General features: G+C 52.4%; 1 long non-coding RNA gene and 1 pseudogene across 1 annotated transcript; both read right to left on the reverse strand.

Moving 5' to 3' along the window:
- Positions 1-54,612: 54,612 nt before the first annotated feature.
- Positions 54,613-103,722, reverse strand: LOC143676665 (uncharacterized). Its single transcript, XR_013172244.1, has 3 exons — positions 102,312-103,722; positions 80,499-80,614; positions 54,613-54,732 (listed from the first exon to the last, which is right to left on the reverse strand). It is a non-coding gene; the product is annotated as an uncharacterized LOC143676665 (long non-coding RNA).
- On the reverse strand, positions 80,972-87,816 carry LOC143676882 (arf-GAP with SH3 domain, ANK repeat and PH domain-containing protein 1-like; annotated as a pseudogene).
- Positions 103,723-132,867: the final 29,145 nt, after the last annotated feature.

Genomic DNA, 132,867 nt, shown 5'->3' on the forward strand with positions numbered 1-132,867 from the left:
GTGCATTTGAGTGTGTGCGAGCATGTGTGAGTTTGTGTGTACTGAGTGTGCTGTGTGTGAGTGCATGTAAGTGTGCATGTACTGATGGTAGTGTGTGTGAGAGCATGGGTGACTGTGCGTATCCACTCAGTGGGTGTGTGAGAGTGAGCACCAGTGAGTGTGTGCATATACTGAGTGAATGTGTGTGCAAGTGTATGTATATGCACTTAGTGGGGTGTGTGTGTGTGAGTGAGCATGCATGTGTGTGTATATACAAAGTGTGTGTGCGTAAGTGAATGTGAGTGTGTGTACTGAGTGGGGTCTGGGTGTGAGTGCATGTGAGTGTGTGTATATACTGAATGGGTGTGTGTGCACATGTGAGTTTGTGTATGTACTGAGTGTGAGTGTGTGAGTGAGCATAGGTGGTGTGCAGCTAAGTGAGTGAAGGTCTGGACGGCTGCAGAGTGTGCACAGTGGAAGTTCCTCCCCCCCAGTCAGGCCCCCGCAGTGCCAGGACAAGGGGCGGACATGCAGCTGGGGTTCCCGATGCCCGGGCCCCGCGCCCTGGTCTGCTGATGTTGCAGTGGGATCTGAGCTGGGTGTCCTGGGGAGGGGCCCCAGCACCTCGAGGGCCTGAGACACGCCCACGGGGCCATCCCGGAAGCAGCGCCGGCCCCAGCTCACCTGGTCATTTCCCGGAGGCAGGCGGTGTTGGCCGGCGAGGGGCTCGCCAGTGCCTGCGCGAGTGGATGTTCCATCCATGCCCCCCGAATGCTGTGCCCGTCCCCGTGGGGACATCGGGTGGAATTTCCCAGCTGCTTTTTGCTGGGACCCTGTTCCCACCTGGACGCCTCTGTCCTCGATGACCGTCACAGGCTTTGGAGGCTCTGTCCCGGGGGCTGAAGCAGAGCAGCTTTACCTTGCCTGGCCCCAGGTTGCAGCGGGGTTGCTGTCTGTGAAGCCACAGGAGTGTTTCGAATCTGTGTGCCTGGCCTGCCAAGGAGCGGATTCAGAGCAGAGTCTACCTCCAGTTTTCCTGGGCATCCCAGAAGCGGGGCTGCCTACTGCCTGGAGTGGCAGGGAATGTGGCCATTGGTGACATACCAAAGCACTAATAGTGACTGGACCTCTGCAGAGCCAGAGTCGTGGATACTAGGGCTGTTGTTCTTCCCAGGATGGAGGAGACAGTCACAGCCCCCTCCTGAGACCCCAGTTCCTGCATCTTCCCAACAGGACTTGGGCAGTTTGACACCTCCCCATCCCCCATTCTCCCTGAACCAACAAGGGAGCTGGCTAGTGGTCAGTGTCCAGTATTGGGGGCCAAGGACTTTGGAATCAGATGGTCAGGATTTCCCAACTGCCTTCCAGCAAGGCTGGGCACCCTGGGAGGTAAGGGGACCTGTCTGACCCTTAGTTTCTTCATCTTTAACCTTGGTTTTGTGGGGCAGCGGTCACCCATGGACAGAGGCAGGGCCATACCTGGCGGGCGGCAAGTTCTCACTAAATATTAGTTAATAATAGCAAGAGTGCTTGACATTGCAATGACTTGATGTTCCCAAATCTCTTTTGCATGCTGCACGCTTCTGCAGAGGAGGAGCTCTGCTCAGCCCAGGGAGCCAAGGTCAGTGAGGCTGGACACCTGGCCGCAGTCTCAGGGGAGCGCCAGGCCTGGCTCACCGGCAGCTGCCTGCACCCAGTCTCGGCTTGCTGGTTCTGCCAGGCTGCCTGCATATCCTGGGGACGCACAGGGAGTGACCTTGGTGCAGGCCCCTGGACGTCAGGGCCCGAGACTTAGGGCACCAAACAGCACCACGGGCAGGCAGCAGGGGCCGAGGAGGGGCTGTTTCCACAAGGCAGGATGGCTCTTCTCTTCTGCATAAACTGAGGTTGAGGTGTGAGGTGTGGGGTGTGAGGTTTGATGTGTGAGGTGTGAGGTGTGAGGTGTGAGGTGTGGGGTGTGAGGTGTGGGGTGTGAGGTGTGGGGTGTGAGGTGTGGGGTGTGAGGTGTGGGGTGTGAGGTGTGAGGTGTGGGGTGTGGGGTGTGGGGTGTGGGGTGTGGGGTGTGGGGTGTGAGGTGTGGGGTGTGGGGTGTGGGGTGTGGGGTGTGGGGTGTGGGGTGTGGGGTGTGGGGTGTGGGGTGTGGGGTGTGGGGTGTGAGGTGTGAGGTGTGAGGTGTGGGGTGTGGGGTGTGGGGTGTGGGGTGTGGGGTGTGAGGTGTGAGGTGTGAGGTGTGAGGTGTGGGGTGTGAGGTGTGAGGTGTGAGGTGTGGGATGTGAGGTGTGAGGTGTGGGGTGTGGGTTGTGGGGTGTGAGGTGTGGGGTGTGAGGTGTGGGATGTGAGGTGTGAGGTGTGGGGTGTGGGGTGTGGGGTGTGAGGTGTGAGGTGTGAGGTGTGGGATGTGAGGTGTGAGGTGTGGGGTGTGGGTTGTGGGGTGTGAGGTGTGAGGTGTGAGGTGTGGGATGTGAGGTGTGGGGTGTGGGGTGTGGGGTGTGGGGTGTGGGGTGTGGGGTGTGGGGTGTGGGGTGTGGGGTGTGAGGTGTGGGGTGTGGGGTGTGAGGTGTGGGGTGTGGGGTGTGGGGTGTGAGGTGTGGGGTGTGGGGTGTGGGGTGTGGGGTGTGGGGTGTGGGGTGTGAGGTGTGAGGTGTGGGGTGTGGGGTGTGGGGTGTGGGGTGTGGGGTGTGAGGTGTGAGGTGTGGGTTGTGGGGTGTGGGGTGTGGGGTGTGAGGTGTGGGATGTGAGGTGTGGGGTGTGGGGTGTGGGGTGTGAGGTGTGAGGTGTGGGGTGTGGGGTGTGGGGTGTGGGGTGTGGGGTGTGAGGTGTGAGGTGTGGGATGTGAGGTGTGGGGTGTGGGGTGTGGGGTGTGAGGTGTGAGGTGTGGGTTGTGGGGTGTGGGGTGTGAGGTGTGAGGTGTGAGGTGTGAGGTGTGGGGTGTGGGGTGTGAGGTTTGAGGTGTGAGGTGTGGGTTGTGGGGTGTGGGGTGTGGGGTGTGGGGTGTGGGGTGTGAGGTGTGAGGTGTGGGTTGTGGGTTGTGGGGTGTGGGGTGTGGGGTGTGCGGTGTGAGGTGTGAGGTGTGAGGTGTGGGATGTGAGGTGTGGGGTGTGGGGTGTGGGGTGTGGGGTGTGGGGTGTGAGGTGTGAGGTGTGAGGTGTGGGGTGTGGGGTGTGGGGTGTGGGGTGTGGGGTGTGGGGTGTGAGGTGTGGGGTGTGGGATGTGAGGTGTGGGGTGTGGGGTGTGGGGTGTGAGGTGTGAGGTGTGGGTTGTGGGGTGTGGGGTGTGAGGTGTGAGGTGTGAGGTGTGAGGTGTGGGGTGTGGGGTGTGAGGTTTGAGGTGTGAGGTGTGGGTTGTGGGGTGTGGGGTGTGGGGTGTGGGGTGTGGGGTGTGAGGTGTGAGGTGTGGGTTGTGGGTTGTGGGGTGTGGGGTGTGGGGTGTGCGGTGTGAGGTGTGAGGTGTGAGGTGTGGGATGTGAGGTGTGGGGTGTGGGGTGTGGGGTGTGGGGTGTGGGGTGTGAGGTGTGAGGTGTGAGGTGTGGGGTGTGGGGTGTGGGGTGTGGGGTGTGGGGTGTGAGGTGTGGGGTGTGGGGTGTGGGGTGTGGGGTGTGAGGTGTGAGGTGTGAGGTGTGGGATGTGGGGTGTGAGGTGTGGGGTGTGGGGTGTGGGGTGTGAGGTGTGAGGTGTGGGATGTGGGGTGTGGGGTGTGGGGTGTGGGGTGTGGGGTGTGGGGTGTGGGGTGTGAGGTTTGATGTGTGAGGTGTGGGGTGTGGGGTGTGGGGTGTGAGGTGTGAGGTGTGGGATGTGGGGTGTGGGGTGTGGGGTGTGGGGTGTGGGGTGTGAGGTGTGAGGTGTGAGGTGTGGGATGTGGGGTGTGGGGTGTGGGGTGTGGGGTGTGGGGTGTGGGGTGTGGGGTGTGAGGTTTGATGTGTGAGGTGTGAGGTGTGGGGTGTGGGGTGTGGGGTGTGGGGTGTGAGGTTTGATGTGTGAGGTGTGAGGTGTGAGGTTTGATGTGTGAGGTGTGGGGTGTGGGGTGTGGGGTGTGGGGTGTGGGGTGTGAGGTGTGAGGTGTGAGGTTTGATGTGTGGGATGTGGGGTGTGGGGTGTGGGGTGTGGGGTGTGGGGTGTGGGGTGTGGAGTGTGAGGTGTGGGGTGTGGGGTGTGGGGTGTGGGGTGTGGGGTGTGAGGTTTGATGTGTGAGGTGTGAGGTGTGAGGTTTGATGTGTGAGGTGTGAGGTGTGGGGTGTGGGGTGTGGGGTGTGGGGTGTGGGGTGTGGGGTGTGAGGTGTGAGGTGTGAGGTGTGAGGTTTGATGTGTGGGATGTGGGGTGTGGGGTGTGGGGTGTGGGGTGTGGGGTGTGGGGTGTGGGGTGTGGGGTTTGGGGTGTGGGGTGTGGGGTGTGGGGTGTGGGGTTTGGGGTGTGGGGTGTGGGGTGTGGGGTGTGGGGTGTGAGGTGTGAGGTGTGAGGTGTGAGGTTTGATGTGTGGGATGTGGGGTGTGGGGTGTGGGGTGTGGGGTGTGAGGTGTGAGGTTTGATGTGTGGGGTGTGGGGTGTGGGGTGTGGGGTGTGAGGTGTGAGGTGTGAGGTGTGAGGTGTGAGGTGTGAGGTGTGAGGTGTGAGGTTTGGGGTGTGGGGTGTGAGGTGTGAGGTGTGGGGTGTGGGGTGTGAGGTGTGAGGTGTGAGGTTTGAGGTGTGGGGTGTGGGGTGTGAGGTGTGAGGTGTGAGGTGTGGGGTGTGGGGTGTGGGGTGTGGGGTGTGAGGTGTGGGGTGTGGGGTGTGGGGTGTGGGGTGTGGGGTGTGGGGTGTGGGGTGTGGGGTGTGAGTTGTGGGGTGTGGGGTGTGGGGTGTGAGGTTTGGGGTGTGGGGTGTGGGGTGTGGGGTGTGAGGTGTGAGGTGTGAGGTGTGAGGTGTGAGGTGTGAGGTGTGAGGTGTGAGGTTTGAGGTGTGGGGTGTGAGGTGTGAGGTGTGGGGTGTGGGGTGTGAGGTGTGAGGTGTGAGGTTTGAGGTGTGGGGTGTGAGGTGTGAGGTGTGGGGTGTGGGGTGTGGGGTGTGGGGTGTGGGGTGTGGGGTGTGGGGTGTGAGTTGTGGGGTGTGGGGTGTGGGGTGTGAGGTTTGGGGTGTGAGGTGTGGGGTGTGGGGTGTGGGGTGTGGGGTGTGGGGTGTGAGGTGTGAGGTGTGAGGTGTGAGGTGTGAGGTGTGAGGTTTGAGGTGTGGGGTGTGGGGTGTGGGGTGTGGGGTGTGGGGTGTGAGGTGTGAGGTGTGGGGTGTGGGGTGTGGGGTGTGAGGTGTGAGGTGTGAGGTGTGAGGTGTGAGGTGTGGGGTGTGGGGTGTGGGGTGTGGGGTGTGGGGTGTGAGGTGTGGGGTGTGGGGTGTGGGGTTTGGGGTGTGAGTTGTGGGGTGTGGGGTGTGGGGTGTGAGGTTTGGGGTGTGAGGTGTGGGGTGTGGGGTGTGGGGTGTGGGGTGTGGGGTGTGGGGTGTGAGGTGTGGGGTGTGGGGTGTGAGGTGTGAGGTTTGGGGTGTGGGGTGTGAGGTGTGAGGTGTGAGGTGTGGGGTGTGAGGTGTGAGGTGTGAGGTTTGAGGTGTGGGGTGTGAGGTGTGAGGTGTGAGGTGTGAGGTGTGAGGTGTGAGGTGTGAGGTGTGAGGTTTGAGGTGTGGGGTGTGGGGTGTGGGGTGTGGGGTGTGGGGTGTGGGGTGTGGGGTGTGAGGTGTGAGGTGTGAGGTGTGAGGTGTGAGGTTTGGGGTGTGGGGTGTGGGGTGTGGGGTGTGGGGTGTGGGGTGTGGGGTGTGGGGTGTGAGGTGTGAGGTGTGAGGTGTGAGGTGTGAGGTGTGAGGTTTGAGGTGTGGGGTGTGAGGTGTGAGGTGTGAGGTTTGAGGTGTGGGGTGTGAGGTGTGAGGTGTGGGTTGTGGGGTGTGGGGTGTGGGGTGTGAGGTGTGGGATGTGAGGTGTGGGGTGTGGGGTGTGGGGTGTGAGGTGTGAGGTGTGGGGTGTGAGGTGTGAGGTGTGAGGTGTGGGGTGTGGGGTGTGGGGTGTGGGGTGTGAGGTGTGAGGTGTGGGTTGTGGGGTGTGGGGTGTGAGGTGTGGGGTGTGGGGTGTGGGGTGTGGGGTGTGGGGTGTGGGGTGTGAGGTGTGAGGTGTGAGGTGTGAGGTGTGAGGTGTGAGGTTTGAGGTGTGGGGTGTGAGGTGTGAGGTGTGAGGTTTGAGGTGTGGGGTGTGAGGTGTGAGGTGTGGGTTGTGGGGTGTGGGGTGTGGGGTGTGAGGTGTGGGATGTGAGGTGTGGGGTGTGGGGTGTGGGGTGTGGGGTGTGAGGTGTGGGGTGTGGGGTGTGGGGTGTGGGGTGTGGGGTGTGAGGTGTGAGGTGTGGGATGTGAGGTGTGGGGTGTGGGGTGTGGGGTGTGAGGTGTGAGGTGTGGGTTGTGGGGTGTGGGGTGTGAGGTGTGAGGTGTGGGATGTGAGGTGTGGGGTGTGGGGTGTGGGGTGTGAGATGTGAGGTGTGGGTTGTGGGGTGTGGGGTGTGGGGTGTGAGGTTTGAGGTGTGAGGTGTGGGTTGTGGGGTGTGGGGTGTGGGGTGTGGGGTGTGGGGTGTGAGGTGTGAGGTGTGGGTTGTGGGTTGTGGGGTGTGGGGTGTGGGGTGTGCGGTGTGAGGTGTGAGGTGTGAGGTGTGGGATGTGAGGTGTGGGGTGTGGGGTGTGGGGTGTGGGGTGTGGGGTGTGAGGTGTGAGGTGTGGGATGTGAGGTGTGGGGTGTGGGGTGTGGGGTGTGAGGTGTGGGGTGTGGGGTGTGGGGTGTGGGGTGTGGGGTGTGGGGTGTGAGGTGTGAGGTGTGGGATGTGAGGTGTGGGGTGTGGGGTGTGGGGTGTGAGGTGTGAGGTGTGGGTTGTGGGGTGTGGGGTGTGAGGTGTGAGGTGTGAGGTGTGAGGTGTGGGGTGTGGGGTGTGAGGTCTGAGGTGTGGGGTGTGGGGTGTGGGGTGTGGGGTGTGGGGTGTGGGGTGTGGGGTGTGAGGTGTGAGGTGTGAGGTGTGGGATGTGAGGTGTGGGGTGTGGGGTGTGGGGTGTGGGGTGTGGGGTGTGAGGTGTGAGGTGTGGGATGTGAGGTGTGGGGTGTGGGGTGTGGGGTGTGGGGTGTGGGGTTTGGGGTGTGGGGTGTGCGGTGTGAGGTTTGATGTGTGGGGTGTGGGGTGTGGGGTGTGGGGTGTGAGGTGTGAGGTGTGAGGTGTGGGTTGTGGGGTGTGGGGTGTGGGGTGTGGGGTGTGGGGTGTGGGGTGTGGGGTGTGAGGTGTGAGGTTTGATGTGTGGGATGTGGGGTGTGGGGTGTGGGGTGTGGGGTGTGGGGTGTGGGGTGTGGGGTGTGGGGTGTGGGGTGTGGGGTGTGAGGTTTGATGTGTGAGGTGTGAGGTGTGAGGTTTGATGTGTGAGGTGTGGGGTGTGGGGTGTGGGGTGTGGGGTGTGGGGTGTGGGGTGTGGGGTGTGAGGTGTGAGGTGTGAGGTGTGAGGTTTGATGTGTGGGATGTGGGGTGTGGGGTGTGGCGTGTGGGGTGTGGGGTGTGGGGTGTGGGGTGTGGGGTTTGGGGTTTGGGGTGTGGGGTGTGGGGTGTGGGGTGTGGGGTGTGGGGTTTGGGGTGTGGGGTGTGGGGTGTGGGGTGTGGGGTGTGGGGTTTGGGGTGTGGGGTGTGGGGTGTGGGGTGTGGGGTGTGAGGTGTGAGGTGTGAGGTGTGAGGTGTGAGGTTTGATGTGTGGGATGTGGGGTGTGGGGTGTGGGGTGTGGGGTGTGAGGTGTGAGGTTTGATGTGTGGGGTGTGGGGTGTGGGGTGTGGGGTGTGAGGTGTGAGGTGTGAGGTGTGAGGTGTGAGGTGTGAGGTGTGAGGTTTGGGGTGTGGGGTGTGAGGTGTGAGGTGTGGGGTGTGGGGTGTGAGGTTTGAGGTGTGGGGTGTGAGGTTTGAGGTGTGGGGTGTGGGGTGTGGGGTGTGGGGTGTGAGGTGTGAGGTGTGGGGTGTGGGGTGTGGGGTGTGAGGTGTGAGGTGTGAGGTGTGAGGTGTGAGGTTTGAGGTGTGGGGTGTGGGGTGTGAGGTGTGAGGTGTGAGGTGTGAGGTTTGAGGTGTGAGGTTTGAGGTGTGGGGTGTGGGGTGTGGGGTGTGGGGTGTGGGGTGTGAGGTGTGGGGTGTGGGGTGTGGGGTGTGGGGTGTGGGGTGTGGGGTGTGGGGTGTGGGGTGTGGGGTGTGAGGTGTGGGGTGTGGGGTGTGGGGTTTGGGGTGTGAGTTGTGGGGTGTGGGGTGTGGGGTGTGAGGTGTGGGGTGTGGGGTGTGAGGTGTGGGGTGTGAGGTGTGGGGTGTGAGGTGTGAGGTGTGAGGTTTGAGGTGTGGGGTGTGAGGTTTGAGGTGTGGGGTGTGGGGTGTGGGGTGTGGGGTGTGAGGTGTGAGGTGTGGGGTGTGGGGTGTGGGGTGTGAGGTGTGAGGTGTGAGGTGTGAGGTGTGAGGTTTGAGGTGTGGGGTGTGGGGTGTGAGGTGTGGGGTGTGGGGTGTGGGGTGTGGGGTGTGGGGTGTGGGGTGTGAGGTGTGAGGTGTGAGGTGTGAGGTGTGAGGTGTGAGGTTTGGGGTGTGGGGTGTGAGGTGTGAGGTGTGAGGTTTGGGGTGTGGGGTGTGAGGTGTGAGGTGTGAGGTGTGAGGTGTGATGTGTGAGGTGTGAGGTGTGGGGTTTGGGGTGTGGGGTGTGAGGTGTGAGGTGTGAGGTGTGAGGTGTGAGGTGTGAGGTGTGAGGTGTGAGGTGTGGGGTGTGGGGTGTGAGGTGTGGGGTGTGGGGTGTGGGGTGTGGGGTGTGGGGTGTGAGGTGTGAAGTGTGAGGTGTGAGGTGCTTTGCTAGGGTTACCGGCCGTGAGTGGAGAGCCAGGATTGACCCCAGGTCTTTGGATCCCTAAAGCACACCCCCAAGATTTGAAGATGGCTTCAACGTAAAGGTATACTGCTGGTTCCACCATGATTTTTTAAGAAGCAAAGAACCAAACTGAGACATGTGCTGCATGAACCCCACACTAGCTTTAAAACACACCCAAAAGCTGGCAATGAGCAGAGGAGTTGAGTCTTGGAACCGGGAGAATCTCATTCCACGTGGTTTTGGATGCTGCAGCGAACAGGGTCCCTCCTCTGTGACTCCCCTGGGCTGTCCTGGAGAGCCGCGGGGTCCGGGTTTGGGTTAAACTAAATGGACGAGGAGCGCTCAGAGGAGAGAGGATGTGGGCAGGAGGACCCTGCATGGGGGCTCGGGGAGGGTCTGGTGCTGGCGCAGCTCGGGGCGGGGGGGGGGGGGCGTTGCCTGCTTCCTTTTCATCTTCAAGGCGAGGCAGGCTCACTGCGTGGGGTGTGGCAGTGGTTTGCTCATGCTCCGGAACGCTCCACGTCAGAACAGAATGGTCCTCCCCTGGCACCCCGACGGCGGGCCCCCTGCGGAGAGAGGCACTGGCCACCGTGAGGGAGAACTTGCGTCTGGGGTGACCCACAGAGCCTCCCGGGGTGGGTCTCCTGGGGTCTCCTGGGGTCTCTGGACAGCATCCGAGGTCTCCTGGGGTCTCTGAGCAGCATCCGGGGTCTCCTGGGGTCTCTGGGCAGCATCCGGGGTCTCCTGGGGTCTCTGGGCAGCATCTGGGGTCTCCTGGGGTCTCTGGGCAGCATCCGGGGTCTCCTGGGGTCTCTGGGCAGCATCCGGGGTCTCCTGGGGTCTCTGGGCAGCATCTGGGGTCTCCTGGGGTCTCTGGGCAGTATCCAGCGTTTCCTGGGGTCTCTGGGGAGCATACAGGCGAGGCAGGTTAGATGGAGGACAAGCACCCTTCAGGCCTTCTCACCTGGTGGGGTGGGGGCGTCTGGTGTGAGCAGCCAGGTGTGTTGTTCAACTGCTCAGCATGGGCCAATCACAACAGCCCACTTAGAATCTTTCACGTAGATGTTTCCTAACCAATCACCAGAACGTACAGATAGCCAATCACATTCGAGTGCGCGCTTGCCACCGTAATTTGAATGCTCACTAACCAATCACGACGTGCCAAGTGCTCAAACCCCACCTCCCCTGTGTAACCCAAGCGTGTGCGCCTTCTCTTCATGGTCTCATCCTTGAATTCCTTCTCCCGATGAGGTGGGCGCCTTGACTTCATTCCTGTGCTGGTTTGAAAATATCATGTACCCAGAAAGGCCATGTGTCAGTCCGGGTTCAATCTTGTGGGGGCAGCTGTTTCTTTGAATCCTGATTCAATACTGTAGTTTGGAAACTTCAGATTAGATTATCCCCGTGGAGCTGTGACTCATCCAATTGTGGGCGTGACCTATGATTAGATGGAGATGGGACTCCATCCATTCCAGGGGGGTCTTGATTAGTTTACTGGAGTCCTTTAAAAGAGGAAACATTTTGGTGAGAGCCAGAAATGACAGAAGCTTCAGAACCGACAAAAACTTCACAGCTGAGCTGACACAGATGCCGACATATGGAGAACAGAGACAAATGTTTGGAGATGCCTGGAGCCCAGCAGACGTTGCCATGAGAGGTTAAGCAAGCCAGAGCCTGGAGAGAGCCAAGGGAAGGCACGACATGAAAGTCAGCCCTGGAGAAGCAACCTGAGGAGCCCCCACAGGAACACAGGCTGAAAGCAACGGAGCCCAGGAGCAAGGGACCAGCAGATGCCACATGACTGCCCTTCAATGAGCTCTTCTCACTTGCTTGTACCTGCAAGCTGACGGAAGGGTTCCTGACCCATTAGTCTCCCTTGAATTATGGTATTTTTCCCTGGGTGCCTTAGTTTGGACATTTTTATAGGCTTAGAACTATAAACTTGTAAGTTATTAAATCTCCCTTTAAAAACCCATCCAGTTCTGGTATATAGCCTTCCGGCAGCTTGCAAACCAACACAATTCCCAAGGCCATCATCTCCACGAGGCCTTTCCTGGGTGCTGCCCCATTCTGGTGGGGGTCACCTCCCTCCTCTGGGTGCCCACGGCTGTCTCTTGTCCTCCTGTCTTCCTTATGCCTGTAAGGTGGCCCCCTCGAAAGGGAGTCACATCGTCCTGCCCCACCCTACCTGGCACTCACAGGGCTGGGGAGGACCTCCTGCCCACTGCACCCTTATAGTCATGGGGCAGCCAAGTCCAGCTGTGATTCTGTGGGTGCATCCAGGGTGAGGCCAAAGCCGCGCTGCAGCCATTCTCCTGGGACTAGGTGGCCCATGGTCTTCTGTATGGGCCCTGGGGTCAAACCTGGGGGCACACACTCACACAGGCACACACACAGAGGCACACTCACACTCACACAGAGGCATATTCACAGGGGCACACACACAGAGATGCACACTCACACAGATGCACATATGCAGATGCACACTCACACAGACACACACTCACACAGAGGCACACTCACACTCACACAGAGGCATATTCACAGGGGCACACACACAGAGATGCACACTCACACAGATGCACATATGCAGATGCACACTCACACAGGCACACACACCAAGGCACACTCACACTCACACAGAGGCATATTCACAGGGGCACACACACAGAGATGCACACTCACACAGATGCACATATGCAGATCCACACTCACACAGGCACACACTCACACAGAGGCACACTCACACTCACACAGAGGCGTATTCACAGGGGCACACACAGAGATGAACACTCACACAGATGCACATATGCAGATGCACACTCACACAGGCACACACTCACACAGAAGCACATTCACAGGGGCACACACACAGAGATGCACATTCACACAGAGGCATACACACAGATACGCACATGCAGATGCACACTCAGAGGCGCGCACACACACACACAGGCATACACACAAGGGCACACTCACACAGAGATTCACACTCACACAGAGGCATACGCACTGAGGCATACACACACAGAAGCACACATGCAGATCCGCACACAGGCACGTGCACACACACTCACACAGAGGCACACACAAGGGCACACACACACAGGTGTACACTCACATGGACACACAGATGCACACTCATTTTCTCACCCTCTAAGAACTAGCTGCCTTCTTCAGAAACGGCACAAAATGGATCCATATTTAGGAGAAAGTTCCTGAAGGAAACAACCAGCAAAGGAGCAACCCCCCCGGGGAGGATGGCCACGTCCCTTACTACCCATAGCAATTACGTCCTCGCTGACCAGAACTTTTCTGCCACAGAACACATCTGCTTTCCCATCACACAAGCAAACGGCCCATTACACTTGTTATCCTTAACAGGGATCTTCTAACGGAGAATTTAAGCCACCGCCTCTAGCGATCCAGCAAAAGTGCTGTAGGCGTCGACATTTACAGACACCAACGTTCACAGTAAGTCAGGCCTGAACTCAGTGGCCGTGGCTGCCCCAGTCGGCAGGAACCCTGGCACCAAGGGCGGCGTCTCGGCAGCTGGCAGCTGCTCTGGAGAGACCGTCCTGAAGACCTGGACACGTCCGCACTGCGGCCCAGCAGTCCCACCAGACACCCTGGCGAACGTCTGCGCAGCCCCTTCCCAGCCCAGCTGCCTGCAGACCAGGAACCGTCGGGCACGCTGACCATCGGCCGCGGTCCAGTTTCCCAGCTGCCCACCGAGCACCCCGCCATCCTGGCCCGGGGTTTCGGGGCACAGGGCCTGCCGTCCCCCATCGCCGTCTCCCGGCCGTGTCCTGCTGTACTCATGGAGTCTTCTCCTTTCTCTTCCTGGTCTCCTGGCGCCTCTCACTGCCCCCCGTGGCATCTCCTGCTGTGGCCTTTCCTGGAAGGTTATATAACAGGCCCGATACCCGACCTGGTTAGTTGCCTGCACCTTCGAAGGCGAAGGGTGTGCTTTTCCGGGGGGCATGACCCCAAGCCGCCACACACAGCACCCCAGCCGTGGGCACCGCTCAGAGGCTGAGGAGAACCACCACCGATGCAGGGAAGTGAGCGAATTTCAGGAAAGGCTCGCTGGCCGGACACCCTGTAGCGCCGAGATGGGGCACAGAGCGGGGAACGAGCCTTGGGGTCATGATCCCACTTACCTGGGCAAGGGTCTGTGGGGCAAGCTTGGGGTTGCTTCCTGAGGTCAGCGATGGGACTGGGGCAGTGGGCGGGGCCTCCCCAGGCCCACTCAGGACAGATGTCCTGGCAGAGCTGGAGGGGGCAGCTTCTCGGATGTGGCGGTCGGAAAGGTGGCCTGCTGGGACCCCAGCCCACGCCCCCGGTGCTGGCGCTCGTGGACATACCCCGGCGACAGCTGGGGGTCCTCACTGCCCCACCCTCTGCCTTTGGCCCCCCATACCCCACCATCCACTTGGGTTTCCCCGTGCCCTGCCTCTGTCTGGTGCCCCCATATCCCACTCTGTGCTCTGCCTGGGTCCCCCATGACCCTGCCATCCCAACTCTGAGCATGCTGTCCTCCCTGGTCAATGGTCACGAGTTCTATCCACAGCTGCAGCAGCTTCCCAGGGTGAGTCTGATGGCAAAACGCATCCTCCTCGCATGCTGGGCAGCGTCGGGCACCCCGGCCATGGGGTGCTGCTCCCAGGTGGCAGAGGGTGGCAAGGAGATGGACAGGCTGCAGCCTCAACGGGACGGCTCCGCTCGGGCCTGCTTTGTAAAAATGGAGAACAAACGTTTCTCCTTCCTGGTAATAAGTCAGGACACCTGTCCAGGGACCTCCTGGTAGGGAGCAGGGACACTTGTCCTAGGACCCCTTTAATTAAAAGGACCTGCCAGCCTTTAAACCCTGAAATAAGAGGCACCCAGGCCAGACGCTGGTCAGGGCAGGATGAACCCGCACCAGGCAGTGTGGACAGGCTCCCTTGGCACCAGTGGGGCATGTAGATCTGCAAGTCCCCCCACCAGCCAACCAGGATGGGACCCTCCCCTGCTCTTTTGAGCTAGGTCCACGACGAGGAGACCTGCACTTCCTGTGCCCTTTGTTGGGAGTCCGTGCGCCCTGCGCCCGTGCTCTCCGCTGTGCTGTAAGGCGCCCCTTGCCTCCTCCTGGGCAAGTCTCACTGGGAAGACCCCGTCCTCTGGGACAGCAGCTGGGCTTCTCGGCCGCCAGTTATGTGGGGTTTGGGGTGACGGGGCTGTCGGGGTCCAGTGGGACAGAAAGCAAGACAACGACCACCTCGGGAAGCGAGGCTGCAAGCCGGTAACGGCTGCTGCTGGAGGCAGGGAAGATTTAGTGCTTACTAATTGCTTCACTTTTTTTGTACCACCTGGCATGTTTTGCTATGTAAAATTCACCCGTTTCAAGTACACGTGTCAATGAATTTTAGTAACAGTACCGCATGGTGCAAACACCCAGAAATCAGCACTAGAGCATTTTCCTCCCCCCGTAAGACCCCCATTGCCTATGTAGAGTTGCTCCTCGTCCAGCCCCCACCCCAGACACTCTCTGATCACCCTGTCTCTAGGATTTGCTTTTTCCTGAGCATTTCATAAAGATGGAATTGCACAATCTGTGTCCTTGAGTCTGGTTTCTTTCATTTTACACATTTGTAAGTCTCGTCCATGGTGCAGGATGGGTCGGCAATTCGTCCTGTTTATTGTCGAGAAGCCTCCCTTATGGACGCGCCCTGCTGCCTTTCCCCTCACCCCACCCATGGGGGGCTGGGTGGTTCCGTGGGGGTATCGCGGGGTGCACGTGGCCTCAAACTTCCACGAGGGAGCACTGGACGCGTGCCGTCATTTCTCGGGTTGAGCCTCTCCACTTGTGCATTGTAAACGTTTCACAGGACAGTGTGCGAGAAGGAGGGCTTGGTGGGAGGAGAAGAAAGTGCCTCAGAGGAGCGAGAGTTGAGGAGAACCCACTCCCACACCACACGGAGGCCACAGGCCAGGGGCAAGTGCCCAGGAGCCACTGGGCGCTGCCCAACGTGGTGCTCTGAGGCCCGCCCAGGGCCACCCCAAGATACCCCTGGAAAATGAAGCAGGGCAGGCCCAGCTCGGCCAGGGCCTTGGGGGCCACAGAGGGCCACGCTGGGGAGGTGGAAGGCCGGTGGTCTCTGACTCCCTGCAGGAAGCAGCAGGCAGTGGCTGGAGGGGCCAGGTGCTCACTGGGGCTGCAAGAAGTGCTCTAGGGGACACCTCCTTCCTGTCAGCACTGAGTGCTGTGCCCGCCTCGGCCTGGCTCCTGGAGCCCCAGCAGCCTGCGGGCCCGCAGTGGTGACGTCCACCCATGGGGACTGGCCCCTGCCCACCTCCCCCCCAGTGCAGGCCTGTTCCACCCCCCACCTGCCCGCAGGCTGCGGAGCCCGCCCCCCACCCCGAGGCCAGGCCTGATGGGCTGAGCAACCACTACCCTGGCCAAGGAGCAAGGAGGAGAGGGGACCAGCCTGAACCCCAGGAAGGCCTTCCTTCTCAGGAGCGCCCGATGCATGCTGCATGTTACTAGGCAATGCCTGCAATGGATGCAACACTTCCAACGCATTTAAATTCATGAGCTTATACTAACACCAGAAAGCAATCAACTTTAGAGATTCAACTCATTGTTGGAGAACCTCCTCACCATTCCCAAAACCGGTAAGTAGAGGATAAAAATGGAGCTCGTGTCCGGCCTTTCCTATGCAGGTGTCCCTCAGGGAAATGGAATCTTTATTGAAGAGAGGTTTTCCTTCGTGGAATGTTCTGGTGAATAGAGGAAGGAGTAATGACAGCATTAGAATACTGTCTTTTCCAGCCCTGTGCATTAATGAATCAGGATAAGCAGCATCAACAGGTGTCCACATCGGACAGTGAGTGCAGATGCCGCATAGGATGGAGGGGGCAGAACGACCCCTGACAGGGTCTCCCCAAATGCCCCCTCAGCTGCTGGGTTGATGACCGACTTTCAGGAGTCACAGGGGACAGAGGAACAGCTGAGTGACACCTCAGGAGCGGAATTGCCAAAATTCTGACATGAAAAATGACCAAGGACAAATGCCCCAGTTAATAGCAATCAAAAACAGTCAAGATAAAAGAAAAGATGGGGAGAAAACCTATAGACTAAAAAAAGATGTGTCAACTAATGACAAAGTGTCCTGGCCAAAATTTTAAAATAAAGTAAAATAAAGGATAAATAATCAGTCATGAAAATGTGAGCACCAATAGGCTCTCTGATGATATTAAAGAATTTGTGTTGATTTTCACAGAAGTTTATAGTTTTGAGATGTTGCATTTTCGAGGCACATTGGAAACGTTTGCAGATGTTTGGTGTTTGTTTTAGAATACTCCCCTGGTGGGAGTGGAGGCTGGCGAAGAGCATGTGGGAAAGAGCTGCAAGCAGCGTGCCTCCGAGACGGCCACGGCCAAAGCCCAGGGCGCCAGGTGCCCGCCAGGCAGTTCTCCGCACTCTGGTCTGTGCTTGACGTTTTCCACCACAAAACGCTTTCCTGCTTCCCCTCTCCTTCCTTCCTCCCTTTCTTTCTTTTTGAAGAGGTCTTCTAGCCCAAGATTCACTCTGGTGGGGATGAGCTGAGGTCTCGACGTGACCATACACGGCGCAGCTCCCTCTGGGCCACTCCTTTTCATCTCTGCCACTTGGGGTAAGGTGATGTTTCTCACTCGCGTGCTCTGGCCGCGTCTCAATGTGGTCTCATGTGGACAGGGTGCGTGGGCTGGCGTCCACACCTTGCGGTGGGGAGCTGGCATTGGCCGTGCACCTTAAGGTAGAGGGGCCCAGCATTGTAAGAAGAGTGCAGCTGGGGATGGGGGGCAGTACAGGAGAGGTGACAGCTGGGGGGAGTGTGTGTGTGCCATGATTCAACTCCGTGTCCCATGATTCAATCCGTGTGCCATGACTCAACTCCGTGTGCCATGACTCAATCCATGTGCCATGACTCAATCCGTGTGCCATGACTCAACTCCGTGTGCCATGACTCAACTCCGTGTGCCATGACTCAACTCCATGTGCCATGACTCAACTCCGTGTGCCATGACTCAACTCCATGTGCCATGACTCAATCTGTGTGCCATGACTCAACTCCATGTGCCATGACTCAACTCCATGTGCCATGACTCAATCCTTGTGCCATGACTCAACTCCGTGTGCCATTACTCAACTCCGTGTGCCATGACTCAACTCCGTGTGCCATGACTCAATCCATGTGCCATGACTCAATCCTTGTGCCATGACTCAACTCCGTGTGCCATTACTCAACTCCGTGTGCCATGACTCAATCCATGTGCCATGACTCAATCCTTGTGCCATGACTCAACTCCATGTGCCATGACTCAATTCCGTGTGCCATGACTCAACTCCGTGTGCCATGACTCAACTCCGTGTGCCATGACTCAATCTGTGTGCCATGACTCAACTCTGTGTCCCGTGACTGGATTCCATGTCTTCTGGCTCAATTTCGTGGGCTGTGAATGCAGGTGCCCGGCAGGCTGGCTCCTACCAGGGCCTGTGTCTTCCTTCTGAACACCTGCTCCTGACGTGGCCCACAGGACCTTTGACCCTGGAGAGGAGACCTCCCGGCAGCCCTGGACACACACTCTCCACTCAGATGGCCCCACTGAAGGGAACCCGCAGGGTGGGACCAGCAAGTCTCGAGCCTGCTCAGCGTCCCCCGGCGCCTGCCTCGGCTCAGGACCCGAGGTTCTGGGGAGCCCCTGAGCCCTGGGGACCCCCTCCTGCCCAAGGCCTGGGGACCCCCTCCTGCCTCTTAGGTCCCCAACCAGCTTTCAGAGCCCCCGAAATGTCAGGGTGGCAGCGGCCGAGTCGTCGCTCATCACTGCCTTCACCTCCACTTGATAAAACACGTATTACTCTTTCCCCGAGGGCCTCCCAAGGGGCCCACAACAGATAGCAGCTGCTGTCCCAGGCCAAACCAGGGTGCGGGGAAGGGGCAGAGGGCATTCCTGGGGCACCCTGGTGGTACGTCCCCTGCCCGGAACCCACCGTTTCCACACCCGCTGGCTGCTGCTCAGCTCCCTGCTCTCCTGTCCACACAGGGCTCCCTGGCTGCCTCCTGCTGCCACCCTCAGCCCCGCCATGGCCAGCTGAGCCTGTGGTCGGTAAACCGCTGCCCTTTCCACCGCACGCTATCAGCCCTCGGGAATGCACAAGGACATTAGATGGGTGAACCGATCAATAAAGACACCAAGCAAGGGCCAGAGCCCACCATGCAACGTCTCATTTTAGTCACAAGGATATTCCTTGAATAAGTAAATTCCCTCCATTTTCTTGATGATAAAAATTAGATCCAGAAATCATAATTGCCCAAAGCTAGTAATTCAAACCCACACATCGCTGTCTGAGGCACCGTTTGATCATAGACTGGCCGTGGGGACCTCTTGAAGGAGCCGCCGCCTGTGCCCAGGCCGGCGTGATGCTCAGGCTGGAGCTACCGCTGCTCTTGTCGAATCCCAAGGCCCCTGTTGTAGCCCCTTGGCCCTTCCCCAGCAGTGTCTTCCTGACCCCCGGGAGGTCTCAGCCCCAGTGAGGGCTGGGGAAGCAGCACGTGACTCAGCTTCCCAGGCAGGGCCAGTCCCTTCACCCAGGCCACGCTTGGAGAACTGCCCGCAGCTCACTGTCGGGGCTTGTCAGCGCGTCTGTCTCCCGTCTAGGACGTGGGTGCTGCTGCTCGGAGTCACATCTTCTCTGCCTCGGTTTCTTCTGAGTCTAGTCCAGACTTAGTTATAGCAAATGATGGTGGACGATGTTTTGTTTGCCAAAGCTGACGAAATGCAGTGCACCAGAGAGGGGTTGGCTTTTACAACAGCGATTTATTAGCTTACACGTTCAAAGTTCTGAGGCCGTGAAAACGTCCAACTCAAGGCATCAACAGGCAGTGCTTTCCCCCTGAAGACCAGCTCCCGGCAATCCGATGGGCACACGGCAATGTCTGCTGGCCTCTCCCTTCTCTCCCAGGTTTTCTTGCTTCCAGCTTCTGGCTTCAGTAGCTTCCCCTCTGTTCCTGAGGTTTCTCTTTACTTCTGTGTCTTTCTCTCTCGGCTTCTCTGGCTTTTCTCTCTGAGTTTCTGTGAATTTCATGTCTTACAAAGGACTCAGTAAGAGAATCAAGACCCACCTCAACTGCAATAACCTAATCGGAAGTTCCATCTATGATGGGTCCACACCCACAGGGATGGGTTAGTTTTAAGAACATGGTCTTTCCTGGGTCACGTGCAGCTTCAAACCATCACAGATGGGTAGATGGGTGAGTGGGTGATTGGACAGGCGGATGGATGGATGGATGGATGGATGGATGGATGGATGGATGAGTACATAGATGAATGGACGGTAGGTGCACTGAGGGGTGGTTTATGGGTAGGTGGGTGGAGGGGTGATTGGACAGGCGGATGGATGGATGGATGGATGGATGGATGGATGGATGGATGAGTAGATAGATATGGACGGTAGGTGCACTGAGAGGTGGTTTATGGGTAGATGGGTGGGTGGGTGATTGGACACGCGGATGGATGGATGGATGGATGGATGGATGGATGGATGAGTAGATAGATGAATGGACGGTAGGTGCACTGAGAGGTGGTTTATGGGTAGGTGGGTGGAGGGGTAGAGGGTGGGTGCATGGATGAATGGATGGATAAGTGGGGGTGGATGAATGGATGGGTATATGGTGGGTGGGCAGGTGGATGGAAGCTGGGTGTGCTCAGATATTTATTATCATGCTCTATTCTTGAGGATGCTTCAGGGGGTACTTTGGGATACACGTATCTGTGAACATCCTCCAGTGTCAGCACCGGTAGGTGGAATGATGTGCGAGGAACACAGTGTATCTGGGCTTCCCACAGGCTTGGGAAACGTCCTCCTCACACATAAAGCTGGGTATGGGTGAGGAGAAATCGCCTGAGGATTCCAGGTGAATAAAATCAGACCACAAAGCTCATAGCCTGTCTAGCTTCTCAACCCTGAACCCCACTCAACACTCCTGTGGTAGTTAGGTTCATGTCTCAGCTTGGCCAGGTGAAGGCACCTAGTTCTGTTGCTGTGGACATGAGCCAATGGTATGTGAGCCTCATCTGTTGCTCATTACATCTGCAGTCGGCTAGGAGGTGTGTCTGCTGCAATGAATGACATTTGACTTGATTGGCAGGTGCTTAAATGAGAGACCACAACGTAGCACAGCCCAAGCAGCTCAGCACACCTCATCTCAGCACTCGCAGCTCAGCCCAGGCCTTTGGAGATGCAGAAAGGAATCACCCCGGGGAAAGTTGTTGGAACCCAGAGGCCTGGAGAGAAAGCCAGCAGAAACCATTCTGTGCCTTCCCATGAATGAAAGAACCTCAGTGGAAAGTTAGCTGCCTTTCCTCTGAAGAACTATACATTTTTAACTAAACAAATCCCCTTTTATTGAAAGCCAATCCATCTCTGGTGTGTTGCACTCAGCAGCTAGCAAACTAGAACATTTCCCCATCTCCACTTCTTCCTGGAAGGAAGCAGCAAGACTTTTCAGGCCTCTGTATTAAGACCTACCCAGAAGGGCCTGCTCCCCTTTCCTTGGGGTTGCTAAGCCACCAAGCGCCACCCTGTCTCAGAACAAGGTCCCCGGTTACATGCTGTATTCACCTTTGCAGCTGCCATAGTAAAGCACCACAAATTGCAGGTTATTCTCTCCCAGTTCTGGAGTCTGAATCCAGGCGTGAGCAGGGCTGGTGCCTTCTGGAGGCTCCGGGGGAGACCCTGCTCTCTGCCTCTTCAGCTTCTGGTGTCTGCTGGCAATCCTGGCCTGTGTGGCATCATCATCGTCAGCCTTCATCATCACATGTTCTTCGCCGCTTCTCTCTCAAGTTCCTGCTGCCTCATGCTTATAAGGACACGCGTCATTGGTTTGAAGTCCCACTTGGAGACTCCAGGATGAGTCTCAGTCTAAGATGCTTCCCTCAATCGCAGCTCTAAAGACCCTTCATCCAAATAAACTCACACAGGTCCCAGGCCTAGGGCTTGGACAGTCTTTTGGGGTTCAACCAACCACCCCCTTGCCAGCTTCCCCCACATCCCCACCAGCACTTGATATGATTCAGCTTCGTAATTTAAGCCAAATAAAGGAGTATGAAATGATCTCAGATAGTTTTAAATGGCATTTCTCTAATTACCAGTGAGCTGGGACACATATACCAGGGGTCAATGCACATTTACCATTCAGTGAGTTTTTGGTTCATGTGCTTTACCCACTTTTCCGCTGGATTTCCTAGTTTTTTCTTAAAGTTGATTTGTGTCTATTTCTTGCAAAGGAGCAACTGCACAAAAAATGCAGCAAGGTCCATCTGTGTGTATATGGGGATCGCTGAGTACTCCTGGAAATAATGGAAGGAATTTTTCAAGGGGTTGGTGTCTTCACAAAGTCTATTGGGAGCGGTGGCCAGAGATACCCTGGCTTTTACCATCTGTCCCTGCAAGGTGGTGTCAGCTAAGGAAGCACAGTCCCAGGTCATAGTTCACACTGGGGTCAAAGGGCTCGCTAACCCCTAAAATTGTGAGATTTCAGAAGCAATGGGAGGTGGCAGCAGGAGCCAGGGGTGACATCCAAACAGCAGTGTGACTGCTCCCAAGGTGGGGTGAGGTCAGCAGCAGGGCAGAAACACCGGGCCACTGTGCCCAATGACCCTTCCCCTGAGGACAGAGGTGTGAGGAGAGACCCCAGGGAGAGACAAGGGCCGACCCCTCCCCACATTTCCAGCAGACGGTGAGCTGCTCCTCCCAGGAGAGGCTGGGAAGGGCAGGGGGAGGCCTGGGCAGGGAAGCACGAGGCTGGGGAGGAGGCTGCCCTCCACTCACACCTGCCAGCGAGCAGGGTGGTTACTATAGCAGAGCTGTGCCCTCATTTACGGGGTGACAGCAGCATGAACCACTTGATGCAGGACCCACATGAGACCCAGAATCTTTGCAGCAAGTCCCGGGATCCATACATGAGACTCTAAGATCCATGCACAGGACCCCAGGATCCACCCAGGATCCCTGAACGGGACCAAGACCCCAGGATCCACCCAGGATCCCTGAACGGGACCAAGACCCCAGGATCCACCCAGGATCCCTGAACGGGACCGAGACCCCAGGATCCACTCAGGATCCATGCGAGAGGTCCCAGGATCCATGCATGAGCCACTGGAGACCCCAGTGAGACGGGCCCCAGCATCATTCCCATTGAAGAAATGCAGCAACCAGGGCCGGGCAAGCTGACTCACTGTGGTGGGTGGGCTCAGGGCTCACCTTGGCCAGGTGATGTGCCCAGGTGTCCAGTCAGGAAGCATGGGCCTGACCGCTGCTGTAGGATATCTCCTGGCTGGCTGATAAACTGGAAGGCTGGGGTATTAAGTCATTAGTTGATTGCATCTGTGGTTGATCACATCTGGGAATAACCAAGGTGTGTCCCCGCCAATGAGATGGTCCAATCAGCTGAAGGCTTTTCGGAAGAGAGAATCTTCATTTCTCCAGCCAGTGAGCCGCTCCTGTGGAGTCACCAGCCTCATGGCCCAGCCTGTGGTTTTGGACTTCTGTGTCCCCCCGTAGCACGAGACCCCTGAATGAATCTTGGGTGTGCAGACCCCTCCTACTGGAGACCTGACGACTGCTCTTTCCTGCCCCGGGGAGTGGAGCAGGCCATCGTCGTGCCTTCCTCCTTCACAGGTGACCTCCTAAGTGCTTCTCTACGTGAAGTCACAGTCCTGTCCGTGAGGATGTTTAAAAATGGAAGCAGCTGTTATATTTATCAAAAGCTACATCACATTACCATGACAACCTGGGTTCTAAAATTAGCAGTGCCTCACACCCCGGAGGACACCGTGGTGGCTCGGGGATTACCTTGCTCAGCCCTCCTTGGCCGAGGTCACTGTCCGACACTCTCCATGAGGCCCAGTCCCCCAGCGAGGCTGCTGGGGCCACTGGGCCTTCAGTCCTGCCCGTGGAGGGGCTCTGGCCTCCATAGCTCCCACTGACCTGGGTGTTGACGGATGCCTGGGGCTGCCCGAGACTGTGCTCCCCCCACCCACGGACAGTCCTCCTGGGGGGACTGGGCAGCAGCCACTGGGCAGGGACAGCCGAAGGTCAGGGTTAGGCAGGGGCAGCGGGGGGTCAGGGCTGTTCTCCACCCCGGATGGACCACTGGGTGCCCCGGCTCCTTGCCTGCCCCAGGACTGTCCACCTCTCTTCCAGGCACGCGGGACGTGACTCGTGTCCCCCAGGACTCGGCCCCCGGCCAGCGACCTCCGCACTAACCCTGACGCCAACAGCAGTCACCGTCCTGGACCTTTTGGTGCAGCTCATGCCCAGCAGAGGGAGGCGCCCCCTCCCCAGGCCTTCCTGGTCCCCCCAGCCGCTCTCTGTTTAGCCTCCAGTGAGGGGAGTCGTGGGGCAAAATCTGACCTGCCCCCAGCATGGGGTCTCTGTCCACCAGTGTGACCAGCCTCTGCGGGACCCAGAACTAGCTCCCCAAGACGTGGAGCAGATCTCTGGTGGAGTTCCACGAGCTTAACTCGCATGTGGCCGTGTCTCAAGCCTCCATGTCAGGGCACATCCCGACACACAGCCCGTGCCCCCCCAGCCTGGCAGCCCCCACTGTGGAGTCATGGGCGTCTTCTCCAGCCACACATTTTGTCTTTTCAAGAACCATGCGGCTGAGGAAGCAGCAGCTTGAGCCTTAGAGACCCACGTCCTTCCCCTGAAGCCGGGAGACTCTCTGCATCCCAGCGTAGATCAGCAGCTGGCTCTAAGGCTAGTGGGGCCCCCTCGAGTGAACATGGACATCCCAGAACTGGGGTATCACATGTCGAGATGCCTTCCACACGGCTGGGTGGGCTTCGGCATGAGCGTGCCTCTCTTCTCTGGGGTAAATGCCTGGGCAGGGGTCAACCCTGGGCAGGGGTCAGCCATGGGCAGGGCTCAGCCGTGGGCAGGGATCAGTCATGGGCAGGGTCAGTTGTGGGCAAGGGTCAGCCATGGACAAGGGTCAACCATGGGCAGGGTCAACCACGGGCAGCGTCAGCCATGGGCAAGGGTCAGGTGTGGGCAGGGGGTCAACCATGGGCAGTGTCAGCCATGAGCAAGGTCAACCATAGGCAGGGGTCTAGGCAGGGGTCAGTTGTGGACAGGGGTCAGCCATGGGCAAGGGTCAGGTGTGGGCAGGGCATCAACCATGGGCAGTGTCAGCCATGAGCAAGGTCAGCCGTGGGCAGAGTCAGCTGTGGGCAGGGGTCAGCTGTGGGCAAGGTTGGCTGTGGCAGGGTTAACCATGGGCAGGGGTTATCTGTGGGCAGGGGTCAGTCGTGGGCAGGGTCAGTCGTGGGCAGGGTCAGCTGTGGGCGGGGGTCAGTTGTGGGCAGGGGTCAGCTGTGGGCAGGGTCAGCTGTGGGCAGGGTTAGCCATGGGCAGGGGTTATCTGTGGGCAGGGATCAGTCGTGGGCAGGGTCAGTCGTGGGCAGGGTCAGCTGTGGGCAGGGGTCAGCTGTGGGCAGGGATCAGCTGTGGGCAGGATCAACCATGGACAGGGTCAACCATGAGCAGCGTCAGCCATGGGCAGGAGTCAGCCATGGGCAGGGTCATCCATAGACAGGGGTCAGCCATGGGCAGGGGTCAACCATAGGCAAGGTCAGTCGTGGGCAGGGGACAGCCATGGGCAGGGTCAGCTGTGGGCAGGGGTCAACCATGGGCATGGTCATCCATAGACAGGGGTCAGCCATGGGCAGGGGTCAACCATAGGCAAGGTCAGTCGTGGGCAGGGGTCAGCCATGGGCAGGGTCAGCTGTGGGCAAGTGTCAGCCGTGGGCAGGGGTTAGCCATGGGCAAAGTCAGCTGTGGGCAGGGGTCAAACACGGGCAGCGTCAGGTGTGGGCAGGGGGTCAACCATGGGCAGGGGTCAGGTGCGGGCAGGGGGTCAACCATAGGCAAGGTCAGTCGTGGGCAGGGGTCAGCCATGGGCAGGGTCAGCTGTGGGCAAGTGTCAGCCGTGGGCAGGGGTTAGCCATGGGCAAAGTCAGCTGTGGGCAGGGGTCAAACACGGGCAGCGTCAGGTGTGGGCAGGGGTCAGGTGCGGGCAGGGGGTCAACCATGGGCAGCATCAGCCATGGGCAAGGGTTAGCCATGGGCAGGGGTCAGCCATGGGCAGGGGTCAGCTGTGCCCTGCAGGTGTGGGCGTACCCCGGCAGCCTGTGACTGCCATCCCACCCCCTTCCAACGGACGGACTCAGCTGTCAAAGGTTTTAAAGGAGGATGCCCAGGCCCATGGGGTAGCTGAGCCTTTCACCCCAGGACGCTGATGTCTCGAGTACGACGAGCTTGTAGACAGACAGCTCTCACACCCTGCCCAGACTCACGGACAGCTCTGCCAAGATGATCGGCAACAACAACCAACAAGGAGAACAGGCCAGCATCTCCACGTGCCCTGAGGGGCCTGGGGTGCCTCCTGCGTGGGACGCTCGCCACCCCCTGAGGACCTCACACGGTCAGAGATGAACTCACGGGAAGGAAGCTGATGAAGCTGCTTCATGGCCCCTCCTACACCCCTCCTAAGGGGAGAAACGCCCTGGGGCAAGCTGGGATTCTGCCACCTGAAAACCTTCCCTCCATGCAGCACTGCGAGTCAGGCCTCGCACTCACCACCCGAGGAAGCATGAGTCACACCAGCATTTTGAAGCTCGCGTATGAAAGAAATTTGATGGCGTTATCCTGAATTTGGCAATTCTAAAATTTCTCTTGACATTACCAAAAATGAATTGCAAAGTTAAAATTAACTTTTCTAAACTTTTTTTTTTTTTTTTTTTTTTTTTTTTAGACAGAGAAGGAAGGAAGGGAGGAAGAAAGGGAAACATTTTTAAACATTTTCTTGTTTTATTATATTTTGTTTGTTTGTTTGTTTTTTACATGGGCTGGGGCCGGGAATCGAACCGGGGTCCTCCGGCACGGCAGACAAGCACTCTTGCCCGCTGAGCCACCGCGGCCCGCCCAACTTTTCTAAACTTTTGATAATAAAAAAGCAAGTGTTCGTCGTCCATGTTAGAGGAGATGGAATTATCTTTTTTTTTGTAGAAAATGGTATTATGCAATTGCACAATGAAGCCATTAAAAAGTGTGTGGTCACAAAACAAAGGGGTAGGAGTCTGACGGATGTGTCAGGATGCCGATTATTAACAATTACTGGTTTTATCTTTCTGGCTTCTGGGATTCTGACATTTCTGCATCACAAACGCTTTAATCACTTTTGTACCTAAATTTGTGTGTGCAATTTTTCTTTCTTTTTTCTCACGGGGACCCTGCAGTGGTGAACTCTTCAGGCCCCATCCGCTGGACCCTCCTTGCGAGAGTGGAGCCGTCTTTCTTCTTTGCAGCAGGGAGGATGGAAATGGGAGAAGTCAGCAAAGAAAAGTGGGTTCAGCGCAGCTGCAGGGCCCTTAGAGGCCACGGAGCCGGCGAGTGCGTCTTAGTCCAGGCCATGGCGTCTTCCACGTCGCAGAGGGCTCGGAGGTCCTGCTCCCTGAGTGTCCCACACGTGCAGATCCATATTTGATCCCCTAATAACTTTAGCCCTCTTGTTGACCAGACACAAACCCTTGTGCTGCAGGAAGAGGGAGCGAAGCTTTGGACTGTGTTCAGGGGCCGGCGGCCCAAACTGCAAAGAGTAAGTCGAGGGTTTCCACAAAACTTTCTTGCATCCCTTCCTCGCCGCCCTCCCTCAACTCCCACCTCTTCACTCCTAACTCACAGGCACTGGTTTTACCACCATGATCTGGCAAAGCTCGACAGACATGGTGCCAGCAGGTCACGTCGGAAACTGGGGCCACGGGCCAATTCTCAGTGAAGTGTCTGGTTTGGTGCAGCCTGACGTTCACAGGTCCCTGCTCAGCTCTTGGGGCACATTTTATAAGCTGGTCATCATGCCAGCAAGTCCATTGCCACGATTACCTAATGCCACATAACAGACCACCCCATTCTCTGTGCCTAAAACAGGGCAGCATTTATTTTGCCTGCTGATCTGCTTTTTGGACAGGTGGAGTGGGGACGGCTGGTGTTGGCCCTGGACACCAGATGGGAGGTTTGAAGGCCACGTGCCTGAAGCCCCCAAAGGCCAGAGCCATGCCGGCTGTCAGGGGGGCTCGGCTGGGGCTGCTGCCCGGGTGCCTGCCCTGCCCTCCGGGGACCTGGGCTCCCCCATCACATGGGGGTTGGGTTAGGGTGCAGTGACCCAAGAGAAAGGGAGAGGAAGGCGAAGCCCTCTCCCTGTCGTGTCTCCCCTAGTCCAACAAGGAGCGAAGGGGGGCCCCTCCAATGGGGAGTGGCAAGGTCCCGGGTGAGCAGGTAGGACTGGGCATTGCATGGCGAACGTGCCTTCTGCTGGGTGCCCTGCCCGGAAAGCAGCGAGGGGTCAGGCCTGAAGGTCCGAGGCGTGGGTGCAGGTGGTCAGGGGAGGTCAGAGGGCTTGAGTTCCTGGGCGCCTGGGCCCACAGTTCGTTACGGATTTCTCATCTTTACATGGAGAAAATAATGGCAGCTCCCTGTGTCGGTCAGGCTCTCCAGAGAAACCGAACCAACAAGATATACATATATAAAATCTACAATTAAACATATTAAGAGATTCAGCGGAGGGAGTTGGCTCCTGCAATGGTGAGTTCTGCTGAGTGCGGACCTGTCGGGAGCTGGGCACTCGGGTGAGAGGGAGGGTGGATTCCGTAGACTAGAAACCCGAGAGGGAGGAGGGTGCTGTCTGGAGCAAGATTCCTTGGACCCTGGGACTCAAGATTTTGCTGGTAAGTCCTCTAGCGGGTGGGACGAGCCCCCCACCGCCCCCCACGCCTCCACTGCCCGCAGCCAACTGATTGTAGAGGCTAACCAAGCCCCTCCATGGAGCCCTCCAAAGCCACCCTTGGGAAGTGGGTCAGAGGAGGGATATTCCCCTCCAAGGACAAGAGAAAGCGCTGTTGTAGCTTCCTGGGGCTGCTGCAACAGCCTCTGTGTCTTCAAGCAGAAATGTATCGTCTCACAGCTCTCGAGGTTTGAGGTCCAAAATCAAGATGTCAGCAGAGCCCAGACCTTCTGAGAACCCGCACCTGCCTCAGCTCCCGTTGGCTGCTGGGGCCCCTAGGCCTCTCTTTTCTCATGGGAGCATCCCCCCAAGTTCCACCTCCTCCATCTCCTGGGTCTGCTGTGCTGAGTGCAACGTCCTTCTCACAGGGACACCAGCATCACTGGGTGGGGCCAATAATCAGCTGGGCCTCATTTGGACTAATCACCTTCGGAAAGGCCACATTTGAGGGACCAGGAATTAGGACCTGCACGTCTTTCGGAGTTGGGGAGCCACAGTTCAACACGCAACTGTCTTCAAAGGAAGTGACAGCAGGCCCTGAGGTGGCAACGTCGAGCAGAGTGAGGCTGCCACCCCCAGGACGGGGACGTGCGAGGGCAGTCTGAGTTCTGACGCATGCAGCACGCACAGAACCAGGCAGGCTGGGCACAGTGCACCTCCACTCTCAGGAAGGAGAGAGGTTCATGGGACGGCCTGGTTCCTGGCTCCAGAGCTGCTCCCGGTGGGGTCCTGACCCTACCCTCCAGCCTTTCTGATCTCAGCTTCCTCGGCTGCTGATCTCGCAGAGGTGAAGGCACTGCTGGAGCTCTCCCGGCTCTGCGGCACATCTGGGGGACAATTCACCCACCTTGGAAACACAGTTGTGAGTTAGAGTGCATGAGACACAACTGCAGCATCGCTTACTTCAGTGGCTTTGCCATTTTCAAATGGAGAAAATCTCAACAATTTATTATTTGGTAATGCTTTTTAAATTTGTGATGAATCCTTTCAGCATAATACATCTTAAAAGCACGCACTTGATTTTAGTTAAAGTAAGCGCTCATTTGTGTCTCCGTGAAGCTGATGACCATGCAACCTGCCTTTTGTCTGAGAATTTTCCATTCAGCATGGGGCCATGATGACAACTCTGGATTTAATGAAAATCAGAACCCACAAATCTGCTGACAAAGTGCCAGCATCTACTTTAAAACGTTAACCACCAAAAGTCACAATGCAATGCAGATGCAGAAAGCGCACTCACATGAGCTCTGTTAAGCATGACTTTTCATTTTGATCTCTCTCTAAATTCATTTTGCTCACATTGAATTCTAGGTTTTCATATGTGCGCATGAAAAGAGGTAAAGTGGTTGGTGCGTTGGCTTCATTCGCAGCAGGACTTCTCTACCAGATAAAAGATGGCAGCATTTTTCCGTGTTAGAGCTATCACACACTTCAGCTTAATTCCAGTAAGGGGTTCGATTTTTAAAAATTTGAATTCAAGAATCAAAATAGAGGCTTGGAAAATTAATCTCTTAGAGGGGAAACATCTGATATTATTGTGAATGTCACTCAGTCAAAAAGTTCAGCCTTGAAATAGAGTTAGTTGCTCAGTGGTGATAATATAAATACAAAGTTTGATGGGACAGACTTGCAGTAAGAGCGATGTAATCACTACATTAAGAAATCTAAGGACTGTAGTTTGGAATTGGTTATGGTGCAAACATAGCTCGTAATTTTGTCAAATAAGCTGTGATAGTCTACCAAAGGAAATGAAGCTACAGCAATCAAACCTTGCAAGTATACATATACACATGTTACGCATTTCTATGTGTATACCAGTCAGAATAAGTGAATTATAAAGTTTTTGATAAAACTTATGTTGAATAAAAAGTGCATATAATGGAGTACATTTCTCTCTCTTTTGCCTCATTAATTTTAAGACTGTCTGAGTTCTGTAAATCAACCCATATGCTCTACAGTGCTAATAATGGCACTGGAATTTTAAAAGTCATTTAAAAATCCGTACTTGAAATATCCAGTGAATGGAGCATCAAAGAACTTGAGCTTTTGAAGCGTTTAGCAAGCTTTCAATAATTTATTGAAAGCAAAACCATAAACAAGAAGGCACTGAGATCTGTCTAAAATCAAGGAAGGGAGAGTTCAGTTTCCAATCACAATGAAGTAGCTTCGGCTGCTTTAATCTTCCAGCCAATAACAATGATAAAAGCTAAAAAAATTGTTTTTAAAATAATTATTTCAAGATACCACAGAGAAACCAAATCAGGAAGAAACTGGAAGGAATATAATCATTGACATATATGAAAGCACATTAGATAATTTAAACTCTGTGGGGGACAGTAACGTCTCCCTCTATAATTTTTCCCCCACGGACAAGAAAACCAGAGTCACAGATGATTCAGGTATGAGACTTAACAAATAAGGTCTTAAAATAGCAGTGATTAATATGTTAAAGAAAAGAGACAGATACACAAAATATAATATGGAGAATTTCAATAAAGAATCGAAATCTGTTTAAAAGTCAAGTGGACATTCTAGAAGTGAATATACACTATCTAAGGTGAAGACTTCACTGGACGTGACGTGGTCTAACACGGGGAAAGAAGAGAAGGAGGGAGAGCCTCAGGCCGCAGGGCAGCCCCAGAGGAGTCTCGCCCGTCTCAGCAGATGGGTGATCCCCGAGCAGAGTCCCCATCTGAGGAACCCCGAGGGCAGGGATGAGACCCCCTCACCGTGGTGCTCCTGCCTTGCTGGGAGCAGCCTGAGCAGGGGGCAGATGGGTCGGTGTGATGCTGCAGTGGGTCTTGTAGAAGCAGCCGCTGGAGGCTGCCCCTACTGTACTCCTTGTGACAGGGTCTCCTGACCCTGGAGGGCCTCCTTGGCCACCACATTTGCATTGCTTTGGATGTGGAAAAAGTGCTGCTAAATCAAGGATGCACATTGCAATCTTGAGGCAACCACTAAAAGAAAAAACATGAAAATGTCTACCTCTACATATCCAGTAGAATGGAATAATCAAAAAGTCTTTGGTTAATAAGAATAGGGAGGGACACAAATCAGATGGGGCAAATAGAAAAATAACAAGATGGTTGAATTAAGACCAACTTTATCAGTAATTACAATAAATATAAATGGACCAAAAGCAAAGGAGCACATTACATGATGAGAGTTCCAAGAAAGGTTTGATTTCTAAATTCTACAGTTGTACTTGGATATAGCTCAAGTTCTGGGGGCAATCTTTTGAGAACGTTCCTACTTTTAACTAGATAAATTTATACTCTGTACCAAAATACTCTGAGAAGCCTTACAATTTTGTAGGATCTAAGTATGGAAAAGCCTTCAAAAGTATCATACAGAATAGATACAATTTATTTGACAAGTTTTATATTATAAATATGTTTGGTGAAGAAATATACTCTTAATGAAAGAACATGAATGGAACTTGTGAAAGTATTTGGCCTCAAATATGTACACATTTGTGTATGAAAAAAAAGCAACAAAGATTATTCTCCATTAACAAAAATGCTGAGCTTACTTGGCATCTCAGTATCCATAGAAAATACTTTCTCAGTTAAACATATATGGTCAACAGAGAGAATCATTTGAAGATGTCTACAATTTCAAATTTATTAACCACAAAAAGAAAATGTGGAGAAGATTGCAATCTTATTAAAAGATAAAAGAGTAAAAAGACAAATTTTATGGAAAGAGAAATGGCTGAGAAACAGATTAAAGTGAGTTTATGAAAGTATTTCAGGAATAATCTGCTTATGTTATTTTAATATTTTAATATTCAGATAGTGGCATAAGGGATTTTACTTTAAGTTTGCTTTAATTAATACAGATATATTATTTTAACAGGGATTTCATTTTTGAAGCTCATTTGCCAATAGGACTCTTTTATGGCTCCAGCAATGTAATGTGACTGATTTGTTGGCTGATAAGTCAACATTTCAGAGATTCCCTGCTAAGGCGCTTGCAGTGAATTCTCTCCACGCTGCCCTTTACTCTCGGAATGTCCCTGCCTGACCTGTCACGTGGTGGCCCCAGTAGTCAGGCTGCCTGGGTTCCCGTGCTCAGAGGTGCCATCGACCACAGTGGTCATGGTGGGGGTTCGGAGGAGCACAGGTGTCCGTCCTTGGGGTGGCGTGGCCTTAGAGGGCAGCGCATGGAGAGTGAGGGGCAGGGTGACCGCCCAGACCGGTCTGCATGCTGGAAGAAGCCCCTGGGAAGCCCTCGGGGGCCACGTCCACGCGCTTCAGTCACCCGGGAAGTTCACGTCGGAAGGGTTGGCAGCGGCTGGCAGGGTGACGTGTGCCCCTGGGGCAGCGGTGATGGCACTGAGGAACTCTCATCATGTAATGTGCAAAGTGGTCTGTGCACTGCAATTAAGTGTGCAGGATTTCCATGATCGGAACCTGATTCCAAAGAGCGAAGCCGCCTCTCCCCGACCCCCCGTGCCCCCATCCCCCTCCCCCGCACGGGTTCTCACCCCACCTGCGACATCACGCAGCGGTGCTGGGTTTGCAGCTTTTCCTGCCCTTACCCTTGCACGGGCCAGGACCCAAATGCTGAAACCTCAGATGTCCAGAAGCCAGTAGCCCACACTCACTGAGATTTTTCAGTTAAATTCCCGTTTTTAATTAAAGCGGTGGGCGAGCATCTTGGCAGAAGGACCTCACTTCTTTTCACCCCTTGACGGGCATCTGGAGCTCTGGGAAAAGGAAGCACGCTGCACGCCACGTGTGTCCTCGTGAAGAGAAGTTGGCCATGCAAGCATGTTGTCTTCACCCACAGACCGAGGAAGCGGCTCAGGTGTAAGGACCAGGGAGTGACCCACGCGTCGCTTGCACACAGCACTCGGTGGCACCACCACGGCCACGGCACCACTGCTCCTGTTCCCCTCCCGTGGCCGCTCGCGACAACAGCGGTTCATCAGCTTGTTCTGGGAGCCGAAGTCTGGCATCGGGGAGTCAGACCAGGGGACACCCTCTTCTCCCTTGGCCTCCCTTGACCCACCCTCCAGCCCCGCGTGCGCCTGCTCCCACCCCACCGCCCGCGTGCGCCTGCTCTCGACCTCCTGCCCCGGGTGCCCCTGCTCTCTCCTTCCAAGGACCCGGTCACAGTGATTAACGCGGCCTCATTTAAGGAAACCTGCTCCATTTGCAGTGACATCACGGCAAGGGGTCCTGGGCGTCCTGGGCCGCGAGGCAGCATGGCACCACCGCGTGCGCCCTGTCTGCCCGGCCAGCGTGTACCACCCTCTAGGGGCCGCCTCTGTAAGGCTGCGGGCTCCAGGCACTGCGGCCAGGCTCCCCAAGGGCTCCCCGAGGCCCTGGGCCGGGGCGAGTGGGAGTGTGGGCCACGGGCACCTGGCTGGAGGGTTCCCAGGATGAAGCCCCTGCCTCTGCGCTCCCAGGCACCTGAGGGGCCTTTGTCCCCACCATGTCCTTTAGAGCACTCACCTGGGGACGGTGACTGCTTTCCAACAGAGAAACCTGTGGTGGTGTTTGGAAAAAGTCTCCAGGTGTGGACTTGAGATGGGATAGACATGAAGGCCATGGCAAATGGCTCTCAGGCCCCAGCCGGGCAGGGGGCCAGCCTGCAGTGTGGACCCCCAACTGGGCCCAGCTCCTGCGTCCAGGGTGGGCCGGGGGGACACTTTCCCATGTCCGGGAGCAGGGGGACGCTGGGAGTGCCCACAGAGCTGCCGTCTCCTCACACGCTGAGCCCCCCATAGCACCCACGGCACCTCGTGGGGCTCTGGGAGCTGGCTGGTGCCCCCAGAGGTAGAGGCACGCTGGTGGGTGCCCACCTGCCCCTCACTCAGGGGTCCCACACCCTGCAGGGCAGAACCCAGGAGTCCAGCTGCCAGGTCAGGCTCAGGTGCGCTTGAAGCCGGACGAGGGAATCGCAGTTAAAGCACCTCCAGGAAGCAGAACTTGAGGTGGTGGGTCTGCCCAGAGCAGGCGGTAAAGTGCACACGCTGCGTCCCTGGGTGGGCAGGGGGGCAGCTGACTCTCCACGACCCTTCCCCCGCTGGCCCTTGGTGATCGTGTGCCCTGCAAACCCTGCACATGCGCATGAGGTTCGGCCTGCGTGGCCTTGGGCACAGGGTCGTTTCTGCCTGGTGGTCTTGGGAACCTGGGGTCATGCCTGCCTGGTGGTCTCAAGCCTGGGGTCGCGTCTGCCTGGTGACCTTGGGGACCTGGGGTTGCATCTGCCTGGTGACCTTGGGGACCTGGGGTCGCATCTGCCAGGTGACCTTGGGGACCTGGGGTCGCGTCTGCCAGGTGACCTTGGGGACCTGGGGTCACGTCTGCCAGGTGACCTTGGGGACCTGGGGTTGCATCTGCCAGGTGACCTTGGGGACCTGGGGTTGCATCTGCCAGGTGACCTTGGGGACCTGGGGTCGCATCTGCCTGGTGACCTTGGGGACCTGGGGTCGCGTCTGCCAGGTGACCTTGGGGACCTGGGGTCACGTCTGCCTGGTGACCTTGGGGACCTGGGGTCACGTCTGCCAGGTGACCTTGGGGACCTGGGGTTGCATCTGCCTGGTGACCTTAGGGACCTGGGGTCGCGTCTGCCTGGTGACCTTGGGGACCTGGGGTCGCATCTGCCTGGTGACCTTGGGGACCTGGGGTCGCGTCTGCCTGGTGACTTTGGGGACCTGAGGCCGCGTCTGCCTGGTGACCTTGGGGACCTGGGGTCGCATCTGCCTGGTGACCTTGGGGACCTGGGGTCGTGTCTGCCTGGTGACCTTGGGGACCTGGGGTCGCGTCTGCCCGGTGGCCCTGGGCCTGGGTTGTGCCTGTCGGGTGGCCTCAGGCCTCTGGCCGTGCCTGCCAAGGGGTGTTAGGCGCTCCTGGACCTGCCCCTGTCCTGGTTGGGGGCTCCACCTCTGCCCTGACCGCCCTGGGGAGCAGGAAGGACACTCAGGCCACCGTCCCGGCAGGAACTACCCTGCCTCCTGGGCCGCCAGGCTGTCCGGCCCCAGGCCCGCATGGTGTCTGGGAGGAAAGCGGATCTCTGCGCCCCGACGGGTGGATCCCGTGGTGGGATAATCACAGGTGGCTGCTGACTTTGTGGGTCCCTCCCGTAGGACTGTCTCCTCCCGGACCCCACCATCCTCAGGCCATCCTCAGGCACGCCGGACAGAGCACAGAGGACTGAGGCTTTTAAAAGGCGTGAAGCGACTGGATGCGGCTGAGTTTACTCAGGCTTCTCACAGCGACCTTTGTAAATCGTCGTGAAAAGGTCAAGTTGAGAGGTCACTAATGGCCGTTTCCTGACCCTGACCCCACAGCTGACGCTCAGAAGGATGGGCCTGGGGGTGCAGCCACTTAAGGAGCATGAGCCTGTGCAAGCGTGTCACGTCTCTGTGCCCCGGTTTCCCCCCCGCAAAGCCAGGATTCTCATCCATGCCCCCCACAATGTGGGCGATATTGAAGAATCTATAGACACAAATGTAAAATAATTCAAGCCTTGCTGTTTTCTTAAAATTGGAAAAGTCATAACTAGAAAACTAGTATGGTGCTAGTTATCCTCTTACCCCCGGACGTCCAGCAGCACGCGCTCACATAAATGTTATATAATCCAATACCTCTCTATAAAAAACAAACCAGACCTGCAGAGCTGAACCACGGTGGAGAACAGCGAGAGGTTTTTTTTCGTGGTGAGCCACTTAATTTGAAGGATCAGGGCCCAGCACAGCACCGCACAGTAAGTGCATGCTGCCTAATTAAAATGCTTTTATAAATGGCACCATCAGCATCGCGATGGCTTCCAAGCATGGGAATGTTTCCACACTGCAAAGCGATTATCGGCCCTCGGAAAGGTCCCTGTGTTCATAAACCCAGCAAGGACCCGAGCTCCCAATTTCAGCCACTTTCTGGAACACTGTGAAAACTGCATTATGCGGGGCATGCTTTGTGCCCACAGTTGGCCGTGGCCTTCTGATGACAGGGCAGGATTTATATGCAGAGAGAGAGACAGTCTGAGAACTGGGGTCAAAGTGTTCAGAGCCAAAGGCCCTGGGGAGACCCCCCTGCAGCCCCCTTTAACTGAAGAGGGGCTGGAGCCGTGGGGGGGGGGGGGCAAGGGGCTTATCTGCGCCCCCAGGACAGAGCCTTGTGACCCCTGCCCCGAGCCCATGGGCATCCTGGGGCTGCCACTTATGAGCCCCTTGACCAGCCCCTGCCCTTCGCAGCAGGCCAGGCCCTAACTCTAATGGGCGCAGGGACGGGGAGCCCACCCGGCCACCTCTCCATCCACCCTGCAGCCCGGGAGGCCGCGAAGACACTTGGGGAGGCCACGCCTCGCCTGTGGGGCTTGCTTCTCCCCCGCTGTGCCACTCTGAGCCTTGTCAGGGACGGGCTGGTCCGGACCCTCGTGGCTCCTCCAGGAGGGGACGGCGGAGCAGGACACAGTGCTCAGCTCAGCTCAGCGTCTCCTCATCCCCTGCCTTGTCCAGAGCCCTGGGCGCCCCTGGCACTGCTGGGCCCTGCGTGTCCCATCGCTGGGGATCCCGGAAGCGCGGGCCTGGATGGAAAGCTGCCCTGGGGGGCCCACGCGGCCGTCGGGTTAATGAATGTGATGACTTCATTGGTGGCCGGGCCCAAGTCACAGGCCGAGCAGACGAGGAGGAGCAAGGCCAGGTGCCCAGGAAGCGGGGCCTTCCACGCTGGCCTCTGCGGGGTCAACCCAGGGGGCACGTCCTTCTCCACCTGCACCCCACCTCCACCTCCGCCCTCCCCAGGTGGGAGTTCATTTCCTGGTCATGTGTGGGAAGAGGCAGGCACGCCTGCTCCGCCCCCGCTGAGCCCCCCACAGAGCTTGTGCCAAGGAGAGCACCCCCCGCCTCACCTGCCACCCTGGCACCTGCCTTGCAACTTGCCCCACCTGCTGAAGTCCCTGGCCCTTCCTCGCAGCAGCGCTGACAGCTTCTGGCACCTTTTCCTAGACCATGTTTTCAATAAGCATTTCCTGGAGTATCTGCAGCTACACAGCCGCAGCTAATAAAATGACACTCGGCCCCTTTTCCTTTTTAAAGTCAATTACTTTAGTGAAGTTTAACTTCATACAGAAAAATGCTAAATCCTAAGTGTAGGACTGGTTGCATTTTCACAAGGCGGATACATCTGCGTGCCCCTACCAGGTAATGAAGCAGTGCTGTTCACAAGCCAGGGTCCCGGTGCCTCAGGTTCCTCACCTGCAAAGCCAGGAGGTTGACCCAGATCCGCCTCATTCTCGCTCAGGCCCTCCCACGATGCTGGGCAATACTGGGGAATCTCTCCCCAGCAGCAACCATCTCCCTGCCTTTTAGGCTGACGCGGACCTCTGAAAGGGGAGAGGCCAGGCAGCGTGTGTCCCTTTCTGCCTCACCCTCAGGTGACACACACCCGAGTCTCTGCTGGGTGTAACCAGACAGTGTTTCCTGGACGGGCAGTTTGCCTGGTCAGCCGAAGCAGGTGCCCTGACAGTTTTCTGGATCACCTGCACGGCTCAGCTCCTGCAGCAGGGAATGAGTTCCCACTTCCGTGTCCTTGCCCACCTTGGTACACAGGCTTTTTTATTTCAGCCTTTGCATCACGTTGTGGTTTTTGTTCACATTTCCCTGATGGCTGAGATGGAGCAGTTTCCATGCCGACTGCCTATTTGGATGTCCTTTTTTGTGAACAGCCTATCCGAGTCTCTTGCCATTTTCTTATTGGGTTTTTTGCATTTTTTTTTATGTTGCCGTATATGAGTTCTTCATATAGTCTGGATGCGGACTGTGGGTTAATGAATTGTAAATATTTTTTTCACTCTCTGGTCTTTAAAACTACTGTTTTGCTTTTTGTTTTCTATTTTTCCTCAATTTTTTTGGTTCTGTTTTCTCTCCTTCCTCACCTTACTGAGGGTTAATTTTCATTTTTAATTTCATTTTCCCTTCTATCAATTCCTTACTTATACATTCTTTTTTCTTTTTTTAGAGTCTATCTTAGGCTTAGAGATTTTAAAAAATGTCTCCTTCACTTGTATCATTCTAAAATAAATCAGTATTTTCAACACAGGATGAGGGCCTGAGAATACTTTTATGCTACAGTCGTCACGTGTTTTAATTTTACATACATTTTAAAACATATACCAGCATGATTATCTCCATTCTATACACTCAATACTCACCTAGATTTACCCATAATTTACTCTTTGCTATGCTTTGCTTCATTTACATGCTTCTATCTGATGTCATTTTCTCCCTCCTAGAAGGACTCCCTTTAGCTTTACCTTAAGTCTGTATGTTTTCATTGCAAATTTTCTCAGATATTGTTTGAAAAATTCTCAATGTGACCTTTATTTTTTAGAGGATATTTTTGCTAGGTATAAAATTCTCTGTTGGCAATTGTTTTCTTTTAGGGCTCGGAAGGTGTCATTCCATTGTTTTCTGACTTCTGTTCCTCTTGGGTCATCAATCAGTCTTACTTATGTTTCTTTATAAATAATGTATTTTTCCCCATCTCCAATTCCAGTTTATGTTAAGATTATCTTTTGTCCTTAGTTTTCAGTAGTTTTTCTGTGATAGGCCTAGCTGTGGTTTTCTTCTTATTTATTCAACTTGAAATCACTAACATTTTTTGGTTCTTGTTTTTACTGTTTTCAAAAATTCTCAGTCAACATATCTTCAGATATTACTCTTCCCAATTTTCTGTTATCTCCTTCTGGGACTGTAACTGCACGTACAGTAGACTTATTCATTGTCCGCCATGTATCCATTATGCTGCTTTTCTGTGTTTGTCATCCTTTTGCCTCTAAGTGCCTCATCTGGCTATTTTCTTACCAACCTATATTCCAGTCCCCTAATATTCTCATGTTGTGCTTGATTTGCTACTAATTCCATCAAATGTTCCTTAATTTTATTTTATTTTCCAGTTCTCATATTTACATGTGATTCTTTTTCATAATTTTCATCTGTCAAAATGATCCATGCCATTTACTAAATTTTTAAACATATTAATCTGTTATTTTAAAATCTGTGATAACACCTACTCCTGCACCTTCTTTAGATCTGCTTCTATGAACTGTATTTACCCTTGGTGTTTTGGTCCTTTAGTATCATCTCTTGGCATGCCTGGTAAATTTTTATTGAATTCTGTATGTTATGAATAAACAATTTCAGGTATCCATTGAGGTTCTGGAATCTATTAACATCCTCCAAAAAGGCTTCAGCTTCTCTGAAGGGAGGAGACCTGACACTGCCTGGGGTTGAGCTGACTGGGCCTCAGGAAGGCTGGCTGATGTCCAGTGAGGCGTTATCCTCAGTATCACCCCTCTGCTCCCCACTGAGTGCCAGGGGTCCTCTCTCCATGGGCACCGAACCCCATGAGGTCCTTCCAGCCCCACAAGGCCCTGGATGCTGTCCAGCCTCTCAGCTTGGGCACTGCTCTCAACTCAGTGGTTCTGGGGCCAGGGGTGACCAGCGCTGTGGGGAAGAGGGGGACAGACGTTGGCCTCGATCCTCTGGGTCTTGTTTCTCCCCGGGATCTTGACTTCTCACTTCCTCTTTGCCTTGGTAGCTGCCTGGTGCCTTTAAGCCAACTTTTAAAATGCATTATATCTGCATTTTCAGCACTGGTTCTCAGTGCCAGTGGCTGACGCAGCCCACCAATGCAGGAAACAGGTGTCTCTCCTTTAACCTTGTGTTGCCGATTTTGGCAGAAATGGGTGATAAAAATTAACTTCATTTCTTCTCCCTTTCTTTACAAACTAGTGATTAGTGGACCACAAATGGCAAATATTTGTGGGTTATTAATAATTACCCCATTATTTGCAAGGAACTAGAGGTAAAGGATTAGTTTGCAGCCTTTTTCCTGTGGAGCTTTTGGAATAGTAGAAAGAGGAGTGAACGTTCACAACGGTTCAAAGACCTTTCTAGATTTTGTCATTCTGGGCTGTTAGAAAGCATTCTGGTCAAGAAGAATACACGCTATAATCCATGTAAAGGGCCTGGCACACAGCTGGTGCTCAGTCAGTGCCACTTATTACACTGATGGCTGCAATGCCCCCCTCATCCTCCTGCAGCTTTGTACTTGCAGCTTTCGTCTTCAGAGGTTCCTCTGAAATCCTGGAACTGCATACCTCTCGGCCTGCTCTGTGCAAGTCACAGACAGTTTAAATCCGAGCTCTAGCTGAGAAGAGAGAGACCAGAGCACACACCCTGGGTTTCTCTCCCGCACCCCCATTCTGAAACGGCCGTGAGAAGTAGCATGCATCAAACACCCCGGATTGTACACTGGCCCAAGACTTTCTTTCTTTGCTTCTCTCCTCAACTTGAAATATAATAATGAATACACAAAATAAGCATACCAGGAACAGTTCTTCCAAAGAAAAACTATACAGAGGTGAAATATATAGAATGAAAGAGACTTAAAAACATCAACCAGCTGCAGTGAGTAGTCCTGATTTGGATTTTGAGCCAAACAAAAAATATAATGAAATTAATTGGCATTCGCAAGATAATTGAAATTTTGAACGTTGCTTGATATTTGATAAGACATTTCTGGCATAATCACAAAACTCTTGTCACACCTAAAACAATGAGTCCTTATCTTTCAGATACATATTGAGACTTTTACAGAAAGTATTTATGATGTCTAAATAATATGGAGGAAGGGAGCAGTAGGGGTAGATAAAAAAAAAATTGGCCATGGATTGGTACTTGAAGCAGGGTGTTGGGTAGATGAAGGCAAATTATCATGTTTAAAATTTTACATATTAAAATGTTGAAATTATGCCAAGAATAAATCAGCATTTCTGAGGCTTCTGTCTCTGAGCCAACTATTGCTTTGCCTCATCTATTCTCTGTTGGTCTTTAGATTTCCTGAGTAAACCATGAGGTCTGCACTTACTCTGCATGGCGAGCAGTAAGTTTGCTGATGCCTCTCGCATCATCAAAACACTCATTTCATTTCTTTCTTTTCTCGTGAACAGAGTGGGCCTCCCTTCCACAGGCTCGCGACACCGCAGAAGCAGTAGCAGTCACATGCTTGCCAAAATAGCAGGATACTGAGATCCCCCTGGACCCGCAGTGGCCAGGGGTCAGAGACGCAGGACTGGCCGTGGTGCTGACAGGTGCAGGGGACAAAGCGCAGACTCTGGGCCCACCTTGGAGCTCCCGTGAGAGGTCGTTCCTTCGGGAGGGGTGTCTCCCGCGTGCTGGGGGCACGCCAGGGCGGAGAGCTGGGCAGGTTGCCCGGGAGCCTATACCCTGCCGGCGCATCAGTTCCACCTTAGAGCAGCAAGCTGACCCCACATGGGCCTCTTCCTGCGAGGAAAGCAGAGCTGCGGGCTGGGCAGCGTCTGGAGATCCCACACTCGGGCGTCCTTTTAAAGTGGTCATTTGTGACCGTTGTACATCTTCTCCACGGGTGATGCCCTGCACGAGTGGGAGAGAAGCATGAGTGAGGGTCTCCAAGTGGCACAGGACTGAGCTCCCCCCGCTGCCCCCACGGGAATCGGCAGCTGGGCCCCTCGCTCTGGGCGACCAGCTGGACCTGCAGCGTCCACAGGCTGCAGAGGAAAGAACTGGGAGAGAGTCCCTCGCCACCCTCCGAGAGGGTGCCCGGCCCCTTCCCCTCCCCTAGTGCCCCAGCGGCTCCTGTCTACAACTGCCCCGGGATTCCTCCAGGTCCTCCCCAGGCTGGGCAGTGAGAGGGGGTGCGGGGTGCACAGACCCCTCTCTAGAGTGAGAAATGGGCCCGGGGCACACGGGCTGCTCCTGCTCCATTCCCTCCTCCTGCCCCGAGGGTTGTCGTCAACTTCAGGTGATCTTGGAGTAAACTCCACACGGGAGATGCCCGCGGGTGGGACGGCGACCCGCCCGGAGTTGGGCCGGCCATTGCGACTCCAGGAGCGTTGCCCCGTCTTGGTGAGGACTAGGCGCTGTCCCCAAGGAAGCCAAGCAGGCGGTGCGGGGCCCAGGATGACCGGCTCGCGACTGGGAGGCGGTTTCCCTGGAGGAACAGGACGCACCGGCGAGCAGACTCCCGCCAGGGCACCGGGGAATAGCCAACTTAAAACATGCGTGTTCGGGCTCGGGTCCAGGAATAGCACAGGTCGCAGTCACCGCGGACTAAAAGGCTGTTTTCAGAAAGCATCTGCTCTGTTCTCAGTAAAATTCAAGGCTGGAAAGAGCTGGTGGTGAGAGATGAGACGAAACCGGAGTTGCTGAGACACGAGCAGGGGCAGAGCCTGCGGGTCCCTGCCGCGCACAGGCCCGTGGTCTCCGCGCATGAACCTGCGTGGGCGCACAGCGCAGACTCAAGGGGCTGAATGGGGACGTGGAGGCAGGAGGAGGAAGCTGGAGGCCCACGGGCGGACACGGTGCAGGGTGGGAACAGGGGGAACTCAAGCACCGAGCCCGGAGGTGACAGCGCAGCAGGGAGCAGAGCCGGCCAAGCGCCCAGCACCGGGTGAGACGTCCCTGCGTGTCCGCGGGGGCCACACAGCACCCCGGGCGCAGACCGCAAACCACGCGTGTAGGGGCATCCTGTACTCTCACGCCGGGAAATTACAAAAATGTAGGAAATTGCCCCCAAAATAGCGAGCCGCTGCTTCCCCCCACCCCCCCCAGGGAAGGCTGCTCGTGGCCGCGTCTGTGACCCCAGCGTCCGGCCCGCGCTGCCCCTTCCTTCCTCTCCTCACACAAGCGATTCACTTTCTAACCACGCGCACCGTCAGGTCCAGGCCAGCTCACCGAGAGGTCCGCGCCGGCCCCCCTGCGCCAGCCCCCACGCCCCGTGACACCCCCCCCACGCCGACCCCCACGCCCGGCGTCCCCTCCCTCTCTGGCCCCTCCAAGCCCTGCGTCTCCTCTCGCACCGCCCCCCATGCCCTGTGACCCTGCCCGCGCCGTCCCCCACACCTTGGGTCCCCTGCGGCACCGCCCCCCACGTCCTGCTCACGCACACTCCGGGGAAACTCTGGGCCCCTGGACCTGACTAGGTCTTTCCTCATGATTCCGCTGCCCCAATGCTCCTTTGCCCCCACTTCCGCTACGTGGCGCCTTCCTTCCCGCTCTCTACAGCCCTTTCCAAAGTCATCTCCTCCGTGAAGGCCCCCTGACCTTCACGGGCCCCTCTGGTACTTTGTCCCGGGAAGTCACGGTGTGCCCCCCTCCACCGCAGACCACTAGCTCCGGAGCGTGGTTCTGGACCCCAGAATGGGCGTGGGTTTTCCTCTTTTCAAACTCTCTGTCTCCCTGCGCTGCACTCCCTGGGCTTAAAGCTCCACGTGAGCCGCCGTCCTTCGCACTGGACGCTCCTGCCACCGAGAGCCGTGGCCACAGACAGGAACCGACCGTGTCTCAGCCGTGGCCACCAGGGACAGGACGCCCCCAGCCCGGGTTGGTGGACAGCTTCGCTGCCCGGCATCAGGTCTCCAGGCCCACTCGGGAGCCCACCTACCCCGCGCTGAGGGGCGCACAGGCCCCCGTCCCCCCAACCCGGCCTTGTGCAGCCCCCGGCCCCACCCTGAGCCGCTTCCCTCTCTGCAAAGCACAGGCCTGACGTGCTGAAAGGCTGGGGTGCGGCGGTGGGCACCCAGGCTCCCAGGGACGTGGGGGTTGGGTGGGAGTGGGGCGGGGTAGGGAGGTCCCCAGGCCACGACCCCACAGCAGAGGGTCCTGCGTGGTGGGGAGCAGCGGCGGAGGAGTGGCCTCCGAGACGGAGGAAATCTGGGAGGGACGACCCCCGGAGGGCCGCCCGACATTTCCTTCCCCTTTATGGGGCCCCAGGGAAAGTCCCCTTTAGGAATGAGTGAGGGACTCAGGCCACCATGCAGTGCAGTGGACAGGTGATGTAAACTCCAGGTGGACAGTCTCAGCTCTGCTGAACTTTCCAGGTGAGAGCGTGGGTCTTCACTCTCAGAGCCTTGGCCCCCAGCGCCCCGCAGCTTTCTGACTTGGTTGGCCGGTGGCTCTTGTTCCCGTTGGACCAACCTCTGGGAGCACAGGCCTGGCTGGGGAGAAGCGCTCCTTTCCTCTGGCCACTGGCGCCCAGCACCCACCCAGGGGCCTCTGCTGTTCGCTGGGTGCTTGCTGCTGTCCCTCAGGAAAGCTGCAGGAAGGAAGGGGTCCTGTTAGAGCTTGGGGTGCCCCACACCCACAGAGCAGGGCTGTGTTGACGCTCAGACGGCCATGTGGCTGACACAGCAGTTAAAGCCTCCTCTTTCATGGTGGCCTCTGGGTCGCTTCTGGGAACTGGTCACGTTTATTGACTCCAGGGTGGTAACCCCAAGCTGTCTTACAGGAAAGGTGCAGAAATAATTAGCCCTCCCTCCCTGGAAGGGGGGCACTGGAAATGCACAGGAGACTCCAAAGGCGCAAGCAACAAAAGAAGCATTAGATAAATTCTACCTCATCAGAATTGAAGACTCTGTGCATCAAAGAACATTATCAAGAAAGTGAAAAGACAGTCTACGACTGGGAAAAGCAGTTGTAAATCATATATCTGGTGAAGGTTTAATATGTGGAATATACAAGGAACTCCTATAACTCCACAACAAGAAGACAAACAACTCAATTTAAAAATGGACAAAAGATCAAAACGGCATTTCTCAAAAAAAGATATAGAAATGACTGATAAACACATGAAAAAACACTTAGTGTCATTAGCCATTAGGGAAATGCAAGTCAAAACCACAGTGAGACACCTTCTCCCATCCAATGGGCTATTATTTAAAAAAAAAAAACGGAACATAGTAAATGTTGGCGAAGATGCAGAGAAATCGTGACTCTGGTGCTTTGATGGGAATGAAAAATGGTGCTGCCACTGTGGGAAACAGTTTAACAGTTCTGTAAAAAGTGATAACTGTGATAACTGGAATTGTCAGATGGCCTAGCAACTCCACTCCCAAGTAGATACCCTAAAGAATTGAAAGCAGGGACTTGAGCAGACCCATGTGCACCGACGTCCGTAGCAGCAGTGCTCACAACGGCCAAAGTGGAGACCACCCACGTGTTCCACAAGTGAGTGGATAAACAAAGTATGCTGCTGTACCCATGCTGTGGGGCATTATTCAGCCATAAAAGGAGTGAACTTCTGATACATGCTTCAACATGGATGGGCTTTGAGAACATTATTCTCAGGACACACAAAGAAAGACGAATGTGTGATTCTGCTTCCACGATGTCCAGAACAGGCAGCTTCACGGAGACAGGAGGACTGGAGGTTGTCAGCGGCTGGGAGGGGAAACGGGAAGTTTTTGCCGAATGGGTCCTAGTTTCTGGTTGAAGTGATGGAAAACTTGTGGAAATGGATAGATGGTGTGAATTTGCAGACATTATGAATGCAATAACTAAATTGCGTGCTTGAAAAACAGTGAAAATAGCACATTTTAAGTTACATATGTGTTACCATGATAAAACTTTTTTATTTTAAATGAACAAGACAGGTGTCCAAGGCCTCGGCACGGGCGACTTCCAGGGCCACACTCCATGACCAGCTCATTCCACTGCCACCAAAGCAAACTCAGGCAGCCTTGGGCCTGAAGAGACCCTGAACCAGAGCCCACAGAACCAGGGCCCCCCGAACCAGGGCCCCCCGAACCAGAGCCCACAGAACCAGGGCCCCCTGAACCAGAGCCCACAGAACCAGGGCCCCCCTGAACCAGGGCCCCCCTGAACCAGGGCCCACAGAACCAGGGCCCCCCTGAACCAGAGCCCACAGAACCAGGGCCCCCCGAACCAGAGCCCACAGAACCAGGGCCCCCTGAACCAGAGCCCACAGAACCAGGGCCCCCCTGAACCAGAGCCCACAGAACCAGGGCCCCCCGAACCAGAGCCCCCTGAACCAGGGCCCCCCGAACCAGGACTCCCCGAACCAGAGCCCACAGAACCAGGGCCCCCCGAACCAGAGCCCACAGAACCAGAGCCCACAGAACCAGGGCCCCCCCGAACCAGGGCCCCCTGAACCAGGGCCCACAGAACCAGGGCCCCCCGAACCAGAGCCCACAGAACCAGAGCTCCCTGAACCAGAGCTCCCTGAACCAGGGCCCCCCCGAACCAGAGCCCACAGAACCAGGGCCCCCCGAACCAGAGCCCACAGAACCAGGGCCCCCTGAACCAGAGCCCACAGAACCAGGGGCCCCCTGAACCAGGGCCCCCCGAACCAGGACTCCCCGAACCAGAGCCCACAGAACCAGGGCCTCCCTGAACCAGGGCCCCCCGAACCAGGACTCCCCGAACCAGAGCCCACAGAACCAGGGCCCCCCGAACCAGAGCCCACAGAACCAGGGGCCCCCGAACCAGGGCCCCCTGAACCAGGGCCCACAGAACCAGGGCCCCCCGAACCAGAGCCCACAGAACCAGGGCCCCCCTGAACCAGGGCCCACAGAACCAGAGCCCACAGAACCAGGGGCCCCCGAACCAGGGCCCCCTGAACCAGGGCCCCCCTGAACCAGGGCCCACAGAACCAGGGGCCCCCGAACCAGGGCCCCCTGAACCAGGGCCCACAGAACCAGGGCCCCCCGAACCAGAGCCCACAGAACCAGGGCCCCCCTGAACCAGGGCCCACAGAACCAGGGCCCACAGAACCAGGGGCCCCCGAACCAGGGCCCCCCGAACCAGAGCCCACAGAACCAGGGCCCCCCTGAACCAGGGCCCACAGAACCAGGGCCCCCCTGAACCAGAGCCCTCAGAACCAGGGCCCCCCGAACCAGAGCGCCGCCCGCGGGCGGTGTGGAGAGAGGCCCGTGCTCAGCCCCAGGCTGCCTCCAGGGCAGGCTTGTCCTGAGGCTCGGCGAGGAGCACGGGCAGGGCCAGCTTTTGGCTCAGCCTCCTTCACACCAGGTCGGCCCGTTCTTAGGTCCTCACGGGACTAGCTGAGAGAGAACAAAGAGGAAGAGCCTAATGGATCCAAGGCAAATCCCCGCACGCGGCAGCAGAACAGAAGGAGCTCACCAATGTCATTCATGGGCATTCAGGTTTCTGTTTCTGTTTGTCTATTCTTCTTTACCTTTGCTTTGTAAATAGTTTTATGCGGGCGTCTCGGTGCATCAGAAAGGTGCCGGGCCCTCGTGCTGTCCCCTAGGCCGGGCTGTCCGCAGCGCCCACTGCCAGTGCCGTGTCTGCCGCGGGGGATTACTGGTCTACCCAGGGAATGCCACGCGCGCCTCCCATGTCTTCTCATGTGCTCCAGGGGCCGCTGAGGGTGTGAAGGGTGATGGCAAATGGGAAACGCTTTGAGAACTGGACACGAGATACGAATGGGCAGGAACACAGTTCTCCCAGAACTGGCGGCTCGTGACACAACAGGCGCTGTTTCCAGTCCCTCTGCGGTCGGATGAATGCTGTGGACTCCTTCGCACACCGCACCTACGGTAGACCGGCTCAGCCTTCCACAAGCACGCCTGCATCCACCTCTGCAAAGAGGTCCTGTTTTTGTAGAAGTGGCACGTGCACGGCGTGGGGAAAACAAAGGCCGAACGATACAGAAAACAGAAAATAAAGTAGAAATCCTCCAAGCTCAGCTACAGGGAAACAACGCGTTATCCCTAGTCATAGGTTATAACTGGAAGGTGGAGTCCTCCCACCAGGGCAGGGACTGTCCTTGAGTTATGCGGGGACACGCTCAGGAGCAGCGTCCCATGGAGACTGGGGAAGGATGAGGCCACCCCCTCTTCTGAGACGTGCTCCAGGGAGACGGCACTGGGAGATGAGAGGAAAACTGATACTTACCCATATAGATGCATGCTTATAGTTTTACATAAGCTGGATCATAATGCACATATTGTTCTAAAATCTGCTTTTTATCTATCAAAATATGTTATAGAAATAGTTCAGTATCAACAAATAGACATGGGCGTCATTGCTATTTTTGTGTGACATCCCATTGTATTTATCATAGCTGACATAGCCAACCATCATTGATGGGAATTAAAAGAGATTTTGGATTTTTTTCTTTTTCACTATTTTTAAAATAACGTTTATGGGCATCTTTGTGCATTCTTCTTTTAAACCTATGAAATGTTCTCTTTTAAAAAAAATAGTGCTTTGAAAGTTAGAGACATTTTGCATATGACACCTGTTTCCAAACTCTCTGCCACATAGTTCTAATTTGAGATTCCTGCTAGACATGTAAAAAGGCTCTTGTCAAGGCTGTTTTTCTCAATCTTTATAATATTTCTGATCCAATAGACAATTTTTTTAACCTTAGTGTTCTATTGCATTTATCTTTTGTATAATTGCTAACTATTTTCATTTATTTTTCTGGGTATATGTGTATTGCATGCCCTCTTGCCATTTTTTCTATTAGGTAATTTTTTCCTAATTTTTTGTAAACATTCTTTACATATGAGACTTTGTAAGTCATGTGTGTGGAAAATATTTTCCCAATTTTTTACTTGTTTTTCAACCTTGTTAGAGATGGTTTTCTTGTACAGCTGTTTTAAATTTTCATGTGCACACATTTATCAATATTTTTTATTACATTTTCTGAGTTTGGGGACATGAACCTTTCAAGATAGTTTTACTCTGTAATATCCATAACTCTTTGATGAATCTGAATTTATTTCATTTTAGAGACACGAGACTCAAAGTGTATTCTTTGTCCAAGTTTCAAGCCATTTGTCCCAAAGCATTTTATTAAAAAAATCCATCTTTGCTCACTGTCCTTGAAAGGTCACCTTCTTTTGGAGCTGACCTCTACGGCCCGTGGGGTCCTGACTGGCCAGAGGCCGTCCTAACTGCAGGGGTATTTGGGACACAGCTTACTTTCTGACAGGATTACTCTTAAGACAACTCTTTTTCAAAGTTTTTCTTATTATCCTGAGATTTATGGTTTTTCTTTTTTCACCTTTGAGGGGAAGGACCTTAGAATTTTTACACTAAGTATCATCTAGCCTTGAATTAGAGAAGTAAATAAAATCAGAAATAAAGAATTTAGAATGCAAAGCCTCCTGTAGTCTTCCTTTCTGCCTTTTGCGATTGAACTGAGGTCTCATAAAATTTCCGGGAAGTCCCAGCCAACACCCGTCTCTAAGTGCCCTTTCGGCTCTGCACCCAGGAACTTAAACATTTTATGCATCAACATTTATCTGTTGCCTTTTTTTGTTTACTTTTTTGTTAAAGATGCAAAAGAGAGAATGTCTCCCTTCCTGTCAGTTCAGGTCTCCTCTGCCCACCCGAAATCTTCACTTGTGTCCCTGGGTCTGGGTTTCTGAGCCCTTATGATTCAGGGCCGCGTCGAGTCTCCAAAATAGCCTTGTCCCTCAGCTCCCCCCTCCCTCCCTCAGACCTGAGCTGGCCTTAGCAACACATGCTACCCATGGAATGAGCTGGCTGTGCCTTGGAAGTGACTGTCCTCCAATCCCTCCCCTCTTTGGAGGCAACTAAACCAACCATTTCTCTCCATGACCCAGCATGTCCTAAACTGACATCTCTGTGGAAGGTTTACTTCGGGTTGTGGCACTTTGCTTGCCAATGTGTCATGTTTGGCCCTCGGTCCAGTTTTCTATTTCTGTGTGAGCAATACCCATAGCGTAGCGGCTTAAATAGCGATTTCTTTTTATCTGTCAGTATTCGCTGCATGGCCTGGGCTCTGCTGAGAAGTTAGTTCTGCTCAGCGTCCCTCACGAGGTTGAGGTTGATGGGAGGTGCCATCTGAAAGTGCTACCAGGCTGCCCCTCAAGACGGCTGCTTCCCCACGTGGCCCACCTCAGCCAGCCAGGCTGAGACAGCAGGGATGGGGCAGGGTGGGGTGGCTGGGCTCACACGTCCAGAGCCTGGAGGCAGTGGATTCAGAGGCGGGTCCTGGGGTATCTCCAAAGCCTAGCGCTAAGGGACAGGAGCTCCCTGTGAATTCCTTTGAAAGGAGAACACACACCTAGACAAAGAATGTGGGAGTGGCAATTTTGGGGTTCTGGCAATCCTGGGGGAGATGGGGAGGACCCAATATTGGACTCTTCACCGCTTCAACAAGCATTTAAACCATGTAAGTTCTCTTAGAAACAAAACAAGAAACTTTATGGGAACTTTAAGTTCCCATAAGCCACAGAGACATAGTTCAGAACAGTTTTTGGATGACAGGATAAATGGTTGGCTGGATGGATAGATGGAAGAAAGGAAGGCTGGGTGGATGGATAGATGGATGGATGGACGGATGGATGGGTGGGAGGATGGGTGGGAGGATGGAAGAATGGGCAGCTCAAAACTTCATTTAGCTCCTGAATTTGAATTTTTCATCTTAAAAAATGAGAGTGTCTCTAATCTATGGCCTGTGACAAAGTCAAGTGAGAAACTGTACTTAGAACAAAATAGTTTCAATAAATATTCATTTCTTTCCTTTGCCCTAGAGTTATTCTTTTTGTCATGTAGAATTAATGATCTCCTTTTCATAATACACGCTCTCAGATCCACCAGCAAATTCTCTCTTGTGCTCCTCACACTGGTGTTGGCTCGTCCAGTCCCGTTTCTTCAGTTTCTCAGGGCAGGGTCTTTTTCTCTAACCTACAGGGTAATGTGGGGTCATGCGAGGTCAGTGAAACCTAACCTACTGGCCTGAATCAGCTCCAGGTTTGGCTCTTCTACTGCAGCTCCATGTGCGGGTGGATCTCTGTCCAAACGTCTTGGCTGCTGGGAGTAAGGCGAGCTCACTTGGCCAGAGTCAGGAATCCAAGGCTCGGTGCCCTGATCGCTGCCTGTGGGAAACCAACAACAACGAAGTCCGTCCAAGAGGCCTTTCCATCCGTGCAGATCAGATCACCTTGCACCAGTGTCCCGGGACCATGAGAAACAGGTGGACAGAGCAAACATGTTCAAACCCAAACAGAGATCAGATGAACTCAAGGGCTTCAGTAGGAGCCTAGCTCATTAGGTTAGTCGGGGCTGTTTGAGAAGCTACCAAGCCACAGAAGCTCTCGGCCTCCCTGACGATTCCACTTGACCTGTGTGTGTGACCCAGGGCAGCACGTCTCAGACTTTCACACGCCCACAAATTTCCGGGGACCCTTTGTTAAGATGGAAACTGATCCGGAGACCTGGGCTGGGCCTGACAGTCTGCACCTCTAAGAAGCTCTCAGGGTTTTGGGACCCACACAAGGCAGCGGGGCCTCGGGGTGCCTTTGTCTCAGGGTCTCGGTCACCCGGCATTCCCTGCAGGAACCTCAGAAGAATGTGCGTCCCTGAGAGGGGGCCATGGTGCCAGCTTCCATCAGCACCCTCCCAGGCCGCCCTGCATGGCCCTCTGCCCTCCCGCCCTCCCACCCTCCCACGCCCCTCCTCTCCTCTCTTCTCCGACTCCAGCTGCCGGTGGCGGAGTGACTGCAAAGCGCTGCTCGGTCCCGTGTGCTGTGTTGCTGAGCCTCTGCTTTTCCATCTCTGGATGGGAACCTCTTATTGACCAATTTATCTGCGGAAAAGCCCTAAGGCACTTTATGCAAATGCAGGGGATCACAAGTCACCTTGGAGTCCAGCAATTGATCAAGGTGATGCCTTCAGGTGCTGGGGAGTCAGGTGTGCGGGGCAGACACTGGGTTCCTGCCAGAGAAAGGTGCCTGCTGGCTCCCTCTCAGCCCTCCTGTCGGCAGAGCCCCGAGCTGGCTCCGTTACTCAGGAGGGAACCGGGTGGTGCTGTCCTCATTTCCTCGTGTCCTTGGAAGCCGAGCTCGGCTCAGAAAGAGCAAAAACACATTTGCAGCTCAGAGTGGCCAGCCTTAGGCAGGCACCAATGTTTTCCACTCATGTCCCGTCCGCCCAGGCCCCCAGCACCCACCCTGAGAGACCTGTCTCTGCAGGCGCCCAGGCTCCGAGCAGAGGGAGACCACCCACCCCTTTGGAAGCAGTGGAAGCTGCCCAGGGGCCTGGCAGCTGGACTGCCAAGAGAAGTCAGATCTGGCCAGAGGCTCAACGCGAAGTAGAATTGGCCTCTACAGGAGCTTTGAAGTGGAATCAAGGAATTTTTGAAGCTAGGAAAAAGTGAAAGGGCTTTAGAGTTTGGAAAGCCAAGACTTTTCAAATCTGCTGGCAGTGATACCAAAATCTGGTCAGAGATGAGCTATAAATGGATTTACTCCCTTCAACAGAGAAGAACTGTGTTTCACAATAGCAGACCCCCTCCCCCCAAACACCCTGCGCTGGGTTCTCTGCTTCCCGTCACTCACGAGGAAAACCCTGCAGCCCCCGCCCACGGGCTCTGTGCAGCCCTCCCTTCCTGCAGACCCCACCCACGGGCCCCTCTGGCTCCGGTCAGCCCTGGGAAGCGACGAGGCTGGAAGTGCTGGACGTGGTCCTGCCGGCTGATGTGCCTGAGCCCTGGGCCACTCATGGGCCCTTGCCAAATCCGTCTTCTCTAGAAAACGAGATGTCGGAGTAGATGCTCGGAAGAGCCTGTCTGTGGGTGCCGTCACCTCCCTGAGGTGGGCAGAGTGGCCTCCTCCGGACGGCACTGGAGCTGACTTAAGCCTTTCTCCACCGGCCCGTCTCATCTTGCGTTCCGGTGGTGGCTTCGTCACGCGATGTGGTACACGTGGGGACGTGGAGCCCTGACCCAGCCCCAAGCAGCCCCCGTTAGGTGGTATTTGGGTGCCCTGCATCCTTGGTGAGACTCTCTGCAACCTCTCCAAGCCGCTGCCGTGGGCAGCCCCGCTCCTCGCGTCAGGCCCGTGGCCCCTCATTTAGGGGGTTCGGGGAACCAGAGCAGCATACCTGTTTACACTGGGTGGAAACAGCAGGCTCGGGGCAGGGTCCTGCTCGTTTGGTGCCTCCAGGACCCTCTGTTTTAACCTTTCGGTTCTCAGTGGTGCCAACCATGAAAGGTGTTCTAGAGGAATAAAGGGGCCCTGAGCTACTGGGGTTAGACAGCATCACCAGAGTAATAGAAAATGTCCAGATAAGTCTGGAAATGTCCTGAGAAATATTATGCAGGGCAAATTCCATTCCAGTGCACACCCAGATACATGTACCTCACTACAAAATTACGTGCAAATATACATTACAATGGTTTCTTTGAACTCATCATGGGATGAACTCACCGCCCCAACCTCAGGATTGCCCAACCCATGGGCAGCCATGGAAAATTCCTACCACTTAAAAGTTTGTCTCAACACTTGAACGTTGTTTCTAAGTCCTCCAGGAAAGTGCACAGACACCCCAATTCACCAATATTCTTCACCTGACGCCATCCCTTGCCTGTCCGAACCTGAGTTCACCCTTTCTCCTGCAAGCAAAGCCTCTCATACTCTCTCCTCTCTTGGCCAGCAGCACTGGCTTTGCCTGGGTACCCCGAGAAGATGTTCTCGAGTTGCCAAGGCTCCTCCCCTCCTCCCCCAACAGCCTGGCCGCCAGGGCTATGCTCTCCTCCCCTGCCCTGCCTTACTGCTGCTCCTGCAAACGGCTCCCTTCCAGCCCTCTCTTCTCTCTTCACCCCCCACCCCCACCCAGCAGCCAGCCTGGCCCCTCTGAGGGTGGAAACGCCTGGTGCGTCACTGCCCGAACCCCCAAAGGCTCCCAAGGGCCATTTGGCCAAAGAGCTCCACCTGCCAGGAGCTTTTCCCTGTACCCCGGCTCGATCTTCCAGCCCCACCCAGCAATGACACAGGCCCGCCATGTGTTTGTTGAATGAATGAATGAATGAAGAAAGCGACCCTGAATGTGTGAGACTCACTCAGAGTCCAGTCCTTTCCCTCCTACTGGCTTATTCCATCCGGCCCTCCTTGTCACCAACCTGGAATGTTCTGTGTCCTCCTGATAGGAGGATGGCGCATCAGACAAGGGCTGGTGCTCTATGCCCGGCGGGGTTCCGGAACTGTGATGACTTCTGTGCACCTCCTTTCTGCCAGGAGGGTTTCCCACAGAGCCTACCCAGCCGTCGTCGCACACTGGCCTCTAAGGTGGCGGAACTGAAACAAGCCGTCTCTGCTGTGTGCTGCCCAAATCCCCAACCATGTGAATCATGAGAGATGATGAAGCACCTGCTGTGTCAGCCACTGTGTTGGGATGAGTTGTTACGCAGCTGTAGACGGCTGACGCACCTGGAGCATTTGTTGGACACTCTCTGTGCGCCAGGCACTACTCTGAATGCTTTCTCTCTATTAACCCTTTCTACAGTCACAATTTTTCTATATGATAGGAACCTTTATCAAGGCCATGTCGCAGTTGAGGAAACTGAAGCAGCAATATTAAGTATTTGCCCAAGACTCTACAGTCGGTAAGGGCAAATTAAAATATAAAGGAAACAAGCTTTTTAATGCATTTGAAGACCCCTGAGTTTCTGAGCTAACAGGGACTTGCTTTGCCCTGGTGTCGCCCAAGGTCGTGAAGATCACCTGACAGCGCCCCTTCTGCTCCTCTTATGCTAATGTCTGGGCTGAGGTCACCTCTCAAGGGACAGCTGGGTTCCCTGCAGCACCTGCCCTAAGGCCAGCCCATCACCCTGTGGGTGAGGGTGGCAGGACACCCTGTGGCTGCTGGGAGGGTGCTTCCCATCTCCCAGATGCAGGCTGAAGTCCTTCTGCAGCACATGCCTGCCGCTCCAGAATGACACCTAACTTCCGAGAGCCCACTCCGCATCCATCCTGCCACTGCGTGGCCACGTCAGACACGCCGTAGCATGTGCTCCGGGGTCTGTCACTACACGCCTCTCCTGCCACTGACCTCAGGTCTTGTGCAGGGGCCTAAGCCCTTCCCCCAGCCTTGTGTCTGCCCAGTGACAATGGGCCTGTGTGCTGGCGGCTCTGGACAAAGGGGTCTCCCTGTGCTCGTGGGGACACTGAGGCTCAGAGGCCTCTTACATGTCCTGCGTGGACTCAAACCGCCCTCCGACCTAGCCCAATGCCCCTCCCTCTAGTCTTCGTTGCTGACAGGTGGACCCGTCCCTTTCTGAGAACGTGTCTGAAGGTGTCTGAGATGACAGAGGTGCTTTTTGCTCCTCTGAAGCGCATCCAGTGTGGAATTATTTTTAAATATGTTTACAGTCGTGTTTGTTGAAAGGGCTCTTGCCGTTTTAAGAGCTGGAAGGCCACCGAGGCCAAGTTCATCTTCACCCATGAAAACTCCAAGAACCTAAACCAGGGAGGTAGAAAGAGAATATTTGGCAAATCGGAGTTAAAATTCTCAAAACAAACTCATTAGTTAATGCAGCCTGTTTCCATGACAACCAAACAGCACACAAATAAGCCATTAGCACAGACATCTATTCCCATGAAAGGTTTAGTTAAAACCGTTCCAAAGGTTTGTTAGTTTCCACTCTCCGTTATAGTAATAATCATAAAAGAGCTAATTTAAAACCCAGCAGGAGACACAATCTGGCATAAGTGCCCACTCGCAGATGCAAAAGGCCCAAGTACATGCAAGAATGCCTGTGTGCAGCAGGGCACAGGTCACACACACGTGGAGGTGATACGCACATGTGGAGGTCACACACACGTGGAGGTGATACACACATGGAGCTCACACACATGGAGGTCACACACGTGGAGTTAGTTCATACACACATGGAGGTCACACATGTGGAGGTCACACACACATGGAGGTCACACACATGGGAGGTCACACACACATGTGGAGGTCACACACATGGGAGGTCACACACACGTGGGAGGTCACACACACATGAAGGTCACACACATGGGAGGTCACACACACGTGGGAGGTCACACACACATGTGGAGGTCACACACATGGGAGGTCACACACACATGGAGGTCACACACATGGAGGTCACACACACATGTGGAGGTCACACACATGTGGAGGTCACACACACATGGAGGTCACACATATGGGAGGTCACACACACGTGGGAGGTCACACACACATGTGGAGGTCACACACGTGAGAGGTCACACACACATGGAGGTCACACACACATGGAGGTCACACACATGGAGGTCACACACACATGTGGAGGTCACACACATGTGGAGGTCACACACACATGGAGGTCACACACACATGGAGCTCACACACATGTGGAGGTCACACACACATGGAGGTCACACACATGGGAGGTCACACACGTGGGAGTTCACACACACATGGAGGTCACATACACCTGGAGCTCACACACACATGGAAGTCACAAACATGGAAGGTCACACACATGAGGAGGGTGTGGCCAGAACAAATCTCCTTTCCTGGTGTGAAAGGTGGGCACTGGCCATAGGACTCCCCCTTCTCAGAAGCCAGCGGGCGCCCTCCCTCCAGGTCATGGAACCAGGAAGAGGACGTGACCTCGAAACCACAGGGTGCTTGTGGTCAGCTCACAGGGCATCTCGTTAAAATAATCAAAACCAGCAAGACAGCCGCCGCCCACCGTCCATGCTCAGGCTATTTAACCCATCCCTCAACCCTACGGGGTTAACTTCCCAAACCACAGGAAATACCTCTTTTCCATTGCCTGTTTGCAGACTGGACGAGATTGTCCAATAGAGTAGAGAGTCAACGCTTCAGGCTTTGTGGACCTTTCCGTCCCTGTCTTGACCCTCGTCACGGTCGGGACCCTCATCTCTATCCCAAACCTCGTCTCTGTCCCAACACTCGTCCCTGTCCTGACAATCATCCCTGTCCTGACCTCGTTGCTGTCCTGACCCTTGTCTCTGTCCCAACCCTTGTCCTTGTCCCAACCCTCGTCCCTGTCCCAACCCTCATCCCTGTCCCGACCCTCATCCTTGTCCCGACCTTCGTCCCTGTCCCGACCCTCGTCCCTGTGTCGACCCTCATCACTGTCCCAACCCTCATCTCTGTCCCAACACTCATCTCTGTCCCGACCTTTGTCCCTGTCCCAACCCTCATCCTTGTCCAGACCCTCGATGCTGTCCCGACCCATGTCTCTGTCCTGACACTCATCACTGTTCCGACCCTTGTCCTTGTCTCGACACTCATCACTCTCCCGACCATAGTCCCTTCACGACCCTCATCACTGTCCCGACCTCATTGCTGAAATGACCCTCATCGCTGTCCCAACCCTTGTCCTTGTCCTGACCCTCATCATTATACTGACCCTTGCCCCTGTCCCGACCCTCGTCCCTGTCCTGACCCTTGTCCCTGTCCCGACCCTCGTCACTGTCACAACCCTCATTTCTGTCCCGACACTCGTTCCTCTACTGACCCTCGTTGCTGTCCTGACCTCGTCGCTGTACAGACCCTTGTCTCTGTCCCGAGTCTCATCGCTTTCCTGACCCTCATGCTGTCCTGACCCTCATCCTTGCCCTGACCCCATCACTGTCTCGACCCTCGATGCTGTTCCAACCCTCGTCCCTGTCCTGACCCTCGTCCCTGTCCCAACCCTCGTCTCTGTCCCAACCCTCGTTGCTGTCCCAACCCTCGTTTTTGTCCCAACTTTCGTCCCTTTTGCAACCTCTTCGCTGTCCCGACCCTCATGGCTATCCCGACCCTCGTCACACTCTTGACCCTCATTCCTGTCCCGACCCTTGTTGCTGTTCTGACCCTCGTTCTTGACCTGAACCTCGTCCCTGTCACGACCCTCGTCTCTGTCCCGAACATCGATGCTGTCCCGACCCTCGTCCCTGTCCCAACCCTCATCCCTGTCCCAACCCTCATCATTCTGACCCTTGTCTCTGTCCTGACCATTGTCCTCTCCCGACCATTGTCTCTGTCCCGACCCTCGTCCCTTTCCCGTCCTCAATGCTGTAACGCACTCTTTGTTGTCCTGAACCTCGTCGGTGTCCCAACCTCGTCACTGTCCTGACACTCATTGCTGTCTCGACCCTCGTCTCTGTCCTGACACTCGTTGCTGTCCCGACACTCGTCATTTTCCTGAAACTCGTCCTAGTTCCTACCCTTGTCCCTGTCATGACCCTCGTCACTGTCCCAACCCTCGTCACTATCCCAACCCTCGTCTTCCAAACCTCGTTGCTGTCCTGATCCTCGTCTCGGTGTCGACCTTCATCACTTTCCCTACCTTTGTCCTTGTCCTGACCTTCATCACTGTTCCAACCTTTGCCCCTGTCCTGACCCTCATCCCTGTCTCGACCCTCATATCTGTCCCGACCCTCGTGGCTGTCCCGACCCTCGTCCCTGTCCCGACCCTTGTCGTGTCCCGACCCTCATATCTGTCCCAACACTTGTCACTGTCCTGACCCTCATCCCTGTCTCGACCATCGTCACTGTCTCAACACTCATCGCTGTCCCGACCTTCGTCCCTGTCCCAACTCTTGTCCCTGTCGCAACCATTGTCCCTGTCCCGACCTTCGTCCCTGTCCCAACCCTCATCCCTGTCCCGACCTTCATTGCTGTCGCCACCCTCATCCCTTTCCCACCCTCATCCCTGTCCCTACCTCATTGCTGAAACAACCCCTGTCGCTGTCCCGACCTTCATGGCTGTCCTGACCTTGTCGTTGTCCAGACACTGGTTCCTTTCCCAACCCTCATCGCTGTCACAACCTTCTTATCTTTCTCGACACTCATTCCTATCCCGACCCTCGTCCCTGTCCCAACACCTCGTCTTTGTCTTGACCCTTGTCCCTCTCCCAACCCTCATCCCTATACCGCTCTCGTCATTGTCCCAAACTCGTTGCTTTCCCGACCCTCGCCCCTGTCCTGACCCGTGTCCCTGTACTACTCTTGTCTCTGTCCCGACCTCATCACTGTCCTGACCCTCGTCCCTGTCCTGACCCTTGTCCCTGTACATACCCTCGTCTCTGTCCCAACCTCGTCCCTCTCCTGACCCTCGTCGCTGTCCTGACCCTCATCACTGTCCTGACCCTCATCGCAGTCCTGACCCTCGTCTCTGTCCCGAAACTCATTCCTGTCCCAACCTTCGTCTTTGTCCCGACCCTCATCCTTCTCCCATCCCTCATCTCTATCCCGACCCTCTTCGCTGTCCTGACCCTCGTCCCTGTCCCAACATCTGTGCTGTCTTGAGCCTCATCTTTGTCCCAACCCTCATCCCTTTCCTGAACTCATTGCTGAAATGATTCTCGTCGCTGTCCCGACTCTCGTCAGTTTCCCAACCTTCTTTGCTGTCCCGACACTCATAGCTGTCCTGACCCTTCTCCTTGTCCTGACACTTGTCCCTCACCCAACCCTCATCGCTATCCCAACCTCACCCCTGTCCTGACCCTTGTCCGTGTCCCGACCCTCGTTGCAGTCCCAACCTTCGTCTCTGTCCCTACCCTCATAGCTGTCGTGACCCTCTTCCCTGTCCTGACCCTTGTCGCTGTCCCAATGCTCATCTCTGTCCCAACACTCATCCCTGTCCCAACCCTCGTCCCTGTGCTGACCCTTGTCTTTGTCCCGACCTCTTTGCTGTCACTACCCTTGACCCTGTCCAGATACTTGTCCCTCTCTCGACCTTCGTCCCAGATCTCAGCCCTCGGCCCTGTCTCGACTCTCTTCGCTGTCATGACCCTCATCGCTGTCGTGACCCTCGTCCCTCTCCTGATCCTCGTCTCTGTCCCGACCCTTGTCCCTTTCTCGTCCTCATCACTGAAACACCCTCATTACTGTCCCAACCTGCGTCTCTGTCTTGAACCTTGTCCTTTTCTCATTCTTGTCACTGAAAACACCCTCGTCGCTATCCCAACCCTCGTCGCTGTTCCATCCTTCGTCCCTGTCCTGAACTTGTCGCTGTCCCGACCCTCATTGCTGTCCTGACCTTCATCTCTATTTCGACCCTCGTCCCTGTCCTCACCCTTGTCCTTGTCCCGACCCTCGTTGCTGTCCTGAACCTCATTGTTGTCCCAACCCTCGTCCCTGTCCCGACCCTCGTCCGTTTCCCAACCATCGTCCCTGTTCCAACCCTTGTGACTGTCCTGACCCTCTTCCCTTTCCCGACCTCATCACTGTCTCGACCCTTGTCTCTGTTCCACCCCTCGTCTCTGTCCCGACCTTCATCCTGGTCCCGACCCTCATCACTCTCCCAACCCTCATCACTGTTCCAACCCTTGTCGCTGACCCTAACTCGTCGCTGTCCCGACTCTCATTGCTGTCCTGACCCTTGTCTCTGTTTCGACCCTCATCACTTTCCCTACCTTTGTCCTTGTCCTGACCCTTATTGCTGTTCCAACCTTCGCCCCTGTCCTGACCCTTCTCCCTGTCCTGACCCTTGTCATTGTCACGAACCTTGTCATTATCCCAACCCTGGTCCTTGGGCCGACCCTCATCACTGTCACAACCCTCGTCCCTGTCCACACACTCATCGCTATCCCAACTGTGTCACTAACAGACCCTTGTCTCTGACTCAACCCCTGTTGCTGTCCCAAACCTTGTGCTGTCCCGAACCTCGTCCCTGTCCTGACTGCGTCGCTGTACAGACCCTTGTCTCTGATTTGACCCTCGTTGCTGGCCCAACCCTCATGCTATTCTGACCCTTGTCCCTGTCCCGACCCTCATCACTGTCTCGACACTCATCACTGTCCTGACAGTCATCCATTCACGACCCTCGTCGCTCTCCAGACCCTGGTTGCTGTCCTGATCTTCATCCCTGTCCCAACCCTCATCCCTGTGCCGACCATCATCCTTTCACGACCCTCGTCACTGTCCCGACAGTTGTCTCTGTCCCGACACTCGTAGCTTTCATGACCCTCGTCTCTATCCCAACCCTCATCCCATCCTGACCCTTGTCACTGTTCTGACCTTCATCTTTGTCCTGACCCTCATCGCTGTCCTGACCTCATCACTGTCCCGACCCTTGTCGCTGTCCCGACCATCATCCTTTCACGACCCTCGTCCCTGTCCCGACACTCATGTCTTTCCAGACACTTGTTGCTGTCCCGACCTTTGTCATTGTCACGACCGTCGTCCTTTCACGACTCTCATCGTTGTCCCAAATTTCATCCCTGTCCTGACCCTCATCCCTTTCTTGACCCTCATCCCTGTATTGATACTCGTCCCTGTCCTGACACTCATCCCTGTCCTGATCATCGTTGTTGTTCCGACCTCATCACTGTCCAGACCCTCGTCCTTGTCCTCACACTTGTCACTGTTCTGACCCTCATCCCTTCAAGACGTCATCGCTGTTCCAACCCTCGTCTCTGTCCTGACAGTCGTCACTGTCCTGGCACTAATCTCTGTCCCAAATTTTGTCCCTGTCCCGACCCTCGTCCCTGTCTCAACCCTCATCCTTGTCCCGACCCTCGTTGCTGTACTGACACTTATCCCTGTCCCAACACTCGATCCTGTCCCGATGATTGTCTCAGTCCAGACCCTCGTCCTTGTCCCAACCTCGTCCTTGTCTGGACATTCGTGCCTGTCCCAACATCTTCTCTGCCCCAACCCTCATCTCTGTTCTGACCCTCGTCTCTCTCCCAGTCCTAGTCCCTGTCCCAACCTTGGTCTCTGTATTGATCATCATTGCTCTCTTGACCCTTGACATCATCCCAACCCTCGTCGCTGTCCCGACCTCATCCTTGTCTCAACCATTGTCGCTGTCTCGACCCTCGTCCCTGTCCTGACCCTTGTCCTTGTCCAGAGCCTAGTCCCTTCCCCGACCTCGTTGCTGACCTGAAATTTATTGCTGGCCTGAGCCTCATCGCTGTCCCTATCCAGGTTGCTGTCCCGACCTCTTCGCTGTCCCAACCCTTTTCCATGTCCTGACCCTAGTCCTTTTCCCGACCTCGTCTCTGTCCCTACCCTTATCTCTGTCCTGATACTCGTCACTGTCCCAACCCTTGTTCCTGTCCCAACCCTCATCCCCTTCCCGACCCTTGTCTATATCCCGAACCTTGTCGCTGACCCAACCCTCGTTCATGACCCGACCCTTGTCCCTGTCCAGACCCTCGTCGATGTCCCAACCCTTGTCCATGACCCGACCTTAGTCCCTGTCCTGACCCTCATCCCTGTCCCGACCCTTCTCCTTGTGCCGACCTTTGTTCCTGTCCCAACCCTCATCACTGAAATGACCCTCGCCTCTTTCTTTTTTTTTTTTTTATTAATTAAAAAAAGAATTAACAAAACAATTAGAAATCATTCCAATCTACATGTACAATCAGTAATTCTTAATAACATCACATAGTTGCATATTCATCATTTCTTAGTACATTTGCATCGATTTAGAAAAAGAAATAAAAAGACAACAGAATAAGAATTAAAACAATAATAGAAAGAAAAAAAAAACAAAAACAAAAAACCTATACCTCACATGCAGCTTCATTCAGTGTTTTAACATAATTGCATTACAATTGGGTAGTATTGTGCTGTCCATTTCTGAGTTTTTATATCCAGTCCCGTTGTACAGTCTGTATCCCTTCATCTCCAATTATCCCTTCTCTTTTTTCTTTTTTTTTTTTTAATTAACGGAAAAAAAAGAAATTAACCCAACATTTAGAGATCATACCATTCTACACATGCAATCATTAATTCTTAACATCATCACATAGATGCATGATCATCATTTCTTAGTACATTTGCATTGGTTTAGAAGAACTAGCAACATAACCGAAAAAGATATAGAATGTTAATATAGAGAAAAAAATAAAAGTAATAATAGTAAAATCAAAACAAAACAAAACAAAACAAAACAAAAACCTATAGCTCAGATGCAGCTTCTTTCAGTGTTTTAACATGATTACTTTACAATTAGGTATTATTGTGCTGTCCATTTTTGAGTTTTTGTATCTAGTCCTGTTGCACAGTCTGTATCCCTTCAGCTTCAATTACCCATTGTCTTACCCTGTTTCTAACTCCTGCTGAACTCTATTACCAATGACATATTTCAAGTTTATTCTCGAATGTCCGTTCACATCAGTGGGACCATACAGTATTTGTCCTTTAGTTTTTGGCTGGATTCACTCAGCATAATATTCTCTAGGTCCATCCATGTTATTACATGGTTCATAAGTTTATCTTGTCTTAAAGCTGCATAATATTCCATCGTATGTATATACCACAGTTTGTTTAGCCACTCTTCTGTTGATGGAGATTTTGGCTGTTTCCATCTCTTTGCAATTGTAAATAACGCTGCTATAAACATTGATGTGCAAATGTCCGTTTGTGTCTTTGCCCTTAAGTCCTTTGAGTAGATACCTAGCAATGGTATTGCTGGGTCGTATGGCAATTCTATATTCAGCTTTTTGAGGAACTGCCAAACTGCCTTCCACAGTGGTTGCACCCTTTGACATTCCCACCAACAGTGGATAAGTGTGCCTCTTTCTCCGCATCCTCTCCAGCACTTGTCATTTTCTGTTTTGTTGATAATGGCCATTCTGGTGGGTGTGAGATGATATCTCATTGTGGTTTTGATTTGCATTTCTCTAATGGCCAGGGACATTGAGCATCTCTTCATGTGCCTCTTGGCCATCCGTATTTCTTCTTCTGGTAGGTGTCTGTTCAAGTCTTTTTCCCATTTTGTAATTGGGTTGGCTGTCTTTTTGTTGTTGAGTTGAACAATCTCTTTATAAATTCTGGATACTAGACCTTTATCTGATATGTCGTTTCCAAATATTGTCTCCCATTGTGTAGGCTGTCTTTCTACTTTCTTGATGAAGTTCTTTGATGCACAAAAGCGTTTAATTTTGAGGAGCTCCCATTTATTTATTTCCTTCTTCAGTGTTCTTGCTTTAGGTTTAAGGTCCATAAAACCACCTCCAGTTGTAAGATCCATAAGATATCTCCCAACATTTTCCTCTAACTGTTTTATGGTCTTAGACCTAATGTTTAGATCTTTGATCCATTTTGAGTTAACTTTTGTATAAGGTGTGAGAGATGGGTCTTCTTTCATTCTTTTGCATATAGATATCCAGTTCTCTAGGCACCATTTATTGAAGAGACTGCTCTGTCCCAGGTGAGTTGGCTTGACTGCCTTATCAAAGATCAAATGTCCATAGATGAGAGGGTCTATATCTGAGCACTCTATTCGATTCCATTGGTCGATATATCTATCTTTATGCCAATACCATGCTGTTTTGACCACTGTGGCTTCATAATATGCCTTAAAGTCAGGCAGCGCGAGACCTCCAGCTTCGTTTTTTTTCCTCAAGATGTTTTTAGCAATTCGGGGCACCCTGCCCTTCCAGATAAATTTGCTTATTGGTTTTTCTATTTCTGAAAAATAAGTTGTTGGGATTTTGATTGGTATTGCATTGAATCTGTAAATCAATTTAGGTAGGATTGACATCTTAACTATATTTAGTCTTCCAATCCATGAACACGGTATGCCCTTCCATCTATTTAGGTCTTCTGTGATTTCTTTTAGCAGTTTTTTGTAGTTTTCTTTATATAGGTTTTTTGTCTCTTTAGTTAAATTTATTCCTAGGTATTTTATTCTTTTAGTTGCAATTGTAAATGGGATTCGTTTCTTGATTTCCCCCTCAGCTTGTTCATTACTAGTGTATAGAAATGCTACAGATTTTTGAATGTTGATCTTGTAACCTGCTTCTTTGCTGTACTCATTTATTAGCTCTAGTAGTTTTGTTGTGGATTTTTCCGGGTTTTCGACGTATAGTATCATATCGTCTGCAAACAGTGATAGTTTTACTTCTTCCTTTCCAATTTTGATGCCTTGTATTTCTTTTTCTTGTCTAATTGCTCTGGCTAGAACCTCCAACACAATGTTGAATAATAGTGGTGATAGTGGACATCCTTGTCTTGTTCCTGATCTTAGGGGGAAAGTTTTCAATTTTTCCCCATTGAGGATGATATTAGCTGTGGGTTTTTCATATATTCCCTCTATCATTTTAAGGAAGTTCCCTTGTATTCCTATCTTTTGAAGTGTTTTCAACAGGAAAGGATGTTGAATCTTGTCGAATGCCTTCTCTGCATCAATTGAGATGATCATGTGATTTTTCTGCTTTGATTTGTTGATATGGTGTATTACATTAATTGATTTTCTTATGTTGAACCATCCTTGCATACCTGGGATGAATCCTACTTGGTCATGATGTATAATTCTTTTAATGTGTTGTTGGATACGATTTGCTAGAATTTTATTGAGGATTTTTGCATCTGTATTCATTAGAGAGATTGGTCTGTAGTTTTCTTTTTTTGTAATATCTTTGCCTGGTTTTGGTATGAGGGTGATGTTGGCTTCATAGAATGAATTAGGTAGTTTTCCCTCCACTTCGATTTTTTTGAAGAGTTTGAAGAGAATTGGTACTAATTCTTTCTGGAACGTTTGGTAGAATTCACATGTGAAGCCATCTGGTCCTGGACTTTTCTTTTTAGGAAGCTTTTGAATGACTAATTCAATTTCTTTACTTGTGATTGGTTTGTTGAGGTCATCTATGTCTTCTTGAGTCAAAGTTGGTTGTTCATGTCTTTCCAGGAACCCGTCCATTTCCTCTACATTGTTGTATTTATTAGCGTAAAGTTGTTCATAGTATCCTGTTATTACCTCCTTTATTTCTGTGAGGTCAGTAGTTATGTCTCCTCTTCCATTTCTGATCTTATTTATTTGCATTCTCTCTCTTCTTCTTTTTGTTAATCTTGCTAAGGGCCCATCAATCTTATTGATTTTCTCATAGAACCAACTTCTGGCCTTATTGATTTTCTCTATTGTTTTCATGTTTTCAATTTCATTTATTTGTGCTTTAATCTTTGTTATTTCTTTCCTTTTGCTTGCTTTGGGGTTAGCTTGCTGTTCTTTCTCCAGTTCTTCCAAATGGATAGTTAATTCCTGAATTTTTGCCTTTTCTTCTTTTCTGATATAGGCATTTAGAGCAATAAATTTCCCTCTTAGCACTGCCTTTGCTGCGTCCCATAAGTTTTGATATGTTGTGTTTTCATTTTCATTCGCCTCGAGGTATTTGCTAATTTCTCTTGCAATTTCTTCTTTGACCCAGTCGTTGTTTAGGAGTGTGTTGTTGAGCCTCCACGTATTTGTGAATTTTCTGGCACTCTGCCTATTATTGATTTCCAACATCATTCCTTTATGGTCCGAGAAAGTGTTGTGTAAGATTTCAATCTTTTTAAATTTGTTAAGACTTGCTTTGTGACCCAGCATATGGTCTATCTTTGAGAATGATCCATGAGCACTTGAGAAAAAGGTGTATCCTGCTGTTGTGGGATGTAATGTCCTATAAATGTCTATTAAGTCTAGTTCATTTATAGTAATATTCAGATTCTCTATTTCTTTGTTGATCCTCTGTCTAGATGTTCTGTCCCTTGATGAGAGTGGTGAGTTGAAGTCTCCAACTATTATGGTATATGAGTCTATTTCCCTTTTCAGTGTTTGCAGTATATTCCTCACGTATTTTGGGGCATTCTGATTCGGTGCGTAAATATTTATGATTGTTATGTCTTCTTGTTTAATTGTTCCTTTTATTAGTATATAGTGTCCTTCTTTGTCTCTTTTAACTGTTTTACATTTGAAGTCTAATTTGTTGGATATTAGTATAGCCACTCCTGCTCTTTTCTGGTTGTTATTTGCATGAAATATCTTTTCCCAACCTTTCACTTTCAACCTATGTTTATCTTTGGGTCTAAGATGTGTTTCCTGTAGACAGCATATCGAAGGATCCTGTTTTTTAATCCATTCTGCCAATCTATGTCTTTTGATTGGGGAATTCAGTCCATTGACATTTAGTGTTATTACTGTTTGGATAATATTTTCCTCTAACATTTTTCCTTTTGTATTATATATATCATATCTGATTTTCCTTCTTTCTACACTCTTTTCCATATCTCTCTCTTCTGTCTTTTTGTATCTGACTCTAGTGCTCCCTTTAGTATTTCTTGCAGAGCTGGTCTCTTGGTCACAAATTCTCTCAGTGACTTTTTGTCTGAGAATGTTTTAATTTCTCCCTCATTTTTGAAGGATAATTTTGCTGGATATAGGAGTCTTGGTTGGCAGTTTTTCTCTTTTAGTATTTTAAATATATCATCCCACTGTCTTCTAGCTTCCATGGTTTCTGCTGAGAAATCTACACAAAGTCTTATTGGGTTTCCCTTGTATGTAATGGATTGTTTTTCTCTTGCTGCTTTCAAGATCTTCTCTTTCTCTTTGACCTCTGACATTCTAACTAGTAAGTGTCTTGGAGAATGCCTATTTGGGTCTAATCTCTTTGGGGTGCGCTGCACTTCTTGGATCTGTAATTTTAGGTCTTTCATAAGAGTTGGGAAATTTTCAGTGATAATTTCTTCCATTAGTTTTTCTCCTCCTTTTCCCTTCTCTTCTCCTTCTGGGACACCCACAACACGTATATTTGTGCGGTTCATATTGTCCTTGAGTTCCCTGATACCCTGTTCAAATTTTTCCATTCTTTTCCCTATAGTTTCTGTTTCTTTTTGGAATTCAGATGTTCCATCCTCCAAATCACTAATTCTATCTTCTGTCTCTTTAAATCTATCATTGTAGCTATCCATTATTTTTTCTATGTTTGCTACTTTATCCTTCACTTCCATAAGTTCTGCGATTTGTTTTTTCAGTTTTTCTATTTCTTCTCTATGTTCAGCCCATGTCCTCTTCATGTCCTCCCTCAATTTATCGATTTCATTTTTGAAGAGGTTTTCCATTTCTGTTCATATATTCAGCATTAGTTGTCTCAGCTCTTGTGTCTCATTTGAGCTATTGGTTTGTTCCTTTGACTGAGCCATATTCTCAATCTTTTGAGCGTGGACAGTTATCTTCTGCTGCTGGCGTCTGGGCATTTATTCAGATTTCTCTTGGTGTTGGACCCAGCAAGGTTGTAATATTTTTCTGTGAAATCTCTGGGTTCTGTTTTTCTTATCCTGCCCAGTAGGTGGCGCTCGTGGCACACGTTTGTCTGCGGGTCCCACCAGTAAAAGGTGCTGTGGGACCTTAAACTTTGGAAAACTCTTGCCGTCCTGGGGGTTCGCTAGCCGAACAGCTTGAGCCGGCCGGGGTCCGAACGCAGGGAGGGTTGCTGGTCGCCGCAGCCAGGGAAAGAGCCCGTCCGAATTTCCTAGTCGGCCCTGGGCAACAAGCGTGGCGGGAGGGCGCCAGCGGCAGCAGCCCACCCGGGAGAGTGCACGTTCCCCGGGAGTCACGGGTTTGGAAGGGGCCTCCCCCACCCGTCACCGTTCTCCGCGGCCTGGGGGTTTCCGATCCAATTCTCTCAGTTGGTCCGGGGGCTGCGCGTGGTGTGGGCGCCAGCCGCGGCGGTTTCAGGGGACCGCCTCTCCAATTCTCCCAGCCGGCCCGGGAAGGGGGAAGGGAGTAACTCCGGCCGCTTGCCACCCCGCCCGGTAAGGCCCGCGCGCCTCGGCGATCTCACCCGAGCTGCTTCTCTCAGCCAGCCAGCCGTTCCAGGATGGGGTACGCTGTCTTTTTTATCTCTGTTGTGGCTTTGGGCGCTTTCTGTATCGTTTCTACTCCCCTAGTAGGTGTCCTGGAGAAGAAACTAAGATCCGCGCGTCTTACTAAGCCGCCATCTTCCAGGAAGTCCCCTCGCCTCTTTCTTGACCCTCGTCCCTGTCCTAACCCTCATATCTGTCCCGACCCTCATCCCTTTCATGTCCTTGATGCTGAAACGCCCTTGTCACTGTCCCGAACCTTGTTGCTCTTCTATCCTTTATCACTGTCCCAACCTTTTCCCGACCTCATCACCGAAATAACTCTCATCGCTGTCCCAACCCTCGTCTCTGTCCTGACCCTCCTCCCTGTACTGACACTCGTCCCTGTCCCAAAACTCGTCTCTGTCTTGAACCTCGTTGCTCACCCGACCCTCATGTCAGTCATGACTCTCGTCCCAGTACTGACCATCGTCAATGTTCAGACCCTAACCCCTTCCCCAACCTAATTGCTGACCCGAACTTTGTTGCTGGCCCGAGCCTCATTGTTGTCCCTACCCAGGTTGCTGTCCCGACCTTTTCGCTGTCCAAACCTTCGTCCATGTCCCGACCCTAGTCCCTTTCCCGACCTCGTCTCTGTCCCAACCTTGTCGCTGTCATGACCCTCAACCCTGTCTCAACCCTTGTCCCTGTGCCAACTCTTGTCTTGGTCTCAACCTCGATACTGTCCCGACCCTCGTCTCTGTCCCAATCCTCATCTCTGTCCCAACCCTCATCTCTGTCCCAACCCTCATCTCTATCCCGACCGTCGTCCCTGTCCCGACCCTCGTCACTGTCCCGAACCTCATCCCTGTCCTGACTGCATCGCTGTACAGACCTGTGTCTCTGATTCGACCCTCGTTGCTGTCCTGGCCCTCATGCTGTCCTGACCCTTGTCCCTGTCCCAACCCTCGTCACTGTCTCAACACTCGTCACTGTCTCAACACTCATCCATTCACGACCCTTGTCGCTCTCCAGACCCTCGTCCCTGTCCTGACCCTCATCCCTGTGCCGACCCTCGTCTCTGTCCTGAACTTGTCTCTGTCCCAACCTTCGTCCCTGCCCCGACCCTCATCCCTGTGCCGACCCTCGTCTCTTTCCTAAACTCGTCACTGTCCTGACCCTTGTCCCTGTCCTGACCTTGTCACTGACAAGATCCTCGTCTCTGTCCCAACCTTCGTCCCTATCTCAACACTTATCCTTGTCCCGACCCTCGTCCCTGTCCCGACCCTCATCCCTGTCCTGACCTTCGTCCTTGTCCCAAACTTCGTCCCTGCCCTGACCCTCATCCTTTCCCGACCCTGTCTCTGTCCTGAACTTGTCACTGTCCTGACCTTCGTCCTAGTCTCAACACTTGTCCCTCTCCCGACCCTCGTTGCTGTCTCGACCTTTGGTCCTGTCTTGACCCTCGTCCCTGTCCCGAACCTCGTTCCTCTTCTGACCCTTGTCCCTCTTCCAACCCTCATCTTTATCCCGAACATCGTCCTTGTCCCGACACTTGTCATTGTCCCAACCCTCGTCCCTTCCCGACCTCATTGCTGTCCTGACCCTCACCCCTGTCTGGACCCTCGTACCTGTCCTGAACCTCATCATGGTCCTGACCTTGAAACTGTCACGACCCTCGTCCTTGTCCAGACCTTCGTCCCTGTATCAACACTCATCGCTTTCTTGACCCTCATCCTTGTCCTGACCCTCGTCCTTGTCACGACCATTGGCCCTGTCTCGACCCTCGTCTCTGTCCCTACCCTCGTCATTTTCCCGAGACTCATCGCTGTCCCAACCCTGGTCCCTTTCTCAACCTCATCGATGACATGACACTCGTCACTTGTCCGACACTAGTGGCTGTCCCAGTCCTCGTCACTGTTATGACCCTTGTCACTGTCCTGATCCTCGTCATTGTCATGACCTCATTGCTGTCCCGACCCTCATCGTTGTCCCAACCTTATCTTTGTCCCGACCCGCATGGTTGTCCTGACCTCGTCCCTTTCCCGACCCTCATCACTGTCCTGACCCTCATCCTTTTCACAACCTTCATCACTTTCCCGACCATCATTCCTGTCCCGACCCTCGTCCCAGTCACGACCTCGTCACTGACATGATTGTCGTCGCTGTCCTGACACTTGTGGCTGTCTGAACCTTGTCCCTGTCCCGAACCTCATCCCTATCACCACTTTTGGCCATGTCCCGACCCTCGTCTCTGTCCCAACCCTTGTCCGTGTCCTGACTATCATCCCTGTCCCTACACTCTTCCTTTCCCAACACATGTCATTGTGCTGATCCTGGTCCCTTTTCCAACCTCGTTGATGACATGACCTTCGTCGCTGCCCCGACACTAGTGGCTGTCCTGATCTTCGTCATTGTCACGACCTCTTTGCTGTCCTGACCCTTGTTGCTGTCCTGACCTCGTGCCTTTCTTGACCCTCATTGCTGTCTCGACCCTCATCCCTTTCATGACCCTTGTCCCTGTTCCGACCATCATTCCTGCCCTGACCCTCATCCCTTTCCCGACCTCATCGCTGACACAATCCTTGTTGCTGTTCCGACACTTGTGGCTGTCCAAACCTTGTCTCTGTCCCGACCCTCATCCCTGTCCTGATCCTTGTACTTGTTCCTTCACTCTCCTGACCCTCTTCCCTATATCAACCTTCGTCCCTGTCCCGACCTCATCACTGTCCCAACCCTCGTCCCTGTCCTGACCCTCATCCCTGTCCCGACCCTCATCCCTGTCCTGATCTCGTCTCTGACAAGATCATCGTCGCTGTTCCGACCTTCATCCTTGTCCTGACCCTCGTCCCTGTCCCTACTTTTGTCCTTGTCTTGACCCTTGTCCTTTCCCGACCCTTGTCTCTGTCCTGAAATTCATCACTGCCCTGACCTTCGTCCCTGTCTCAACATTCGTCCCTCTCCCGACCCTCGTCGCTGTCCCGACCCTCAGTCCTGTCTTGACCCTCATCCTTGACCTGAACCTCGTCCCTGTTCTGACCCTTGTCCTTCTTCTGACCCTTGTCTCTATCCCAAACATCGTCCCTGTCTCGACACTTGTCACTGTCCTGATCCTCGTCCCTTCCCAACCTCATTGCTGTCCCAACCCTCATCCCTGTCCCGATTCTCATCTCTGTTCTGACCATCATCCATTTCCCGACCTTCATCCCTGTCCCAATACTCTTCCCTGTGCAGACCTCATCGCTGTCCCAACACTCACCCCTGTCCGGACCCTCATACCTTTCACAACCCTCATCATGGTCCCAACCTTGTCTTTGTCATGACCCTCATCCTTGTCCCTACCTCCGTCCCTGTATCAATGCTCGTCGCTTTCCCAACCCTCGTCCCTGTTCCAACCTTCGCCCCTGTCACGACCCTCATCCCTGTCCTGATCTCGTCTCTGACAAGATCATCGTCACTGTCCCGACCTTCATCCTTGTCCTGACCCTCGTCCTTGTCCCGACTTTCGTCCCTGTCTTGACCCTCATCTTTCTCGACCCTCGTCTCTGTCCCGAAATTCTTTGCTGCCCTGACCTTCGTCCCTGTCTCAACATTCGTCCCTCTCCCGACCCTCGTCACTGTCCCGACCTTCATCACAATCCTGACCCTCATCTCTGTCCTATTTCTCGTCCCTGTCCCAACCCTCGTCTTTGTCCTGACCCTCGTCCCTCTCCCATCCCTCATCTCTATCCCAACCCTCTTCACTGTCTTGACCCTCATCCCTGTTCTGACCCTCATCCTTGTCACAACCCTCATCGTATCCCGAACTCGTCCCTGTCCCAAACCTCATCCTTGTCCCGACCCTCTACCCTGTCCTGACCTTCGTGCTGTCCTGAGCCTCGTCTCTGTCCCAACCCTCATCCTTTTCCCGAGCTCGTCGCTGAAATCACCCTCATCACTGTCCCGACCCTCGTCACTTTCCCGACCTTCTTTGCTGTCCTGACACTCGTCGCAGTCCTGACCCTTCTCCTTGTCCCGACACTTGTACCTCATCCGACCCTCATCGCTATCCCGACCTCATCCTTGTCCCGACCCTCGTCCTTGTCTTGACCTTCGTCGCAGTCCTGACCCTCGTCTTTGTCCCTACCCTCATAGCAGTCATGACCCTCTTCCCTGTCCTGACCCTCGTCTCTGTCCCAACACTCATCTCTGTCCCAACACTCATCCCTGTCCCGACCCTCGTCCCCGTGCTGACCCTTGTGTCTGTTCCGACCTCTTCACTGTCACGACCCTCAACGCTGTCCCGACATTTGTCCCTCTCTCGACCCTCATCCCTGTCATGACTCTCGTTGCTGTCACAAACCTTGTCACTGTCGTGACCCTCATCCCTCTCCCGACCCTCGTCTCTGTCCCGACCCTCATCCCTTTCCCATTCTCATTGCTGAAAAACCTTCATCACTGTCCCAACCTGCATCCCTGTCCCAACCCTGGTCCCTGTCCCAACCCTCGTCTCTGACCCAACCCTCGTCCCTTTCCCGTCCTCATCGCTGAAACACCCTCATCACTATCCCAAACTTCATTGCTGTTCCAACCTTCGCCCCTGTCCTGACCCTCATCTCTCTCTTGGCCCTCGTCTCTGGGCTGACCCTCATCACTGTCACAACCCTTGTCCCTTTCCCGACACTCATCACTGTCCCAACTGCGTTGCTGTACAAACCCTTGTCTCTGACTCGATCCCCATCACTGTCTTGACCCTTGTGTTGTACCGAACCTTGTCGCTGTCCTGACCGCATCACTGTACAGACCTTTGTCCTGATTCAACCCTCGTTGCTGTTCTGACCTTCATGCTGTCCTTACCCTTGTCCCTGTCCCGACATTCATCACTGTCCCAACTGCATTGCTGTACAGACCCTTGTCTCTGATTCAACCTTTGTTGCTGTCCCGACCTTCGTCCCTGCCCGACACTTGTCCCTGTTCTTGACCCTCGTCACTGTCTCGACACTCGACACTGTCCTGACAGTAGTCCCCTCATGACCGTCCTCACTCTCCAGACCCTCGTTGCTGTCCTGACCCTCATTCTTGTCCTGACCTTCGTTCTTGTCCCGACCAACTTTCCTGTCCCGACTCTCTTCCCTGTCCTGACCTTTGTCGCCGTTCCGACACTCGTCTCTGTCCCGACCCTCATCCTTGTCCCTACCTCATGGCTGAAACAACCCTCGTCACTGTCCCGACCCTCATTGCTGTCACGACTCTCTTCCCTGTCCCAACACTCGTCGCTATCCCAACCATCACCCCTTCACAACCCTCGTTGCTGTCCTGACCCTCGTCCTTATCCCAACCCTCATCCCTGTCCTGACCCTCGTCCCTGTGCTGACCCTCATCTCTGTTCCAAACTCGTCACTGTCCCAACACTCGTTTCTGTCCTGACCCTCATCCTTGACCCAACCCTCTTCCCTGTGCTGACCCTCGTCTCTGTCCCAAACTCATCGCTGTCCCGACCCTTGTCCCATCCCAACCCTGGACACTGTTCTGACCTTACTCCTTGTCCCGACCTTCGTCTCTGTCCTGACCTCGTCGTTGTCTCGACCCTCGTCACTGTCCTGACCCTCGTCGCTGTCTCAACTGTTGTCCTTTCATGACCCTCATCGTTGTCCCAACTTTTGTCCCTATCCCGACACTCGTCCTTGTCTCGACCCTCATCCCTGTCTCGACTCTCATCGTTGTCCCGACCTCCTTGCTGTCCCAACCCTCATCCCTGTCCTGAAACTCATCCCTGTCCCCACCTTCATACCTGTCCCAACCCTTGTTGTTGTCCAGATCTTGTTGCTGTCCTGTCCCTCATCCCTGTCCCGATCTTGTCACTGTCCTGTCCCTTGTCCCTGTCCCGATCCTCATCACTGTTCCGACCATCATCATTGTCCTGACCCTCGTCTCTGTCCTGACACTTGTCCCTGTTCTGACTCTCGTCCATGTCCCGACCCTCGTCTCTGACCCGACCCTTTTCCTTATCCAGACTTTAGTCACTTTCCCGACCCTCTTCTCTGTCCCAACCCTTATCCCTGTCCCAACCCTCTTCTCTGTCCTGACCCTTATCCCTGTCTCAACCCTCTTCTCTGTCCCGACCCTTGTCTGTTTCCCAACCCTTGTCTCTATCCCAACCCTCGTCGTGGTCCTGACCCTCGTCCCTGTCCCAACTCTCGTCCCTGTCCCGACCCTCGTCATTTTCCCGACCCTCAGTGCTGTCCCGAACCTCATCCCTTTCCCGACCCTCATCGTTGTCCCAACCTCCTCGCTGTCCCAACCCTCATGCTTGTCCTGAAACTCATCTCCATCCCCACCTTCATACTTGTCCCGACCCTCGTTGTCCTGACCTCGTCCCTGTCCTGTCCCTCGTCCTTGTCCCGATCCTTGTCCTTGTCCTGACCATTGTCACTGTCCTGACCCTCATCCGTTTCCCAACCTGGTTGTTGTCACAAACCTCGTCGCTGTCTGGACCCTCGTCTCTGTCCCGACCCTAGTCTCTGTCCCAACCTTCGTCATTGTCCGAACCCACGTGTCTGTCCCGCAACTTGTCTTTGTCCTGACCCTCATCACTGTTCTGACCCTCATCACTTCAAGAACCTCGTCGCTGTCTGGACCTCGTTTTTGTCCCGAATCTCATCTTTGTCCCAACCCCCATCCCTGTCTCAACACTCTCGCACTCCCGACCTTCGTCGCTGTCACAACCCTCGTCCCGTCCTGACCCTCGTCCCTGTCCTGAACCTCGTCCCTGTCCTGACCCTTGTCCTTTTCCTGACCCTCGTCCCTATCCCGACCTTCGTCCCTGTCCTGACCCTTGTCACTGTCCTGACCCTTGTCCCTTTCCTGACCTCATCACTGTACCGACCCTTGTCTCTGTCTGGACCCTCATCCCTGTCCTGACCCTCGTCCCTGTCCCACCCCTCGTCTCTTTTCCGACCCTCGTCTGTTTCCTGACTTTTGTCCCTGTCCCGATCATTGTCACTGTCCCAACCCTTGTCACTCTCCTGACCCTTGTCACTGTCCTGACCTTTGTATCTGTCCCGACCCTCGTCTCTTTACCAACCTCATCATGTAAATGACCCTTGTAGCTCTCCCGACCATTGTCAGTGTCCTGACCTCGTCACTGTCCTGACACTCGTCCCTGTCTTAGCCTTCATCACTGTTCTGACCCTCGTCATTGTCCCGACCTCATCTCTGTCCTGACCCTTGTTGCTGTCCCCACTCTTGTCTCTCTCCCAATCTTCCTGTCTGTCTCAACCCTTGTCACTGTTCCAAACCTCGTCGCTGTCCCGACCTCGTTGCTGTCCCAAAATCGTCATTGTCTTGATCCTCGTCTCTGTCCCAACTCTCATCCCTATCCTGACACTTGTCACTGTCTTGACCCTCATCACTGTTCCAACCTTCGTCACTGACCTGACCCTTGTCTCTGTCCCAACCCTCGTCCCAGTCCCGGCCCTCGTCTCTGTCCCAACCCTCGTCACTGTCATGATGATTGTCACTGTCCCGACCCTAGTCCCTGTCCTGACATTCGTTGCTTTCTCAACCTTCATCTCTGTTGTGAATCTCATCTCTGTTCTGACCCTCGGCCCTGTCCCAACACTCGTCCCTGTCCTGATGATTGTCACTGTCGTGTCCCTCGTCCATGTCCTGACCCACATCTCTGTCCAGACACTTGTTGCTGTGGCGACACACTTCCTTGTCCCAACCCTCTTCATTATCCCAAACTCTTCACTGAAACCACCCTCATTGCTGTCCTGATCCTCATTGCTGTCCCGATGTTTGTCACTGTCCCGACCCTCATTGCTGTCACGACTTTCATCGCTGCCCGATCTCGTCTCTGTCCCAACCCTTGCCCCTGTCGTGACACTCGTCACTCTCCCAACCATCAAACCTTCACAACTCTCATCGCTGTCATGACCCTCATTGCTTTTCCAAACCTCGTCCCTGTCCTGAACCTCTTCCCGGTCCCTACCCTTGTCCCTGTCCAGACCCTTGTCTGTATCCCGACCCTCATCTCTGTCCCGACCCTCGTTGCTGTCAGGATCCTCGTCCCTCTCGCGACCCTCGTCCCTGTACTCTACCTCTTCCCAGTCCCTACCCTTGTCCCTGTCCCGACCCTTGTCCTGTCCCGACCTTCGTTGCTGTCTCAACCCTCGTCCCTGTCCTGACCTTCATCCCTGTCCAGACCCTCGTCACTGTCCTGAGCCTCGTCAATGTCCCGGCCTTCATTGATGTCTCGACCCTCTTCCCTTTACCAACCTCGGTGCTGAACCGACCCTCATCTCTACCCAGTTCATCATCCATTTCCCGAATCTCATCACTGTCCTGACCCTCGTCCTTTTTCCTACCCTCATTGCTGTCCCGACATTCATCACTGTTCCAACCATCATCCCAGACCCAACCCTCGTTGCTGTCTAGAACCTCATCTCTGCCCCACCCTTGTCACTGTCTGAACCTCGTCACTGTCCCGACCTTTGCCTCTGTCCGGACCATCGTCACTGTCTTGACCCTCGTCATGATCCCAACCTTTGCTGCTGTCCCAACCCTCATCTCTCTCCCAACCCTCATCACTCTCCCGACCCTCTTCCCTGTCCCAGCCCTCATCTCTGTCCCGAACCTCGTCTGTGTCCCAACCATCATCCCTGTCCCGATCCTTGTCAATGTCCTGACCCTCGTCACGTCCTGACCACTGTCTCTTTCCCAACCTCTTCACTGACATGACCCTTGTGCCTGTCCCAACCCTCGTCCCTCTCCCAGTCTTCATCCTTGTCCCGACCCTAGTCACTTCCACGACCCTCGTTGCTGTCCCGACCCTTGTAAAATTCCCAACTTAGTGACCTAAACAATCCTCATTGCTATCCTGACCTCGTCGCTGGCCCGACCTTCGTTGCTGTCCCAACTCATCACTGTCCAGACCCACATTGCTGTACTGACCTCGATGCCATCCTGACCATCGTCGCTGTCCTGAACTTCATCCCTTTCCCGACCACATCCCTGATCTGAACCTCATTGCTGTCCCAACCCTCGTCACTGTCCCAACCTTCGATCCTGTCTCGACCCTCATCCCTTTCCCGAGCTCATCTCTGTCCCAACCCACATCCCTTTCCTGACCTCATCCCTAAAACGACCCTCTTGCTGTCCCAACCCCCATCACTGTCCTAACTTCGTCCTGTCCTGACCTTCATCCCTGTCTGACACTCATCGCTGTCCTGAACCTTGTCACTGTCCTGACCCTCAACTTTGTCCCAACCCTCATCGCTGTCCCAACTTTTGTCCCTGTCCTGACTCTCGTCCCTTTCCCAACCCTCGTTGCTGTCATGACCCTCATCTCTGTCTTGACACTCGTTCCTCTCCTGACCCTCATTGCTGTCCCAAACCTTGTCATTGTCCCGACCTTGTCACTGTCCCACCCTCGTCTCTGTCCCATCTCTCATGCCTGTCCCAACATTTGTTGCTGTCCCAACCCTCATCCCTTTCCCGACCTCGTTGCTGACCCGACCCTCGTCGCTGTCCATACCCTCATCGCTGACCCAACCTTCATCTCTCTCCCAACCTTTGTCTCTGTCCCGACCCTCATCACTGTCCTGAACCTCATTGCTGTCATGACCCTCGTCTCTGTCCCAACCCTCGTCCCTCTCCCAACCCTCATCTCTGTCCCGACCCTCATCGCTGTCCTGAACCTCATCGCTGTCATGACCCTCGTCTCTGTCCCAACCTTCGTCCCTGTCCTGAACCTCGTCCATGTCCCGACACTCGTCACTGTCCCGATCCTCATCACTGTCCTGATCCTCATCACTGTCCCGACACTCGTCCTTGTCCCGACCTTCATTGCTATCCCAACCTTCGTCCCTCTCCCAACCCTCATCATTGTCCCGACCCTCATCTCTGTCCCGACCCTCGTCCCTGCTGTTGTGACTTAAAAGAGCCCCGGACACTGTGCCAGGAGCCAGTATAGCCACATCCCTGTAAAATTTCATTTACAACGCCACCTGGCCCAGGTCACCAGGAGCCCTGATCTCAGTACAGGGGGTGGAAATGCAGCACTGAAGGCAAACCAGTGACTCCGCTCTTGGGGCTCTGGAGGTGACAAGGGAGGACGCGAGCACAGGATAAACACACGGACAGGTGGTGGAGTGTGTGCAAGATAAACACACGGATGGGTGTGGAGTGTGTGCCAGACAGACACATGGATGAGCAGTGGTGCCAGTGCAGAACAGACACATGGATGGGGTTGAGTGTGTGCAGGATAGATGCACGGACAGAGGTGGAATGTGTGCAGGACAGACACATGGATGGGGGTGGAGTGTGTGCAGGACAAACACATGGATGGACGGTGGTGCCAGTGCAGGACAGACACACTGATGGGTGTGGAGTTTGTGCAGGGCAGACACACAAATGGGGATGGAGTGTGTGCAGGACAGATACACGGATGGGAGTGGCACCAGCTCAAGGACTTTGTAGGTGTCTCCTGGCAGATGACCCACAAGCAGCTGCCCTGAGCCCTTAGGGGACACCGCAGGTCTCCTCCTCACACCCCGAGTCCTTGCAGGTGGGGAGAGCTCCACATCTGGACTAGTGTGAAGGGACAAGGGAGCTGCTTCCTTCCCCCAGGGGTCTGGACAGCTCCCCAGCCATGGTCTCGTGACCCTGGAAGCCTCCCACAACTTGGTTGCACCTTGGCTCCCCACCCCTCAGCCCCAGACCTCCCATCTTTTCCTTGATATAGGGGGATGACAGCTCATCCTGACCCCCAGCTGCTCTCACATGGGTCACCTGGGCTGGGGGTGGGCGAGGCCAGACAGGGCAGGACACCTCTGCCTTGGGGGGCCGAAGATGGGGCCACCGACCTGGGGATGCCGAGTCCCAGCTGCTGCACCCCAACATCTCACCACGACTCTGGAGCCCTGGGGGAGCTCAGGGACAGGCGGTGGCTGGCGTGGCAGCAGCTGGACGGGCCCGACCTCCCCTCCTGCCTGGACTCAGGAGTGTTGGATGGACTACTTGGTCCTTTAAGTGTCCTCCTGTGGCTACTGTGTCCTTGTCCCCAGGTGCCGGGAGTGCCTTTCCCTGCTCTAAGCACTTCTACCTCAGCTGCGTCCCAGTTCCCCAGTGATGCCACCCCCAGCCCAGCACTTCCCGTCCCGCAGTGTCCCCAGGCTGGTGCTCCACTTCCCAGCCCATCTCCCGGGCCCCCAGCTGCTCCCAGCCAGCTCCCTCGGCCTTGGCCTCCCCACAGCATGGTCCCACCGTAGCCCCGGGTGCACCCCACTGGACAGTCTCTCTTGCTGCCCAGATGAAGGGAGAGGGCAAAGAAACCAAAGAAGGGGTTGTCCACCCTGTCACAGGCCCGCGTCGTCCAGCTTCGGCTGGACACAGTTTGCCCGCCACCCTCCCTCCCAGGGCCACCACCTCACTGCCCCACTGTCCCTGCTGTCCCATTGTCCCCACTGCCCCCACTGCCCCCACTGCCCCACTGTCCCTAATGTCCTCACTATCCTCACTGTCTCACTGTCCTTACTGTCTCACTGCCCCCACTGTCCCGCTGTCCCCACTGTCTCGCTGTCCCCACTGCCCCCACTGCCCCACTGTTCCCACTGCCTCCACTGCCCCCACTGCCCCCACTGTCCCACTGTCCCCACTGCTCCCACTGTCCCCATTGTCTCGCTGTCCCCACTGTCCCACTGTCCCCACTGCCTCGCTCCTTCACTGTCCCCACTGCCCCACTGCCCCACTGTCCCATTGTCCCCACTGCCCTGGAGAAAAGAGAGACTTGCTGCAGCTGCCCAGACTCCTCAGCGTCAGAGATTCTGCCCGCCCCTTCCAGGCCACCCCTTCTGGGCCTCTCCCGGGCCTTGGCTGGGCCCATGCCACCTGCCCGCCACACGGGAGCCGCCACCTGGGAGCCTGCACCAAATCTGGGCGCAGGTGCCTCATGCTCCCCCCTCCGTGGAGTGAGGGCCTCCCTCCAGGGCCCACTGTTGCCTCGAGGTGTGTCCCTGCCCTGGTGTCCCGCGTCTCCCATGCACAGATGCCCCCCACCCACTTCCAGCTGAGCACTCCCCAGCCCAGCCCCGGCCCCACCCCCAGCGCAAAGCAGGTGTGTTGGAAGGGGTAGGAAGGAGCTCCCTTCCGTCCCCAGAAAGAGAGGCCGGTTCTGAAGCCCCTGAGCTTGGGGGGGAGGAGAGAGACAGGTCCCCAGCATGGGGGGTAGCACTTTGGGCAGAGCGCGGCGACTTTTCCACACCCGAGAGAAATGGCGAAGGGAGAAACTGAGGCACACGTCACACGTCAGGACCCACCTTGTGAACCCGTCTCCAGAAACAGGGCTCGCAGGGCCTTCCCATGGGCCCCAGGGAATGGACAGTGCCACACGTTCAAGCAGCACCTCAGGGGCGGCCCCCAGGGGCCCCGGGCCAAGGTCAGGGGCGCAAGGCTGAGGGGCTTCCACCTGCTCCTCTCCAGACACTCACGGGTTTCCCAGGAAGGGGAGCCACAGCGCAGGTATGCCTGGGCCCAGTCCCGGGCAGAGCCCTCTCTAGCTGCCCCCTGTGTGCCGTCACTGCCACCACAGCCCCCGAGCCCGGCTCTGCAGCAGCCCCCACCCCGCCCGCGGGCACCTCACTGCGGCGGGCTTCTGCATCGCTCCAGGAGTTGGAAGCCGCTTCTCCCTGGGTTCCCCTGCTCACTTTGACTCTTACCCACTCTGAAGGTCACCTCTCCAGGGCAGCCCTCGGCAGCATTTCCAGCCTGGACCTGGTGTCTGCGTGGCCTCCTCTGTGATGGAATTGCACCTTTGATAAATCTCCAATCCCATCTGAAAAGATGCATTTCCTTGTCATTAACACCTTGAAACGGGGTTCTGGAGCCTCATTTCTCTATGTCCAGAACAGACAACAGGCACTCAGACCCAGCAGGGGTTTATTACCTAATCTGGAGAAAGAACAAAGATGCTTCCCAGGAAGAAGGAGGCAGGGCCACCATGATCAGAAATGGGGAGCTGGACGATTAATTTAAGGTGAAGCCCCTGCAGGAACAGCCAGAGCTCAGGGACGGATTTTGGAAGAGGTACGTGGATTTACTGTGATCTCAAGAGAAATGAAAGGACGGTGAGAGAGGGCAGGGGGTGACTGTCTGAATGTGCCATGTGGAGGGGTGGGGAGGACACGGGGGCTCACACAGGCAGAGTCGGGAGGGGATCCGAGGTGGCCGTGTCCCCGAGGCCAAGGCCGGAAGAGTCGACCCCTGGGCAAGCAGTGCTGAGGGGCGAGGCAGGTGAGGCCGGGAGAGACCAGAACACCGGGTGACGAGATGTGCCCATGTCTCACTTCCTTCTGCAGTGTCAGGCCGCGCCATGATCAGTGGAACATGCACACTAGTGTATTGTGTTCAGGAGGAAGATAACATGTGTGTCAATATTTTCACAGGCCTGACTCTCAGAGACGGCCCAGGCAACATGAATCATTGTAATGCAAGAAGCCACAGCACCAAGGATTGTGACGAACTCCACGTGAAGGACGCTACGAGCGTTACTCACAGTCCGCCAGTTACCAGAGGAGGGAAGGGCATTATTATCCCAACTTAGAAAAGGAGATGGCACAAGAAGGTGAACACAGCTACACACAGCCACAGAGCTGCTTGACACTGCAGCCCAGGTTCTTACTAAAGTCGTGTGCTGCACGGTCCGGAGGAGACAGCAGCGGGTCTCCCAGCCCCCAGCTCTGCAGCATCCATTCCTTCCACAAGACAGTCTCAGGCAACCCTAAGCTCTGGAGGCAACTGATGTGTCAGGTCCTGGAACGTTCCAGGTAATCTCAAATAGTGGATTTCCCAGCCAGCTGGAAGAGATGGACCAGCACCTTCCTGCTTCTCCTACAAAGCCAAGGTCAAAAAGCATCTCATGCTGCCCTATCCTGTCCTCCCTGAGACCTGCAGTCTCAGGTGCCCCAGTACACCTGCTCTTGTCCTTAGAAAAGTGGGAGTTAAGTGCTGCCCACTCCTGAAAGCTTCTCCAGGAGCAGCAGCAGTGGTAGATGAAGCTGAAGTGGCTATGGGGTTGCGAGACTTGCTTACATTCCCATCACCTTCTCTATTCAGGACAGCCAGTGACTCAAAGGCACTCCGGGGCTCAGGACATGGTGGCGTTTGGAACAGAACTCAGAGCGTTTTGGGCTCTGGAAGCCTCAAGACCATGAGGACAGGACGTGCCCACATCAATGTCTGAGCAAGAACCGGCCATGGGTGGGACCCAGGATGCCCTGGCATGATGGGATGACTTCCTGGACAGGATCTGGCTGTCCAGGACAAGCACAGGAACCTGGGCTCCCTTCCTCGGCAAGCAAGGGCTCTGCCCGACATGAAAATCTGGGATCCGGGGCTGGAGATGGGAAAGCTTGCTGGAATGTAAGAGGCTTGGAGCAAAGAGGCAGCGAAATCCACATTTCAGGTGTCAAGAGGAGAGGCTCAACAGAAAAAGATCATTCAAGGTGGCAGGTCTCGGAGAGTGGACAAGGGCAATAGTTGGCATGAAACGAGAGGAGCTGGGGAAAAAGAGCAAAAGGGCTAAGGGGAGAGCCTATAGGGTCCTTTGGGGTAACCGGGGCAGAGGGGGAAGGTCAGGGGCCTCAAGCTGTCTTGGACAAGGAACTCTGAAGACAACAGAGTGAAGGAGATAATGATGACACTGGTCCTTAAAGGGAGGGAGGATAAGATCAGGCACAAGGGGAAGGAATTGGTCTTTTCCAAAAAGGAAAGACATTAAAGACAAGATGAAGTGTAGCCATCTATAAGGTTTTCAGTGGGGCTGCAGGAAGCTGGGCAAGCGTTCTATGCGAAAGCCTCTGTCTGCTCAGAGAAGTGGAGCCATCGGCTGAGGGTGAGGGCAAGTGAGGGGATGAAGAGCCAAGCTTCTGGTTGCTGCTAAGGGCCAGGGGAGAAGCTGACCAGGGACTCCTGTCCAGCACTGCTGATCTAGCTTTGTTGGAGACCCTGGCCATTGGGGTCTGTAGTTTTTGTAAGCACTGGTCAGCAGTAGAGGAGAGACTGTGGAGAGCATTGGGCCTGGGGAGAGACAGGCAGCGTTGGGTTAGGAACAGAGGAGAGTGTTGGGTGCAGGTAAAAAAAGAAATTTTGTGTATGTGTTGAGATGTGGAGAGTTGGGTAAGAGTAGAGATGGAGCTTTGAGTATGGGCAGAGAAGGAGAATACTGGGCACAGCAGAGAAAGACCATGGGCATGGAAAGAGAAGGGGTGTCAGGTGTATGTAGCGAAGGGAAGCATTGGGCTGACTCTCAGTTATAGTTACCCTAGCATTTGGGAAGTAAGTAAACAGAAGTGGTGTGAGTAAGATATTGGGTAAGGGGAGGTGGTGGTGCTACAGGTGATAAACAGGAGAAAGCAAGCAGTGAAGGCAGGACAGAATGAGAGATCAGGAGAAACAGACAAGGAAGAGCACAGATGTTGTCAATCCATTTCCAAGCATGCTTTCCTTTCACCCCCCCGTGGGTGCAGCACCAGCTTCTCCTCTGAGGAATGGCTTCTCTCCTGCAAACCCGTGTGGTTCCGGAAGGTTCAGGAATGCTACGGAACTCACCACATATACTAGGCCACACTTTGGGCCTGTGGCATTCACTTTGTGCTGTCAAAGAGCAAGTAATTACATTAATAGAGTAATTACAAGTTTATGAAAGAACTGGAATAGCCATAAAACAGACCACTTGTGGTCAACAGCAATTATCCAAAAGTAATTTGTACCATTTTCTCAGGATTAGCTAAGGAAAGTATTGGATTTTCTTTTCCAACTCAAGATTCATATTATTTGTAGAAATAACATAAAATAAAGCCAATAAAAACTGAAGCTGTATACAGTAATAGTCATTTTAGATGAAAAATTGTATGAAGGATCATTGTTAATACTGAAATTGCAAAAATTGATCCAAGAATAATTAAACTTAGTAGAAATAATAAATAGAAAATGAAACTGAATATAAAAATATGCAGGCTATATTTGTTGAGGTTTAAATTGACAGAAAAGATCAAATATCCTTAAAAAAATTTAGACCTGTGAAAATTACACAAGAAAATTGGCTTTGGAGAAATAAGAGCCACAAAAGAAAACTCATTTGAGTTAAAGATACAATTGCTGAAATACATGGGCCAGAAAACACCAAAAACAAAGTTCCCCCAAAACCTCACAAGAATGCATGCATCAAACCTTCATTGTAAAATGAAAATAGAAAAGATTGGTCTGACTGCACTTTGTAAAAAATTTATCTAAAACCTAAGTTGGTTGAACGGAATTAGCTTTAGAAAATGCTTCCTTGACAAATGTCAACAGCTGTTGGTATAATTCTGGTTAAAATGACCTCACATAGACTTGGAGTAAAGAATTCTCTTCGGTTCAAAACATCTACTGGGTCAAAGTGGTGGAGCCCAAACAGCCCCAGCCCAGAGGCGCCCCCGTGAGGGGCTCTGGGTCCTCGTCACCGTGGGGTCACGCGCCATGCTGCCTGCGTCCTCAGGGCCTGGCTCAATGGGGCCCATGGACCAGGCACAGCTTCCAGGTCCCCTCACTAAGATTGCCTACGTGGGCTCTGCAAGAAGAAGGGTTCTCTTCCTCCTGGATCACGAGCCCTCGGGCTGCGGCGAACACCGTGGCACCCAGGTGGGGAAAACTGTTTGAAGATTAAGGCTGATCCAAACTGAAAGAGAAGGAGAAAGGGCAGGAGAGACGGGGAAAAACAGAAAGAGAGACAGCATTCCTTGGGTCTGTGGCTCCAGCCGAGCTTGAAACCACCAGTTCCTAGATTTGCCGGGTGGGTGAACCAGTAATTTTTTTTTTCAACCTTATAATTTCTGCTTTAATATCAATCAGGCTTTAAAAATATACAGTTCCACTCATCCATACTATTCCTTTGTAGAAAGCCGATTTCAGGGAAGCTTCTAGATGCATGTATAAGTAGATGCTAATATTTTCTGTTGGTCCTTGGTTCCTGAAAGGTGAACTTCACTGGGCATATCTCGAATTTTTGTCAAACCAGTGATGAAAGATGTTATCTTTGCATAATGAGGTAATATCTCAGGAATGGGTGGGCACTCATCATCATAAGCCAGTATCAATCCCTGGAGGACACAACCACTCCTGGTCCTTGCCCCCCATGACAACAGTCTCACCCCATCAAGGAACCTGAGCTCGTCGTTGCTGTCTGCTGCCAGTCAGGAATGGTCTCCACTCATCTCCCTTTACTTTTCCCTGTAGTGATTTTTCTGGGCAGTGGTACACGTGTCTCTGGCAGAGAAAGATCGCTGGAGTCTCTGGAAGCTTGCTTTTGGATGGTGTCTCTGGAGTGCATGTTTGGTGAGAACCACAGGGTGTGACTTCTGAGTGAGCTCTGGGGGCTGCTGAGCTTTGGGCGAGACAGCTCCAGGCAGGGATTTTGCCAATATGTCTCCAAGCTGTGGTTTGGTGGCAGGTCACCCAATTGTGGCTTGCAGGGCAGTTCTCCCGGCTTGGATGGCAAATCTCCAATTTGGGGCTTGGTGGCCATTTCTGTGGGCTTCAGGAGCAGGTCCCCAGGTGGTGGTTTTTGCGGTAGCTCTGCCAGCTGTTATGATTTATGAAAGATTATAGGTAGTACATTGGCTTTGTCTAGGGAGAGATGAGGGATGATTTCTGCCTTCCTCAGTGCCACTTCCTGAGGCAGCTTAGGAAGAACACCTGGGCCAAGGGCATGCTTTGCAGAACCTGCCTGACTATTGAGACAGTCCCTCAAATTTGTTTGTGGTCCTACTGGAAGATGATGGACACACATCGTTACCCCTAGGAACTGCACTTTGTGGGAGCCCATGAGGTGGTGGGCTGGGAGGGGTGGATAGGGTTCTCTTGTGTCCAGGTGGTGGGGAGAGGCCTGTTCTTGCACAGCATGGAGCTGCACCAGACTTCTTAGAGGGGGTGTTGAAGGTGGGCCACTTGGATCTTTCCCTAGGAGGCAGAGAGGGCTCCCCTGTGAACATTCTGTTCTGTGAACGAATCTGGGCTTGTGGAGACAAACCTCTGGTTGGTGAAGACTCCAAGAGAGCCGCTGCTTGTCCCTTGGATTGCTGAATCTGGCAGTGCCAGCTTGACCCGGGGGCCTATGCTGGAGGAGTGGCAGAAGCTCCGAGGCCTTGGAGAGCACTCCTGATTGGGCTTTGTTATCCAGACATCAGCGCTTTCATCCAGCTCCTCCTGTCAAAGGTTCCACTCATAGTCTACCCGGGCATGTGGACTGAGCCTGGGAGACCAGATCTTCACACCGGGTGGCTTCCAGGCTCTCTGCTATATTCAGGGCACTTTTTCCAGCCTGGCTGGTGGTATCCACAGTGGACTTGCTCTTGAGAAGATTAAAATACTCCAGTTGACAGCATAGAACCATATTTCCCAGGGCAGTCTGCTTGTCCAGGTTGCCACAGCTTAGCACAAGGAAGTCCACCAAACGGAGAGATGCCTGGTCTGCAGTTAGGGCTACACGGTGGAGCAGTCTCCCTTAGCTCCTGTCATGCTCCAGCAGTCGTTCCATTAGCTCTACCCCCTCTGCATAGACTTGAGTTAGTGCAAGTAAATCCCTGGACCTAATGGCTTCAGGCAATTCATCCAGTTTAGCTGATGAGGATGCACAGGTCTCCCTTGAAAACCTGGGATACCCATTCCTTGCAGGGATAAATTCTTTCTGTGCAGTCATTTCACTTGAAGGGGTGTTTCGGTGAGGGGCAGCGACTTTGCTTCCATTGTCATTATGACTATTATCTCCTACATTCTTGGCCAGCAAGAGTTTAGAGGTTCCTACTTTCTCTAGTTCCAAAGATCGAACGCAAGACACATGAAGCCCATTTCCCTGTGGATGTTGGAACATTCTACACAGGTTAAAACACCCAAGTTGGTTGAAAGCCAGGTGGGTTCTGCTGAGCCGCAGTCACAGCAGAGGTCATTGCCAGGGCATTGGACAGCCCCAACCGTGTCTTCTGTCACATCTTCCCAGCCATTCTCCCCTGTGCACAGCGCTCCACAGAAGGCCATGGCGAGGTCCTCCTCTCTCTCATTCATCAGCGTTGAGATCCACGGGCACCTTCTGGCTGAAAGCGAAACATCCTATCAGGTGGTATCAGGTCAAAAGACTTGTCCTCAGCATTCAGTCTCACCTAGCCGGCGAGGAGGCTCCGTGAGCTGGCTGTCTGTCAGCTGTGGGATGGGAGATGGTCGAATCCCACTCTTGACTGAGCACTTCCTTCTCTGCCACACTTTTCAGAGCCCATCACTTTTCTCTGGTTCATGCCCGTTCTTCTCACCGGCACACTCCTTACTCCGGGAGCTGCTGCGTGCTGCACCCTCCTTGCTGGGTGAGGCAGGCTTTTAAGTTGGGTCTCTATCCCAGGAACCAAAAGAGTTCTGGACGGTGCAAGAGTTGAAATCATCAGGTCACAAAGCAGTGTCCGAGAGCTGGGAATGAGGGGCAGGGGGGTTGGGAGGCTGTGGTGCCAACAGTGGAAAGAATTTCAGAGGTGGAGCAGTTCTGGGAAATCCTAAGATTCTGGTGATGGCGTGGGTGTGTTCGGACGAATAATGGAGGGTCAATACTTTTGAGAAAGTCGAGGTATCTGGAGCTGGGCTGCAGGCATCAGATCCACCCAGGATGGAGTCTGGGCTTGTGTGGAAAGGATCATGAACCAGTTTAAAAGGGCCATGGTGGATGCAAAGTATCCAGGAGATTGGTAGGTGGCCACAAAGAGGGAAAAAGCAGATTGGAGAGGTCACTTGAGGGCAAATGGACAACACGGAGGAAGACACTGTGGGGCCAGGGAGGGAAGAGAGGGCAGCGGGGAGCCGATGGGCTTGAGGGTGGCCTGGCCTCACTGGCAGGACTTGGGGCAGGAGAAGCCACCGTCCGGCGGCCATACCCTCTCCCTCCGGTTTCTCTTCAGTCACGGCAGAGTGCACCCCTTCCTCCCGGGCAACCCCCTCCACAGCTGCCTCGGGGGTGCCCATCCCGTCATGCCTGGCACATCCTCGACCCCACATGACTTGCACTCCCAGGGCCACGTGAGGCTGTTCTCACAGCCGCCCCCATGGAGCAGAGCCCGCACCTCGCTGCACTTCCCAGGACCGAGGCCCCACGTGCCTCTGGCCTCCTCCCCAGCCCCCCGCCCCGTGTGGCCCCCTCACCCCACAGCTGGGCTGAGACCACAGCAGACCTCCTCCAGGTGCACGGCAGGGGGCTGACGTGGGACTCTGGGGCTGAGTGGAGTTAGACTCCCGGCACTACGAGCTCCCCACTGTGCTCAGACTGGCCGCTCAACGTCTCTGAGCCTTTGGCCTCTGGGAAAGCGGCGACTCTGCCCTCGCCAGGTGCTGAAGGATCCACGGGGCTGGTTTTAAGCGGGCCAAGGGGTCCTGGGCACGCCTGCCCTTCTCCTGGGCCGAGGACCAGGGGCACCGTCTGCTCTCCTCCTTGCATGTCCTGCTGTTCGCGCCGCGTCTCTCCCAGGACACTGAGGTCTGCGTGCTGGGCAGCGTGGCCTGCATTGGTCGCCAGCCAGGAAGTCCCCTGCCAAGCATGATGCGGCCGCAGGGTGGACAAGGGCAGGGCTGCGAGGTGTCCTGAGGCTGCCCCAGGGGCTGCCTGCCAAGCTCCAGGGCATCGGCTTGGACCCCAAACCTCCGGATCCCTTGTCCTCTTCCAGGCTCCTTCCAGGGCCCACGGACCTCCCACAGCCCAGGGCGTGGAGCACTCCGGTCTGTTCACGAGCCTGTGTGCATCCCTTCTCTGGCAGGACCGCCCAGGGGTGCATCCCTCGGAACAGTCCTCCTGTCCATTTGACGGGAAAGTAAAGGTGTCCCCAAACCCCGAACCTTAGACTCGGACCGTGTCACGCAAGGGGAAGGGAAAGGGAGGGGTTTTGCTGTTTCGTTTCTCCGCAATGGGACACTCTGGGCCACCCCCTCCCCCATGCAAAGGTCTCTCCTTTCCATGCCAGAGAAGACCCAGTGATGAGAAACATGTCCCCAGGAGACGGGGTGCATCTCAGAGCAGGGACCCCGAGCCCCGACAGCGTCGCCTGCCTCCCGGGGCCCCGGCTCGCTGCCCGCCGAGCCAGCCGTCTGGGAAAAGTCACTTTAGCCCATCCACTGGCACAGGCGGCGTGTCCTCATCCGAGGGACCCAGTTCTGCTGTCGGCCCCAGTGGACGATGAGGCTGGACGGGGCAGGCTCTGGGTCACATTGTCCTGCCTCCGGATCCTGGGTGGAGGCGGGTCCGGCCACTGGCCCCTGCCCTGCGGCTCCTGACCTGACCTCATAGGTGAGACTCAGCTGCTGTGACCAGCAGGCCTGGCGCACGGCTCCCAGCGGGGGAAACTGTGTCCTGCTCAACGGCAGCACAGGGGGTGGGCCCTGGGCAAGGGGTGCCTGCCGCACACGGTCACCGAGGGCCCGGAGGGTGAGGTCGGCCACACGGACACGAGGGTGAGGTCGGCCACACGGACACGAGGGTGAGGTCGGCCACACGGACACGAGGGTGAGGTCGGCCACACGGACACGGGGCTTCTAGGGCCCGAGGGCTCTCTGTGGTCACCAGCCCAGGTGGATGTTTTCCCGGGCCAGGGCGGCGGGTGCACCCAGCTTCTCCTTGCCTTCCAGGGAGACGAACCCTGCAGCAGGGTGCAGCGCTGGGGCTGGGAGGTGGGAGGCGGAGGGGCATCGCAGCCTTTACTGGGCCCATGACGACAGGGGCACTGTGGGTGGAGGGAGGCCGGGGCAGGGGGCGGGGAGGCCAGGCTGCTTGGAGAGACAAGGGCAGCCCTGAAAGGGAGAACGTGCCGTGCAGGCACCATTGACACGTGGCTCCCGGCGACTCCAGGGGGTACAGAGAACACGGGTGAGGCTCCCGGAAAGATGTGGGATGTCCATAGGAAACAAGAGTCTGAGAAGGCACGTCTTCCCCCAGAGGACGGGCAGCGGGGAGGCTGCGTGGACGGAGCCCGTGGACGGGGGGAAACTGTGTGGATGGCAGGGAGGCTGCGTGGACGGCGGGGAGGCTGTCCCACGGCCTCAGCCCTGCAGGGCCTTCGTGCTTCTTTGTCCACGTCTGTTCCTGCACCATCTCCCCTCTTCTTCGCCATGGACCCCTGCCCTTCGCTGTGGACACTGGGTCCACTATTGGCTCTGGGAAGGAGAAGGGGTTGCAGACCGAGGGCGGCCGTGGAGGGCCGAGGTGGCCACCCTGAGTCCCAGCTGGGCATGTGGCCTACAGGTCACCCCAATGCCAGCCCCAACGTGGGTGGGACCAAGGCCTGGCCGCCTTTGGAAGGACGCGCGGCGTTGCAGGGCCATGCGTGATGCTGCCCTAGCCCTTCCTGCGGCTCAGGCAATGGGGTTTGGGGGTCTGTAGGGGCTGAGGGGAGGCAGAGGTGCAGCTCCCAGCAGCCCCTCCAGGACAGAGAGCAGCATGGTCCCGAGACCTGCGCTCAACCCGGACTCACCAGCCCACTCCCCGGGGGGCCCAGAGCATGGGGTTCAGTGAGGACAAGCTGCCCCTTGAGCGGTCAGCCCAGTCCCAACCCCGGGGGAAGCCCCCGCCCGTCCCAGCATCTCAGCTGGAACGTGACACGGTGGCTCAGGCCAGGCTGATGGCTGGGCGCAGCCTCAGGGGCCTCAGTGGACAGCAAACAACGATGCCTCAGGCCAGCCACAGAGTCCAGGCTGAATTCTCACTGCAAAGAAACGAGGGGCCCCTTCCGGAGAGGCGCCTCCATGGGGGGTGTGTCTGAAACGGACCCTAAAATCCCCTTCCTATAGAAAACCACGGGACCCCTCCAAGGCCACTCAGCCCTGCGAACCCCAGAGCTGCCTGAGCGTGGGGCCCGAGGAGCCGGCCAGGGGCGGGAGAGGGGCCGCCACGGCACAGGCACCTCCACTTGCGAGGGGGTCTGCAGCCCACCCCGGCCCACCTGCGGGGCAGCACAGGACACTTGGGGGACTGACTGCTGGTACCTGCCTGCGTCCTCTCCGGGCCCACTGCTGCACCCTGGCCAGCGCGTCTCCCACCAACACGCAACTTGCTCCCCCTCACGCCTGCCCCGCTGGCCGCAGCAGAACCCTGGCCCTATCTTCTTGGCTGTTCATCTTTCCCAGCACAGAGCACACATTCTTGCGTGCGGGAGCTGTGCTGAAATCCATAAACGCCACAGGGCTGCCAGGGTGCTTGTCCAGGGCTCCATCTCCCTCAGCCGTGGTTCCACGGGTCCCTGTTTTTCCAAACCATTTCCTACTTTCCTGATGATGCCATGAAAACATACAGCTGTCCCGAAGGCCATGGGCGGAGAGCAGAGACAGTGGCCCTGGGGCTGGAGAAGCCCCGGGGGGCGAGAAGCTGCCATCGGCCTCTGCCCGCAGCACGCCCCGCACGGCCCACAGTGCATCATCATGGGGCCGTCGGAAGCCTGGCAGGGGGACCTGCAGGGCTGGGAGGAAGGTGAGGGGGGCACAGCAGCCCTACCCTGGCGAAGGCCTCCCAGCACCCCCTTCCCCAGGGCCCAGCGTCAGTGAGCAGCAGTCCACGTGGCCTGTAAGTGCCACAAATGTCCTTTGAAAACGAGGGTAACTCTAGACGTGACTTTCAGGTATGGGTCCCCCTTTAGTGCATGAAGGAGACAGAAATTTCTCCGTATTGCAACTCGAGAAAGTGGACAAAGAGGTTTCATAACTGCCTTCCATCACAAACAGGCTGTTTATTCATTCAACAAACACTGGTTGAGCAGCTACCAAACGCTAGGCATCCGGACACGTTGCCGAGCAGAGTTGGAGCTGCCCTGGGGCTTAGTGGGGAGGCAGAGCACGTCACCCAGGAGAGCCACGCCACAGCGAGAACACGCGCCAGGAGCCGGTTGGGAGGGTCTGGCATGCAGACAGCCTGGCCCGCTCCTTGCGAAGAATCCTTCAGACCGGCAGAACCCACAGCACCTGGAGGCCCCACAGGCAGACTGGGGCAAGACCCAGGAATTTGTGTTTTTAAGGAGAACAGGCGAGTCTCACCCTTAGAGAAATGTGGAAGCCGCAGCAGCTCAGGGTTCCGGGCCCCAGCTGAGGACTGGGCCAGCAGGGGCTTTAGAAAGTCCCAAGGCCCAGCTGTTCCCCAGGCCTGACCCAGCAGGTTGGGGGTGCAGCCAGGCCTCGAGGCTCCCGAGAGCTCTCCAAGCTCACCCTGGTCCGGGTGCCAAGAGGGCATACAAGGACAGTCCCTGGAGGTGAGCTGCCCGGACCCTGAGGGCATCAGCATTTCTTAGGTCAGTCCCTGTGGAGAGCCGTCCAGGGACCTCACCCTGTTCCTCTAGGACCCTCGGGCAGCTGGCCCTGCCGGGCCCAGGCTGCATGCGGGAAACCGAGGAATGGACAAACAGTGCCCACCCCTCACAGAGACGGTGCTCTTGGGCGCCCAGGGAGAAATCCTCAGACCAGGGTGCCCTGCTGCTGGGAGAAGGCCTGGGCCCCTGCAGGACATGGGGTGCGCTGCACGGCAGGTTCACTACACAGCTTCTAAGGGCGCATAGGGCCTGGGGGCCATGCCCATGCCCGCAGAACCCCCACTGCCCACTTGGCTCCTGCTCCACGGCTGGCCCCTGACAGGCTGGAGTCCGTGTTCCCCAGGAAACCTGAGTTGCCCTAGACCCTCGGGCAGATGGATCGAAACCAGCCAAGACAGCAGCGCTGGGCTTGCTGTGAGCTTGTCTGTTTCAGTGGCCCTGCTGGGGCCTGGGCGCTTGGGCACCAGCCGTGTGGGTCGTGGTCACGAGGATGGGTGCTGACCTTGCTCAGCAATTGCAGGTGTGTAAGGGAAACAAGCGGGGAGGGGGTCCCAGACTGGGGCTGATCAAGGTCCCGGGGTGGTAGGCTGGCCCAGGAAAGGGGCAACAAGGACAGTCCAACCCAGAAGGGGCTGGTGGGGCTGGAAGAGAGGATCTTCCAGCATCGGCTCATCCTGACGTCGAGGGTTGCAGGGGGGAGCATGAGGCGCCTCTGAGCCTGGTGTCAGGGATGCAGTGGGCACAGCTCAGCCTCAGCTCTTGCACTCTGGGGTGGAAGGATCTGCACTGGTGACCGCTGTTCTGTGCTTAGGGGCGTAAGCAGTTTGCCAGGCCTCCACCTCTGGGGCCGGGGGCACCCCTCCCCAGCCATGGCCACCCTCCTCTCCAGACATGGCAGTTGTCCCTGAGGGCGGGTGCCAACTCCCCCATTTGCTAGGGACTGTCCCAGTTTGCACCAACGGCCATCCTGCCCAGCTGGTCACCCATGCCCACCGTCATCCAGGGGCAGCTGCTGGCCAGGAGAGGCGCCACGGCCTGGGGTCCAGCTGCCGTCAGGAGGGTCCTGGGTGTTGCCCCTCCCAGGCCCCTGCCCACCTCCTTTGGGGTTTGTGCTCCCCCAGGGTCCACCGGGGCTCATCTCACTCCCAAGGGAGCTGGGACCCCAAGTTACTCCCTCAGGCCCCAGCAACACTAGAAGACCCACCCCCCATCCCTGATCACCTTGTCAGGGTCTCCAGGGAGGGGAATGAGGCGGCATCACCCCTCAGCTGGCCCCGGAGCCCCTGCGCGCACTGCCCTCCCGCCCTTCTCGGGGCACCCACCCCTTGTTCTAAGCGCTCTGATGTGAAGTGCCCGGAGATGGGTCGCAGCCCCTTCTGCAAGGGCCCTGGTGGGTGGGTGGCCTGCGGGTCACTGCAGTCCAGGGCGGCGTCCTGGGCAGGCTGTCTAGAGTACATGGGGCCTGGTTGAGGGCACTGGGTTGAAGTGGGTGGAAGTGGCCTGTCGTCCAGCCGAGCTGTGGCTGGGCCCCCTGGAGTGCCCTGGGAAGGGATGGGCGTCACCACCACTGGAGCTTCCCTGGATGATTGTGACCGGGAGGGCAAGAGCAGGAGAAGGGACACCCAGTGTCTCCCTGCCGCTGCCCTCTGACCCCCGGCACACCCCGTCCTGCCCCAAAGGCTAAAGTGCAGCTGACCCTTAGCCACGCGGCCTGGGTCCAGGGCTCTGGGGCCAGCAGTGCCCATGGTGGGGCCTGTCCCAGGTGCTTCCTTCCAGGGCAGGGACATGGGATCCCGGCAATAAGGAGCAAGAAGCCCCAGGCCGGACGCCCAGGTGCTGAGGAAGCCGCCCAGGCAGAGGGGCAGGCGAGGGGGCTGACCTTTGGGGTAGGCCATGAGGGGAAGCTTCCCTGAAGGGGAGGCGAGGCCAAGAGGGAGGGGCTGGGGGCGAAGGCGGGGACTGGAGAGCAGAGCGTGCATGTGGCTGGGGGAGGCGTGGGGAAGGCCTGGAGGGAAGGCAGACGGGGCCTGGGGCACCTGGGCAGGTGGGAGGGTGACCGTGGTGAGTGCTGCCAGGGCCCTGTGGCTGCCATGGGCACTGGAGAGTGGGGAGGCCAGGTGAGTCCTGGGTAGCCTCCAGGCCACAGGTGTGGTTCAGACCAGCACATGGCTGCACCTGCAGGCCCTGGGTGATTCCTGTCGGACGTGGATGGGAAAGGGAAGGGCTCATCTGGCTCACACACGAGGTGGGGTGGAGCAAAGGTAGCGCAGGGGGCGGGGAACAGACAGCACGAAGTTGGCGCTGAGCTCACAGAGAGGGGGTGGCCAGCAACAGAGGTGACAGAGGCAGAACGCTGGTGATCCCCAGGCCAGGGCTTTCATTCTCTGTGTCTACACCCAGGGGAGCCACAGGGGAAAGGGCCTGCACCTGCAAAGGGTGGTTTTTGATTTATTGATTAAATGGGACGGGCTTGGACTTCTGGAGAAGATGGCGGCTTTAGTAAGATGCGCGGGTCTTAGTTCCTCCTCCAGAACAGCTACTAAAGAACTAGAAACAGTACAGAACAGCCCCCGGAGCCACAGCACAGACCAGAAAACAGGGTACCCTATTCTGGAACGGCTGAACTGGCTAAGAGAATCTGCTGTGGTGAGGTCCCCGAGAGGCGCACACTTCCCTGGGCCGTGGAGGCTGGCGACCGGAGCCCCTCCCTCCCTCCTTCCCGGGCCGGCTGGGAGATTTGGACCGGCGGTCCCTCAAGCCGCGGCGGCTGGTGCCCCCCCCACCCCACGCATGGCTTCCAAACACAGTGTATCCCATTCTGGAACGGCTGAACCGGCTAAGAGAATCCACTGCGGTGAGGTCCTTGAGAGGTGCGCGCTTCCCCGGGCCATGGCGGCTGATGGCCAGAGGCCCTCCCTCCCTCCTTCCTGGGCAGCTGGGAGATTTGGATCAGCACACCCCCAAGCCTCTTCGGCTGGCAACCCTCCCCCACAGCGAGAGTCTTCCAAAGTTAAAGGAGCCACAGCATCTTTCACTGGTGGGACCCGCAGACAGACAAGCACCACATACTGGGCAGGATAAGAAAAACAGAGCCCAGAGACTTCACAGGAAAGTCTTTCAACCTGCTGGGTCCCACACCCAGGTAAATCTGATTAAATGCCCAGACACCAGCAAAAAATAATGGATCACACCAGGAAAATTGAAGATATGGCCCAGTCAAAGGAACAAACCAATAGCTCAAATGAGATACAGGAGCTGAGACAACTAATTCTGAATATATGAACAGAAATGGAAAACCTCTTCAAAAACCAAATCAATAAATTGAGGGAGGACATGAAGAAGGCATGGGCTGAACAAAAAGAAGAAATGGAAAGTCTGAAAAAACAAATCACAGAACTTATGGGATTGAAGGACAAAGTAGAAAAGATGGAAAAAACAATGGAAACCTACAATGGTAGATTTAAAGAGACAGAGGCCAGAATTAGTGAACTGGAGGATGTAACATCTGAATTCCAAAAAGAAACAGAAACTATCCGGAAAAGAATGGAAAAATTTGAGCAGGGGATCAGGCAATTGAATGATAATATGAAGCACACAAATATACATGTTGTGGGTGTCCCAGAAGGAGAAGAGAAGGGAAAAGGAGGAGAAAAACTAATGGAAGAAATTATCACTGAAAATTTCCCAACTCTTATGAAAGACCTAAAATTACAGATCCAAGAAGTACAGCGCACCCCAAAGAGACTAGACCCAAATAGGAGTTCCCCAAGACACTTACTAGTTAGAATGTCAGAGGTCAAAGAGAAAGAGAGGATCTTGAAAGCAGCAAGAGAAAAACAATCCATCACATTCAAGGGAAACCCAATAAGACTATGTGTAGATTTCTCAGCAGAAACCATGGAAGCTAGAAGACAGTGGGATGATATATTTAAGTTACTAAAAGAGAAAAACTGCCAACCAAGACTCCTATATTCAGCAAAATTGTCCTTCAAAAATGAGGGAGAAATTAAAACATTCTCAGACAAAAAGTCACTGAGAGAATTTGTGACCAAGGGACCAGCTCTGCAAGAAATACTAAAGGGAGCACTAGAGTCAGATATGAAAAGACAGAAGAGAGAGGTATGGAGAAGAGTGTAGAAGGAGGGAAGTCAGATATGATATATATAATACAAAAGGCAAAATGGTAGAGGAAAATATTATCCAAACAGTAATAACTCTAAATGTTAATGGACTGAATTCCCCAATCAAAAGACATAGACTGGCAGAATGGATTAAAAAACAGGATCCTTCTATATGCTGTCTACAGGAAACACATCTTAGACCCAAAGATAAATATAGCTTGAAAGTGAAAGGTTGGGAAAAGTATTTCATGCAAATAATAACCAGAAAAGAGCAGGAGTGGCTATACTAATACCCAACAAATTAGACTTCAAATGTAAAACAGTTAAAAGAGACAAAGAAGGACACTATCTACTAATAAAAGGAACAATTAAACAAGAAGATATAACAATCATAAATATTTACGCACCGAACCAGAATGGCCCAAAATACATGAGGAATACACTGCAAACACTGAAAAGGGAAATAGACTCATATACCATAATAGTTGGAGACTTCAATTCCCCACTCTCATCAATGGACAGAACATCTAGACAGAGGATCAATAAAGAAATAGAGAATCTGAATATTACTATAAATGAGCTAGACTTAACAGACATTTATAGGACATTACATCCCACAACAGCAGGATACACCTTTTTCTCAAGTGCTCATGGATCATTCTCAAAGATAGACCACATGCTGGGTCACAAAGCAAGTCTCAACAAATTTAAAAAGATTGAAATCATACACAACACTTTCTCGGATCATAAAGGAATGAAGCTGGAAATCAATGATAGGCGGAGTGCCAGAAACTTCACAAATACGTGGAGGGTCAACAACACACTCTTAAACAACAAGTGGGTCAAAGAAGAAATTGCAAGAGAAATTAGTAAATACCTAGAGGCGAATGAAAATGAAAACACAACATATCAAAACTTATGGGACGCAGCAAAGGCAGTGCTAAGAGGGAAATTTATTGCCTTAAATGCCTTTATCAGAAAAGAAGAAAAGGCAAAAATTCATGAATTAATTGTCCACTTGGAAGAACTGGAGAAAGAACAGCAAACTAATCCCAAAGCAACAAAAGGAAAGAAATAACAAAGATTAGAGCAGAAATAAATGAAATGGAAAACATGAAAACAATAGAGAAAATCAATAAGACCAGAAGTTGGTTCTATGAGAAAATCAATAAGATTGATGGGCCCTTAGCAAGATTGACAAAAAGAAGAAGAGAGAGGATGCAAATAAATAAGATCAGAAATGGAAGAGGAAACATAACTACTGACCTCACAGAAATAAAGGAGGTAATAACAGGATACTATGAACAACTTTACGCTAATAAATACAACAATTTAGATGAAATGGACAGGTTCCTGGAAAGACATGAACAACCAACTTTGACTCAAGAAGAAATAGATGACCTCAACAAACCAATCACAAGTAAAGAAATTGAATTAGTCATTCAAAAGCTTCCTAAAAAGAAAAGTCCAGGACCAGATGGCTTCACATGTGAATTCTATCAAACATTCCAGAAAGAATTAGTACCAACTCTCCTCAAACTCTTCAAAAAAATCGAAGTGGAGGGAAACTACCTAATTCATTTTACGAAGCCAACATCACCCTCATACCAAAACCAGGCAAAGATATTACAAAAAAAAAAACTACAGACCAATCTCTCTAATGAATATAGATGCAAAAATCCTCAATAAAATTCTAGCAAATCATATCCAACAACACATTAAAAGAATTATACATCATGACCAAGTAGGATTCATCCCAGGTGTGCAAGGATGGTTCAACATAAGAAAATCAATTAATGTAATACACCATATCAACAAATCAAAGCAGAAAAATCACATGATCATCTCAATTGATGCAGAGAAGGCATTCGACAAGATTCAACATCCTTTCCTGTTGAAAACACTTCAAAAGATAGGAATACAAGGGAACTTCCTTAAAATGATAGAGGGAATATATGAAAAACCCACAGCTAATATCATCCTCAATGGGGAAAAATTGAAAACTTTCCCCCTAAGGTCAGGAACAAGACAAGGATGTCCACTATCACCACTATTATTCAACATTGTGTTGGAGGTTCTAGCCAGAGCAATTAGACAAGAAAAAGAAATACAAGGCATCAAAATTGGAAAGGAAGAAGTAAAACTATCACTGTTTGCAGACGATATGATACTATACGTCGAAAACCCGGAAAAATCCACAACAAAACTACTAGAGCTAATAAATGAGTACAGCAAAGTAGCAGGTTACAAGATCAACATTCAAAAATCTGTAGCATTTCTATACACTAATAATGAACAAGCCAAGGAGGAAATCAAGAAACGAATCCCATTTACAATTGCAACTAAAAGAATAAAATACCTAGGAATAAATTTAACTAAAGAGACAAAAAACCTATATAAAGAAAACTACAAAAAACTGCTAAAAGAAATCACAGAAGACCTAAATAGATGGAAGGGCATACCGTGTTCATAGATTGGAAGACTAAATATGGTTAAGATATCAAGCCTACCTAAATTGATCTACAGATTCAATGCAATACCAATCAAAATCCCAACAACTTATTTTTCAGAAATAGAAAAACCAATAAGCAAATTTATCTGGATGGGCAGGGTGCCCCGAATTGCAAAAAACATCTTGAGGAAAAAAAACGAAGCTGGAGGTCTCGCGCTGCCTGACTTTAAGGCATATTATGAAGCCACAGTGATCAAAACAGCATGGTATTGGCATAAAGATAGATATATCGACCAATGGAATCAAATAGTGTGCTCAGATATAGACCCTCTCATCTATGGACATTTGATCTTTGATAAGGCAGTCAAGCCAACTCACCTGGGACAAAACAGTCTCTTCAATAAATGGTGCCTAGAGAACTGGATATCCATATGTAAAAGAATGAAAGAAGACCCGTATCTCACACCCTATACAAAAGTTAACTCAAAATGGATCAAAGATCTAAACATTAGGTCTAAGACCATAAAACATTTAGAGGAAAATGTAGGGAGATATCTTATGAAACTTACAATTGGAGGTGGTTTTATGGACCTTAAACCTAAAGCAAGAGCACTGAAGAAAGAAAGAAAGAAAGAAATGGGAGCTCCCCCAAATTAAACACTTTTGTGCATCAAAGAACTTCATCAAAAAGTAGAAAGACAGCCTACACAATGGGAGACAATATTTGGAAACGACATATCAGATAAAGGTCTAGTATCCAGAATTTATAGAGATTGTTCAACTCAACAACAAAAAGACAGCCAACCCAATTACAAAATGGGAAAAAGACTTGAACAGACACCTCTCAGAAGAGGAAATACAAATGGCCAAAAGGCACATGAAGAGATGCTCAATGTCTCTGGCCATTAGAGAAATGCAAATCAAAACCACAATGAGATATCATCTCACACCCACCAGAATGGCCATTATCAACAAAACAGAAAATAACAAGTGCTGGAGAGGATGTGGAGAAAGAGGCACACTTATCCACTGTTGGTGGGAATGTCAAATGGTGCAACCACTGTGGAAGGCAGTTTGGTGGTTCCTCAAAAAACTGAATATAGAATTGCCATACGACCCAGAAATACCATTGCTGGGAATCTACTCAAAGGACTTAAGGGCAAAGACACAAACGGACATTTGCACACCAATGTTTATAGCAGCATTATTTACAATTGCAAAGAGACAGAAACAGCCAAAATGTCCATCAACAGAAGAGTGGCTAAACAAACTGTTATATATACATACGATGGAATATTATGCAGCTTTAAGACAGAATAAACTTATGAAGCATGTAATAACATGGATGGACCTAGAGAACATTATGCTGAGTGAGTCTAGCCAAAAACTAAAGGACAAATACTGTATGGTCCCACTGATGTGAACTGACATTAGAGAATAAACTTGGAATATGTCATTGGTAACAGAGACCATCAAGAGTTAGAAACAGGGTAAGACAATGGGTAATTGGAGCTGAAGGGATACAGACTGTGCAACAGGACTAGATACAAAAACTCAAAAATGGACAGCACAATACTATCTAATTGAAATGTAATTATGTTAAAACACTGAATGAAGCTGCATCTGGGCTATAGTTTTTTTGTTTGTTTGTTTGTGTTTTTTTTCCTTTTTTATATATTTTTATTATTTTTTATTTTTATTATTTTTATTTTTTCTCTATATTACCATTCTATATCTTTTTCTGTTGTTTTGTTAGTTCTTTTTCTAAATCGATGCAAATGTACTAAGAAATGATGATCATACATCTATGTGATGATATTAATAATTACTGATTGCATATGTAGAATGGAATGATTTCTAAATGTTGTGTTAGTTATTTTTTTTTAATTAATTAAAAAAAAAATGGGACAGGCTTTGGTTGCTGCAGATGCACATTTGTGCCGCCTAACTCCAGCTTACTGCTCTGAGCACAGGTGTGCCATCGTCAGTGTGCAGGTGGAGTGCTCAGGGGCCCGTGTGTGCCCCGAGTGCAGGTGTGCCATCGTCAGTGTGCAGGTGGGGTGCTCAGGGGTCTGTGTGTGTCATAGATGTCACAACTGGGAGTGACGTGGGGGAGCCCAGACAGCAGGTCATGACAGCAGCCCCCTTTAAAGGCAGTTTGCGAAGCGCTTGTCTGGTCCATCTTTTCATTTTCCTAAAAGAAAAATGGAAGGATGGGGAGAGTTGAGAACTTGACTCAAGGTCCGGGTGACTTCATACATTTGTGAAGAAGAAGTGGTGAGTTCAGTCTTAGATGACAGTGTGAGGTGCTGAAGTGGCGTCCGGGTAGACACACCTAAAGCATAGGAGAAAACATGAGGCAGGCACATGGGGGAAGTTCCCGTGTGGAGTGAGACGTCCCTGGAGGAATGGAGTTGAGAGGTTAATTAAGAAGAGAAGGAGGAAAGGGGGAGCTGGGGGCACATCAAGGACAGACCCTTGGGCAATGGCAACAGAAGGGAGAATGGAAAAAGTCATACCTAGAGAGTGAATTAGGGCTGATGGTATCAGAACTCAGGGGGGAAAGAGTCTCATGGAGGATGGGCATGGTGTGGTCAAGTGGGATGGAGCCGCCTTTGACCCTTTCCTAGGAACTTCATGGGGGATGTGACATGGAGGTCACAGAGGCTTCTCTGTCCAGAGGGCGGCCCCCCAGCCTGAGACACAAGGTCAGTATCAAAGATGGTAAACTGCCATGCGGCTTAGGGCCATTAACCGTAAATACCTGTAAATGCCTGTGGAAGGAGGAGGAGGAGGAAGAGGAGGAGGAGACAAAGAAAGGGGAAGGAAAAGAGAAGGACAGGAACAAGTTCCCAGGAAGGCTGAGTTGAGAAATGTAATTCTCCTTCGGCCTGAGGGCCTCACTGCTACCACTGTCAAACTGGGAGATGCAGGACCAGATCCTCCCACATCCCTCCCTGCTGCAAAGGGTGCTGACAGCCACGGGCTCAGGAAGGGCAGCACAGCGTGTCCATCCTTGCCATGCTGGGAGGAAGCTAGCACTGCTGGCACCAACAGTAACTACGCCAGCTGGCAGAGCTATTGCCACCCACAAAGCTGGGGCTTCCTGAGCCGAGTCACACACCAGGGCTTCTACTCATCAGACAGAGGACTCTGGATTTCAAAACTCTGCTATTTGCAAAGTATTATGGAGTGTTTTCTTCCAAGGAAATTAAGATTTATAAGGATTCACTCTAACCAATCAAAACACATTAGTAGTTGCAAGAAATGTACAGTGGATAGAATTCTTTCTGGAAAAAAAGACGAAGAAGAGGAAGTTTAACCAAATAGAAATTTGCAAAGCCATATGGAAGGGACAAGAAGAACCCACATTTCATCAGAATGTAAGCTCCTGGGGACCCCTGCACGTGCTCCCTTCTCTGGGGCCTCCGGGTGATGGCACGTCTCTACGTACATCCTGACCACACAGAATGTCTCATTCTGCTCGTGCTACCAGAGTGCAATACATCAGGAATGGGTTGGCTTTTATGAAGGGCATTTATTAGGTTACTAATTTACAGTTCTAAGGCCATAAAAAATGTCTAAATTAAGGCATCAACAAGAGGATACCTTCACTCAAGAAAGGCTGATCATGTCCAGGGTTTCTCTATCACATGGGATGCCTGTTGTCCTCCTCCCCCAGCTTCTGGGTTCAAATGGCTCTCTCATCTCCTTCTGCATCTCCAGACATTTGTGTCTCTTGGTTTCATCTCTGTCCTTGATGTCAGCTCCAAGTTCTCTCTCATAAAGGGCTCCAGAAAAAGATTGAGACCCACCTTGAATGGACGGGCTACGTCTCATAATCAAAAGGTCCCACCCACAATTGGAGGGGGTCACATCTCCATGGAAACAACCCAATCAAGTTGTTCCACCCAGTGACAGATCTGCCCCCACAGGATTGGATTAAAAGAACATGGCCCTCTAGAGCCGGGGCAGGGAAAATACAAGATGCATGTGGAGCATCTTCCAATGTCAGGGAAAAAAAAAGATACGTGGCTTTTCTGGGGTACATAGTTTCAAATTAGCACATTACACCCTCTGGACCCCAAAAAGACATGTTCTTCCACATACAAAATTACATTAATTCCTTCACAATATGACAAAAGCCTTAAACCCTTTCAGTAACGAGACTAATACAATACCAAGTCAAAACAGTACAAACTCTCCTCAAAATCAGTCACAGGCATGGTCTATTCTAAGGCAAAAATTCTCCTCTGGCCTAACCTGTGAAACTCAGAGCAAGTTATGTTCTGTTTCTTTAAGGAGAAACATGGTTGCAATTTCCACATTTAGTTTGGAAATTTCCTCCGCCAGATATCCAAGCTAATTGCCTTCAAACTCTACCTCCCACCCAACACCAGGACTCAATTTTGCCAAATTCTCTGCCACTTTAAAACAAGGATTGCCCGTTTTAAAACAGGGATCGTCTTTCTTCCAGTTTGCGATGATACATTCATCATTTCTGTCTAAGGCCTTTTTGGAAGAAACTTTAGCATCCGTATTTCTACCATCGTGCTTTTCAAAGCATCCTAGGCCTTTCCTTTTATGCTCCTCACAATTCTTCCAGAATCTTCCCTTTATCCATTTAAGAAGCCATTACAGCAGGTTTGGTATTTGCAAATTCAGCAACACCCCAGGCCTGGTACCAAAATCTTCGGTTTGTTAGTGCTGCTGGAATGCAAAATAACAGAAATGGATTGGCTTTTATAAAGGGAATTTACTGAGTTGCAAGTCTTCAAGTTGGTCATAAAAAATTTGCAAACTAAACATCCAGAGAAAGGCACCTCGGCTCAAGGAAGGCCAGTGGCATCTGGAATGCCTCTGTCAGCTGGGAGGGCACAAGGCTGGCATCTGCTGTCCTTTGGCTTCTGGTTTCAGACAGTTTCCCAGGGGGGACATTTTCTTTTTGCATCTCAAATGTCTCTGTCTGTGTCAGTTCTGAGCTTTTTCCAAAATGGTTCCCTCTTAAAGAACTCCAGTACGCGATTAAGACCCACCTTGAATGGGCGGAGACACGTCTCCATGGAAACCACATAACCAAAAGTTCCCACCCACAATTGTCTGGGTCACGTCTCCATGGAAACAACCCAATCCAAAGGCCCCACCCTAAACAGTTGGTCTGCTCCCGCAAGATTGGATTAGGAAAAAGCACATGGCTTTTCTGGGGTACACAACAGTCTCAGACCAGCACAGTGAGGGCTTTGGAAAGCATTAATAAATGTGAAAGGCTAAAAAAATACAGGGTTCGGTAAGAAAACTATAAAAGACTGCTTAGCCAAAACACATATAAAAGTGAAGGATTCACAAAGTCCCCCTGGGCAGAGGCTGAAGGAGCTGCCTGACTCCCCAGCAGTCCCCTTCTCACGGCAGCGGGGTCTCCGCCAGAACCACGGAGGGCGGCGTCAGGTGCTAGATAAACGTAGCGTTTAGGGTCCACATGGACATGTTTTGTGATGGGCCACTTGGACTTTTTAAGGTAGCCTACAGATTCCACGTCCCGAACATGCCTCAGGCAGTGCCCTACTCAACTTCTACCCTTCAAAAGGCAACTACCTGAGCCAAAGCTCTTTCGACAGAAGCTTTCCCCTGCAGGTCTCTGCCCCTCTCTCCCAAAAGTATCCACCTTTGGGAGTTTTTAGTGAATCACCTCAGACCTTTTAAAATATGTTCAAATCTTAGGAAATGCGTAGTATTATTTTATGTGTGTCTGTCCATATAAGTGATGTCATATCATATGTACTGTTCTTGCTTTCTTTCCTTAGCAAAAATTATTTTCTGGATCAAATCATGCTCATAAGTCTAGTTTGCTCCTAATTATTGCAATGTATACCATACATTAAAGTATTATTTTTGCACTGTTGTGCACGTACAGAAGGTGAGGTGAGACGCATGCTGCAAAGCAGGGTGATGTGGGAAATACCAGAACCCCAGTCTCCCCAGGAGGGAACTGCTGCCTGGATTGTCCCGACTTCAGTCCCTTGCTTTTTCCTTTTTATAGTTTTATCATATACATTGTTTCCTTTAAGTTGGTTTTGAGCTTCATAAAAATATTACTGTGCTACATGAGGGCTACTACAATTCACTTTTAAAGTACAACCTCGTGTTCCCTCTGCGTGTGACACGATGGGCGAGTGCCGGCGGCATGTGATGTGATAACAACATCATTCCGTTGTGTTAGTTTTCCTGTCAGTGGATGTCTGGTTTCCTGGCTCTGATCACAAATACCATGCAATGGGGTTTCCTGAACAGTGGGAATTTATTAGCTCACAGTTTCAAGGCTAGACGTTCAAATTTGAGGTGTTAGCTCGGCTGTGCTTTCTCCTCGAGCCTGTGGTGTTCCAGCACTGGCTGCTCAGAACCCGCGGTTGTTGGCTTTTCCAGCGCGTGGTGATGGAGTTGGACTGAAAGCATATTGTTACCAGGTCAGAACATGCCCCATGACTTTAGTTGCATCCCCCCCCCCCGCCATGTAATTTATCCGTCCCTTTGCTGATGGATGTTTCTCCCTATTATCACCACATTGCAATTAAGGGCACAGTCCTCGGGCTGTGAGAGAAAAGCTGTGGTAAGAGGCTCAGCGGGGGAACACTGCGCCAGGGCACGCGCAGGCCATATTTCAATAGATGCCGCCCCACTCACCTGGATGCTACGTCCCGCCAGCCACGTCTGAGAGAACCAGATACTCTAATATGCAATATGTCCCCAAACACGGTACTTTAAAACTTTCACTTTTGCAGTCCAATGCAAACTATCATGGAATCGTTTATTTACTTTGCCTCTCTCTGATTACTGATGAGGGCGAGTCCCTTTTTGTGTGTTTTTTTTGTTGTTGTTGCTTTTTGTTTTTACATGGGCAGGCACCGGGAATTGAACCCGGGTCCTCTGGCATCACAGGCAAGCATTCCCGCCTGCTGAGCCACTGTGACCTGCCCTTTGTGTGTTTACTGACCCTTTGTATTTCTTCTTTTGCAGATGGCTATTCATGATTTGCCCATTTTCTGTTGGGCTGCTTGACGCTCAGTTTTGTGGAGTATGCCTTTATACTCTTTGGATCATTCATTCTGCCTGGAAATTGATAACATTTTATCCAACTTGGGTTTATTTCTCTAAGGTAGTGTATTAGTTAGGGTTCTCTAGAGAAACAGAATCAACAGGGAACACTTGCAAATATAAAATTTATGAAAGTGTCTCACGTGACCGTAGGAATGCAGAGTCCAAATTCCCCAGGGCAGGCTGCGAAGCCGATGACTCCAATGGATGGCCTGGATGAACTCCACAGGAGAGGCTCACCAGCCAAAGCAGGAATGCAACCTGTCTCCTCTGAGTCCTCCTTAAAAGGCTTCCCATGATTGCATTTAGCATCACTAATTGCAGAAGACACTCCCCTTTGGCTGATTACAAATGGAATCAGCTGTGGATGTAGCTGACGTGATCATGACCTAATCCTATGAAATGTCCTCATTGTAACAGACAGGCCAGCGCTTGCCCAATCAGATGAACAGGTACCACAACTTGGCCAAGTTGACACCTGTCCCTAACCATGACAGGTAGCTTCTCATTTATGTCATGCAACAGATTTCAAGTTTCATGTATCAAATTTATCAGTCTCTTCCTTTTGTTCATTTTTGCATTTGACGTCTTATTAAAGAAAGTCTTCCATATGTAAATGTCCAAAAGATTTTCTCCTGTACTGAAACAGAGTTCTTTTTTTATGTTTACATTTTAAATAAGTGTCTCTGGAACCATGCATGTGTGTGATGTGAGACAGGAATGGAATCTTTCCTACAGAAGCAGTTAGTTTTCCATGCATTTCAATTAAATAGCCCATAATTTCTGTTCTCATTCCCTGCCGATTCTGAATGTTTCTTGTGCTATGTCCGCAGCTCACACAAAGAAATGGCCCCTTCCTGGGCCTTCTGCTGTCCCCCGACGTGTGTGTCTGTCTCGGTACCATGCTGTGTGCTGAATTTCTAGCTTTGTGTCTGCACATCTGGTGGGGCAAATTTAAAAGCAAAACAAAATGCTTTGACTTGCTATTTCAAAATTGCTTCCAATTTACTCTTCCAAAGGAATTTTAGAATCATTTTGTCAAATTCCATGAAAAATTTGTCTATCACATTTTTTTGAAGTTTGATTAGCTCTGCATTGATTGTATCAATTAATTTGGGGTGAATTGACATCTTTATGTCTTCCTGTCATTGACTGCACATAGTTCTCAATTTAATTAAGTCATCTTCTCCACTGGTCAGTAAAGTCATGATTTTCTCCAAAAAGCTTATTTTAAGAACTGTTTCTGTGTGCTTCCTTTTGTAGGGATTTTGAAGAGGACCTTCTATCTATTATAATTTTTAATTACTTTCTGCTGGTGCATAAGAAAACTTTTAAGTTCTGTATGGAGACCTCTTATTAGCCAGGCAGCTGAATTCCTTTTTTTTTTCCCACTGAAAGAATACACTTTATTTCACGACCCATCACATGCACATACAACTGGAAAAAAGTTTGTAAAACAATGCTCAGCTAAGTACATTTGGCGACTCATTTGACATTTTCTGGTTTGCATTATTTGGTTCTATTCTATTCTATTCTTTGAAATGTATCAATTACAACTCACTAAATTAATTTCATGGCCCTCTGCTAGGCTTACAACCTGCAGTTTGAGAAAACCCCTTATTTGCTTTAGAATCTGGCTGCCTCTGTTTGGATCCTGACATGTCTTTGTGCTGTCTGTACGACTCTGGTCTCCCTAAGCCTCGGTTTTCCCCATCTAAAGATTGGGATTTTAATAACCGCGCCTACCACTGGGCCACTGTGTGGTTAAATGAAGGGATCCTTGAGCGTGTTTGGGATGGTGCCGGGCAGGAAGCGTGAGCCATTATTCTAGTGCTTAACTGCCTTTGCTCTTTGCTCATTAACCTAAGATAAATAAAGCAGTACTTTTTTTTAATCTCTAAAGAGTTTTGTTTTGTTTTCTTAAATAAGGCAGCAATATTTTATCATTTTTTCCTTTTTTGGACTTAAAGCAGAGGGTTGATTCAATCAGACTTCCCAGTTCAAGGTGCTGAATCATAGTTGCTTCAGCCCAGGTTTTCATGTCTCCGTGTTTTCTCTGTTTACTTTTCTCTTTCACCCCTACACCGACCTCCTGTTATCCTCCTACCCACCCTCCATGGGCAACTATTCTAATGTCTTTAACTTTGCATATCTTTTTGTTTGTATGTTTGTTTGCAAAGTAGGGATTTGTTTTAATGAATGTATTTAAAATTTATTTAAATGTGACTGAGTTAAATATTTCATTCTGAGCCTTTCCACACCATCTCCTAGCCCTAATTTTCTTTATTTTTAAAAATATTTTTATTGACAAAACATAACAACATACAAACACAAACATTCTTAACAACAAACATTCCATTCTTGGTATATAATCAATGGCTCACAATATCATCACATACTTGTGTATTCATCACCATGATTATTTCTTAGAACATTTGCATCACTCCAGAAAAAAATAAAAAGAAAAAAGGAAAAACTCATACATCCCATACCCTTTACCACTCCCTCTCATTGACCACTAGTATTTCAATCTACTCAATTTATTTTAACATTTGTTCCCCCCATTATTTGTTTATTTATTATCCATGAGTTTTACTCATCTGTCCATACCGTAGATAAAGGAGCACCAGACACAAGGTTTTCACAATCACACAGTCGCATTGTAAAAGCTATATAGTCATACAACCATCTTCAAAAACCATGGCTACTGGGCCATGCGATGGTGGCTACATGGCCGGATTCTCACCTGCCACACTGGAGACCCGGGTTTGATTCCCAGTGCCTGCCCAAGTAAAAAAACAACCACATGGTACTGGAACACAGCTCTACAGTGTCAGGCACTTCCCTCCAGCCTCTCTAAGAAAAGGGGATGTCTATTTAATGCGTAATGATAACCTCCAGAATAACCTTTCGACTCTGTTTGGAATCTCTCAGCCACTGACACTTTGTCTCATTTCACTCTTCCCCCTTTTGGTGGAAAAGGTTTTCTCAATCCCTTGATGCTGAATCTCAGCTCATTCTAGGATTTCTGTCCCATGTTGCCAGGAAGGTCCACACCCCTGGGAGTCATGTCCCATGTAGACAGGGGGAGGGAGGTGAGTTTACTTGCTGTGTTGGCTGGAGAGAGAGGCCACATCTGGGTAACAAAAGAGGTTCTCTTGGGGGTGACTCTGAGGCCTAATTTTAATTAGGCTTGACCTACCCTTTGTGGGGTTAAGTTTCATATGAACAAATCCCAAGACAGGGGGCTCAGCCTATTGCTTTGGTTGGCCACACTGCTTGTGAGAATATCAGGAATTCTGCATGTGAGGAAGTTGAATTTTCCCCCTTTCTCGCCGTTCCCCCAAGGGGACTGACAAATGCTCCTTCATTCACTGGGCTGAACTCCTCCTGATTCTGTTTTACCAAACCATTAACTCAAACAGTTTTAGAGATTAAACCTGATTGTGACTCCCAATAACAGAACTGGGAAAGCATCCGGCAGGGCTCAAGTGCTGCTTCGCCCCCGGACCGGTGGGCTGGGGAGGAGGCCACCACCGGCCGGGGCACAGGTCCATGGACGCCGCCTGCCTGGGCGCTGACTGCGCTGAGGCCAGAGCCGGGCCCCACCAGGCCTCAGGTGCCTCGGGACCCAGGGGCCAAGGCCACACCCAGTCCGGTTGCCGAGGGAGTGAGTGGGGCTCGTGGCACCCGCCCCTTAGCCAGGCTGCACTGTCAGCTGGGAATGTCCTCATCAAAGAAGGTCTTCTCTCTCTTTTTTCTTCCTGTCCTAAAAATCAACGTGGCTTCTTCTCTGGTGTTTGACATTGGCCTCTCCTTTATCTAAGATCACGTTGGAACTAGGTGTATCTGCCTGTCAGTCTGCCTGATGTGCACCTTGCATCAGAGAGGTTGCCCTCTGCCACGTGTCTCAGCACAGTGCCACTGCTCTCCAGGATGCCAACCCTGTGCCTGTGCGTCCCTGTGCCTGTGCGTCCCTGTGCCCACGCAGCCCTGTACCCGCTTGTCCCTGTGCCTGCGCATCCCTGTGCCCACTCGTCCCTGTGCCCGCGCGTCCCTGTGCCCACTCGTCCCTGTGCCTGCGCATCCCTGTGCCCACTCATCCCTGTGCCCTCGTGTCTCTATGCCTGCAGAGTGGTGCTCAGAGGTGCCTTGTTGCCACCTTAGCCAGTGGAACTCTCTTTCTGCAGTAACCTGACACCCTTTTAAGGCTCACTCTCTCTTGATTACTGGTCTTCTGATCTGCCTGTGTCCAACATCTGAAAACTACTATTTCATGCAAAGGCTCTCTAACTGTTTAGCAAAGGAGATGAAGTCTGCTTCCTGTTACCCCATCATGGCCATAAGCTGGAGGAATAGCTTTAGCTAAAGCAGTGATGAAAGGGAAACACCCAGGACCAAATGCAGACGTTAGGACAGAGGAGAGGTGTCCAATCAATAATCTAAGCTGTCACCTCAAGAACCTAAAAAAAGAGAGAGGAAAATACATCCAAAGAACTCAGAAAGAAGGGAATAATGAAGATAAGAACCGAAATCAGTGAAATTGGGAAAAGAAAAACAATAGAGAAAATTGATGAATCATAGAGCTGCTTCTTTTGGAAAGATAAAAAGGAACTCTGGGAGCCTCTAGCTGGCCGGACTGTGGTACCCAGCATGGACGCCGTCCAGGGTGTCACCCCCAATCCCCAGAACCTGTGAATATGTCGGGCTATGGCAGAGCCGGGGGGTGAAGGCTGCAGGTGGAATTAAGTTTGCTGTGATGGCTTGGAGCTGTGTGCAGCCCAGGAAACACGCTGCTCGAGCTAGTGCGTTCCTGCGGGTGGGAGCCCACGGTAAGGAGGGCGTCTGGGTAGGGCTGCCTCGGTTGGGTTCCCGCTTGTTCAGCATGGGCCTTTACCCCATCACTGGGGTCCTTTACGAGACAGTGTAATTCAGACAAAGAGCAAAAGCCACAGAAAGCAAGATGCTGCAATGGAACCAGAAGAGAAGGAGGAGGCCAGGAGGGGATGTTCATTTTCCACCATTCTCCTTAATTTCTGTTCATCAGAATGGATAATCTTGTCTTACCTATGTTCAAGTTGAGTGATTACTTCCACCAGCTCTCAAATCTGCTGTAGGGTACCTGTAGTGAAGATTTCATGTTAGTTATTGAAACTTTCAGCTACAGAATCTCTATGTTTTTTTCCAGCTAAGGGCCAAGGGTGGCTGCAGTCAGCCACAAACCACCTCCCTGAGGAGCGAGCCTTGACGACGCCTCCATGTGGACAGTTTCTTGGCCTCAAGTCTGTGCCCTCCTAGACTCCATGGTTTCAGTGAACCCATTTCCTGGTACTTGCTAGAAGCACCTAGAAGACGAGGCCGCAAATCAGCTGACCTTAGAGTGATGACGTGATGTCGGGTTATGCGAGTGGGCCCACGGGAGTCACAAGGCCTCACAACAGGAGTACGATAAAAAGAGGGTCAGAGAGCTGGTAGTGTGCAAAGGACTCGGCCCAGAGTCGTGGGGCTTGGAAATGGAGGGAGGGGGCTCGAGCCAAAGAAGGCAGGTGGTCTTTAAAGGTGGGAAAAGGCAAGGAAATGGATTCTCCCCAGAGCTTTCAAAAAGAAGTTGCCTGCTGTACCTTGATCTCAGCCTAGTGAGCTGTGTCCAGTGCCATTCACAGCACTGTGAGGGAATCAATGTGTGTTGTTTCAACTCACAGAGCCTCTAGTAACTTTTGACAGCAGCAAATAAGAAACTGACTCAGTGACAAAGAAGAAAGAAAAGTCACAAATGCCCAACATCAGAAATGAAACTGGCCATGCAGATATTAAAAGATTCATAAGGAAATAGTACTAATAATTCTATAAACATAAATTTAGCAATGTGGACAAAATGGACCGACTCTTCAAACAGCACAAATAAACACAACTTATCCACTAGGAAATAGATCATTTGAAAAGCTCCATAGCTATTAAATTGAATTCATAAATTTAAAAGAAAACCCAGGCCCAGATGGTCTCACTGGAGAATTCTAACAAGCATTTAAAGAAGAATTAAACCCAATTCTACATAATCTCTTCCAAAAATCAGAAGTGGAGGGAACTTTTACTGAATTATTTCATGAATCTAGTATTACGTTTATACCACAACCAGAAAAAAACAGAAAAGCATGGACCATTTTCCCTCATGGTTACAGAAGCAAAAATTCTTAACAAAATAGTCACAAATAGAATTCAGCAATATATCAAAATAATTTCAACGTCATGATCAAGTGAGGTTTATTCCAGGGATGAAGAGCCTTGGAGATTTAAAAGCAAGGCATGTAATCCACCATAGTAATGGTATAAAGAAAAAAAAAATGTGTGACATGTAAATTGATGTAGAAACTGTGTTTGAAAGGTGAACTTCTAGAAGGATAGAGCTTTAGGAATTTAGTGAGCTTTCTTTCCTTCTAAAACAATGAAAAAATCCACCATTTTGGAACTCTGGCAATTAGTTAAAGCCACAGAATGAACTGAAGACTGTCCATCCAAAGAGAAACACAGTAAAAGCTCAGCAAGACGGTAAGACAGGGGGATCTAAGACATCCTAACCCAGGTTAGCGCCATTTCCCACCCCGCCCCAGTTCAGTGGCTTGGAAGCCAAATGTTGCCATCGTTGTGGATAATGGAGAGATAGGACCACTTTTGGAGTTCTTTAGACGCGTCACCCCCAGAGCACAGTCTATATGTTGTCCGAACTTTCAGTTTCCTGGGAAATCCTGATTGTCACAGTGTAGTGGCTCTTTGATTTGACTCAGAGCTCAGTTCAGGGGACAAAGGGGAAAAAAGGTAACCTCCACGGTTTCTAGCAAACTGCTGGCAATATATCAACTGGGATTTCAGTTGGGGGAAATAGAAAGCTGGTCATAAATTCAAAAGGAAATCTTGGAGGACCAGACAGCTACAGGGAATTGTGAAAAGTTCTGGTGCCCCTGGGGCTCTAAAGGTGTGTTTGCACGTGCAGGTTGTGGTGTGCTCAGGACAGACCTGGGAAAGGAGAAGAAAGGAGAAGGGACTGGACACTCATTTCTGACAACCCTGTGGCCCTGCACAAACAGCAAGTGAATGCTAGGATGGCCTTACAAGCGGCTGACATTGAAGGGATGCCTTCTCACAAGGATCCCCTTAGCAAAGATGGAACTCATCCAGGGAAGGCATTCAAGGAAATTTTCTGAGCAATCATTGGTTGATTCAGGTGTGACCTCTAGGAAGCCAGATTTAAAAATAAAAATCAAAACAAACTCCATAGAGTTGGGTACAAGGGCAGTTCAATGGTGGAATTCTCACCGGCCATGCAGGAGACCTGGGTTCAATTCCTAGCCTAGACACTTCCAAAACAGACAAACAAACAAAATCAACAAACAGTGCTGCAATAACAGAATACTCACAGGGAAAAAGGATGAAACGTGACCTCACCATACAGCATACAAGAAAAAGACCAGTAGACACACTGCAAAGAATACTGGAATTTACATGCTTAATCCAGGAAAGTCATTGAAACAAATAGTGACGATACCAACAACAACAAAAACAAATCCTGGGTGGGGGATTCTATTCCAGAGTTGCCACATCATATTATATGAAATGTTCAGTTATCAATGAAAAATTAAGAGGCAAAGCAAAAGGAAAGTATGGCCCATGTGTAAGAAAAATCTGTCCATAGAAACTGTCCCTAAGGAGGCCCAGATGTTGGACTTGCTAGACAAAAACTTGAAATCAGCTATTATATATTCATATGCACACATGTTTAAAGAACTAAAAGAACCCAGTCTTAAAGAATTAAAGGAAAGTATGAAAACCATGTGTCACCAATGAGAATATCAATAAGGTAGATTAAAAAAAAAACAGAGATTCTGTAGTTGAAAAGTTCAATAACTAATATGAAATCTTCACTACAGGTACTCTACAGCAGATTTGAGAGCTGGTGGAAGTAATCACTCAACTTGAACATAGGTAAGTCAAGATTATCCATTCTGATGAACAGAAATGAAGGAGAATGTTGGAAAATGAACAGTACATCACAGCCTCCAGGGGTAGCATTAGCATCAGAGAGTGGGGTTCGTGCGCAGACGTCTTCTCTCTGCTGCTGCTCTGGTAGTGACCTCTGAAGGCTCCCACAGCACCTTGGAGCGTGGGACACCTACCTCAGCATGGCTGGGGGGAATATAACAACAAAGCACAAAGTGACATAGCACTGCAGCGGGAACGCCATGCCCTCAACAGGCTCTTGGTTCTTTCTTCCTCAGCTAATCTATCTCTATCCTAGGGTTATAGGGGTCTCAGGGGACTCCAATGGATTACACAGAACAAATATCCAGGTAGCATTTACCATGCATTAATTCAGATCAATTTTAACCTATACGTCTCCCTCATGAATATATGTGCTTTTGAGGCCACGAACATTTTCTTAACAATCTTTACATATCAGGCAAAAAGGAGAAGCTCAGTAAATAGTTCTTGGATGTGAAACAAATATGATGAGGACAAAAAGAAGGCGAAACAATGGGAGAAGAAATTCCCATTTGGAATGAATTTCCAAAAATGAATTTCATTTGAAAAAAAATGTCATCAAAGATGATAAGAGAGGAGGAAACAAATACCATGTTAGCTTTTGAGTACGAAGAAAGAGTGTCCACTAAACAGCAAATGAAGGAGAACTTGGAAAGGGATTCCTACCAGTCCTGGGCTGACCCAGCTCCTCCACAGCTGGGAGCCTTCATCCTGTGGCCCCCAAAGGAGGGTTGTGTTCTTGGTACTCCCCAGGATAAGGTAACCTCAGTCCCAGAGGATGTCTGTGTTAGTTTGTTAAAGTTGCTGGAATGCAATATACCAGAAATGGAACGGCTTTTATAAAGGGGATTTATTAAGTTACAAGTTTATAGTTCTAAGCCCTAAAAATGTCCAAACTAAGGCATCCAGGGAAAGATACGTTGACTCAATAAAGGCCGATGTCTGTCAAATGGGAAGGCACGGAAGGCACGTGGCTGGTATCTGATAGTCCTTGTTCCTGGTTCCATTGCTTCCAGCTTCTGATACCAGCGGTTTCCTCTGTAAGCACCTGTGGCCTCCACTTAGCTCCTCCGGGACACAGCTCTGCATTCTGGCTTGCTCAGCATCTCATGGGAAGGCACATGGCGACATCTGCTGGGCTCCAAACATCCCTGTCTAGGTATCTTCTCTCTGTTGGCACTCCAAGCATCTCCAAATATCTGCATCTCTGTGGGCTCTATTGGTTCTGTTCTCCAGGTGTCTGCAAATGAGGTTTCTCCAAAATGTCTGCCCTTTTAAAGGACTCCAGTAAACTAACCAAGACCCACCTTGAATGGGTGGGGTCACATCTCCATCTAACCAAAAGGTCACACCTGCAATTGAGTGAATTATATTTCCATGGAAACAATCGAACCCAAAGGCTCCCACTCTAACCAAGATTGGATCAGGATTAAAGCATGGCTTTTATAGGGCATGTGATAGTTCAACTGGCTTAGTGTCCCTGGAGGGGACAAGCCCAGATCACCTGCACCGGCAGTGCCTCGTGGCTCCTGACACCAGCTACCGGGAGCAGGAACAGCCCTGCTTCATCCCTCCCCCCCGTCCAGGACCTAGGGTCACTTGAGGAGATCTGTGCCCTTCTCCAAGTGCCCCTGTTGCCTCTCCTCCTCCAGGAGCCAGGTAGAGGACAGTGGGCTCCGGCCCCCTGGTTGGCCCTGCTGTCCCGCCACCTGAGAGTGCTTCCACCTCCCTCTCCATTAAGCTCCTCCTCCTTCAGCCTTGCCGTGCCCGCGCCTCCCGGAGCCCTGGCCCTCCTGCAGCTCCCGACCATGCCCGCCACCTTGCCCTGGCCCTCCTGCAGCTCCCGACTGTGCCCGCCGCCCTGCCCTGGCCCTCCCGCAGCTCCCGACCGTGCCTGCCGCCCTGCCCTGGCCCTCCCGCAGCTCCCGACCGTGCCCACCGCCCTGCCCTGGCCCTCCCACAGCTTCTGACCGTGCCCGCCACCCTGCCCTGGCTCTCCTGCAGCTCCCAACTGTGCCCGCGCCTCCCGGAGCCCTGGCCCTCCCAACCGTGCCCACCGCCCTGCCCTGGCTCTCCCGCAGCTCCCGACTGTGCCCGCCACCCTGCCCTGGCCCTCCTGCAGCTCCTGACTGTGCCCGCGCCTCCTGGAGCCCTGGCCCTCTCTCAGCTCCCGACCGTGCCCGCCACCCTGCCTTGGCCCTCCTGCAGCTCCCGACTGTGCCCGCGCCTCCCGGAGCCCTGGCCCTCTTGCAGCTCCCGACCGTGCCTGCTACCCTGCCCTTGCCCTCCCGCAGCTCCCGACTGTGCCCGCCACCCTGCCCTTGCCCTCCCGCAGCTCCCGACTGTGCCCGCCACCCTGCCCTGGCCCTCCCGCAGCTCCCGACCATGCCCACCGCCCTGCCCTGGCCCTCCCGCAGCTCCCGACCGTGCCCGCCGCCCTGCCCTGGCCCTCCCGCAGCTCCCGACCGTGCCCACCGCCCTGCCCTGGCCCTCCCGCAGCTCCCGACCGTGCCCGCCACCCTGCCCTTGCCCTCCCGCAGCTCCCGACCATGCCCACCGCCCTGCCCTGGCCCTCCCGCAGCTCCCGACCATGCCCACCGCCCTGCCCTGGCCCTCCCGCAGCTCCCGACCATGCCCACCGCCCTGCCCTGGCCCTCCCGCAGCTCCCGACCATGCCCACCGCCCTGCCCTGACCTTCCAAAACTCCTGGTTCAGCTCTGAGGCTGGGTTTTTCCTCGGACACTGAGAGCCCCCGTTGCACACCCCACAGTGTGCAGGGGCACTGGGGGTGCAGCAGGTACCCATTCTCCCAGCTGATGACCCTTCTGTTCAGTCCCCTTTCCTCAGCAGAGAGCGGGGCCAGGCTGGCTGGTCACCCCGGGGTGGGGTCTCAAGATGGGGGTGCTGGTGTGGTTCTCACCCACAAGCCTGCATGGTGACCCCACTGAAGGAGAGGCCAGGGCTGTAGAGCTGGGCAGCCCGGAATCCACAGGCCAAGAATGGCCAGGGGTCAAGGCACAGAGGGAAGCGAGGTCAGAGGGGAGGCAGAAGAGGAGAAGGGACCTGTGGCCACGTGGCCTGGACACAGAGGGCATGTGACAGGTTCCACGATGGGTCCGTGGAGGGGCTTGGGCTGCCCAAAACTGCAGGACAAAGCAGGCCATGCCAGGCTTTCTCTCCCTGTCTCCTTCTCTTTCCATTTTGGTGGAAGGAACTCTGCATTTACTCTCAGGAAAGCCCATCACTTTAGCAGGAAGGGGCCGGCTTCCTGACGGAGCCCAGCACAGCTCCCCCAAGCGACGCCTTCTCCGTGCGTTTGCTCTGGAGCACAGCTGTCTGCGCTGAGCCCTGACTCTGTGCCCTTGGGGGGTGGGATTCAAGCCGCTGCCTCCCCGGCAGCCCCCCCCCCCGCCCCCTCACTGCGGCAGCTGTACCCCTCAGCCACCGGCAGACCTCCTCCCTCCCTGCCAGCACTGCACCCCGCTGCCTCTGCGCCTGCATTGCACTTTGGGGGTGCTAATTCCATCCCCTTCTTCTATGGAGGAGGAACACACGTGAATCAGAATGAGCAAACAGCGGCATGAGGTAAACACTTGAACAAAAGCTGCAGAGAAGTGCAGAGAGTTCTCTGGTGACAGGGACAAAACAGCACGACGCAGAAGGCACCAGGAATCAGCCAGCCGAAGAGCATTTTCCATCATCTTAAGAGGCTGCCGTGTTATTCATCCATTCAACAAACATGAGCTGAGCCCCTGCCGCCCAGTTGTGCAAACAGCTGCACATGGCCATGTGGGGAGGAAAGACAAGAGGGGCAGAAACACTGGAGGGGAGGGGGTCCCTCACCCTGCCTCTGGCTGGGCTCCCCCATGCCCAGGGCCGCGGGGTGCAGGACGGGCCTGGGGCGCTGGCCACGGTGAGGAGGAGACTGGACTGTGGAAAGACAATGAGGCTGCAGGAGCCAGAGGGAGCCTGGCCGTGCTGCAGCACGGAGGGGACACAGGGTGGTGGCCACACAATCCAGCCGCAGGGGCAGCGGCCGCAGGTCCAGGGGGACATGGCGGCGTCTCCTCCTCAGACCCCGCCCCCCGGGATGTGTTTCCTGCTGTAATGAACATCTGGGGGCCCTGGATTCCGTGGCGGAACCATTCTGGCCGCACTGACTCTACAGCTGCTTTTATCCTGGCCCGGCGACTGCAGGCCCCGCTGCGCTGGTCGGAAGCTGCTCCGTTCCCCAGAAAAGGCCAGTTCCTTCAGTCCACGTCTGTGGGGCACACCTGCTGTGGGCAGGGCCTTTGGATTAGGCTGTTTCAGTTGAGAAGTGACCCAGCCCACTCAAGGTGGATCTTCATCCTTTACTGGAGCTTTATGAGGACAAAAGACAGAAAAAGCCGAGAGAATCACCCAGAGCAGCATGGAGGGAGCTGAGAAAGAAGAAGCCACCACACAAGCTGAGAGACCCACTGAAGCCAGACGTGGAGAGCAAAGACCCTGGAGCAGAGGGTCAGCAGCTGCCGGCCGTGTGCCTTCACGTCCCAGCGGGGACCTAGAGGCCAGCAGCCTTTCTTCAGAGTCCAGGCATCGTCCCGTTGATGCCTTAATTTGGACATTTTCCTGGCCTCAGCACTGTAAATGTGTAAACCTAACAGATCCCCATTTCCGGAATTTCGCATTCCAGCAGCTTGAGCAGACCGAGACACCCACCGTCTTGTTCACCAGTCCTTCCATGACCACCTGTGCCACCCTGGAAGGGCCTGTGCCCCCGAGTCCTCCTCAGTGTGGGGAACCCTCGTGGCCATCACCTCCCGGGCCACCCTGCGGTGCAGGGCGCTCTCCAGTGTCCCACCTGGGCTTGTTGGTCAGGTTCTCAAGATGCTGGAGGTGGGGACAGCAGGGACTCCCGAATCGGCTCACTTCTGGCCCCTTGTTGTGTTCAACAGGTGTTTTCAATTAATCCCATGTTGTTAGTTGAGAAATGGAGACGTGGGATGCCTGGGACATTCTTCCAGGGTCATACAGTGGACAGACAAGGCTTAGCACCAGTCTTCTGCATCTTAGGCAAGGCCCCCACCTCAAACCTGCCCCTCAGCCCTCCCCACTGCAGGCACTGGCCTCCCCAGGCACCCTTTTGCTCAGATCAGGATTCCTGAAGTCATTTTCTTTCTCTCTCATCTCCCATCCGATCGGTACAGAAATCCTGCTAGTTCCACCTTCAAAACACCTCTGGGACCAAACCCCTCATCTCCTCCCCAGCCACTGCTGGGGTCCCAGCCACCACTCTGCCTCACCAGATTGCCAAAAATGCTCAGCCCGGCCCTCCCCCAGGCAGAGCCCTGACACCCAAAGGCACGTGGTGACATGCCGCTGCCACCTCCACTGCCGCGGACTCCTGCACCCCGAGAGGCCCCCACATCAGCCCCACGTGCAACCCTGCACCCACTCCTTCCTCAGGGCTCGGCACTGGCCACCCTAAGGCCTTGAATGTTCCCCAGGCAGCCACGTGGAGAACGCCCGTGCCGTGTTCAGTCTGAGCACACAGTCCTTTCTTAGAGGCCACTCTGATCAGGAGGCCTGCCCCTTCACAGTGGGTGCAGCTGGGCACCACCTGTGGTCACCCTTCAGTCCTGTCTCCACTGACCCGCCGCTAGACACCAGCTGCACAGGGGGCTCCCCTGCCCTCGCACCAGGGTCAGCAGATGGTCCCACACTTGCTGTTGGCCTGCCCAGCCCTCCTGCCCTGGGCACTGACACCTCCAGTTTCCCTTTGGAAACCATCTTTCCACCGAGGCTGGCGCATCAGAGCGCCTGAGCACCTTGGAACAATGAGTGCATCAGAAACGGGCATGTGCCCAAGCAAAGAATCCCTGAGATCTAACGATGGTCACGGGAAGGAGAAATGATCGAGAGTACAAGGACATAGTTTGAAGCAGCCAGCAGCCAAGTCCACCCCGGAGACGCTTGTTGAAAACTAGAGACAACACGTTCAGGGAAGCCGAGTGCCGGGTGGCACCAGAAAGGAAGAGCCAGAGGAGACCACCTGAGACCCCATCTGCTCCTGAAGCCCCTTCCCTCACCTTTACTGCTTTGGCTGTGATGGCGTTTCCATCACTTTAGCATTAATAGATGGCCTGGACTCAGCGAGTGTTAGCAGTGGGTTAGTCTGTATATCTCTGCCCTTACTTTTCAAGAACTTACTTTTTCAAGAAGGAGCAGTTGTTTGGCCTGTAAGCCAATGCAAATTTTCAACAATCAAAGTCTGTTACATTTGAGAGAGCTGGGCAGGTCCTTCCACATTTTGTTCTCCATTATATATGTCCAGCTTTAAAAGTACTTGTTGCAAAAAATAATGATGAATGCATGCTTGCTTCAAGGACGGGTGCATAGCTTTGAGCCATGGAGTGGCAGCTGTGGGAGGCTGGGTGGGCCGCGCAGTTGGAAACAAGAAGGGAGGGTGGGATGGGCCGTGTGTGGTGTCCTGTGTGCTGGGATTAAACCATCGCACCTGGGCCCCACGGTCAGGATTCCTTCAAGTGGGTTCCTGTAACTTCCCCAGTCCTGTTGACAGTTTTATGGTTGAGCTGTGGAGTGGCTTTGTACCCCATCCCAACAGCAGCTGCATGCGGGGAGGACAGCTTCCTCTAGTGGCTCCCCAAACTTCACTGCAACTGCCTACTCACCCCGCAGAGGGCCATGGGGGTCCCCGGAAGTCAGGGGGACCAGAGCCTCTCGGGGTCAGAGACAAGAGAAGATGCAGAAGAAACTGCCGTGCTGACTAGAATTCTGGGCATCAGGGATGTCAGTGGAAGAATGAAAATCCCTAAAACACATTTAGGACGATGGTTGCACCACTCAGTAAATTCATTAAAATCACTTATGTGTACCCGTGAAAGGGGTGGACTTTATGATAGGTGAAACATGCCTCAATAAAGCTGCTTTTTAAAGAAAAAGTCATTATCCAGGGTTTGCTGCACTGCCCCCCGCCCCCCCGCGGATTGGCCCTGGTTCCTGGCCCGGTTCGGTTCCAGGTGGAATGCACTTGCCATCTGCTGCCTGGTGTGGCCATAGGGTCCCAGAGCCCTGAGGGCCTCAGCAGTGACCTCTGGGCCGCAGTGGTCAGCAGAGGCCCCTGATGCCCTGGGAATGCAGGTCCTGGAGAAGGCACCAGGAAGGGCAGCGCCACTGGCCCACACAGCGATGCCAAGGGCAGAGGCACTGAGATGAGGGGGCGGGGACGCTCTCCATAAGGCTCATTCAAGATGGGACGCACGGGCCATGGGGGCATGTGCCCATCTGGAGGAAGGACAACACGTGTTTGAGATGCCCAGCCTCGTGGAAAGTGAACGTGTAGGCTTTAAGCCAACTTCCGTAAAAGCCAGTTTAGAGACCATAGTATCAGAAATATGAAGACTGGAGGCATCAATACAGCACTAGAAAAATCCATCTCATCCTTAGGTATAAAATAAGTGCTTTACAAAGAGGAACAAAAGAAGACAAATTTCAACATTTAAAACAACTTGCACCGATGGCTGACATTTCCAGGAAGATTTGGTCTACAAGACACATCAAAGTGCCTCCCAAATCAAGCAGCTGCCACCATAACACCCTTGAAAATCCATCATAGACTGAAGGACAGTCTCGGGCAGCTCTAAGACACACTTTGGAAGAAAACTCTAATCTTCAGGGAAGTCTAAAGTTGCTCTCATAATAAGATGATGGAATGAAGGACCGAGTGCATAACATTGTTGGAGAGAAAAGGTACATGGCGAACCCCTAGAGGGAAAGAAGGTGATGCCGTGAGTGGACTCCTGGGAGCTCGGAACCGGACGAAACGAATTCATTAGAAGACAGAGAACTTGAGGAAGATGAGTCAAAGGGTGTGGGAGACACTGACAGATGCGGTTTTACAGTTACGTAACACTCTTGAAGAGAAATAAATCAAATGGGCATGAGATTAACGGGAGAAGCTGAAATACTTGAGGCCCTTAGCAATTACTTAGAGAGTCTCCATGCTGGGGCAGCTTCACTGCAGATGGAAAATCACAGGTTTTTCTGTGAGTCTTCTTCCTAACCTTTAGAAAGTTAGAGAGGAAAGGCCACAGCAAGTGAACCAGCGAACGCACTGCCCTCCGCCCTGCACGGGACACGACTCCCAGGGATGTGAATCTCCCTGGCAACGTGGGAGAAATTCTGGGATGAGCTGGGACTCAGCATCAAGGGATTGAGGAAGTCTTCTTGACCAACAGGGGGAAGAGAGAAATGAGACAAAATAAAGTTTCAGTGGCTGGGAGAGATTTTAAACAGAGTCGAGATGTTATCCTGGAGGTTATTCTTAAACATTACATTGATATCCCTTTTTAGTTACTTTATGGTACATTGGAATGGCTGAAGGGAAGTGCCTGAATCTGTGGAGCTGTGTTCCAGTAGCCTTGATTCTTGAAGATGATTGTATAAAGATAGAACTTTTACAGTGTGACTGCGTGATCATGAAAACTCTGTATCTGATGCCCCTTTTAACCAGGGTATGGACAGATGAGTAAAAAATATGGATTAAAAAATAAATAATAGGGGGAGGGGACAAGGGGTAAAATAAATTAAGAAAATGTAAATACTAGTGGTCAATGAGAGGGAGGGGTTACGGGTATGGGATGTATGAGTTTTTTCTTTTTTTTCTTTCTTTTTCTGGAGTGATGCAACCCCAGCACTGCACTGAATGGAAACATTAACAAATGTTGCCAGGTCCAGAGCTGAGTGGCCCAGAGGGTGTGCCCAGTGTGAGCACATGGCCAGGGGCAGGGGACGTGGCCAGACCGCCTTCCCACAGGCCCCTGGAGACGGAAACTCCTGGCCCTGTGGGGATAGTGGTGCCAGGCCACTAGTGCTGGCCACCAGGTCCTGGAAAGACGCTGCGCATGTGGCTGCAGGAGGAGCACAGCAGGATGGCCCCTCTAGTCCAGTGGACACCAAGGGCAGGGGAGCAGCCCAAGGCCCAAAGCAGCTGGGCCCTGCCAAGCTGAGCTGCTGCAGGGGGAATGGGCGGGTGGCCTGGGCTGCAGTGACCTTCGTGTACCCAGGAAAGTAACCCGGGGAGCACCTGATGCTCCATTTGCTCTCATGCCTTGGGCCTGGCCGGCCTCTCTAGGAAGGGGCCCAGTTGCACGCCCAAGCTAGAGCCTGAGGAGAGACTCTGCAAAGTGAGGAGGCAATGCCTGATCCACAAACAGCGGTGAAAACCCTCTGGGCACCCCTGTGAGGGGCTCGCAGACATGGGCCCACACTGGTCAGCAAGGACACCTGTGGACCAAACGTGCTAAATGGGCTAAACGTGCAGGTTTGCAGTGGATGAGCCTGTCATTGGGGCTGAGCTGGGTGACAGCTGCCCCCCTGCACGATTCCCTCCCACTTAGGCCCAGTTTTCTCACTTCGGAACCGGGCAATAATGGCTATCTCGGTACCTGAGTGCAATACCTGCAGCAAAGTAAATAAATGCTCAGTGGATATTAGCCTGATGAGCCTGTGAACACAAAGAAGAAAATGACTAGTGTCCGACCTGGCCTCTCTGCCCTGACCACTTCCCAGAGGGGCCTGACCTCGACTCCCGCCACAGCCCACCACCTTGGGGTTGGAATGTGTCCCTCAAAAACTCAAATTTTCACTTTTTCCATGGGGTCTGTCTGGCAATCAGAGCCTCCAGCTCTCACATGCCAGGCTGCCCCTGGCAAGTATCCCTCGGGCCCATTCTGTCCCCAGCAGCCTGTCCAGCCCGCCCAGCATGGAGAGATGGCCGGTGTGGTGTCCACACATGGTGCCCTCCCTCCTCAGTAGGGGCTTGACCTGCCTCAGGGACGTTGGTGGGCCTGCGGGACAGGACCAGGGCTGGAGCTCCCCTGGGTTCAAATCTCACAGGGATCTGGAAGTAAGAGCCACAGGGATGAAGAATTGGGGTGGGGACGACCCCAGAGGGGACTGCAGAGGCGAGTCCCCAGCTCTCCTGGGCCCGTTATCAGCAGTGGACGCCCCCAGCGAGGGCTCTAATGGAGTCCTGGGCCTGAGGCTCAGGTGCTGATAGGGACACCCGGGGAACCAGGTATTTGCTCTCAAGGGTCCAGGCGGGGCGGGGGCGGGGCCGGAGAGGTGGGGGCGGGGCCGGGAGAGTGGGGGAGGGGCAGGCGCCAGAAGGGGTGAGTGCGGGGCCGGGAGAGGCGGGGCCAGGAGGGGTGGGGGGGGCCAGCAGAGAGGGGGCAGCAGGCCCCCAGCAGGCGTGAGCGGAGAGGTCGGCTGGCGGGGCTGTCAGGCCCATGAAGGCCAGCACGGCCGTCTTAGCGCAAGAAGCAAGACCTCTTACTTCCTTTTTGTGTCATCGAATAAGCCACTTCTCCAGGAATTAATTATTGAATTAAACAAACATTATCACCATCATGTGGTGAAATGGAACATGTCGCTAAAGTTGCCCAAGAAGGTGGAAGATTTGACACTTCGAGACGAGAATGTCCTTGTAAGCTCAGTGAATCAGTAGTAAAAGAGGTGTTGAAATTAGTTGAGAATTGCAGAACTGCTGTAGAAGATGACATCTGAACAGCTGGAATCCAAGAAGGTGGGTGAGCAGATCTTTCCTTTGGAGGAACAAGTGGATACATGTTTTACTTCAGACTATCTCCAGCGTGGGCAGCCGCATCCCATACCCTTGCATTTAAATAGAGCAAAGAAAGTGGCGCGAACCTTTGGTTTATGTTCCTGGGCTGTTCCTGGGGCTCAGAAGGACTCCTGTCTGCTCACCATCTCATACACTGTTTGCAGCAACAACATTGGTCTCTGTTGGGAGATTCCTTGTGTCTCTTTGGACAGAACTCTCATAGATTCCACAGTTGATCAAGAACACATCCAAGTATTAACAACCAGATTTTGTTAAGTTCCCATTTAATGTTTGAAGAAAACAGCAGCACACCTGTATTTGATTGTTATTTATGAAATACATACACCTAATGTCGTTGAAAATATCCCTGATCTGACTTGACAAGTGGTTGAAGAAAGACAGTCCACACAGCAAGCTCTCACTTTGATCCTCTCATGAAAACAGGGGCTCTCACTGCAGGCTCCAGGAACCCCTTGCAATTATATACAAATGTTGGTGTTGAAAATACTCAGTCGGAACATCTTGTATTACAGGCTTGACATGAAACCTGACTTCAATTATTGTTCAACATCCCCTTGCTTACCTAAAGTGCATGTCAGGCCAACAAAACCAGAGCACTGGAGAGACTTCTGGTCAACCAACATGGTGGCATGGGGAGCTCCTGGGGGCCACTCCCCCATAGAATCTTTGAACAACTAGCAAAAACTGGCAAAGCCATCTTCCTAAAAACTTCATAAAAACAATTAAAGAGTTGTAGGAATGGGACGAATGCAGAATCAAGAAACACCAGCTTTAAAAATGGTAGGAGAAGCTCCTGGTGCTCTCCTGGCCGCCCTCTCACCCTCCCCCCCCAGCAGGGTGCGGGACCCACCTGAGCTCACACTGTGGTCCCAGGCCCATTTCTGGAGGGAGCAGAGGAGCCCTATGGGCACCCCCAGGTGGCCACCTGCTAGCAGAGCCTGGAAACCCATCGCTGGGTATATCCCCAGTTGCCAAGTGGGTGGAAGGTATAGGAGAGAGGATACAGGTGGTTCCTAGAAATTCCACTAAAAATCGCCCCTGCTCAGATACATGCCAGCCCAGTTTGGCTCTCCTCCAATTTTGCAATCCCTGTTTGGTCTTTCTATAAACTCTTAAACCCATTGTGTCTTTCACACGAGTTCCCCTCGTCCAGTGGCCACAGCCTATTGCCTGAGCCTTTCCTGCCAAGCTCTGTGAATGACGGTCTTCCTGCCAGCACCCGGAATGAAAGCTTTGTAGAGTATTGTATCTGTGAAAAGGTTAACAGCCAGAAGGAAGTGAAAATCCTCCTGTTTTTGCTTTTAAAAATATTGTAGCCTGAATCTTCCTTAGAAGATGTTGTATTGAATCATGATGCATCAGTTAAGACTTTTGGGTGCATGGGACACAATGATCTGGGATGGTGGCTTTATGCAGGGGTTCCTGGGACAGCACGTAACACCAAGGGCCGGAGCAGACCAGGATGGGCTGGACGCCGGGAAGGGCATGCTATGGGGAGTGCCTCTCCCCATGTTGTGTCTTCATTACAACCTGCCTAAGCTCACATGGAACATGGTCTTAGCTCTGCAGCTCAGACCAAGGCTGACTTCTCTTTTTCAGCTCTAGTTCACAGTTCTAATAGGGGATCAGGGTCGACGCTGCCATCACATGGTGAGATCAGATTAGGATAAATCTGAAAGAGTTTAATAAAGAAACTATCTTTGAAGGTGGGGATGGGGAGAGGAAACCATGGGGAGAAGTTAATATCCTAAGGCTCTTAGTACCTCAGTCATGAATGGGTAAGGACAGGGAGCCATGTGGAGGGCTACCTGGAGGGGACCTGTGAGCTGAAGGAGGGTCATGCGTGGAGGGAAACACCAGCTGGAGGAAAGCAAAGGAATGGAATAAATATCCCCATTGGACCTCTGGTCTCCAGTGGGGACTTCTACTGGCCAAACCCAACCAGAAGACCAAAGGCAGGGACACTTACTGATGCCTTCCAAGCAGGTTGGCTTTCCAGGGCAGAGAGCAGAATAGACCTGGAGGGGAGCATGGAAGCCTCTGGCACAGCAGGAACCCTCTGAGCCAGGCCTGGACCAGGTGCTTGCCACTGAACCAACTGGTTGAGTCCAGGACGGAGCCTTAGACTAATATGGCAGCTCCTGGGGAGAATGTGGATGTGGTCAGGAGAGGGCAAGGCAGGGAAAGTTCCTGGACTAAGAAAAGTGGTTCAGGGCACCTCCATCCAAGCACAACACCTGCCCTGCTTCCCCTCCTCTGCCCCCACTGGCTTCACAAGAAGAGAGTCTTTCAAGTTTTAGCCACCACCTCCCCCTGCCCCTGGATACCAAGCAAGTCTGGGCAGTAACCAACTCAACCAAACACCCACAAACGCCAGCCATGACGCAAGTGTCTCGTCACCCCGCTGAGCAGACTGCGGCCTCAGAGGCACCTTTTGGTGGCTGAACAGGCCATCCTGTCTTAGTTGGGTTCCCCCAAAAGGAAACTTTAGGGAGCAAATAGTTTATTTGTGAGGTGATGCCAGGAATCATAGCAAGACAGGAAAGCGCTTGAACAAGGCTGCAAAACAGCCAGACCTGCGAGGTGTCTGTAGAACACTCCATTCAGCAACAGTAGGGTATGCCGTCTGCTCAAGTCATGGGGACTGGTCTCCAGGGTGGACCACATGCCAGGCCACTAAACAAACCTCCGTAAGTGTAAAGGGACTAATGCAATATGAAATATGTTCTCTAATCACAGTGGAATAAAATTAGAACTCAGTAACAGAAAGAAACTTTGGAAGCTCACAAATATATGGATTTTAAACAGCGCACTCCTATATAATCAACGAGCCAAAGAAAAAAATCAAAAGAAAAATTAGAAAATACTTTGCAATGAATGAAAATGAAACCACAACCTACTAAAACTTATGGGAGCATCTAAAGAAGTGCTTACAGAGAAATTCATAACTGTAAATGCCTATATAAAAAAAAGAATAAAGATCTCCAATCATCTAAACTTTAACCTTAAGAAACTGGAAAAAGAAGAGCAAATTGAACCTAAAACCAGCATAAGGAAGGAAATAATAAAGATTCCAGCAAAAAATTAATGCAATACAGATATAAAAACTATAGAGAGATTCAATGAAACTAAACGCATTCTTTGAAAAGATCAACAAATTGATGATTTTGACTAGATTGACCAATGGAAAAAAAGAGAAAACTGAAATTATTAGAATCAGAAAGAAAAGAGAGTCATTACTAACACCTTATATTTCTAAAAAAGGATTATAAAAGATTACTATGAACAATTGCATGCTAATAAATTAGATAACTTGGATCAAATGGACAAATTCATAGAAATACACAAACTACTAAAACTGAAGAAACAGACAATCTGAAAAGACCTAAAATAAATAAAGAGATTGAACTAATAATTTGAAACTTATTCACATCCGGATGACTTCACTGTTAAACTCTATCAAACAGTAAAAGAAGAATTTATACCAATTATTCACAAATTCTTCCAGGAAATAGAAAAGGAAGGAACACTTCCCAACTCATTCTACGAGGCTAGTATTACCCTATGCCAAAACCAGATAAAGAAATTGCACAGAAAGAAAACTTTAGACATCTCTTAAGAATATGAGGCAAAAGTCATCAACAAAGAACTAGCAAACAGAATCCAGCAACCAAAAAGCAGTATACACCATGACCAGGTGGGGTGTACCCCAGGAATGCAGGGCTAGTTTAAGCATCCTAATTCAATTAATGTAAGAAATGATATCAATAGAACAAAACAAACAAACAAACAAAAAACACATTATCATCTCAATAATGCAGAAAAAGCATTTGACAACTCCAACAACGCTTCATCAGAAAAGCAGGAATAGAAGGCAGCTTCCCCGCCTGGAAAGGACCATGTATGAAATACCCACAGCTAGCATTACACTCAACAGAGCAGTGTACTTTCTCTGTAAGATCAGGAACAAGACACAGATATCTTCTCTTGCAGCTTCCATTCAACATTACTGGAAGTCCTAGCCAAGGCAATTAAGCAAGAGAGAAACAAAAGCATCCAGATTAGAAAGAAAAAAGTCAAACCATCTTTATTGAAGGTGACTTGATCTTCTATATAGAAAATCTTCAGGAATCCACTAAAAACTATGGGAACTAATAAATGAGTTCAGAAAGTTTGCAGGAAACAAGATTAATATATAAAAAATCAATTGTATTTCAATTTATTTGCACAGAACAATCTGAAAATGAAATTAAGAAAACAACTCTGCTTATAATAGCTTTGAAAAGAATAAACTACTTAGGAATAATTTAGAATCAAATTGAGAATTCAGAAATAGACCCTCACATATATGGCCAATTGATTTTTGACAGGACTGCCACGTCCACTCAATTGAGAAAAAGCAGGCTCCTCAACAAATGGTGCTGGGAGAACTGGCTCTCCATAGGTGAAAGAATGAAGGAGGACCCATACCTCACACCATAGGCAAAAATTAACTACAAATGGATCAAAGACCTAAATATAAGAACCAGGACTATAGAACTCTGAGAAGAAAATGTAGTGAGACATCTTCAGGATCTTGATTAGGCAATGGTTTCTTAGATTTTATAACATAGGCACAAGCAATGAAAGAAGAAATAGGTAAAAAAAAATATTTTGTGCATCAAAAGAGTTTGTCATGGAAGTGAAAAGGCAACCTACTCAATGTGAGAAAATATTTGGAAAGCACATATCCAATAAGGGTTTAATATCTGGAATATATAACAAAGTCCTACAACTCAACAATAAAAAGACAAACAACCCAATTTAAAAATGGGCAAAAGACTTGAATAGATATTTCTCCAAAGAGGTTATATGGATATCTAAAAAGCACATGAAAAGATGCTCAACATCACTAGCTATTAGAGAAATGCAAATCAAAACCACAGTGAGATATCATCTCACACCCACTAATATGGCCACTATTAAAACCAGAAAACTACAAGTGTTGGGAAAGATGTAGAGAAACAGGAACACTCATTCAGCGCTGGTGGGAGTGTAAAATGGTGCAGCCATTCTGGAAGACACTTTGTCAGTTCTTCAGGAAGCTAAGTACAGAGTTACCATATGACCCAGCAATATCACTAGTAGGCATATACCCAGAAGGACTGAAAGCAGGGACTCAGAGAGATTTATGCATCAATGTTCAGGGCAGCATTATTCACAATTGCCAAAAGATGGAAGCAACCCAAGAGTCCGTCAACTAATGGATGGATAAACAAAATGTGACATATACATAGGATGGAATATTATTCAGGTATAAGAAGGAATGACGCCCTGATGTATGCTACAACATGGATGAAACTTAAGGAAATAATGCTGAATGAAATAAACCAGACACAGAAGGACAAATATTATGTGAGGTCACTGATATGAACTAATTATAATAAACAAATTCACTGAGTTAGAATCTAGAATATGGATTACCAGGGGAAAGATTGGGGTTAAAGAGTGGGAAGCTGATGTTTGATTTGTACAGAATTTCTATTTAGGTTGATTGTAAAGGTTTGGAATGGATGGCGGTAACAGTAGCACATTATTCTAAGTGTAAGTACCAGCACTGAATTATATAGGTGAATGTGGTTAAAAGGGGAAACTTTAGGTTGTGTATGTTACTGGAAAAATGGAAAGATAAAGCATAAGGCTGTATAACACAGCAAACTCTATTGTAGTTGATGGACTATAGTTTATGGAATAGGTATAAGAATGTCATTTCAAAAATTATAACAAATGTATGACACCAATTCAGGGTGTTGATAATATGGTAGTATGTGGAAAAAATACACCTAATGTGAACTATGAATGACAATTAATAGCACTATTTTAATAGTTTTTCATCAATTGTGACAAATGTAACTAATGTCTTAAAAAAATCAGTACAATTGCAAGTGCTATCATCAACTGTAACAAATGTTCCACACCAATGCAAGATGTTGCTGGTGGGGTGGAGTGATGGTTTAAGGCTGCATGTGCCCAGAAAACACCATGTTCTTAAAGCTAATCCATTCCTGTGGGTGTGGACCTACTGTGGATGGAACATTTTAACCAGGCTACCTTGGCTGAGTCCTGCCCTGGGGGGTCTTAGTCCTCTTACTTGGGTCCCTTATAAGAGAATGAAAGAGGGAAGTTGAGAGATGGAGCAGCCATAAGTTGAAAGCAATGAAACCTGGGAAAGAAGGATGAGAAGATGCTGCCCTGTGGCTGGCCATGTGATGGAAGGAGCCCCGGATCACCAGCTACCTTCCTTCAGGGAGAAGGTATCATCCTGGTGATGCCTTGATTTGGACGCTTTCACAGCCTTAGACCCGTAAACTTATAAGTCATAAATTCCCATTGTAAAAGCCAACCCATTTCTGGTCTATTGCATTTCATCAGCTTTAGCAAACTAAAACAGATTTGGTACTAGGAGACTAGGAGAACTGAAATTACAAATAGCAAAAATGCTGGAATGGCCTTATAAAATGAAAGAACTGTGAGGAGCTTGATGGAAAGGCCTGGGCTGCTCTGAAGAGACTGTTGGTGGAAATATGGATGTTAAAGGAGCTCGATGAGGTGGTGGACAGAAATAATCAATGTGTCGCTGACAAGCAGAAGAAAGCTGACCCTTGTTTTAAGGTGGCAGAGATTTGGGGAAATTGAGTGCCGAGGTTGGATGGAAGGCAGAATTTGAAAGTGACTATATTTAGCTGAAATTTCTAAACTAAATGTGAATCCTGCCTTCTCCTCATAGCTTGAATCTTTTCCTTTTTTTCTTGAACTCTTCTGGAGTGGTTGTGTGGGAAACTCTCCTGTCTATTTGTTGGGGGAACTCAAGGGAGAGGGGCTCTGGGGAAATTTATCCCATGAAGAAAGCAGAGAGTGGCCTCCAGAGGAAAAGTACGTGATTTCCTTGGGTCACACAGAGAAAGGTTGTGGTTCAAGGACAATCTGTAAATGAGGATGATCCCAGGTAGGGAGTCTCTCCTGGGGTCCCATGGGCACCACCTGGGGAATGCATTAAGCACCCCACTGTCCAGGACACACCCAGCCACAAGGTTCCAGTGTTATTGATCTGGGCTGGGACCCTGGCAGCATGAATTCAAAGAGCCCCTGGGGGTTCCACAGAGCACCCTGGGCCAGCAGTCTCCCCTACCCATGCCTGAGGGTCCCTCAACACAGCCCTTGTGGCTGGTGGGCCTAAGTGTGTGGCCTCAGGTTCTCAGCATCTCCTGTTTATGCTCAGACTCTTCAGACTCTAGGACCCCCACAAGTTCGATTTTAACAAGAACCAGTGGCCCTCCAGCTTGTGGCTAATATTACTGAGGAAGTTAGTGCCTAATTAAATGTCATTTACTTGTCTACCATGCAAGCTTTTAGCAGAATCAGTGAGCTCTGATGTGCCCTTCCTGACTCCTGAAGGCTCTCAAAGCTCAGGCTGCTAACCTCTCTGTCCAGGGCAGCCCCATAAGAACTGAGCCACAGAAGTTCATAAAACATGAGACAGTGAGACTGACGTGAGCAGGCAGGCCGTCTGGGTCCATCCTGTACACCTGGGCTGGCAGGGCTCTGCACTCTGTGAGAGGAGAGCACTGAAGGCTCTGTCTGTACGCAGGAAGTACAGCAGAGAGGACAGGATTTGGCAAACAGGTGTGGCTACTGAATCACTACATTAATATTCCTTCTAGCCCTCAGTGTTCAGGAGCAGCTAGAAGAAGAACCAGAGGTGGTGGGATAGCAGCCCATGACAAACTCTGGAATCTGTCCTATAACTACTTGTTGAAGAGTGCTCTGACAACTATTACCGTTTTCTTTCTTTGCTTTGTATATATGTTATATTTTACAATAAAAAATGTTTAAAAAAAAAAAGTCTTCATAACCCTGTCTATTGGACTGTGCTCCTTTCACACACACAAAAAAAGGCAAGAAAGTCTTTAATTCCAAAAACAACTAAGTTGACAGAATTTGGACTCCTGTGCTTTGTTTAACAATAAATGCAAATGGGGCAAATTTGCTATTAAGAGATCTCTATCTTCCTGGTTTGAGTTTCCCCAGAGGTAGACCCTAAGTCAAATAACTGAGTTCCATAACTCAATCATCTGTAATAATAAAATTCAACAATTGTCATGAATGAGGCAAATAGCATGAGCATGAACATCATTCAAAGTAAAAGTAGACACGTTCCTGGGGTCCCTCTATCTTGTCTCCCAGCCCACACTGGGGCTTCCGGACGTGACACCTGCTGTCCTGAGGCCGTCTCTGGGCCGCTGAGCCTGCCTTGACCCTGCAAGGTGCCGGGGGGCACCCAGGAGAAGCCTCAAGTGCCAACCCCGGGCGCCAGTGATCTCACCCACGGGGGGGAAGCTCCAGGGCATGGGCCTC

The sequence above is a fragment of the Tamandua tetradactyla genome, chromosome 3 (genome assembly GCF_023851605.1).
Source record: "Tamandua tetradactyla isolate mTamTet1 chromosome 3, mTamTet1.pri, whole genome shotgun sequence".
Classification (NCBI taxonomy): domain Eukaryota; kingdom Metazoa; phylum Chordata; class Mammalia; order Pilosa; family Myrmecophagidae; genus Tamandua; species Tamandua tetradactyla.